This window comes from Mercenaria mercenaria, chromosome 11 (genome assembly GCF_021730395.1).
Source record: "Mercenaria mercenaria strain notata chromosome 11, MADL_Memer_1, whole genome shotgun sequence".
NCBI lineage: Eukaryota > Metazoa > Mollusca > Bivalvia > Venerida > Veneridae > Mercenaria > Mercenaria mercenaria.
In genome coordinates, this window is record NC_069371.1 from 57,614,836 (window position 1) to 57,759,014 (window position 144,179).

At 35.0% G+C, this 144,179-nt stretch overlaps 1 protein-coding gene and 1 long non-coding RNA gene across 2 annotated transcripts; one reads left to right on the forward strand and one right to left on the reverse strand.

Annotated features, from left to right (window-relative positions):
• Window positions 1-307: 307 nt before the first annotated feature.
• On the reverse strand, window positions 308-83,937 carry LOC128546600 (uncharacterized). Its single transcript, XR_008366058.1, has 3 exons — window positions 83,805-83,937; window positions 34,411-34,479; window positions 308-620 (listed from the first exon to the last, which is right to left on the reverse strand). It is a non-coding gene; the product is annotated as an uncharacterized LOC128546600 (long non-coding RNA).
• Window positions 83,938-91,016: 7,079 nt separating this feature from the next.
• LOC123532907 (GATA zinc finger domain-containing protein 14-like) lies at window positions 91,017-92,763 on the forward strand. Its single transcript, XM_045314509.2, has 2 exons — window positions 91,017-91,085; window positions 91,632-92,763. Exons 1-2 carry the CDS (start codon window positions 91,067-91,069, stop codon window positions 92,633-92,635), a joined length of 1,023 nt encoding a protein of 340 aa, XP_045170444.2. The 5' UTR covers window positions 91,017-91,066; the 3' UTR covers window positions 92,636-92,763.
• Window positions 92,764-144,179: the final 51,416 nt, after the last annotated feature.

The following is a 144,179-nucleotide window of genomic DNA, read 5'->3' on the forward strand; positions in this document are numbered from 1 at the left end:
TAATAGTTACGTAAGAGTTAATTATGTACTTCTACATGTGTGCTCAAAATCAATTGCTTTCACGTAAATCTATAATACATGTAATGGTGCAATTAAAACATGTGTCAAATTTCACTGCAAAATGTTCAGCAAGTTTTGTTTAAAATCTTTTTTTTTTTCGAACTTTATCTGTTCTATTGTAACACACACTGCTACTTTTCTATGACACAGATCTTAAAAGTCATTTCTTTTTCACTCATTTGTTTTAAAATGGTAAAAAAAGAAATGTTTCACAGATTTTTCATAAAGTTAAGGTGTATTAGATTTTTCAATGAGAACTACAGATAACCTACAGATAAGAGCATTTAAACAGACAAGCCACTCCTAATACTGGTAAAGGGCATTATCATATGTCAGTTAATGGACAGTATACTTTCACATCCTTAATCTTTGAATTTTTAACTGCCCTGAACACAAAGTACTTACCGTGTGCTTTTAGGATCCATGGATACAATTTCTTCAAAGGAAGTCAATTCTCTTAAACTGCTAAGTCAGTTTCAACCAACCTTCACAGGAATGTTCCTTTAGTAGTCCCCTTTCAGATTTCTTTAAATGTAGGTCACATCCGTGCTTAATTCTGCCTGTGATGGCAACAGAAAGGAAAAAGTTAAAAAATCTATAAAAAACAAGAGGACCATGATGGTCCTGAATCGCTCACCTGTCCCAACATGACCCAGTTTTGAACTGAGTATGACGTCGTTTTTTTTCTATTATTTGACATAGTGACCTAGTTTTTGAGCTCATGTGACCCAGTTTTGAACCTGACCTAGATATCATAAAGATGAACATTCAGACCAACCTTCATACAGATCCCATGAAAAATATGGCCTCCAGAGAGGTCACAAGGTTTTTTCATTATTTGACCTACTGACCTAGTTATTGATGGCACGTGACCCAGTTTCAAACTTGATCTAGATGTCATCAAGTTGAACATTCTGACCAATTTTCATGAAGATCCATTCAAAAGTATGGCCTCTAGAGAGGTCACAAGGTTTTTCTATTTTTAGACCTAATGACCTAGTTTTTGACCGCAGCTGACCCAGTTTCAAACTTGACCTAGATATCATCAAGATGAACATTCAGACCATCTTTCATACAGATCCCATGAAAAATATGGCCTCTAGAGAGGTCACAAGGTTTTTCTATTATTTGACCTACTGACCTAGTTTTTGAAGGCACATGACCCAGTTTCAAACTTGACCTAGATATCATCAAGGTGAACATTCAGACTAATTTTCATGAAGATCTTTGAAAAATATGGCCTCTAGAGAGGTCACAAGGTTTTTCTATTTTTAGACCTACTGACCTAGTTTTTGAACACAGTTGACCCAGTTTCGAACTTGGCCTAGATATCATCAAGATGAACATTCAGACCAACCTTCATACAGATCCCATGAAAAATATGGCCTCTAAAGAGGTCACAAGGTTTTTTTATTATTTGACCTACTGACCTAGTTATTGAAGGCACGTGACCCAGTTTCGAACCTGACCTAGATATCATCAAGGTGAACATTCTGACCAATTTTCATGAAGATCCATTCAAAAGTATGACCTCTAGAGAGGTCACAAGGTTTTTCTATTTTTAGACCTACTGACCTAGTTTTTGACCGCAGCTGACCCAGTTTCAAACTTGACCTAGATATCATCAAGATGAACATTCAGACCATCTTTCATACAGATCCCATGAAAAATATGGCCTCTAGAGAGGTCACAAGGTTTTTCTATTATTTGACCTACTGACCTAGTTTTTGAAGGCACATGACCCAGTTTCAAACTTGACCTAGATATCATCAAGGTGAACATTCAGACTAATTTTCATTAAGATCTTTGAAAAATATGGCCTCTAGAGAGGTCACAAGGTTTTTCTATTTTTAGACCTACTGACCTAGTTTTTGAACACAGTTGACCCAGTTTCGAACTTGGCCTAGATATCATCAAGATAAACATTCAGACCAACCTTCATACAGATCCCATGAAAAATATGGCCTCTAAAGAGGTCACAAGGTTTTTTTATTATTTGACCTACTGACCTAGTTATTGAAGGCACGTGACCCAGTTTCGAACCTGACCTAGATATCATCAAGGTGAACATTCTGACCAATTTTCATGAAGATCCATTCAAAAGTATGACCTCTAGAGAGGTCACAAGGTTTTTCTATTTTTAGACCTAATGACCTAGTTTTTGACCGCAGCTGACCCAGTTTCAAACTTGACCTAAATATCATCAAGATGAACATTCAGACCAACTTTCATACAGATCCCATGAAAAATATGGCCTCTAGAGAGGTCACAAGGTTTTTCTATTATTTGACCTACTGACCTAGTTTTTGACCGCACGTGACCCAGTTTCGAACTTGACCTAGATATCATCAAGGTAAACATTGTGACCAATTTTCATGAAGATCTTGTGAAAAATATGGCCTCTAGAGAGGTCACAAGGTTTTTCTATTTTTAGACCTGCTGACCTAGTTTTTGACAGCACGTGACCCAGTTTCGAACTTGACCTAGATATCATTAAGATGAACATTCTGACCAACTTTCATCAAGATCCCATGAAAAATGTGACCTCTAGAGAGGTCACAAGCAAAAGTTTACGCACGGACGGACGGACGGACGGACGACGGACGACGGACGCTGCGCGATCACAAAAGCTCACACTGTCACTTTGTGACATGTGAGCTAAAAACACACTGACCTGATTTTGAAATAATTTCCCAGAAATGTTCCACTGGTGACCTTCTACAAAATTCATTCAAGTAATTCTGTTTAGTTAACAAGAGGCCAATATGGGCCTAAGTCACTCACCTGAAGATATCCTTAACCACTTGACTTTGCTTCTAACTAGGTTTGGTGAAAATTCTTTAAGCTGTTCATTAAAACGAAAGTTATTTAAAGTTTTTTTTCTATATTTTGCTGTCACGCACCATCAGATGAAATCATTTAAATCTAAGGTATTTCTACTTTAACTAGTGCCCAAGTGACCCCCCACCCCGCATCCCACCATGCCCCCCATTTGAACAAATTTGGTATAGCTAAGCTAGGGCCTTATAATAATGTTACAGAGCAAGCTTGATGAAGACCCATCAAGCGGTTCATTAGAAGAAGTACTTTAAAGGTATTTCTATTTAAAGCTTAAATGGCCAAGTGTCTCCAATTGAAATGAAGTGTTAAAAGACCTTATAATGATACTACGATTTAATTTCGATGAAGATCCATCAAACCATTGACGAGAAGAAGTACTTTAAAGGTATTTTTATTTTAAGCTTAAGTGTCTCCAATTGAAAACAAGAGAACCTCAATGCTGAGCAATATACGCCCAAAGGTATGACCTTTGACCCATAAGTGTGACCATGACCTTGTAGCAAGCCATCCAGAATATGCACTCTGCACATCGTCTCGATGTGGTGAACATTTGCATCAAGTATCTTTGAAATCCTTCATGGGGTTCAAGTGTTAGAGAGCGATGAGCTTCGACCCCTATGTGTAACCTTGACCTTGAAGTGAGACACCAAGAACATGGCGCTCTGCATGACGACTTGATGTGGTGAATATTTGTGCCAAGTGTCTTTACAATCCTTTAAGCAGGTAAAGAGTTACAGAGTGGCCATGAAACACACTCATATGACTTTTGACCCCTGTGTGATCCTGACCTTGAAGCAAGCCATCCAAAACATGCGCTCTGCATATTGTCTTGATGTGGTGAACATTTGTGTCAAACCATGTTTGATGAAAATCCATCCAGCAGTTCATGAGAAGAAGTGGTTTAAAGGTATTTCTAATTTTAGCTGTAGCTGCCCCTGAAAGGAGTCGAGTGCCCCCATTTGTATAACATTCGGAAAGGACCTTATAATGATGCTACTGACCAACATTGATGAAGATCCATCATGAGAAGAAGTCTTTTGAAGGGGCCATGGTGACCCATTTGAACAAACTTGATAGTGGTCCATGCCAGGATGCCACTGATCAAGTTTGGTGTAATTCTGACCAGTACTTTCAGAGAAGAAGATGTTTAAGAAACAAGAGGGCCAAGATGGCCCTAGGTCGCTCACCTGAGAAACACACCATAACAGTGTAAACATGTTTGACCTAGTAATTTCATGGAAACAAGTATTCTGGCCAGTTTTCATTAGTATTGGACCAAAAATGTGGTCTCTTGAGTTTAAACAGGTATTTTTTGATATGACCTAGTGACCTAGTTTTTGATCCCAGATGACCCATATTCAAACTTGACCTAGATTTCATCGAGGCAACCATTCTGACCAAATTTTCATGAAGATCAACTGAAAAATACAACCTCTATCGCACAAACAAGGTTTTTCTTTGATTTGACCTAGTGACCTACTTTTTAACCCCAGATGACCCATATTCGAATTCGACTTAGATTTCATCAAGGCAACCATTCTGACCAAATTTTCATGAAGATCATTGAAAAATACAGCTTCTATCGCATACACAAGGTTTTTCTTTGATTTGATCTAGTCACCTAGTTTTTGATCCCAGATGACCCATTTTCGAACTTGGCCTAGATTTCATCAAGGAAATCATTCTGACTAAAATTCATGAAGATCAATTGAAAACTAGAGCTGCTTTTGAGAAAAGCGAATGTCTCCCACAACTGCCTAATCATCTAAATAGCAAGTCAGTCTTTATATACTGTTTACTCACTACAATTCAAGGGCCAGAACTCCAAAATGTCTGGACTGATTTGGTTCATTATCGAACTTGTCTGAGGTCTTATGGTCAAACACATTTTGTTTAAGTTTGGTGAAGATCAGATGAGAAATGTTCGACTTAGGGTGCGGACAATAGTAAAAAGGCTGATTTTTCGGTAATTCAAGGGCTGTAACTCCAAATGCCTGGACCGATTTGGCTAGTTATCAAACTTGGCCTAGGTTTCATGGTCAAACACATTTTTTTCAAGTTTGGTGAAGATCAGATGAGAAATGTTCGACTTAAGAGTGCAGACAAGGGTAAAAAGGCCGATTTTTGGTAATTCAAGGGCCATAACTCCAATATGCCTGGACAGATTTGGCTAGTTATCGAACTTGGCTGAGGTCTTATGGTCAAACACATTTTGTTCAAGTTTGGTGAAAGTTGGCTGAGAAATGTTCGACTTAGAGTGCGGACAAGCTTTGTGGCAGACAGACACACACACAGACAGACAGACACACACACTGACTGGAGTAAACCAATATGTCTCCCACACCACTGTGTGGTGGGAGACATAAATACAGTCTCTGTCACATACACAATGTTTTTCTTTGATTTGACCTAGTGACCTAGTTTTTGATCCCAGATGACCCATTTTTGAACTTAGCCTAGATTTCATCAAGGTAATCATTCTAACTAAAATTCATGAATATCAATTGAAATATACAGTCTCTATCGCAGACACAAGGTTTTCTTTGATTTAACCTAGTGACCTAGTTTTTGACCCCAGATGACCTATTTTCGAACTTGGCCTAGATTTCATCAAGGTAATAATTCTGACAAAATTTCATGAAGACCAGTTGAAAAATATAGCCTCTATTGCATACAAAAGGTTTTTCTTTGATTTGACCTAATGACCTAGTTTTTGATCCCAGATGACCCATTTTCAAATAAGGCTTAGATTTCATCAGGGTAATCATTCTGACCAATATTCATGAAGATCAATTGAAAAATACAGCCTCTATCGCATACACAAGGTTTTTCTTTGATTTGACCTAGTGACCTAGTTATTGACCCCAGATGATCCATTTTCGAACTTGGCCTAGATTTCATCAAGATTATCATTCTGACCAAACTTCATGAAGATCAATTGAAAAATACAGCCTCTATTGCATACACAAGCTAAATGTTGACAGACGACGGACACCAGACATCAAGCGATCACAATAAAAATGTTGACGCAGGATGATGGACCATCTATACAAATTATGAGCTCACCCTGAACAAAGTCCAGGCGAGCTAAAAACTGTGGCTACCAGGAAATCGGGCTAGTTTTCTCTTTATGGCTAAATGGAAAAGTTTGAAAATCTTCTTCTTTGCACCTGCTGGAGCAATTTTAAAATGATTTCACAGAAATGTATTTTAGTTGACTCACTACCATCTGATATCCAAGAAACATAAGAGTTCACAATGAGCACTTAGAGCTAAAAACTTAACCAAGGACTGCTTAAAACTACGATAAGGGGCATAATATTGTTAAAATGCAAAACAGAGTTATTGAACCTGTGCACTGTATGTTAAGTCATTACAGTGACCAAGTGTGCAAAGTTCAAACCATTTAGGAGTACTGACATAACAACCTAATAACATAATCACAACCTTAAAACAGATGTATGGTGACAGCAATAATTCTACCTACTCTGAACAGTCAAGCAAAAATGTTGGTTCACACTACAGAGGGAAAAGTCTTTTTAAAGTTAATTACTATACATTAATGATTTCAAATTATTATTATTATTATACCACGTTTATATAGCACTCTTTTCATGCACATGTACATAAATAGTTCACCTTGGACTGTTATATTGGCCTAATGTATTATCTGCATGTTGCATAGGAAATAATACACCACTCTTCAGATCCATACTAAACAGGGCATGTCAAAACTTGAAAAAGTCAAACTTCATGGCCCACTTGAGTACCTTAACAACAAGATGCCTTCCAACTTAATGTACTATATAGTGTGCAGGTTAAGCAAGAGATAAACAGATTAAAACAAGAGGGTCATGATGGCCATAGATTACTCCACCTGACATTTACAGCTGGACTGAACAATTTTGAAACAAGGACCAATACTGTGAATATTATTTTAAAACAGGGCTTCTGGATTCAACAAGCAACATCAGTTTCATATTTTACACATATTTTACATGTTCAAATGATTTCTTTTCACATTAAGCAAAAGGCAGTCAAATTTTTTTTCCAATTAACTCTAGAACCCATGATGGGATCTGGCCATTTTTTGAAAGGAACCAAGATATTATGCCAAAGTCTGATTAAAGTCAACTGCAAAATGTGTTCATAAAAAATTGTGTACAGACGATGGACGGATGGACGATCACAAAAGCTCACCTTGTCACTACGTTACAGGTGAGCTAAAAAGAAGATTTTCAATGTTTCCCATAAAGCCAAGGAATAAGGAAAACTACTCATGCCCCCCTTCAGCCATGTTTTTTATGAACTGTAACGATTTGAAAAACTTAGTAGAGTCACCAAGGAACATTTTTAATGATAAATTACTGTCTAACTTGCCTAAACGGTCACCTTGAATCGGCGGTCACCTGACGTTAACTGTCAGTTTGAGACGCCCCTGAAGAAATTTCCTCTATTTTATACCTGGATTCGGCAGTCACTCAAATTGCCTCCCAAAGCCTAAAAACAACCTGCATTAGACGGTCAGCGGTCAGTTTTTGCAAGCCATGTCCAGAGCAACAGACAAATCAACTATCAATGACAGACATGTGATGCCAAAGTTAATCGAAAGACCGGTAGACAACAGAAGTTTTATATTTGATGTGCAATGATGACATTTTGAGAAACTGTGATTGCTAAGTTTCGCATGACTTTACCACAAATACGACAAAATGACATGAGCTTCTCAATTCAAACTGATAACCAAAGTTGTGATCCTCTTTTTGTTATGATCAAATGGCCAGTAATTACCGGTAATTAGCGTGTCACCTCATGTCAATTTTGTTGTTCACAGTTTGATCTTGATTAAAGATAATACTCGATCTTTAATCAGTATCATAATATTTATAATCTTTTTTTATATTTCTTTCATCAAAATACTATTATTGAAAGAAATATAAACCACTCGATCTTTTACAGAACATTACGACAATCTTAGATTTTAGCGTAGACAGTAAGCGCAGAGAGTAGTTTCCCTTTATCAAGATGGCGAAAATCGTAAACAAGCTTGTTTCGAAGTTGGAAAATCGTTTATGATAATTTTTGTTTTAAAAAACACGCCTGCTAAGAAGACCATTCGTGTTGCAAAGGCAAATGCAAGTCAATGTATCCTGGTAAAATAATAAGAGTAAAACGAAAAAGAAATTGGCCTAAAGGCTAAAGTCATGATTGAACACTGGTCAGAAGTCTGAAATATATATATACTGGCTGCCTCTCCTATCAGCGGTCACCTGACTTAAGTGGACAAGTTGTCTGTTTCCCCTGGCTGGCTGCTTAAGACAGGTTAAATTGTTTTTTGAAATTGGGCCAGAAGTTTCAGAGAAGAAATTTCAAAGTTTTCCATACAGCAATATAGGGAAAACTAAGTCCCGTCCCCTGGCAATCATGTTTATTAAAGAAACTGAATGATGTGGAGGAATATGGTAGAAGATCTCCAAAACCTGGCCAGCAGATTCCGAAGAGGAAACTTAGAAGTTTTTCCTTTGGCTGCCATGGCAACTAGAATTCTACATGGATGACCTAAATTTGAAGGAATCTGAAAGAGGATAACCCAAGGAAGAAACCTGTGAAGTTTGGTTGAAAATGGCACTGTGGTTTAAGAGAACATGTTCTTTAAAGAAATGGTGGATAATGGACCGCCAGACAATGGATGGACGGACAACACCCATCAAGGGACCCTAAAAGCTCACCATAAGCACATCATGGTCTTGTGAAGTACTGAGATGGGTGATGTAGTCCTTACATTGCTGACCTTTGTCAGATTATAAATATTAAATGAAGTAAGACTTTGTTACAGACAGTAATCAATTTTTAAAGCCTTTATGTGAAGTATAGTCAATTAAGTAATGCAGGGTTACATTACAATGTCTGAAGCTGAATTTTTCTATTATAAAATGCCCTTAGGGGGTCACAACTTAAATGACTGAGTCTTTTTTTTTTATTCTATCAATTCTGATTATTTAACAAGAGTTGTCAGCAGACAAGAAAGATCACAGGAAAACATTAAAAGTTTTAACAAGAGCCACATGTTGGACGTGACCTTTCCCACTTTCAACTTCCAAATGCTTCATGTAAAATGTGACATAGAAGAGAAAATATTGTTACTAAATAAGAAATTACTCCTGAGTGGACACCTGACAAATTATGTCCACCATCATTGTATGCAGTTTCAATAAAATCCCTTCAGCAATAAAGAGTCTCAGTTATGATTCCAAAAGGTAAACTGAACAAGCAAATTTGGTGAACTTGTATCCCTTTAAAAAAGCGTTATCTGCCTGAAAAAAGCACTAAAAAGTCTTATATTTTCAAAATAGATGTCTGTTTGGCGTCTATGTGTCACTCCTTATTCAAGTTATTTAGCTGAAACAGCTTACATGTTTTTACTGAAAGTACTTTATTTCTAATACAAGTCATTCAGTAAAAAGCATATATTTTCAAGTATATTGTGTAACAATAGCAAACCAAAATGAAACTGCATGAACCTTTGTCTCTGCAAAATACCCAAGTTTCAAGTTTAGTGTAAAGTTTTATTCCTTACTAATGTTACTAATCAAAATTGTTTTCCTCTATTTTTAGTTTCACTTTCGTAAACCTTGACGACCAAAGAAAACCAAAATGCAATCTCTGTGAAGGTTACCTAAAATACTGCAAGTCTGGTTGCAATTTCTCAATTCTTCTGTGTGAAAATAGGTTTTCTGTTAACCTTGATGCAAGCTGCACAAGATACAAGTACAAATATTAACATCTACCTATAAAATATGTTATTGTCAGAAAACCATATCTTTTCTATTTTTAGTAACAATGACATTTGACCTTTGACCCAAGCAATCCAATTCTTAGTCATAACACTTAATCAAAGAGCACAGCATTTTACAACAAAAAATCCCTATTGCCTGTGGCAGGATTCGAACGTACAGGCTATGCATAAGCGACCATAACACTTTCACTCTTCAAAGAAGACATCATTTATAGACAGGATGGCTTGAAGAGCATTTGGTACAGGGTTAACCAAGGAGCACTAGTCTACTGTCAAATTATTTCAAAAGATCGGAGCAGTGGTTTGACAGGAGAAGACTTTCGAATTTTTCCATATAGCCAAATCGTGAAAAATTATAAGTCCCACCCCTAATGGCAGCCATGTTTTTTAACGAAACAGACTGATTTGAAGTAATTTAGTGGAGGCTCACCCTAAGATCAATTTTTTGAAATTATTTTTAAAATGAGCAGTAGCAGTTTCAGGAGATTTTCATAGTTTTCTATATAGTCCAAACCAGCCCCATCCCCTGGCAGCCATGCTTTTTTTTAAAGAAAAATAAATTTTGAAGGAATTCAGTAGAGGGCCACTTAAGGTATTTTGCTGTGAAACTAGAGCTGCTTTTGAGAAAAGCGCATGTCTCCAACAACTGCCTAATCATCTGAATAGTTAAGTCTGTCTTTATAATACTGTTTTAGTTTACTCACAGAAAATATACCTTTCGATAGTTTTGGAGTAAGTGTTGGAGTAAGCAGCCTATTTGTACTTCGGCTATAATTCTGAAGTGCTTGGGCTGATTTGACTAGTTATCGAACTTGGCCAAGGACTTATTGGCAAACACATTTTGTTCAAGTTTGGTGAAGATCGCATGAGAAATCTTCGACTTAGTCTTAGAGTGCGGACAAGATTTGTGACAGACATACAGACACACAGGGGTAAATCAATATGTTTCCCACCACACAGTAGTGTAGGAGACATAATAATTTTGAAATGGGCCAGCAGTTTCGGAAAAAAGATTTTCTAAGTTCTCTACATAGCCATAAATGAAAACAAGAGCATCGCCTACGGATTCCATCGCTCCTCTGCAAGTGCTAGACAGTGTGTAAGAAATGAGTTACATTAAGAATTTCTAAGTACAAAAAGGGCCATAATTCTGACAAAATGCAAGTAAGAGTCATGGCTTTTGGCCTACATAGTCATCTAACGAAGATAAGTAAGTATGCAAAGTTTCAAAGCTGTATCTCTTATAGTTTTTGGGAAAAGGTGGACCTAAACAAAAATTTTAACCAAGAAACCCAATTTTCTATGTACGAAAAGAGCCATAATTTTGAATAAATGCATATCAGAGTTATAGTTCTTGGCCTACACAGTCATCTAATGATGATAAACAATGTGAAAAGTTTTAAAGCTGTAGCTCTTACAGTTTTTGAGAAAAGGCGGACCTAAACAAAAAACTAAACCAACACCAACAATCAAGTGAAGATTTTTTTTCAAAATTCAGATGAGCTAAATAGCCCTGCTTGGCCCTGGTGGCCTCTTTTTTTAACAAAAGAAACACTCTAAAGGACTTTGGAAGAGGGTCACACAAGGATCAGTTCAGTAAATGATTTTTAAACAGAGACAGCTGTTTCAGAGAAGGAAACTTTCAAAGTTTCCCATACGGCCATACTCACAGTGTATAGACTCTCTGTACGCCCAACCGGAAGTCGCCAAAAACTAGGCGTTCAGAAATCAAAACACAATTTTTTGCTGTCGCGGATGGCTTGGATTTTCATTGTTTATTTCGTTAATATAGCACGAAGTAAGTGTATTTTTTATTTTACGTATCGATATGGAATTACTGTTTACGTGGATACCAAACACGCCTGTTAAAACTCTTAATATACTTAATTTCAAGTCAAATCACGTGTGGGTATTTGTTCGATTTTGTAATGAAGCTGTCAATTCTTTGAAATACATGTATCTCAAGCTTTTGCAAAGAATTGAAACCTTTGCTAATTCATAGATAAATATCTTACGCGTCGATAAATACCAGCATGACTCTATGGTAACGAATACGCTTTTAGGAAAATGTGTTTTTCAGAGACATATGTGCCGATTACACTGTCCCACTATTCGATATATTACTGACCCACTAATCGCAATTTTTAAAATCCGGACTGAACGCTTAGTCGAAAAACTGTACGCCTATTCAAAACTTCTTTTCATTCTTATATTTCAATGTTTTGACTTTGTTTTATGATAACCAAAAGTTAAAATATAATAGTTATAACTTCTTTCGTTTTCGTAACAGTCATGGACCAGTTTAAATGCCATTACTGCAGTTTCGATTCCACTTTTCGTTTGTGTTTATTAGTAAGCATTTATCAAAATAAATTGGTCTAGCACGGCGCAGCTGTGCGCCTAACTCAATTTGGTAAGTGCGTACTAATAAATTCTAACCTGCATAGTGTTTGAAACTGATTTTTGCAATAATGACTAGATTCGTTACACATAAATCACTAGCGCATAATTCATTTAATCGTTACGTGGCACAACTCAGTGTTTGATCAATTTTCGGCATCTCAGAGACTTGTTCGGACTTTACAACGGGAACTTTATCATCTCTCACAGAAAAAAAAAAACAGTTGCCGTTGGCACGGTAACTGGTAATTTCTGCTTATTTTAATATTCGGCTCTAAAGCATCGCTGATATCATTCAAAATCAAGCAGATCGAAGCTAACACCCGGTTCTTTTTCGTTTCGTTTTCATTCATAATTATTGACCACCGTCTTGAAAGATAGATGAGCGGGACTCATTTTCATTGCACACTTTGACTGTACAAAGCAACCAGGCAGACAGTGCGTGTGTCTGTAGGCGGAGCTTAAATTCAAAAAGTAATTTCAAACACTAAGTACAATACCTTGAGTGACATTGACCTTGGGTATAATGGACACAGGGACCCTGCAGAAAAAGGCTTTGTTTCTATGCTGTACAATGTTTATGCGAAGTTACAGTAAGGAATAAGCAAAAGTAAAAAAGATGTGACGAAAAAAGGTTGCCTTAAGACTTTTAACCAAGAAAGCCAACGCCGAAGCCGGGGCGAGTAGAACTGCACCCCAATTCCCGAATAGTCGAGCTAAAAATACAAAGAAAAAAATAAAGTGTCCTGTCACACTGAGCGAAATAAATACATATTTTTTCTCGTATGTGAGCGGAAACACGTATAAACATTCATAGCGCGTGTGTCTGTAGGCGAAGCTTAAATTAAAAAAAAATGTCAAACACTAAGTGCAATACCTTGAGTGACATTGACCTTGGGTATAATGGACACAGGGACCCTGCATAAAAAGGCTTCGTTTGTATGCTGCACAATGTTTATGCGAAGATACAGTAAGGTTTAAGCAAAAGTAAAAAAGATGTGACAAAAAAGGTTGCCGAAAAAATTTAACCAAGAAAGCCAGCGCGGAAGCCGAGGCGAGTAGAATAGCACCCCTATTCCCGAACAGTCGAGCTAAAAAAAAAAGAAAAAAAGAAATACAAACAAAGTGTCCGTCAAACTGAGCGAAATAAATATATATTTTTCTCGAATGTTAGCGGAAACACGTATAAAGATTTTATTTCTTGTCCAAGACAAGGACATCGTTGGTGAAACAGACTAATAAATACTGTTTCACAGTCGCAAGTGAAATACAATACAAAAGTTTATATTTCTTAATTCAAGGAGTACAGAGTATAGAGCCTGCAAGTCCAAACACTTCGTCATTTCTTTATTGAATAGGCGTACAGTGTTTTGGCGAATAGAGGAACAGTTTTTATATAAAGTTTTGCGACTAGGCGGCCAGTGCATAATTCAGATGCATGTTGAATTAAACAATATTTCAACTATTTAGGATTGTAAATTCATATTTGTAGGTATAAACTCATGTGCATGGATTGATAATGTAACATTCAGAAGCGGTTCTGACACGTGTTTCCTTCGCACTTCCTAAATAACGGGCATTTTAGCCTGAATGCATCGTCTTTTGCTATGACCAGTTGTGTTTTTGGTGAAAATACGTTTTATTTTCATGTGTTAGTGTCTATTTAACGGCAGTTTGTTGCAGAGACATTTATCATACATTGAAAAATATATACAAGAAGAATATTTATTTCAAATAGACACAGAAAAACATAAAAATAATTACTACCGACAGCTTCCAACAATTTGAAAAACGAAAGTGAACGCCTAGTTATTGGCGACTTCCGTTTGGGCGTACAGAGTCTATACACTGTGATACTGGGAAAATTTTCCCAGCCCCCATAGCCATGTTTCTTAACAAAAAACAAACATCTGAAGGACTTTGGTAGCAAGTCACCTAAGGTACATTGCTGAGAAATTATTTTTAAATCAGGCCAGCAGTTACAGAGCAGAAGATATTTAAATTTTCTATGCGGCCAAAAGGAGAAAAACTATACCAATCCTTGGTAGCCATGTTTTATTTACAAAACAAAAGAATCTAAAGGAATTCAGTACAGGGTCTCCAAAGGAACATTTCTGTGATATTATTTTAAAATCATAGTTTTCCTTTAGGTTGGCATGGCAAATGGAATGCAGCACGGATGACTTAGATTTGCAGGAATCTGTAAGGGGACCGCCCCAGGAACATTCCTTGGAAGTTTGATATAAACTGGCATAGTGGTTTTGAGGAAGATATTCTTTAAAGAAATTATGGGAGACTGATGGACAGATAACAGGGAGACTGATGGACAGATAACAGACTTCTAACTAAACAAGAGGGCCATGATGGTCCTATATCACTCACCTGAGTTTAGTTGCTTTTTTGAACAAATTTCTTTGCTTAAGCTTCACTAACAAAAGCGGTGAGTAAGTCATGGTCAAGATTATTAAAGATAACTACTGAACAGTTTAAAAATTAAACTGTTGGTCCAAACTTCTGTGCTGTACCTTCAAAAACAAGAAAATAGAACAGTAAGTCATGACAATCCAAGATGAGTATTTAAATCTGTATCAAACATTATGCTTGTCCAAATTTCTTTGCCGCTGCTGCAAGTAAGTCTATGTAAAACAACCTGGGACCACCCGGGCGTGGCTTATATTGACCCTAGGGTCATGATTTGAACAATCTTGGTAGAGAACTACTAGAGCATAACACATAATAAATATCAAAGCTCTGGACCTTATGGTTTAAGACAAGAGTTTTTTTTAAAGGTTTTTACCCCGTACTGAAGTCTATTTATACCATGTGCCCCCAAAGGGGCGGGGCCATATTTGACCCTAGGGGGATAATTTGATCTTGGTAGAGGACTACTAGATGATGCTACATACCAAATATCAAAGCCCTAGGCCAAGTGGTTTTGGACAAGCAGATTTGCAGAGTTTTCCCTATATAAGTCTATATAAACCATGTGACCCCCGGGGCAGGGCCATATTTGACACTAGGGGGATAATTTGTTAAAACTTGGTTGAGGACATTAGATGATGCTACATACCAAATACCAAAGCCCTAGGCCCTGTGGTTTGGGACAAGAAGATGTTTAAAGTTTTCCCTATACAAGTCTATGTAAACCATATGACCCCCAAGGCGGGTTCATATTTGACCCTAGGGGGATAATTTGAACAATCTTGGTAGAGGACCAATAGATGATGCTACATACCAAATACAAAAGCCCTATGACCTGTGGTTTTGGACAAGAAGATTTTTAAAGTTTTTCCTTTCGGTTGCTATGGCAACCAGAGTTCTGTTTGGAAATCAATTTTTTGAACAACTTTTAAAGAAGACCATTCAAAGAACATCCCTGTGAAATTTCATCAAAATTGGCCTGGTGGTTTAGGAGGAGATGTTGTTTAAAGGAAATTGTGGACGGACGGATGGACACCGGATGGACGACAGATGGTGAGTGAAATCTAACTAAACCTTTAGACTGGCAGACGATTATCAGTGAAAAATCTTTTTCCATTTTTATAGTGTATGATAACACGCACATTTTAATTATATTTATTGCTCACTATAAAAGATTGCAAAACATTCCCATAATTCACATGTGCATTTATTCACGAACACTTTATCATATGCAATTTGGTGGTATAGTCAAACATTGCCTAAACATGCCCTTCGCCCTTGTTTATTATTTTCATCGGATTATTACTAGTTGTTGGGTGATCGATCAGGATATTTGAATTCAGGTTATAAACCAAACAGCAAACTGCTCTTTACAATAAAGAGGTTTGTTGGTCACTAGAGTTAACAGCTTGTGCATGATAAAAAACAGTTAGCTGTTTGACTAGGGGGAATATCTGCAGCCCAATAAATATACAAATCTTTATTTGATCTTGTCACACAAATGTTTAATATCTTATTCAGAAATGTATTGCAGGAAAAGCAAAGAGCATGGAAACATATTCACACAGCTTTTTTCAGACTAGCTTGTAGACTATGATATATTATTTTTTAAATCTTTATTTGTAAAATTATGAATATAGCCAGCCTATATCCTAGTCCAATATCAATTGTTCCCTTATTATCCTACCTCCAATAGAACTTATAAATGAACAAAACAATTTATAACACATTTGTTATTTTTTGGTATGAGCTGCAGGAACTGCAGACGATTGTTTTTTATTATTTTATAATTCAAAAAATATTCATACTTCACAATTCATTATATCATTTAAAAGCTATTAATTACAATGCATAATATAATCATTTCATATACATGTATCAATATATCAAAACATGTTAAAGCTTGATTAAATACATTTTAACATTAAATGTACCGCATAATTATTTAAATATTACTGTAAAAATGTAACGCCAAGCTTTCAACAGGAATTATCTAGAAAAGAAAATCACAACTTGCCATTGGTCGTTTCCAAAGCTGAATGACTGTTTAGCACCCAAACTACTGAAAACTTTGTGCATAAACTACAGTGATAGTACCTATCGGAGCTACCTTAATTATTAAGGGAAACCAGTTTTCGTCTAATTCACTCCTTTCAAACGACGAAAATTTCATATAATATTACAATGAGTTCTCTGCGAAAATCTCTAAAATAGACTGGCATTTGTCATTATTATATAACATAAAAGAAAAACTACCACAAAAACATATGTCTCCACCCTATGTATCCTAAAGATGGAAGAGGGGCATGTTTGTTGGTATGCAGGGCGAATGTCAGTTGGCGGCCATTTTTGTGCAGCGAAGTGGAACGTGTTGGCGATATGCAAAACTAGGCTTGGTACTGATTACTCCTGTGAAGTTTCGTTGAAATCTGTCCAACAGTCTGACCTGTGAAAGCCGGACAAGATTTTTGTATTTTTAGCTCTGGTGGCCATTCTGTGCGGCGAAGCGGAACGTGCCAGCCATATGCACAACTACAGTTGTTACTGATCACTCCTTGTGAAGTTTCCTCGAAATCCAGGCAGCAGTTTGACCTGTGAAAGCCAGACAAAATTTTTCTATCTTTAGCGCTGGCAGCCATTTTGTGCAGCGAAACGGAACTTGTCGGCGATATGCACAACTAGGCTCGGCACTAATCACTCCTGTGAAGTTTCTTCAAAATCCGGCCAGCAGTTTGACCTGTGAAAGCCGGACAAGCTTTATGTGGATGGACAGACAGTGAAGGCATTGAACAATATGTCTCCCATACCTATGGGGAAGACATAATTACAAAAAGAAATATTTCTGTGTATTTGAGATTTCAAAATGAATTTTGTATAATAAATGTTGATTCTACGGAAGCGTGAAAGGGTCAACAGATGCTAATACGTTTTTTTACATTACCGGCGTGGAAAAGATGTGAACTAAACGTAAGCAGTGAAGGTATTAAATATTCAGTTCATCAAGACACAAGTTTTTAAATTCAACTGAAATTTTATCAGGCAACAGTCAATGCAGCCAAGATACTAATTTTTTTGGAGATATAATAATACTTATGCAGTTCTATTCCATCTGGTTGTCTTTGAATCTGGCAGTCTGACATACCATGTAGATTAAACTGTGGACTGAACTGTGTATAACTATGACAATTGTTACAATATAATATGTCCTAATTCTCAGGTGATCTTCAGCATGCAACACTTAACTGAATATTTTAATGCACCATGCATAAAACAATGCAATGGCAGTTCATAAATCAATCAGACTTGATAAATTAATGATTCGTTTATTCTACAAGAGAATTTTTCAAATGTTTCTTCTTTATTCCTTTGTGAAGAACCATTCAGTAAAAGATTCATTCTTAAGATCTTTAAGGGCAATAATTAAGGATGTTTAACATCTTATTTGGTAAATTATGATTAGGCTGTAAAATATTCCCATTCAAATAAGCAATTAAATGATGTTAAACAGGAAAATAAATTATTTTCAACTTCAAAATGTGACCTGCTAAAAAGACCATTCTTGGCTCTATTTAAAGTGTGTACTTGCAGCTCTTTTTTTTTTGAATTAAAACAAGTTCCTATTGGCGGTGTCTATATGATATACACTGTATTTTATGCAATATGGCAGCTAGTGGAGTAATACAATAGTCCATATATTTGTTGGAGAGAAACAGCAGCATAATATACCATTGATTTGCAGATGTATTACTCAATTACTCTATATTACTGCCCATATATTAGTGAATATTCAACAGATGTGTGTGTGTGTGTGTTGCAAATTTCTTCATGTTTTTTTTTTATATTTTTATCAGCATACAACACTATGATTTGTTTTTTTAGCAGACAGGCAAAGTGAAGGCGTACATCTCTTCTTTGGAGTTCATTTACAACATCACTTGCCGGCTTACCTCGGCAAGATGGTAATTCCATCTGATTTTACTACAATGAAAATTAGCTAAAACTCTGAACATTTCCAAAAACAGTAAGTGCATGGTTTAAAGCTTTTCCTTTCATTATCATTATGAAGTAAATGATGAAAGACAGTCATGTGATATGAAACATTGACGGCTTACTGAAAAGTGGCCAGTACAAGCAAGTTTTTCCACTGCGAAAAATATGTGCATATACGGGAGTATACGGTCCCGTATATGTCTAATAGACGAATATCATATAAAAGGTATCTTTCCTGAAAGTATGATCAAAACTTGCGCCTTAAACACACTTTTGTACCTTGACAATCCTTAAATTTGAATACTGACATAAACTGTTGAAACGTATTTATGCTAAGTATGAATGAACGGATCCATGTGAGAAAAACATGAATGTCCAATTAAAAAATATGGGATTCCCGTATATGGAATGTTCCATATACGGGAAAAATGTTTCCGTATATGCCCGTATATTAGGAGTATATGGAATGCGTACACTCCCGTATGCGGAACCATTTTCCGCAGTGTTCAAAGCAGACATTTTCCTCCACAATCTGCCATTCTAAGTGGGAACAATAACTGGACAGGAACCCAGATATAACCAGAAAGACCTCAATGGCATGGAAATAACGAAAAAGATTTCAGATGCTCAGAAAGGAACACATCAATTAATATTTTGTTGTTAGGATTTCTCTATAAGCCCGGCAGGATTTTCTATAAGCCCAGCCTCTTATTAAAAGCTTAAATACTTATTACAATGATTAAAAAACAAACAAACCATAATTGTCTTTTATGGACACAGCCATCCTTTATGGAGTGTTTCATCTTTATCCAGTCCTTACTTCTTGAGAGGACTCCTTACTCTTCATTATAAACCTCAGTGTCACATTAATTTAGAAATTGCATCAGTTCAAGATAAAAAGCAGAAATTTCTTCTCACCAATGGTCTCTCAATATTTAATTATAATGGGCAAATGTAAAAGCAAGCACATAGACCTATATGTATTAAATCACCATATTATAGCATATTATGTTTACTTACAACTGTGAGAAGTTTCATCAAAATCTTCATTGTAGAAAAAATCTCTATTCGCAAAAAGCATACCAAAATTGTGATTTTCCTATAGCCGCCTATTTAATATGAAAACTTGTGTAAGGTCCAAATTTTTTCAATCAGTTTAGTACAAACAAACACATAACTATATATCTTTTTTATTTGCTAAATTTCCTAAGTATAATTAAGTTCTTAAAAAAAAATCAGGATAAAAACAAATTCTATATTGTAGAAAAAAAGATCCGAACAGTCAATACGTATAACCTTGAAGTGATTGAATTATAATATTCTCTTAAATAAAGTGCATTGTTCTTCAATGATACATGTTTATGGTATTTTTTTCCGGTGATGAGTTACTACTATGATATAAGTTAAATATCATGCAGTTCCATTGGACTGTATAACTCATAAATAAAATTTGATGAGAGTCTATTCTTAATTCAATCAAGGGTGTTTATGAACAATAATATGGCAAGAATAGGTAAGTTAGTTGCATGTACTAAAACTTTGACAGTTATGACTATTTCATTTTTTATTGTGCATACATTAATCATTAATGTCAACTTTAGAAAGAACTAGAAAGTGTCTGTAGGACACAGGGTGTGCCCCCACTGGTACATTTGTCACAAATAAGGGGCAATAATTCAAATGTTTGCAGTCTTAAGGGTGTAAAACATTTTATAACAAGAGTGCAAGAATGTCACAATATACGCCCATCGCAGAAAATTAGCAAATAGCAGCTGTGTTTGCAAATGGAATCTTAACTTTGTGGTTGTTTAGTAATTATTGTAATTCTTTTGTTTTTCTATGTCCACAAAAAAACTCCTTACCAAGTAGAGATACCTTAAAATACACCTAAAATTTGAAAGTGACATCTATGTTGTACCACAGAAAAGTGATCTTGGTTTTTTCCTACGGTCAATTATAAAAAAGTTACAGTATGGGTTATTTATAGTAACAACTAAGGGAAGTTAATCTTTAAAAAAAAAAAAAAAAAAAATCAAAAATTTTTTTTTAAGTCCACACAAAAATCCTTACCCTGTAGAGATAGGTCAAAAGACACCTCAACATTGGATGTAATATGCATGTTGTACTACAGAAAAGTGGTCTCGATTTTTCCCTACGACTAGTAATGAAAAAGTTGCAATATAAGCTATTTATAGTAACAACAAAGGGAAGTAATTCTAAAGAAGGGACCTGCGCATGACACTTCGTCTCATGATGGTGTACAATTGTGCCAAGTTACATCAAAATCCCTCCATGCATGAAGAAGAAATGCTTCGGACAAAGTCATTCTTGTATCTGACCTTTGGCCTCTAAATGTGGCCTTGACCTTAGACCTAGGGACCTGGTTCTTGCGCAAGACACTCCATCTCGTGGTGGTGAACATTTGTGCCAAGTTATATCAAAATCCCTTCATGCATGAAGAAGAAATGCTCAGGACAAAGTTTTCATTCTTGTATCCTTTGACCTCTGTGACCTTGACCTTAGACCTAGGGACCTGGTTCTTGCGCATGACACTCTGTCTCATGATGGTGAACAATTGTGCCAAGTTACATCAAACTCCCTCCATGCATGAAGAAGATATGCTCCGGACAAAGTCATTCTTGAATTTGACCTTTGATCTCTAAGTGTGACCTTGACCTTAGACCTAGGGACCTGGTTCTTGCGCATGACACTCAGTCTTATGATGGTGAACAACTGTGCCAAGTTTCATCAAAATCCCTCCATGCATGAAGAAGATATGCTCCGGACAAAGTCACTGACAAGCCTGAGACAATTGTCTCCTTTGCACTATACCCTTCGCTAGCCAAGACATTCCTTTTTAAAAGGAACTTTTATCCCTGTTCGTTTCTCCCTTAGCTGAGTGCTACCACATCCTGTAGAAAAACTGTCTGAAACAGGGTAGAATGCTGTAAAATTGCAATACCATTATAGCAAACCTAAGCAGTTATTTGTTGCAACAAAATAACCATTGAAAAAGCTGCAACAAAACTGATGAAAAATCTTGCAGGAATATAAGAGCTTGGCATGGACAAGGGATGACAAAGGTGTAAAGAATGCTACTCAATATATGACAATCTATCACATTCTAGCCATAAAATAAAGTTATAATGCATAATTTGTATTTTGAAAGATACTACCTTTGACAGATTCTGTGTCAACTTTTATACCTGTCTCAAAATAAAACAAACTAAATGTTGATGATGTCAGCCCATTATCTGTTGAGATATTGCCTCAATGGTGAAAACCATGCAACCAGTTAAAAGTCAAAGTAAGAACACATGACATTTGAACCCTTAAGTGTGACTGAGATAGGGACCGATGTCTCTGTTTCAATGAGGTAATTATCTCTACCAACTAAAAACTTGGCCAAGAAAAACCAGAAACATAAACAATTTTCATAAATTTTGGACAAATCCGTTGTTACAACTTCATCTGCCGACAAAAACAGGAGTCAACAGTCAGGCAAAACGAAAATCAAAAGCACAAAAAGCTTTCTAGTACAAGTCAGAAAGTTTCATGAGTTCGCATGGGCAGTCTTTCTCTGTTAATTGTTCCACTGCCCAGCGGACAAGACTTAAATTCAAACTTGCATACAAGCAAGTGTTGGCAGTAGAGGTGCGCGGTATTACCGGTATACCGGTAACCGTGGTACCATCTTCCCGTGGTACGATACCGCGGTACCATCGGGGAATACCGATATTTTATCAACATTATCCCTACCTCTGTTTATTTTTAATTTACATTGTCTATGTAGCCTTACGTAACAGCATTTGACACCATGCATGATTTTCCGATTTATATCTCTGGAATTCCCATGCTACTATTATTAGTTTCCAAAAATAACCACCCAATGGTGCAATTGAACATGTATGATCGACCGCGTGATCCCCAATCAAAACCTTCGAAAACCTCCAGATTATTCCGTATAGATGGATGACGTCATGGGCGCACTTGTTTTTACTTCGAGTCTGATAAGGCCTAAAAAAATGTTGTGGTTCTGGTAACATTGCCAAAATTGCTAGGTAGGGTAGATCGGTTTTTAATTTTTTTTTTTTAATTTTTAAATTATTTTTTTTAGGTAAAGTGATTCATTTTTGAAAACCATTATATCTTGTAGTTTTTACTCAGTTTCAACTTAAATCCTAAGGTTTACAATGTATATTTGCTTTAAATGTTGGTGTGTCTTCTTCATTAGTCATTAGTTTAAATGAAACACTGACACTCCTGTGCGATAGTGTTGCATATTATAAAAAATACACTTACCTTTGACAAAAATAATAACTCCATGTATAAACATCGGACATTGAATAAAAATCAATTGCAAACAAAGCTATCCGTCAAAAAATGTTTACCCCACCCACTTGAAACAAACCTGCGTTCGTAGACATGCCGGACCGAACTACTAAAATTTACCGGACCGAACATTAAATATGAAATAAACAGGAATCTTGATTCCTATTATCAGTATGCAGCTGTTGATAGATTTTTCTTGTATCCAGTCTATTCTACATTGCTTTGGATTAAAAAATCCCGAAAAATAATTATTTTGAAAAGTGTCCCAAAAATATGGAAACAATATTCATCATTCAACACACCTGTGTTTAAAGCGAAAAAAAAAACATTAACAATTATCGGTAATTATTCTGTTGATAAACTAAGTAATTGGCCTTGTTTTCTCATCATCAATTAAAACCCCCTCAAAGAGCCAAAAGAAGTGTGTCGGAATCATTGCATCTGAAGTGGAGATCAAAGCGGTATAGTTGCCCGAGATTGTCATGGCATTACGTCATGTTTTCGCGCCATGTGACACATCACTGTCTGATCGTACCGCCTCGGTTCTTTAAATTGCTGAGAAGAAATCAATAAAAAAAAGTTCCTTCTTTAATTTTTTTTTGAAAGCGAATGTGCAATATCCCGTATTAACTGACAGGTAAATGTGTCAAAAGATAATAGTAGATATCCTACCTCTGTGACTATTTTGCCCTCAAGGAACATACCGAAGAATATTCCTCCGGCCAATAATCGATAGCGGTCAGATTTTCTATATAGAAATAAGAAGGGCATGTACACATTTTACTTAATAACAAAATTACTAAAAATAAGAAACCTTAGGTGCAAACATATTACCAAAGTTCAACATTTGATTCATCACAAGGTTTTTTTAAATTAAATTTTATCTTAATTTTTGATTCGTTCTTCGCATGAAGTTTGATGCCATCATTTCGTCATATTTTCCCTTCTTTGTTTCCATATAAAATCTCCATACATGCGTTTCTTCAAAGCATTTTTTTGTATAAAACCATTGATATGAAAGCTTAGGTGCAAGAACTTTCCTACTCTCATTGAATTTATCTTTTGAATGATATTTATTTCATTTTTGTGAAATAAAAATTTGATTCGTTCTCAGACGGTTTATTTCCACTAATTTCGAAGAAAAATTAACTTCAGCGCGAAGTTGTTGTTTTAGCGTCATAAGCAGACGATATTATAGTATGCCGCGTGAACATGCGGTATTGTGATCAAAAGGTTAAAGTAATGATTTAATCATTTAATGTAATTTTACTTCGCGAGTAATTCATTTTGTGTGAATATCACAAAAACAATATAAGATAAATATTGCATTTTAATATTTCGGTTCTAAAAAGAAAGAGATGCGCATTTCTTCTTATGTTGTTGTTCTCACCTTATTTCATATACATTTAAATATCAAGTGTCAATTATGCCAATTATGTCAATTAAACATTAAAAGAGATAGCTTTCCTATCGACCCTTGGATCACAAATGCAAACTGTCGTAAAAAAGTAAAATACAGAATTTTTTGTATATATTTTACTTAATAAATTTGAGTAAATAAATTTCAAGGTCCGCCTTGATCTAATTAAAGCTGGAAAATATGTCCGGAGCATTTTTTTGTGTACAAGAATGTTTTTGCAATGTAAATAATATCTGCATTTAAAACAGAATTGAATTTTACTTCAGTAACTTAATGATATATTTTTGTTTTCGTGAACATTTTACCTGGTTTCATGATCTTTTCAGTTATCATAAATGTCGTCGTGATTAACTTACTTTCATAATTTATTGTACATGTTCAATTCAAGGTAATTTTACATGAAACAAATTTCTATATAGAAGTAATAAAATGTTGTATGCATCACGCATAAATCCTTTTTATTGGACCTGTAATAAAACTTGCCAATTACCTCTAAATAAGGAACGTTAAAACAACACAGACGTTTATAATACTGATAAGGCTATAATTGCGTTTTGAATTTAACACGGGTATTTGTTTTGTAATTACAAGGTAAAATTATAATGCGATTTTAATCTTTTGCATATTTTTTATTTTGCAAACAGTTTTCATATATTGGTGGAATATGTGTAGTTATATTAACCCTTAGCCTGCTATATTTCTACAATGAACTGGTTCGTCATTTAATTTGGGCAATACCATTTATTATTTAAAGGGGTGTTCACTGAAAATTTACTGACTGAATAGCGAACAGTGCAGACCATGATCAGACTGCACGGATGTGCAGGCTGATCTTGGTCTGCACTGGTCGCAAAGGCAGAATCATTTGCCGCCAGCAGGCTAAAGGTTAAAATGAATAATGTCTGCCTGAATACAGCAAAATACCTGTACCACGCTGATTGCCACTATCTTTTTTTTTTTTTAAATTTTACAAAAATACCATAATTTTCGATTCATTAAACTTCCTATTTTGTCTATATGTTAAGAATTACTGAATTGATATACGTGTGATGTTCAACCATTTCAGATTAAAATAATTCAAAACCTACACCTGTGTAATTATAAATTGTAAACAGCTGTTTAAAAAAAAAAAAAAAAAAAAATAACTTACGTTTGTATTTTTGTGACATAAGAATGGACGTGGTAGTGGCAGCAGGTATAATACATATCAATCAGACAATTTTAAAATATATTCGTCAAGTTTATTAGAATTTTGTGACTTCCCTGTTTGATATTTGTCTTTGTTTTCCTTTTTTTTTTGGACAAGAATGTGTTATGGCCGTAAAAGTTATAAAATCGGATAAAACATGGTTCGATCTTCTTTTTTTTTTGTTGGGTGTGTGGGGGGTGGGGGGTGGGGGCGCCAAGTTTATTAGTATTTTGTGACTTCCCTGTTTGATGTTTGTCTTTGTTTTCCTTTTTTTTTGGACAAGAATGTGTTATGGCCGTAAAAGTTATAAAATCGGATAAAACATGGTTCGATCTTTTTTTTTGTTGGGTGTGGGGGGGGGGGGGGGGGGGGGGGGGGGGGGGGGGTGGGGGGGGGGGGGGGGGGGGGGGGGCGGTGGTATCTAGGTCTTTTTACACATATTATACTTAAAGACAGCGTTATTTAAAACAATGTAAAATCAGATCATATTTCTTAAATATATATGTCAGATTTTATTTTTCAACGACAGCATATTTTATAGATGGGAGACGCCGTAAAAGTATCAATGCTAGTGCTATATAAATATAAAAGGATGTGTCTATGGGTACGAACCTCCTTTTTTCTACAGATTAAGGGTCATTTACATTTCAGATTTGGTTGAAAATGAAAAAAATAAATAAATAAAAGACTTCATCGATATTTGCCTTTAACTTGAACCTAAATGGTTTACAGATAGAAATGTTCAGCCGATTTGTTACATTGTTTTTCGAAAACATGTTAAAATATAGATTCTTCTTATATAAGAATATGTATGAAAATAATTTTATATGAAAATATGGTTTTTATTGCTGATAGATATGGTCTATTGATATAAAAATTAATTTAATTATTATAAAATAACATGTTAAAAATGCTATGGTTCAGAAAATTACATATTAAACATTCATTTGATAAAAATGACTTCTTTTATTTCTAATGAAAATCCCTTTTCCATAATTTGTAACTCCAGTGATAATTCAAGCTTGTTTAATTATCTTATGAAAAACCTTCTCTTTTATTACACTTGATATTGAAATAAACATCCAGGTGACAATACCCGGAGGCAGTAGATATCGACATCGCAATACCGGTCACCTGTTACCAATATATGTTACCAATACCAAATAGCTGTTGTCTCCCCTGATATCGATTTTTCTGCAATATCGGTCATGAGGTCAATTCTTCCTCATGTTTACATTATTGTGAGAAGAATATCTTACATAGTGTCGTGTCAAAAAATAACTGTACAAAGATTCATTTAATTCTTATTAAAACCACGACATCATACTGCTTTATTTTAAAACCACATTTCTATCTACGTCCACGAGGTCACGTAACCTATTCTTACGGAAATCTGCTAGCCAAAGATCGTTTTACTCCATGTATTTAAATTGCTGCCGCTTTTTCATTATTTAAGATTTTTTAATTCTGTTTTTTGTACTTTCTGGTCAAAAGTCTGAATTGTATGACCATAGTATGTATTATTTATTTACTTTTAGAAATAAAGAAATAATTAAGATCGCGCTGTTTGAAATTTTACAAATAATTATATGAAAAATCGATGGTTTTTATAGAATTTTGCCTACATTTCTGTCGATATCTTATTAAAATCGTTATAGAATTCAAACTGTATTACTTCTCAAGCGGTGATGAAAATTTGAAGCGATTATATTAAAGAATGAATGCACTACGCGCGTTTTTCGTGTACGTGCCGATATTTAAAACAAAAGTAACGGCGATGTAAATGAGATATTACGATAGGTCGCACGTGCTCGTGGAATGGAAAATTACCGGCATGACCGTATTGATATCTTTGCGATTCGCGGGTAAATTCCACGAAATTCAGGTTATTTTTCTGGATGTAATTTCTGAATTTGGTAAGTTACGACGTAAAAACCACTCGCCCGATCGGCCGAGTATGCCGGATGGTCGGACCAACCTCGACTCGTAAAACGGCGGTCCGCGTCAAAATCTTCCGGTCTTGTCCGTCGGACCGACGAATTTCGCGATGTCTGGCGTCGAAAAAAACAGCAAGGTCGGAACCTTTTGCTAGGTAGGGTCTGGTGACCCGAACCACAACATTTTTTAGGCCTAAATTCGGCGAGTCCCGACTTGTTTAAATGATGATAGTTTAAAATATCCCAGTATGTATTTGCACGTATTAAAAAAGAAATAAATAGTATGGAAAATGTTCAGTCGAAATTTATTATTTTTTGTTTGAAAACGATCTGATGAAGCCTTCATAAACGTTACTGGTTTATCAAACGGGTGCACGAATCGAACTTCAAACAAGCGCGACCTATATATATGTGACCCAGTGCTTCCCTAGATACAATATGGCGTCTTCCGACGAATACACGCTGGTAAAAAATACTAAGGGTCATTAATCTAACTAGTCATTAGTCAAGTTAATATTCCAGTGTTTTTCTTCTTCTTTAATTCTAGTCAAGTAACTAGTCTTCGTTGTTGCTCATAATAAATGAAGTATTTCTGAGAGTTTTTCAATATTTTTATGACCACTACCATAGCTGTAAGTCTTACGATAAATATGGTGGTATACCGTGGTATATACCGCGGTAATTAGGAAAAAAACGTGGTATACCGCGGTATTTTTTTCAAGGCGGTACCCAGCCCTAGTTGGCAGCTTATTTTTTGTCACAGTTACAGTAATACACTTTGTTACTACCGTAGATTATTGTCCCAAATAAAGAATTATCACCAGTTTCATGCAAGTTTTAAAGTTGAAAATCCGGGTTAGTAAATTTTGACTGCTGGCAAGTAGATTTTTATTGAGATTTCCACACCTCTGGGTCTATCATTTTAATTTTAATTACATTTTAATTTCTTAATGCTTGCTACCGGAAGACTAGTCAGGAATCTGTAGACTATCTGTTAAAAAAACTTTCTGCTGGAAGGATAAATGAATTATTCTAATTCTACACTGCCTACTTTTAAAGCTTGCTGCTGGAAGAATAAAGGTAAAGTTCTGACTGCCTATTCTAAAAGTTTGATACTGAGATACTAAGTTTCAACACAACTTTTCTTCCTTTTATTACATTATGCCTTTATATAGTTGCCTTGAAGAACTCAGCTTTTCATATCTAAGTTCTCACTATAAATTCTTCTTTAGTCTATTCTATGTTGGCAATCAGACACCTAAGAAGCTCAAATGATGAAATGAACCACTAAGAAATATCACTAATCAATCCCTAAAACAGCACATGTGTGAAGAGAAGTAATAAATCTGGTTACAAGCATGAAAAAGTCTTTCTTGTCAAAATAGGTATAAAATATCATGCATAATACATGTAAGATCTTTTCATCTTTCAAACACTTAGAACCATAATGAACTGGAAGTAGGTTTATATGCTTGTCTGGTGGGCAAGTATAGACAGAGAGCTACATTTTAACAGAGACTTAACTTACTACCAGGGAAATGAAAATACAAGAGTTATAAAATCAGTCACAGCAATGTTCACTATTATTAGCAATAATAAACTCATCATGGATATCAAACAATCTACAGTAGTTAATCAAGACAGTTTATTTAGAAGAATTTATAATGTTTTTTATTTTATTTTGTTGGGTTTAACGTCACACCGACATAATTATAGGTCATATGGCGACTTTCCAGCTTTGATGGTGGAGGAAGACCCCAGGGGCCCCTTCTTGCATTATTTCATCACGAGTGGGTACCTGGGTAGAACCATCGACATTCCGTAAGCCAGCTGGATGGCTTCCTCACATGAAGAATTCAACGCCCTGAGTGAGGCTTGAACCCACATCGATGAGGGGTAAGTGATTTGATGTCAGTGACCGTAACCACTCGGCCAGTGTGGGGAATCACGTGACTTACAAAGGCAGATTACACGGAAAAATGGCCGATAATTTCTCCGATTCGTCAGGAAAATCAAGGTATTTCTATTGATAAACATTTGTTTTAGATGTTCTAATATGTCCTATCATATGCCCCTTACCTTCCGATTTCCTGTGGTACCTTTCTTTTGTTCCATTCACCTATATTTTCCGAGAACACTTGGGAAGTTTGAATACATTCGCAGTTTTTGGGATGACGGTATCCACGGACCGACATTATTTTGTTCAGAAAATACTAATTACTGAAGTAAACGACAGTACAATGACATTAAAACTTAACAAAGTATCCAGTCCATCATAAACATGTAACGGACTGGCAAAATCAAAGCTACCAAAAAGAGAATGTCGAAATATACGAAATGGCGCTGAACACGGACATAGTCTTCTAGGGCGCTGTGCACGTACAAGGCCAATGATTCAATCTTATATTATAGAAATACTTATATTGCCACGAGGCTTCTGTGTTTAAAAGTGTTTTACACATTTATAATGTCAAAGGTTGAATCGCATTTTCTGAAAAACAAGATCTACGAAAGTTCATGCACTTAAGCAGACATGCTCTATATTTGTCCGCATAATTTAATTCTGAACGTGCATGAAAGAACATGCAAATGAAAATAAAAAGAAAACCTTTTTACAACGTCTTTATAGGTGGTCTGCAATTTTTCCCATTTAATTACATAAACGCAGTATTTAGAGTAATATCAATGGCAACACATACTTACATAGTGTTATATAACGTCTCGGAGACACATATAGACACTTTAGACATATGACTACACATTTTCTTCAAATATGAGAAAAAAAAAACACGAAAGTGCCAAAAAAATGCAATTAGAATACGAGGGTGAAAAGGATGATGGATGTTACATAATTATTTTCCCTAGTTTGTGTAAATTCATATGAAAGTCATGTTTTTATTTACATATTTTCAGTATGTTTGTTGGCGGTAGGAAGAAAACCTTCATATTAGAGCTACCAGTATTACACAGATTCGAAGAATTTTTTCATCTGGCTCAAAAGATGTTATACAGAATCCTATCACCACGTTTCGTCGGTCCTAGAGGGAAGTTATTGTGCGACTATCAAGACAGGAAAAAAATAATTCGGCAAGCAAGAAAATATTTGAATCAACAAAGAATTTAGTACAAAGAAATAGACACGTAAAAGGAGAAATAATAAAGGGTACTGTTGTTTGTATTGAGCAGAATATAGCGACACATGGCCATACGGAAGAGGGTAGCAACTTCATGACAATGTTAAACATATTTGCGCAAGATGGTGAAATTCAAAAGGAGCTTTTGGGCAATGCACAGTATAATTTAAACAACAACAACAACAACAAAATCTGACAATACACATATAGAGATCTAATTCAAAATACGCATCTCCTGACATTCAAAATGAGATAATGAGAGTTTGCTTTAATCAAATATGAGAAAAACTGTAAGCGGACTGTATAAATGTTGACGATGCAACTAACAAATCAACCAAGAAACACCTCTCGCTATGCATTAGGATTAGGCCGACTAGTGATAAATGTGCCTCTGTAAAGACTTCCTATATGATTTATTGACTGCAAATCTATCAAAGGTGTTAAAGTTAATCGCAATATCCTGGATTTCTTGTAAGAAGCTGATCTAGGTATTCTAAAGTTAAGAGCGCAATGCTATGATGGGACATTAAACATAAAAATACCGTGGTGTGCAAACACTTATAAAAGAAAGAGCTACGGACGCAACTGATATACATTGCAAAGCTCATTGTTTGAATTTAGACTTAGTACACAGTTCTAAAATCCCATGTGTCAAAACCTTGATGTCAACTGTGCAAGATATAAACTTTCTGTTCGATTACTCAGCTGAATGATTGGTAGCGTTTACCGAGGAACTGGCAAGGGACACAGTTCCAAGGGAGGAATTGGAACAACGCATAAAAATGCGAATCCTTTCTGAGTCTCTGTGGTCAAGTCGGGCCTTCTGCATAATCAAGAGCACGTTTCCAGTGATAATCCATGCTCGGAAAATATTGCATGAAGATGGAAATGAGAAGGCAGACTAGTATCTTGCTGCAGTTCTTAGATTTGACTTTGTCATTTCTCTTGTTGAATCTGAAAATGTGTTGAGTATCATCGTAGCGCTAAAGAGCCTTTTTTCAGAAGGAAGATATGGACTTACTAAATGCCGTTACAGAGATAAAGATACAAGTTTTCTCGACTGAGCGGAATGACTCTGCAGTGTGGCTTGCCCGATACAAAAATGCAATGCGTATAATCAGAGACTTCGGCACTAAAACATCTAAATCAAGGCGTGTTGGAAGGTAAATGCACACAGACAACCATGATGCAGAATCTGTCTTGGATTACTTTGAGTTTATGGTATCAATGTATTTTTTGACCATTTTGTCTAGAAATGGCAACTCACATTCTACAAAATGAAGTCCGTTTTGCTGCCAAAATCTACTGAAAACAAGTCAGAAGTGCCAGTGCCTATTTACACCGCATATTCACCAGATCTTCATGGCACATTTCAGATATTTAAAAATGAGGTAACAAGGTAGAAACTACACTTGAATATTGCCAGTCAGAAACCACAGACTTCAGACCACTCTTATACACCCCTCCGTGTGTAAACACTATTCTGTTTGTGCTTCTGACTATGCCTCCAACATCTGCATTTTGCGAACGCTCATTCAGTAAAATGAAAGCATTCAAAAACTACTTTCGTTCAACAATGACAAGTGATAGAATGTTTTACTAGCTCTATACACATTTAAAAGGATGTTTGCAAAGATGTAGACCACGTCTTAAATGCTTTCTCTTCAAGAAAATGCTGAATATGGACTTTTTCTGACCCAATGCCAGCTCTTTACGATTCTATAAATTAGACCTTTTCCCTCTATATCAGACAAAAGTTACCGAATAATTATTATTAAATGCGAACAACATATTGTAGCGGTCGTTAGAAATGACTAATAAATAACTGAACCCAATGGTGAAATTTGAATAGCTAAAAGTCAAGATAATTATTGTTATGCATGGTGTAGTATTTTTAACTGAGGGAAATCAAATGTAAAACTCTAGTTTCTTAAAAGTGTAGTCCAAGATGTTTTTTCAAATATAAAAGAGTTGTGGAAATGGTCGCTGAATTAAATAGAGGCAAATAAAAACCAGGTCAGTTCTGCCTATTTTGCATTGTTATTTCTCAGTGCCTCTAAGTCGTTCTTAGTCGTTCTTCGGGAAACTGTGAGTGAAATAGGTCAGTACCGGCTTCTGACCACAGTTTCAAATTCTGGAAAAAAGTCAGAATAAATTTATAAAATAAATTGCCAATTATATGTTACTGGAGAGGTACTCAGATGTGCCCAGAATGTATCACATGGTATTTGAATACCAAACAATTTTCCGGGGAGCATGTCACCGAACTCCTAGATTATGTGCCAACACATGTATGGCGAGAAAGGAATACCCCTGCAAAGGAAAATAAATCTGACAAATCAGTTTCCTTATTCATTACTCGAAGGCGTAGTAGATTCACTTTATATGATAACTAGTGTTGTGTATTCAAATGTTTTCCAGTAAATTCTTTTACACAGCTATGACTGAGAGAGTAAATCAGGGTTTTCTGCCAATATTCTCTGCTGTGTTTAAACAATACAATCATATTTTGTGCTTTTATCTACCCAAAGACTTTTGAATCTTTGTGAATTCCGAAAGAATATTGTTTGACATCGGTGCGTGAAACAAAAGTGAAGTAAAAAGCTTTAAAGCTGAGACGCCACAATGTTATTTATTACGAAAAACAATCATATAGTGTGTTGTAAATACAGAAGCCTCGCGGCAACTTTAGTATTTCTTTAATATAAAATAGAATAGTTGCTCCTGTACGTGCACAGCACCTTCGAAGACTATGTACGTGTTCAGCGCCATTTCGTAGATTTCGACATTCTCTTTTTGGCAGCATTGCTTTTTGCCAGTTCTTTACATGTTTAGGCTGAACAGGGTATTTGGTTAACTTTTCATGTAATTGTACAGCCATTTACTTCAGTAATTTGTATTTTCTGGACAAAACTTTATCCGTCCGTGGATAGCGTCATTCCAAAACTTGCGAATGTATTCAAACTTCCCAAGTGTTCTCGATAAATATAGGTGAATAGAACAAAGTATGGGTACCGGAGGAAATCAAAAGGTAGGGGGCATATGATAGGATACATTAGAACATCTAAACAAAGGTTGATCAATAGAAATACCTGGATTTTCCTTGCGAATCGGAGAAATTATCGGCCATTTTTCCGTGTAAGCTGTCGTTTTTAGGTCACGTGTTCCCCCACACTGCACTCGGCCACGCAGGCCCCGAATTTATAATGAGAACTTAGGTTAACAAGACAGGCAACAATGTGTGCCCCCTTATTTGTTCACACACAAATTTATTACAACTGATACTTTCATTGGTGGGCCGGTGGTCTAGTGGTTACACGCTTGACTGTCAATCCAGAGGTCCGGGATTCGAATCCCGGTCCACACACTGGGAATTTCTGAGATGCTCTTCAGTGTCTCCCACCTAACTTAGAGGCCTGTACTGGTTCTTCCCAGGAAAGACGGCTTCACGTGTATCAGTGCTATACACCGGGCTCGTTTAAAGAACCAGACTGTCTATTCACAAAGACCTAGGCTAAGTTAATGGGACAAGTCTGTATCTAAAAAGGATTTCTCTCTATCCATTCTTGGGGCTTTATCTCACTCTGTCCGTCTGGTCAGATCGCGCTGTGTCTGTACTAGTAGAGGATGAATTTCGCGCCCTGTGTGGCTGCGTTTGCTATATGTAAAGTGCCTTTGAATGTGTTCATCATGAAAATATAAATTGGTATAATAACAATATAGAAGCTTTTTATATCGCTATTTAACACAAAAACGTTGCATTATCAAAATTTGATATGGAATAATAAATTATATGGTATTCAACAAGGAAATATATTGCTTGGTGATACCATGCAATCATGAATTACTGATTGGAGGAGAAAATAGATAAAGAATAAATAAAAATTTACCTCAATGCTTCTTAGACACAACTGAAATCATCCAAGTTAACACATCCTCGATCTCTTTTCTCTTCAAATCTGAAATAAGTGCAAAAATAAAACAATTAGTAATCAAAGCTAAGGCAATAAAACACCCAACGCTAATTACAACCTGTACTATAAAGTAAATGTCAAACTATTCATTCAAATTTATTTCAAAAATATATTCCCTATTTCTTGTTGAGCAATAAGAAACTTAACTCATTAAATCAGAAACTGGTCGAAGTGAAAATGAAATTTCAGATTACTGCTCAAACAATATCAAGTTTCTAATATACTATATGAAGGATTCTTTGCTGGAAATCTTTTGAGCAGATATACTTTGATTATTCTGACTGTTGGGTTTTCTATATCATAAGTGAATAATTATAAGTGTAATCTCTATCATTTCCATAGAAAAACAACATTACATTCTATTGTTCTGTCACCATCATGTGACTATGGCCAGACCTGAATTACTGCAATGTACATGAACTTGGCTGGTTACATAATAAATGAAAAGAGGTCCAATTAGGCCTATATTGCTCACCTGAAGAGAACCTCGATTCTGACCAGGTTTGGTAAAATCCTTTATTAAGCAGTTCATTAAAAAAAGTTATTTAAAGTTTTTTTCTACATAATGCTTTAACGCCTCAAAAATGCATAACCCTTAGAACGAACTACATGATACAAAGTGGTTTAAGTTTTTTGTTTTTCTTTATTTTATCTCTGGTGACCCTAGAATGGACCAAGTAGAACAATTATAATGGTATTACAGCAGAGGTTGCAAAATGCTGTCGGACTGTCGGATGTGTCCAGTAAATTTTGATCTGGTCCACCCCTATATATCAAGTTCACAAGACCGAGTGTCCGATAAAAATTGCAGGTCAATATGATAAAATAAGAAGAAAGTCCTCCATGAGGTGGGCCGGTGGTCTAGTGGTAACACACTTGACTGTCAATCCAGAAGTCCGGGGATCAAACCCCAGTCCAGGCACTGGAAATTTCTGAGATGCTCTTGAGTGTCTCCCACCTAACTAAGAGGCCCGTACTGGTTCTTCCAGGAAAGATGGCTTTGCATGTATCAGTGTTATACACCAGGCCAATAAAGAACCAGACTGCCTATTTGCAAAGAGCTAGGCTAAGTTAGCCAGACAGGCCTGTATGTAAAAAAAGGATTTCTCTCTATCTGTTCTGGAGGCTTTATCTCTCTCTGTCCCTCTGGTCAGATCGTTCTGTGTCTGTACTAGTAGAGGATGAATTTCGCGCCCTGTGTGGCTGCATTTGCTATATGTAAAGCGCCTTTGAACGTGTTTATCATGAAAAGTCGCTATATAAATCTGGTATAATAATAATAATAATAATTTTGCTGAAGTTTTAACAAAGAAACCTTACTTTAAATACCAGTATCAAATTTATTAAAAAAAATTCAGTCTGGTAAAATATTATCAGGTCCTGTAAAAAACTCATATTTACCAGACTGACTGTCTTGTGAATTTCAGGGTCTTTCTTGAACACTGCATTACAGACCAAGTATGATGAAGATTGATCAAGCAGTTCATGTCATTTACAAGATTTTTGTATTTTAAGCTCTAATGGCCAAGTGCTTCCCATCTGAACTAACTTGGGAGAGGACCGCGCCAAGCCTGATGAAGATCAAGCCAGCATTGACCATTAGAAGAAATCATTTAAAAGCTAACGTTAATTCTAAATGCAAAACTCAGTTCTACAAGTCAGAACAGTTCTAGAACTGTACTAGAGCATTACAGAACAACTCTAGAAGGAGAAGTCATTAAAAACTATTTTCTATCTTTGCCTCTAACGGCCCCTAAAAGGGGACAAGTGCCCCCATTTGATTAAACCTGGGAGAGGACCTTATGATAATGCTACACTGACCCAGTTGTTTAACCTAACCCTGGTAAATTTCTAAAATTTGGGCAGTTCCAATTGTTTATCAAAGGGGTGTTCACTGAACATTTACTGACTGAATAGGGAACAGTGCAGACCATGATCACGTCCGTGCAGGCTGAACTTGGTCTGCACTGGTCGCAAAGGCAGAATCACTTGCCACCAGCAGGCTATTAAGGTTAAAGATATACAAGTATTTCTTTCAGAAATATCCACCATTTTGAAAAATGTTCTGTTTTTTTTCAATTCTTTCTTACAAAATTTATGCCGAAAATAAATTTAAGCTGAATAATCAAAATATTAACCAAACAGCTTCTACTTGTTGCAAAAATAAATACTGTCACCCTTTTTCTAGCCGGCATTTGACCTGAATTTATGTAAGATGTACAATGGGGTAGAGAACGGTCTTTTCATATATCTATTTAAGTATATCAGTTTTGTTTTTGATATTTTTCTGACTAATATATATAATGAAATAGCATATTTTACTGTGCCAATAATTATCCTCCATCTTTAGTAAAGTTTTTAGTACAGATCATCTTCACATGAAGAATGTTCGACTAAAAGCTTGAAGCATATTGTATTCAGATAAGATTGTGCATCTTAGCAACTTTGAATCCATTCCTTCAGAAAAAATTTCTTCCTTTATGGTCATCAGCACATCAAGCTACCCCAGGAGACAGCGCGCTCAACTATTTTGATGCTGGATAGTGAACAAGAGCTACCCCTGGAGACAGCGCGCTCAACTATTTTGATGCTGGATAGTGAACAAGAGCTACCCCAGGAGACAGCGCGCTCAACTATTTTGATGCTGGATAGTGAACAAGAGCTACCCCAGGAGACAGCGCGCTCAACTATTTTGATGCTGGATAGTGAACAAGAGCTACCCCTGGAGACAGCGCGCTCAACTATTTTGATGCTGGATAGTGAACAAGAGCTACCCCAGGAGACAGCGTGCTCAACTATTTTGATGCTGGATAGTGAACAAGAGCTACCCCTGGAGACAGCGCGCTCAACTATTTTGATGCTGGATAGTGAACAAGAGCTACCCCAGGAGACAGCGCGCTCAACTATTTTGATGCTGGATAGTGAACAACAGCTACCCCAGGAGATTATTGATGTTGGCTAGTGAAAAAGGGCACATCTAAGGAAGCTGGAGATTATCAGTACGCATGACAGAACAGGCACCTAATCTTCTCTACTGCAGTATAACATAATGAACTGATATCTGTCAATGATGTATAAACAATATTGTACTATATATACAATATGTTAACACTTGGATTAAAATCTGCATATATAAAATCCTACAGTTTTCATATAGATTTCTTTTTGCCTATCATATAAGATATTTATAGTAACAACAAAGGGAAATGTGGCCTCAAGTGTGTTAACAAGCTTTTCCTTCGATTTGACCGTGTGACCTAGTTTTTGATCCTATATGACCCAGTTTCCAACTTGGCCTAGAAATCATCAAGATAAACATTCTGACCAAATTTCATGAAGACAGGGTCATAAATGTGGCGTCTAGGTTGTTAACGAAGCTTTTCCTTTGATCTGACCTGATGACCTAGTTCTGAAACCCGACATGACCCAGTTTCGATCCAGGCCCAGAGATCATCAAGTTTCATGAAGATAGGGTCATAAATGTGGCGTCTAGGTTGTTAACAAGCTTTTACTTTGATCTGACCTGATGACCTAGTTTTGAAACCCGACATGACCCAGTTTCGATCCAGGCCCAGAGATCATCAAGATAATCATTTTGTGCAAGTTTGTATCAAATCAAAGCATAAATGAAACCTCTATATCTAGCCGGTTTTCAAAAGCAACCAAGATCTTATTGTGACTTAAGTTGTGTGTAAGTATGGTTAAAATCAAATATAAAATGTCACTTCTATCATGTTCACCCCTGTGAAAAAGGTTCATGAACTTCATGAATTTATTCATGAATTTGTAAGAATTCATGAACTACAAGGAAAAGTTCACTAACTTAAATTCATGAAGTCTCAAGTTCAAGAATATTACTTTCATTTCATGAAGTGTAAATGTAGTTCATGAAAATTTCAGAAAATCCATTAAATAATTTAAGAAATTCATGAACTTGAAAATACGATGGTAAAATTCGACAACAACACGTGAATATTGATCTTTTATCAACGTTTCGGCGCTTACGCCTTCATCAGGATAAATACATAATAAAACAACGGACGTGACGTCATGAAGTAAACGTTACGTTGAATGGCGGAAAAACGTATACTGTTTTTTTAAAATATTACATAAATTAATGTGAATAACAGATAGCAAGTTTAGTACATTACGGATATAAAAATACAGGATTTCCTATAGCAGTATATATAAAAAACCATAAATAGGAAAAAATGCAATAGTACTAAACAAACACATATACATGTAAAATTCATTACACATTAAACAATGTTTTTGAATTAAGTCCATCAGGATTGAGTGTTTTTAACTTATGAATCCAGAATGTTTCCTTGCATAACCAGTTAATTTGATTATTTACCACATCAATAGGCATAAATGTGAAGTCATCAATACTATGGTCATCTTGATTAAAATGACCAGCAACCAACGTGGAATATGCAGGATCTGTAAAATTAGATATGTCAAATTTATGGCTATTCATACGCCGTGAAACCTGTTGCATAGTCTGCCCAACATATTGCATATTGCATCTTTTACACGTTATTAAGTATACAACATCTTTAGATTGACAGTTTGTATCATATCGTAAAGAAAATGTTTCTCCTGTAACTTGAAAATGAAATTCAGATAATGATTGAAATTGTGATTCAGAAACTACGGGGTTATGACCCTGTAAAAATGTTGTAGAACTTGTATTAAGTTCTTGTCAATGAACATTCAAGAACTTCTGAAGAACTTAAAGAACTGTTCTTGAACCAGCATAACAGTTCTTAGACTGTGATTCTAAGAACCAAAATTGTTCATGAACACAGGTTGATTAAAAGTACTAAAATTCAAAACCTTTTTCTAGTTCAGTGTAACCAGTTCTTGAACCCATATGTGAGTTTCTGAACTGTTCATTTATTAAACATAAAACTTATGTTTATTACCTTTTGAAATAATTGAATAAGTTCATGAACTTTTCATGAATGTTCATGAACATTAAATTCATAATGTCACATGATCAGTTTCCATTGTTTTGTTGCATGCTGGGACATTTTTTGCACATGTGATTCAGCAATTTTTGAGAAGTTTGTGCAGCAAATAAGAAGGAAATAATTATCATACTACAGTTAGGAATGGTTTAAAAGGAACATGAGTATACTGAAAATCAAATAAGTAATTATGGTGTTGTCATAAATCGTTCATTTAAAAAAATAACATCCTTTTAAAATGTCACAAGTTTTCACGACCCTGAAGCAAAGCTAGAATCTAAATTTCAATCTTGAGATTAAAGTAAATTATACATTGTTTAACTTAATGTTTTGTATTTTATACAGCAATTGTTTACTTCTTATTATGCTCCCAATCCCACTCTAGTTTACTGTTTTACCCAACATGTCATTTGTCGAGGGTAGAAAATGTCTTTGTCACAGTGACTCAGCAGAGACTAAAACAAGAGGACCATGATGGTCCTGAATCGCTCACCTCTTCCCACATGACCCAGTTTTGAGTATGAAGTCGTTTTTTCTATTATTTGACATAGTGACCTAGTTTTTGAGCTCATGTGACCCAGTTTTGAACCTGACCTAGATATTATCAAGATAAAAATTCTGACCAATTTTCATGAAGATCCATTGAAAAATATGGTCTCTAGAGAGGTCAAAAGATTTTAATAATTTTAGACCTACTGACCTAGTTTTTGACCGCAATTGACCCAGTTTCAAACTTGACCTAGATATCATCAAGATGAACATTCAGACCAACTTTCATACAGATCCCATGAAAAGTATGGCCTCTAGAGAGGTCACAAGGTTTTTTAATTATTTGACCTACTGACCTAGTTTTTTATGGCACGTGACCCAGTTTCAAACTTGGCCTAGATATCATCAAGGTGAACATTCTGACCAATTTTTATGGAGATCCATTCACAAGTATGGTCTCTAGAGAGGTCACAAGGTTTTTCTATTTTTAGACCTAATGACCTAGTTTTTGACCGCACATGACCCTGTTTCGAACTTGACCTAGATATCATCAAGATGAACATTCAGACAATTTTCATACAGATCCCTTGAAAAATATGGCCTTTAGAGAGGTCACGAGGTTTTTCTATTATTTGACCTACTGACCTAGTTTTTGGTGGCACGTGACCCACTTTCAAACTTGACCTAGATATCATCAAGATGAACATTCAGACCAATTTTCATACAGATCCCATGAAAAATATGGCCTCTAGAGAGGTCACAAGGTTTTTCTATTATTTGACCTACTGACCTAGTTTTTGACCGCACGTGACCCAATTTCGAACTTCACCTAGATATCATCAAGGTGAACATTCGGACCAATTTTCATGAAGATCTCATGAAATATATGGCCTCTAGAGAGGTCACAAGGTTTTTCTATTTTTAGACCTACTGACCTAGTTTTTGATCGCACATGACCCAGTTTCGAACTTGACCTAGATATCGTCAAGATGAACATTCAGACCAATTTTCATACAGATCCCATGAAAAATATGGCCTCTAGAGAGGTCACAAGGTTTTTCTATTACTTGACCTACTGACCTAGTTTTTGATGGCACGTGACCCAGTTTCGAACTTGACCTAGATATTATCAAGGTGAACGTTCTGACCAATTTTCATGAAGATCTTGTGAAATATATTGCCTCTAGAGAGGTCACAAGGTTTTTCTATTTTTAGACCTACTGACCTAGTTTTTGATGGCACGTGACCCAGTTTCGAACTTGACCTAGATATCATCAAGATGAACATTCTGACCAAGTTTCATGAAGATCTTTTAAATATATGGCCTCTAGAGAGGTCAAAAGGTTTTTCTATTTTTAACCTACTGACCTAGTTTTTGATGGCACGTGACCCAGTTTCGAACTTGACCTAGATATCATCAAGATGAACATTCTGACCAACTTTCATAAAGATCCCATGAAAAATGTGACCTCTAGAGTGGTCACAAGCAAAAGTTTACGGACGGACGCACGCACGGACGCACACACGGACGACGGACGACGGACACCGCGCGATCACAAAAGCTCACCTTGTCACTTTGTGACAGTTGAGCTAAAAAAACTGTCTCTGGCCAAGCTAACTGAAAACACTTTGACCTACACGATTTTTTCTTGTATCAAGCTCTACCGAAATTGTTAAAAGAATTCCATTACATGCAGACCTCTCAGGTTTCATTATAGTGTTACACTCCTATCAGGTTTCCTTGACTAGTTCATGAATTTGTTCATGAATAAGTTCATGAACTCCCCCCCCACCCCCCTTTTCTTTTTTTTACAAAAATAGTTCATGAATAAATATTCATGAAAATCAAAATTTATGTTTCATGACTTTCAATATTCATGAATTTGTTCATGAATTAAAATTCATGAATAAATATTCATGAGAATCAAAATTTATGTTTCATGAATTTCAGTATGCATGAACTTGTTCATGTATTATCTTTAATTCATGAACTTATTCAACATGAAACATAAATTTTGATTCTCATGAATATTTATTCATGAACTATTTCATGAATAAATTCATGAACTTCATGAACCTTTTTCACAGGGGCACACTTCTTGGTAAAAATTACCCAATTCTGGCTCTTTCAGGGGTCAATCAGGGATTCAGGGGCAGTAACTCCGGAACCTATGATTGCATCATGGAATCCAAGATTTATTGTTGTTGAAGATATTTTGCTAGTTTGTATCAAATCAAACTATAACTAGAGATGCTTTTGAGAAAAGCGCATGTCTCCCACAACTGCCCCTATGAAAAATGTTAGTTTCTCTAGATGTTTTAGACGAGTGGATCCAATTAGACGGTCTGGATGAGTGGATCCAATCAGTAATTCAAGGGCCATAAATCAAAAGTGCCTGGGCGATTTGGCTAGTTATCAAACTTGGGTAAGGTCTTATGGCCAAACACATTTTGTTCAAGTTTGGTGAAGATCGGATGAGAAATGTTCGACTTAGAGAGCGGACAAGAGTAAACAGACAGATTTTTTTCGGTAATTCAAGGGCCGTAACTCTAAAATGCCTGGACCGATTTGGCTAGTTATCGAACTTGGCCGAGGTCTCATGGTCAAACACATTTTGTTCATGTTTGGTGAAGATCAGATGAGAAATGTTTGATTAAGAGTGCGGACATGAGTAAAAAGGCCAATTTTTCGATAATTCAAGGGCCGTTACTCCAAAATGCCTGGACCGATTTGGCTAGTTATCGAACTTGGCCGAGGTCTCATGGTCAAACACATTTTGTTTAAGTTTGGTGAAGATTGGAGGAGAAATATTCGAATTAGAGTGCGGACAAGAGTAAAAAGACCGATTTTTGGTAATTCAAGGGCCATAACTCCAAGACGTCTGGACCGATTTCGCTAGTTATCGAACTTGGCTAGTTATCGAACTTGGCCGAGGTCTTATGGTCACACATTTTGTTCAAGTTTGTTGAAAATCGGATGAGAAATGTTCGACTTAAAGAGTGCGGACAAGCTTTGTGACAGACACACACACAGACTGGAGTAAATCAATATGTCTCCCACACCACTGTGTGGTGGGAGACATAATGAAGTCTCTGTATGGCTGCAAAAGCCAAAGTAACAAATTTTGGCCCTTTAAGGGGCCATAACTCTAGAACCCATGATGGGATCTGGCCAGTTTTCTAAAGGAACCGAGATATTGTGCCAATACAAGTTGTGTGCAAGTTTGATTAAAGCTGATTGCAAAATGTAGTCTCTATCATGTTCACAAGCCAAAAATAGCAAGTTTTGGCCTTTTAAGGGGCCATAACTGTGGAACCCACAAATGGGATCTGGCCAATTTTTCAAAAGAACAGAGATATTATGCCAGTAAAAGTTGTGTGCAAGTTTAATTAAAACCAGTTGCAAAATGTGTTCTCTATTGTGTTCACAAGAAATTGTGGATGGACGACAGACGAAGGGCAATCACAAAAGCTCACCTTGTCACTACTTGAGCTAAAAACAGTTATAAATAATGGCGAAGGCTAATTAAGAAGTGCAGGTATTTTCAGATAATATCTTAAATTCTGCTTGGCAGAAAGAAACAAAGCTTACCACTCAGATGACACAAAAAATGTAAGTGTTATTCCATTACAACTAAAACTTCAGAACAAATTCACATACCTTTCACACACTTGGAACATTTCTAAGCCATCAAACCTACATAATAATGTATAGCCATTAATAACTTCTCTGGTATTATGCCATTCCAGATCAAAACAAGTTTAGATGACAAGTGATTTTCCCAGCTGTGACAAAAGATTACTTTAATTTCTATTAAAAAGTGCCTTTATCATATCCTATTTCAAGACGACCCACAGAGTACATTTGTATTTGTTTTCCGATAAACTGCTGTGCTGTTCAAAGAAGGAAAATAGAATATGTGTTTCCATTATGTATGCCGAGTCATTTCAATCTTCCTTTCAGGTTTAAGACCTATAAAATACTTGTATCAAACTGGATACAGTTTGCTCACAATCCACCATGCTTCAGAACTTTCTCAGCATAACAACATTAGGTTAACCAGAACTGTCCTTCAATACAAATTCAGTGTTAAAATTTGCAGTATTATATACATCGGACAGAAATTTCAGCCATTAAATCACCTATAAACCATATAAACTAAATTTCTAACAAACAAAGCACAGCCTTCTCTGTCTGTTTTTAAAGAACCGATTCTTTGAAAAATCTAATAAATAATAATGGTTTATAGCCCTATAAGGGCACAACGCAATAATGTCAGCATAAATCAGGAATGGAATATGTAATTATCAGTTTGAGAAATAAATCTACCGTCACAGTGGAAATAAGAAGTCTGAGGCATCCTCACTTTTCTCATTTTCAGATTCTGTTTTTATTTGTTACTTTATTAATGTTATTTTTCAACAGTATTTCACTTATTTTTTAGCCAGTTGCTACTGCAGATGTGTGTTGCTTGTTGAGTGGCGAGGCTGGAGGGTAAATACACTACAAAACATCAAAAGAAACACATTAGACTGAAGACAAGAAGGTCAGGATGACCCTATGTTGCTCACCTGTTAAACTTGGCCTTGGAATCATCGAGATAAACATTCTGACCAAGTTTCATGAAAATAGGGTCATAAATGTGGCCTCTACAGTGTTAACAAGCTTTTCTTTTGATTTGAATGGTGACCTAGTTTTTGATCCCACATGGCCCAGTTTCAAACATGGCCTTAGAATTATCAAAAAATCCAGATTCAAACTGGACATTGAGATCATCAAGATTACCATTCTGACCAAGTTTCATGAAGATACAGTCATAAATGTGACCTCTACAGTGTTAACAAGCTTTTCCTTTCATTTGACCCGGTGACCTAGTTTTTGACCCGACATAACCCAGGTTCGAACTTGACCTAAAGATCATCAAGGTTAACATTTTGACTAAGTTTCATGAAGATACATCATAAATGTGGCCTCTAGGGTGTTAACAAGCTTTTCCTTTGATTTGACCAGGTGACCTACTTTTTGACCCCACCTGACCTAGATTTATTAACATTCTGACCAAGTTTCATTAAGATATGGCCATAAATGTGGCCTCTACAATGTTAACTAGCTTTTCCTTTGCTTTGACCTAGTTTTTTATCCTACATGACCCAGATTCAAACTGGACCTTGAGATCATCAAGATTACCATTCTGACCAAGTTTCATGAAGGTAAGTCATAAATGTGGCCTCTACAGTGTTAACAAGCTTTTCCTTTCATTTGACCCAGTGACTAAGTTTTTGACCAGACATGACCCAGGTTCGAACTTGACCTAAAGATCATCAAGATTAACATTTTGACTAAGTTTCATGAAGATACAGTCATAAATGTGGCCTCTAGAGTGTTAACAAGCTTTTCTTTTGATTTGTCCTAGTGACCTAGTTTTTGACCCCACCATCATAAATCATTTATGACATGGGTGAAAGTTTTCCGTATTATGACGGAATTCAGTATTTTGGACCTTCCCAAAGGTCATTTTTCCAAATCGTGTAAATCCGACGGGATTTTCGAGGGGGGTGGTGGTGGGGGAGTCAAGTCAACTCGTCCCCTAGTCATTGTTCCACAATGGCAAAATAATGACATTCATATTTTCCAGGATGCTAAAGATAGCGCTGATTGCAACAATTGCATCGTCCTTTTCCGTTAGGAATACCGTATGTAACATTATTCGATAGCCGAAAATAACCGAACGCTGACGATTATTCATCCAAAAATAGACTGTAGATCGGTTATTTCTGCAGGTAAGACTGAAGATTCCATTTGAAATTTCCGTGTGTAACCGTTTGTAACCGATGGTTAACGAATCATTTCAGTACGCGTGATACTTTATGACCTCCTTTTACGACAACCAAAAACCTGTTCATTACTGCTAATCGGAGGCAGAAATTTCCAATGTTCACAATATTGAAGAAATTGACCGATCTGACCATCATGAAGTTTCTACCAACGGGTTAAAACACCAGGGAGATTGAGAAACAAGACAAGAACAAAATTTAACGGCGATGGCAGTTGTCCGAGTAGATTCTGAGGGGTTGAAATGGTCTGATAGATAGATATTTGCTGTGTGCATATTGCACAAACGATTAATTACAAATCCAATGGAAAGAAAGGTATCAGACTTCACTGCGTGGACGCCAAACACCAGAAAAAAAACACTCGGGTTGTGAAAACGGGGAATGAGGTGAGTTGATTTTTCATTATCTGTTTATAAATGCTTAATCTATATGGAAGAGGTACTAACTCGCAAGCATCCATGACAAGTATGCCTCAAATTCAAATAAAAATAAGGGTATTAAACATACCCCAAAAGACTGAAACACAGTCTTTAACAGTGTTACCTGAACTTCATACATTATTGTATCCTTAATTCAGGCAATTTTGGCACAGATGTGACCCCACCCTCTTCCTTTCTTCTGTCTTCTCCTTGCTTTACTGGCCATATACACTGTTGCTTGCTGGGACTGGTCTGTTAATTCTGAGTAAATATTAGTTTAATTTGCCCTGAACTTATGAGCCCAGCCTCAAAGTGTCAGTTTAAACCAAAGAAGCCAATTTGTTAGGGGAACCCATGCCCAATTTTTAAAAAAAATATATGGTGGTCTAAATTTGGGACTGTTCTTGATTTCTTTTATGGCTCTACTGTATAGTTTTGTATGTCATTTAATAATGGGTCCATTTGTTTACTTTCAGGTTCTGCCGGGTTCTTCTAATGGTACTAAGAACACTGAATCTATGCAAGACAGGGTGGATAAACAACACGCCATAACCAGTGCCACATAGTGGCACATACGTAAACACACATAGCATTGCCAAAAGTTAGAAGGATGACCTAAAGAAAACTCTTAGAGGACAGATCTTATCACTGTATACCAGTGAGGCAACAAACAATAACAATGATAAGAATTTGAATGTAATCGCATTGTATATTGTGAAATAATGTGGAAATAATAAAATTACAAATTAATTTTTGAAAACTAAGGTCTTGAATTGTTGTTTGCAGAAGTCTCCAAAACTGAAATACAGAGGACTCTACTTATCAGGAAAAGCTTTGTACAGTACTTGGAAATTGCTGTCTTTCAGGAGCTTCCGGGGGCCTCTGGCCCCCTGGACCCCTAGCCAAGGCTTTGGCCTGGACCCACCAGGGGCCATATCGGCCCCCAGATATTATTTTCAGTATTTTCAGTTTTTCCAACTTTCACCCATGCTTAAAATGTGGCCTCTACAGTGTTAACAAGCTTTTCCTTTAATCTGACCCGGTGACCTAGTTTTTGACCCAAGATGACCCAATATCAAACACATCCAAGACCTTATTGAGGGTAATATTCTGACCAACTTTCATTAAGATTGGACCCAAATTGTGACCTCTATAGAGTGTTAACAAATATTTTCTTTGATCTGACCTGGTGACCTGGTTTTTGACCCCAGATGACCCAATATCTAACTCATCCAAGATTTTATTGAGGGTTACATTCTGACCAAGTTTCATTAAGATTGGGCCAAAAATGTGACCTCTGAGTGTTAACAAGCTTTTCCTTTGATTTGATCTGGTGACCTAGTTTTTGACACCAGATGATCCAATATCAAACTCGTCAAAGACTTCATTGAGGGTAATATTCTGACCAAGTTTCATTAAGATTAGGCCAAAATTGTGACCTCTAGGGTGTTAACAAGCTTTTCCTTTGATCTGACCTGGTGACCTAGTTTTTGACCCCAGATGACCCAATATCAAACTTGTCCAAGACTTTATTGAGGGTAATATTCTGACCAAGTTTCATTAAGATTGGCTCAAAATTGTGACCTCTAGTGTTAACAGTCAAATTGTTGACGACGACGACCGACGACTGACGACGGACAACCGACACAGGGCGATCACAAAAGCTCACCTTTGAGCACTTCATGCTCAGGTGAGCTAAAAAGTTACAATAAAAGCTATTTATAGCAAAACAAAGGGGAGTAATTTTAAACTAAGGACCTGGTCCTTGCACATGACAGTCCGTCTCATGATGGTGAACAATTGTGCCGATTAAGTTACATCAAAATCCCTCCTTGCATGAAGAAGAAATGCTCTGGACAAAGTCATTCTTGTATCTGACCTTTGGCCTCTTAGTGTGACCTTGACTTTAAACCAAGGGACCTGGTTCTTGTGCATGACACTCCGTCTCATGGTGGTGAACATTTCTGCCAAGTTACATCAAAATCTCTCTATGCTTAAAGAAGAAATGCTCCGGATAAAGTTGTAATTCTTGTTACATCCTTTGACCTCTAAGTTTGACCTTGACCTTAGATCTAGGGACCTGGTTCTTGCACATGACACTCTGTCTCATGATGGTGAACAATTGTGCCAAGTTACATCAAAATCCCTCCATGCATGAAGAAATGCTCCAGACAAAGTCATTACTGAACTTGACCTTTGACCTTTAATAGTGACCTTGACCTTAGACCTAGGGACCTGGTTCTTGCCCATGACACTCCGTCTCATGATTTATTATATGGGTGTATAACAAGAGCTGTCACAGAAGACAGCGGGCTTGACTATTTATATGCTGGATAGTGAAATTGGGCACATCTGAGGAGTGTCACTGGAGTGTTTAATGATTCAAATGTGTATGAAGATATTGGACAATAGCTTAAGTCTCAAAACATTAAATCAGTATAAATGGAACACAATTCATGGAAAACTTCTGCAAAAGTAATGCACCATGTGTCATATCATGTGGCTAATAATTCGGAACAACTTTTTAAGTTTGAATCAAATCTATCTGGAGATACAGCAAAAGTGCACTGCAACTTAAACAGGAAATTCTATTGGTAAAAAGAGGGCATAACTCAGAATGTACTGGTTTCAAACTTGTGTTGTATGATGTGAGTGATAATGTGGAACAACCATTGTAAGTTTGATTAAATCCATTTAACAATAGAGATACAAGAGTGCCAGAATGTCACAATATACGCCCGCCACAGCAAATTTCTTTACACTAGCACCTGTATTTGCAAATGGAATTTTAATTTTGTGGTTTATTGAAATTCTTTTGTTTTTCTAACTCCACATAAAAACTCCTTACCAGGTAGAGACACCTTAAAATACACCTAAAATTTGAAAGTAACATCTATGTTCTACCACAGAAATGTGGTCTTGGTTTTTCCCTACGGTCAATTATAAAAAAGTTACAATATAAGTTATTTATAGTAACAACTAAGGGAAGTTAATCTAAAAAAAAAAAAAAATCTAAGTCCAAACAAAAAAAAACTTATTAAATAGAGATAGGTCAAAATACACCTCAAAACTGGATGTAACATGCATGTTGTACTACAGAAAAGTGGTCTCGATTTTTCCCTACGACTAGCAATGAAAAAGTTACAATATAAGCTATTTATAGTAACAACAAAGGGAAGTAATTCTAAAGGGACCTGTGCATGACACTCCGTCTCATGATGGTGAACAATTGTGCCAAGTTTCATCAAAATCCCTCCATGCATGAAGAAGAAATGCTCCAGACAAAGTCTGTGGACGCCTCCTGAAACCGCCCAACTGGGGCGTTCCCATAATATGTCCCGTTTTTCAAACGGGCGTATAATAAAAAGCATCAAAATTGAAATTCTAAGTTTGTTTGTTTTGTTTGTTTGTTTTGGGTTTAACACCGTTTTTCAACAGTATTTCAGTCATGTAACGGCGGGCAGTTAACCTAACCAGTGTTCCTGGATTCTGTACCAGTACAAACCTGTTCTCCGCAAGTAACTGCCAACTTCCCCACATGAATTATCAGAGGTGGAGGACTAATGATTTCAGACACAATGTCGTTTATCAAGTAGTCACGGAGAACATACGCCCCGCCCGAGGATCGAACTCACGACCCCGCGATACGCAGACCGACGCTCTACCTACTGAGCTAAGCGGGCGGGCTCTAAGTAAAAACGGAATATAACTCATTAAATATTTGTGCAAGAGTGACTGACCTTGTGCAATATGATGAGGATGATGATCTGGAAAAACAAATTTAAGATTTAATCAAATTCATTTAGTAACAAGAGCTCGTAGAACACGAAATGCATCCCCTTGATGCATTCAGTAATTGCACAAGGAAAAGAAATTATTTGGTCACTGTACACAAAAGTTTTACTGTTCTGGGTAAATGTGACCTTGACCTTTGACCTATTGACCTTAAAATAAACAGAGGTCATCTGCTTGTCATGATCAACCTCCCTATTAAGTTTCATGATCCTGAGGCCCAAGCGTTCTCAAGTTATCCTCCTAAAATGGTTTAACTGTTCCAGGTCACTGTGACCTTGGCTTTTGGCCTACTGACCTCAGTCTTGAGTTATCATCTGGAAACCGTTTAACTGTTCCGGGTCAATGTGACCTTGACCTTTAACCTACTGACCTCAACATCAATAGAGGTCATCTGCTGATCATCCTAGGTTATCCTAGGCCCAAGCCTTCTCAAGTTATCGTCCGAAAACCGTTTAACTGTTCCGGGTCACAGTCACCTTTGAGCTAGAGGTTATCTGCTGGTCATGACCAACCTCTCTATCAATTTTCCGGGTCACTGTGACCTTGACCTTTGACCTACTGACCTTAAAATCAATAGGGGTCATCTGCTGGTCAAGACCAACCTCCCTGTCAACTATCATGATCCTAGGCCAAAGTATTCTCGAGTTATCATCTGGAAACCGTGTAACTGTTCGGTGTCACTGTGACCTTGACCTTTGACCTATTAATCTCAAAATCGTTAGGGATAATCTGCTGGTCATGATCAACTTTCCTGTCAATTTTCATGATCCTAAGCTTAAGCGTTCTTGAGTTATCATTTGGAAAACCGTTTAACTGTTCTGCATCACTGTGACCTTGACCTTTGACCTACTGATTACAAAATCAATAAGGGTCATCTGCTGATTTTGACCACTCTCCCTATCAACTTTCATAATCCTAGGCTCAAGCGTTCTTGAGTTATCATCCGGAAACGGATTGGTCTACATACCAACTGACAGACCGACCGACCGACAGGCATCTGCAAAACAGTATACCCCTCCTTCTTTGAAGAGGGGCATAATGACAAAGATATAGTGAAAGTGCACCACAATTAACCTGAAATTCTAATTCGAATCAAATCCATTTGGTAATATAATGACAGAGATAAAGTGAAAGTGCCTCAAAACTTTAACTTGAAATTTTAAGCAAAATGGGGATAAATAAAAACAAGAGATCACAGAGTGATCTTGGCGCCCACCAATGTGCCATTTTTGAGTGTTCCAAATTTCAAGACTTACTGACTAGCTCAAGGTCAAATTTCATTTCCGTACGCAACACTGTGCATGTGGTCCAAATTCGAAAGCTGTAGCCTGAGAAATGTGGAAGTAGGTCACTAGATCAATTTCAAGGACAAAGTTCTTTGTACACAAAACTATGCATGTGCATCAAGTTTGAAGGCTGCAGTTTGAGAAATTTGGAAGTAGGTCACTAGGTCAATCTTAAGGACTAAGTTTATTTTGGTACACAAAACTATGCAAGTAGTCCAAATTTGAAGGCTGTAGCTTGAGAAATGAGAAAGTAGGTCACTAGGTCAAAATCAAGGTCAAATTACACTTCAAAACACAAATCTATGCATGTGGTCCAAATTTAAAGCCTGTACCTTCAAAAATGTGAAAGTAGGTCACTAGGTCAATGTCAAGGTCAAAGTTTGTTCGGTACACAATCCTATGCATGTGGTCTAAATCTGAAGCCTGTAGCTACAGAAATGTGAAAGTAGGTCACTAGGTCAATCTTAAGGTCAAAGTTCATTTCCGTACACAAAACTATGCAAGTGGTCCAAATTTGAAGGCTGTAGCTCGAGAAATGTGAAAGTAGGTCACTAGGTCAAAATCAAGGTCAAATTTTATTTCGGAACACAGAACTATGCATGTGGTCCAAATTTGAAGCCTGTACCTTCAAAAATGTGAAAGTAGGTCACTAGGTCAATGTAAAGGTCAAAGTTTGTTTCGGTACACAAAACTATGCTTGAGGTCCAAATTTGAAGGCTGTACCTTGAGAAATGTGAAAGTAGGTCACTAGGTCAAAATCAAGGTTAAATTTCATTTCGGAACACAAAACTATGCATGTGGTCCAAATTTGAAGCCTGTACCTTCAAAAATGTGAAAGTAGGTCACTAGGTCAATGTCAAAGTTTTTTTCAGTGCACAAAACTATGCATGTGGTCCAAATTTGAAGGCTGTAGCTTGAGAAATGTGAAAGTAGGTCACTAGGTCAAAATCAAGGTCAACTCATGTCAAGGTTAATCTTGCCACTCAAAACCATACATGTGGTCCAAATTTGAATGTTGTAGGTTATTGACAAGAAGGTTTTAAAAGCTTTTCCCTATATAAGTCTATATGAACCATGTGACCCCCAGGGCGGGGCCATATTTGACCCTAGGGGGATAATTTGAACAAACTTGGTAGAGAACCACTAGATGATGCTACATTACAAATGCCAAAGCCCTAGGCTTTGTGGTTTGGACAAGAAGATTTTCAAAGTTTTTCCCTATATAAATCTACGTAAACCATGTGACCCCCGGGGAGGGGCCATATTTGACCCTAGGGGGATAATTTGAATAATCTTAGTAGAAGACCACTAGATGATGCCACAAATATCAAAGCCCTAGGCCCTGTGGTTATGAACAAGAGGTTTTTCAAAGTTTTTCCCTATATAAGTCTATATAAACCATGTGACCCCCGGGGCGGGGCCATATTAGACCCCAGGGAAATAATTTGAATCATCTTGGTAGAGGACCACTAGATGATGCTTCATACCAAATATCAAAGCCCTAGGCTCTGTGGTTTTGGACAAGAAGATTTTCAAAGTTTTTCCCTATATAAATCTATGTAAATTATAGAAATAAACAAAGGGCCATAACTCACTAAAAAATTGTTGTAACCAGTCTGATTTTCAGGGGGACACAACTAGGGTACCAATACATCATTCTGACAAAGTTTGGTCAAAATCCCCCTGGTAGTTTCTGAGGAGATGCGATAACGAGAAATTGTTAACGGAAGGACGGACGGACGGAAGGACGACGGACCACGGACGCAGAGTGATTTGAATAGCCCACCATCTGATGATGGTGGGCTAAAAATATTGGTTAAAGAGTTATTGTCTTTATGATGTGGTTGATGATGTGATACAACTGTTATAACTTTCAATCAAAACATAGAGTGAAAGTGCATAAAAACTTTAACCTGAAATTTTAAGTAAAAAGTGGGATAACTCATAAAATACAGGTGTCACAGTTATGGCCCTTGTGTCAAATGATGTAGGTGATGATGATGAACAATTATTTTAAGTCTAAATCAAATCCATTCTGAATAACAGAGATATAGTGAAAATGCATCAAACTTTTAAGTAAAAAGGGGGCATAATTCATGAAAAAGTGATGCCAGAGTTATGGACCTTGTGTCATATGATGTGGGTGATGATGTGGAACTACTATTTTAAATCTGAATCAAATCCATTTAGTAATAACTTAGATAAAGTGAAAGTGCACTAAAACTTTACCTGAAATTCTAAGTAAAAAGGAGGGATAATTTATGAAATACTGGTGCCAGAGTTATGACCCTTGTGCCATATGATGTGGGTGATGATGAGGAATAACTATTTTAAGTTTGAAGCAAATCCATCATGTAATAACAAAGATATAGAGAAAGCACATCAAAACTTTAACCAAAGTGCGGACGCGGCAGGACGCCGCCGGGTCGAGTAGGATAGCTCTCCATACTTCGTATAAACAAGCTAAAAAGTATTTAAACATTCTGTAAACAAGAATTTGTAACAGGCACGATCGCAGGTCTTCCCAGCCCGCGACAGTCCGAGCAGTGGGGTACCGGTTCCCCTCCAGGAGCCACCCGACCGGAGTTCCATAGGCGACGGTGTTGTGGGACGTACGATGGGACAGGCGATTCCAGTTAAAAGTTTACCAATGACCCCTGCCTAGGAACATTTTTCGCAAAACATACTGCATGCCAATACAACATTATGAAGTTTGTCTGAAAATTTATCACTGGTGACAGTATGTCACAATAAACACCCGTCATAGCAAATTTCTTTACACTAGCACCTGTATTTGCATATGGATTTTTTTTGGCCAATTACAAAAAAGTCATAATATAAGTTATTATAGTAATAACAAAGGGAAGTTAATCCTAAAATTTTTTCTATTTAATATAAGTCCACTTAAAACTCCTTACCAGGTAGAGATAGGTCAAAATATACCTAAAATTGGATGTGACATGCATGTGGTACCACAGAAAAGTGGTCTCAATTTTTCCCTACGGCCAATAATAAAAAAGTTACAAAATAAGCTATTTATAGTAACAACAAAGGGATGTCATTCTAATAAAACAATTGTCCACAAAAATGGTATCTGTTGTTTCTAATTTATGCTATGGTCACGAAATACGATGGCCAGATTTGACCTTGCTGTGGCCTTGACCTTTGACCTACCATCCTAGTTCATGCACTCTGCATATCGTCTCATCACCACCTACCTATATATACATCCCAAGTTTGAAATCAATACCTTGAATGTTTAATAAGTTATTCTTCGGACACTACATATGACGGAAAGGTTTGACATTTGAACTCAATTTGTGACACTGACCTTTGACCTACAGAACCAGTTCAAGCGCTCTACCCAAATGCCAAGTTAATAAAGTCAATACCTTAAATGGTTATAAAGTTATGCTCCGGACATGAATAATGACAGACAGACGGATGCACACACGCACGCAAGCGCCATCACATAATACATAAAAATTCGATACAACTGCATGTGTAATTAAAAGTGTGATTCAAAATTCATTAAAATTTGTATATTTTCCATTTGCAATAAATAATTGCAATAGGATCATGTTGCATTGATATTATAAAACAGCCTCTCTATTTCAACCCAGTTCAAGCTATGACAGGGCACATTTCATGTGCTCCGAAATCAGCGTGTTATTTACTGACAATTTGTTAATTGCGCCGTGATGTATTCTGCTGATCTGAAATTTGGCGAGGAAAGTGCCGTAACATATTCTGCTGATCTGAAATTTGGCGAGGCATGTCTAGAGGATACAATGTGTAAAGGGCGAGATTCAGCAGAGAACAAGGTATTTTAAAATTCTTGTGATTAATTAAAAGTTGACCTTTGGGCTCCAAAATGATCTTTTCCAACGTTTGAAGGATATTTATTTTTTTAAGATGTTATCTCTTGAAATTTTAAATCAACATTCCACTTCACATTCCCTCATATTCTGATTACTTCCCCTTTTCGGAGATATTTCTGACAGAATGTTACTATTCCCACAAACAGATTGACAAATCCTTGGAAATAGCTTGAAATTGCTTCATTTCCGTATTAGAAAGAATAAGAAGCAAAATACGATATCGCATTTCTTCTCTGTATGGTATTTACCAGAACGATCCTATGATCTGCACATAATTAATCAGGATAAATGACAAACATTGTCGACTGGACCTCTCACGATAAAATTATTTACCCTCAATGTTACTTTTATGATGAAAATGTGGCCAATTTTGGTCTAAATTTGATTAATATCGGTGCATCAAGAAGAAGAAATATCATTACTATTAGGTTGGTCTCTCCCGTGGGAAGAATGATAACTTAATTTGTCCGTCAGATCAGAATATTGCTGAGTGTTGCAAGGAATTCTGGGATAGTAGAATGTCAGCAAGCAACAATGATTAGATAAGAAATTTATGACCATTAGGAAACGTGGTGACTGTATAATTTACGAGTTTAAAAATAAAATTAACTATGCTAATGTACAAATTTCTTCTTAATTTTGGCAGACATTTTATAGCAAACTTGAGTTTGTTCAGTTACATGGTGTTGGGTATTAAATGCTATCTGTCTTTGTAGTAAAGTGTAACTTTGTTAAACTCTGATACTTTCTCTTTTAAAATCATTGTGTAATTTACTGCACACTTTGTATTAACACAAAATTTAAGAAAACTGTATTTCTTAGCTATTTTTAAGTAAACACTTAAATTCCCAGGTCTCATGGTCTACAAAGGGCTGAATAATGTATCACTAACTATATACAGATCATTATCTCACAATAAAACTTAAATTCTGAGACCAAACCATCTGCTTTAAATACTTATAGCTCATCTTGAACCTACAGTTCAGATGAAATAAAGAGCAAAAATAAAAGTAACATGGAGCTGCGTTCAATAAACACTTGATGCCCCCGGTGGCATCCTTGTCGATACAAAGCAACCTAAGTCCAAAACGAGGTCAAGTTCAAGGTCAAGGTCAAACTGAGGTCAGGTGATGTCTGAAAATGAGGAATGGTCACAAGTTACATCTGCATTAGTATCAAGTCATTCTAGTTAGGGGTATTGATGCTAGCTGAAACTGTCCCATTTGGTCAACCTCGTACGGATGCACGAACGGACGGATGAATGGACAGACGGACAAGACAATGACTATTTGCCTCCCGCATCAGTAGATGCCGGGGGCATTAAAATGATAGTGAAAGATAGAAAATAATGAATGGTGCAAATAACAGAGACAAACATATAACATAAAGTGACCCTAACTACTTTAGTGCTATATTATTATTATTATATCAGATTTATATAGCGCCCTTTTCATGATCAATTTCACGTTCAAAGGCGCTTTACATAGTTCAAATCAAAGAGCTATAAAAATAAATAGATTGGCAACTTGAAAGGCATATAGAGCAAATCTCGCCAACCTCCCGTGACAAAAAAACGAGATCTCGTTTACCGGAAGTGGCGCTTTATCCGCGCGCCATTTTGTATGCGAAAGCAATTATTCATCGGTAAAATAATTATCACCGTATGACCACGCTTCTTTCGATGGCAAAAAAAAAACGTGTACTTCGTGTCTTAAGACCATTTCACATTAAACTAATTTTGTTTTAGAAGCTTACATGTATTTTAAATGTAGTTTTAAAGATACAAATTGTAACTCCATGCTCGCCGATGTTTGTTTTTAGTAAGATAACGCCGAATCACGCTCTGACACGAGCTCACGCGAGATTACAGCCAGTTGCCATTCTGTGTATTTTATACTTCTTTGTTCAAATGCAGCCACACAGGGCGCATAATTCATCCTCTACTAGTACAGACACAGAGCGATCTGACCAGAGGGACAGAGTGAGACAAAGCCCCCACGACAGAGAGATCAGAGCAAGAACAATTCAGCTACCATAATGGTGCCAGAGTGCAAGGCACATGCTCAGCATTGGCTTTACATTGTAACTGGCATGCAGTATAACTGAAAATGAAGCTTAGTATTGCAGGTGTATCTAAAACGTGTCTTTATAAAATTAAACAATTTTTTTGTACAAATATATTCAACACTAAAACAGGCCAACATTATGGAAGTTTTGAAGAATGATACATTTCTCGCTTGCAATTTCAGTAAAGCATTTTTACTAGTTGCAGAGTTAAAAATTATACTATTTGGATCTGTGACGAAGTTTGTGAAGAATGGTCCTTATTATTGAACAATATATACGTCAGGTTTGGGAATGCAGTTTTCAGACAAGTTACTGGTATTCCCACAGTAATAAATTGTGCACCCCTTGTCACAGATTTGTTTAACTATTGTTAAGATTTCTCCAGATACGCAGGCAGACATTATCATTGCATTTACTAATACATAGGCTATCTGGATGATTATTCTTAATATGGATAATCCATTTGTATTTCTATTTATCCCTGGAAGCTCCAGTTAAATAAAACTAGCAATTTGGATATTACTGCTTCATTTCTAGATTTACATCTCTCTATTTAAGACAAGATTATACATAACAAAATTTATGACAGGAGGGATGATTTTAATTTTAGTATGTAGATTGCCCTCATTTGGTTGCGGTACGTGTACCCTAGGCAACATCTAATAGGATATAAATTTCTCAATTACTCATACTGAGGATATCAATGAACGCAATCAATATACTACAATAAGCTTCTTCAGCAAGACTACAGTTATTATAAATTACTGAAATACTTTCAATTTGCTAAATTTTACTATCGTAATTCAGATTTTGTTTTGAAATTTAATAGGAATTTAAAGGCATTGCTGCGAAAAGGTATATCAAAACCCGATAGAGCAAAGGATACAATGTACTTCAATCAAATATACCAGAGAAAACAGATACTTTTTGAAAGTAACATTATAGCCTTTAAATATGGACTGAGAAGGGGGACAACAAAGTAATGTTTCTCTTTCTAATGAATGTAAGTTTTACCTCCTGTTTGATAGTGAATGACAATTTACTACCACTTTCAGCAGGCTGAAACTAGAGTGCCAGAATGTCACAATATATGCCCGTCACAGCGAATTTCTTTACACTAGCACCTGTACTTGCAAATGGAATTTTAATTTTGTGGTTGTTTAGTAATTATTGTAATTCTTTTGTTTTTTAAGTCCACAAAAACACTCCTTACCACCTTAAAATACACCTAAAATTTGAAAGTAACATCTATCTTGTACCACAGAAAAAGGTCTTGGTCAAAATACACCTCAAAATTGGATGTAACATGCATGTTGTACTACAAAAAAATTGTGGTCTCAATTTTTCCCTACAACTAGTAATGAAAAAGTTACAATATAAGCTATTTATAGTAACAACAAAGGGAAGTAATTCTAAAGAAGGGACCTGTGCATGACACTCCGTCTCATGATGGTGTACAACTGTGCCAAGTTACATCAAAATCCCTCCATGCATGAAGAAGAAATGCTCCGGACAAAGTCATTCTTGCATCTGACCTTTGACCTCTAAGTGTGACCTTGACCTTAGACCTAAGGACCTGGTTCTTGCGCATGACACTTGTGGTGGTGAACGTTTGTGCCAAGTTATATCAAAATCCCTCCATGCATGAAGAAGAAATGCTCTGGACAAAGTTTTCATTCTTGTATCCTTTGACCTCTAAGTCACGTGACTTTAAGTGTGACCTTGACCTTAGATCTAGGGACCTGGTTCTTGCGCAAGACACTTCGTCTCATGATGGTGTACAATTGTGCCAAGTTACATCAAAATCCCTCCATGCATGAAGAAGATACGCTCCGGACAAAGTTTTCATTCTTGAATTTGACCTTTGACCTCTAAGTGTGACCTCGACCTTAGACCTAGGGACCTGGTTCTTGCACATAGACACTCCGTCTCATGATGGTGAACAATTGTGCCAAGTTACATCAAAATCCCTCCATGCATAAAGAAGATATGCTCCGGACAGTCATTCTTGAATTTGACCTTTGACCTCTAAGTGTGACCTTTACCTCAGACCAAGGGACCTGGTTCTTGCGCACGACACTCCGTCTCATGATGGTGAACAATTGTGCCAAGTTTCATAAAAATCCCTCCATGCATGAAGAAGATATGCTCCGGACAAAGTCTGTGGATGCCGCCCGCCCGCCTGCCAGGGGCGTTCCCATAATACGTTCCGTTTTTCAAATGGGCGTATAAAAAATTACTCAACATTTTCATTTAGGATATTTAACTTTAAATCAGGTCAATTTCAATAGAGCTATACTACTACTCTGCTTTATTTAGGCGTAAAAAAAAATGTTTGTTTCCAGTATCCTGACCTACCCTAAATTTTTGGCCGACCCTATATGTCTTTATTGTCTTGGAGAATTTTTTTAAAACTTTTTAACAAAAAGTTGCAAAATGCACTTTTTAAGCTTTAAACATCGTCAGAGATGTTAGAAATCAACTTACTGATGCTCTAAAGGCATAACCCCCTTATTTGTATTCATTTTTGACACAAAAACGATTTCCGAAAAGTCTCACTTAATAAACAAGAAGGCCATGAAGGCCCTGTATCGCTCACCTGACCTATTGGCCTAAAGATCATCAAGATTAACATTCTGACAAAGTTTCATTAAGATATGGTCATAAATGTGGCCTCTAGAGTGTTAACTAGCTTTTCCTTTGATTTGACCTGGTGACCTAGTTTTTCACCCTACATGACCCAGATTCGAAACTGACCTTAAGATTATCAAGGTAAACATTCTGACCAAGTTTCATGAAGATACAGTCATTAATGTGGCTTCTAGAGTGTTAACAAGCTTTTTCTTTGATTTGACCTGGTGACCTAGTTTTTGACCCCACCTGACCCAGATTTAAATTAGACCTAAAGATCATCAACATTAATATTCTGACCAAGTTTCATTAAGATAGGGTCATAAATGTGGCCTCTATAGTGTTAACTAGCTTTTCCTTTAATTCGACCTGGTGACCTAGTTTTTGGCCCCATCTGAACCAGATTTAAAGTTGACCTAAAGATCATCAAGTTTAACATTCCGACCAAGTTTTAAAGATATGGTCATAAACATGGCATCTAAAGTGCTAACTAACTTTTCCTTTGATTTGACCCAGTGACCTAGTTTTTGACCCCACCTGACCCAGATTTGAATCTGACCTAAAGATCATCCAAGATTAACATTCTAACCAAGATTCATTAAGATATGGTCATAAATGTGACCTCTACAGTGTTAACAAGCTTTTCCTTTGATTTGACCTAGTGACCTAGTTTTAGATCCTACATGACCCTGATTCAAACTGGACCTAAAGATCATCAAGATTAACATTCTGACAAAGTTTCATTAAGATATGGTCATAAATGTGGCCTCTAGAGTGTTAACTAGCTTTTCCTTTGATTTGACCTGGTGACCTAGTTTTTGATCCTACATGACCCAGATTCGAACTTGACCTTAAGATTATTAAGGTTAACATTCTGGCCAAGTTTCATGAAGATACAGTCATTAATGTGACTTCTAGAGTGTTAACAAGCTTTTTCTTTGATTTGACCTGGTGACCTAGTTTTTGACCCCGCCTGACCCAGATTTAAATTAGACCTAAAGATCATCAACATTAACATTCTGACCAAGTTTCATTAAGATAGGGTCATAAATGTGGCCTCTATAGTGTTAACTAGCTTTTCCTTTGATTTGACCTGGTGACCTAGTTTTTGGCCCCATCTGAACCAGATTTATAGTTAACCTAAAGATCATCAAGTTTAACATTCTGACCAAGTTTCATTAAGATATGGTCATAAATATGGCATCTAAAGTGCTAACTAACTTTTCCTTTGATTTGACCCGGTGACCTAGTTTTTGACCCCACCTGACCCAGATTTGAATTTGACCTAAAAATCATCAAGATTAACATTCTAACCAAGTTTCATTAAGATAAGGTCATAGATGTGACCTCTAGAGTGTTAACTAGCTTTTCCTTTGATTTGACCTAGTGACCTAGTTTTTGACACTACATGACCCAGATTCTAACTGGACCTAAAGATCATCAAGATTAACATTCTGACCAAGTTTCATGAAGATACAGTCATAAATATGGCCTCTACAGTGTTAACAAGCTTTTCCTTTGATCTGACCTGGTGACCTAGCTTTTGACCCCAGATGACCCAATATAGAACTCGTCCAAGATTTTATTGAGGGTAACATTCTGACCAAGTTTCATTAAGATTGGGCCAAAACTGTGACCTCTAGAATGTTAACAAGCTTTTCCTTTGATTTGACCTGGAGACCTAGTTTTTGACCCCAGATGACCCAATATCGAACTCATCCAAGATTTTATTGAGGGTAACAATCTGACCAAGTTTCATTAAGATTGGACCAAAATTGTGACCTCTAGAGTGTTAACAGTCAAATTGTTGACGATGGACGGACGGACGGACAAAGACGGACGACGGACACAGGGCGATCACAAAAGCTCACCTTGAGCACTTTGTGCTCAAGTGAGCTAAAAACAAGAGCTCCACAAAGCAGGGTAATATACACCCGGAGGGTTACATCAGAGGATGGGAGCAAAATTTAAAGAACTTGACATGAAGCTTAAAGGACAGGAACAACAAAGGGAAGAAATTCCAAAAAAAGTCCACAAAAAAATATTCTATGTCAACAAAAAAATCCTTACCAGGTACAGGTTTGTCAAAATACATTTAAAAATTGGAGGTACCATCAATGTTGTACCACAGAAAAGTGGTCTCGGTTTTTCCCTACGACCAATAATAAAAAAGTTTCAAAATAAGCTATTTATAGTAACAAAGAAGGGAAGTAATAATCAAAGGCCTGAAGGGCCTGAGAGTCGGCTAATAATTGATGTACTGGTAGTATAGTCTACCAGTTTCAGTTTGGTTTTAGTTTTTTTCCCCAACTGAACAGAGATTTTGTTACAATAGATGAAATGGACATTCAATTGATGCCTAGTAAAACTTTGATTGACATTATACAAGTATTTAAACCCAATATATTTCTCTAAAATTGACGAGTGGTTCGCAAAAATAAAAATGTTGAAAGTACAAACTACAATTTTACAGCTGACACTAAGATACTGCCCATGACTATAAATATTTTTCCAGTAAACATTTGCCTCCGGCATTACCAAAACAGGCAATTATCGGCTGGTATATATTCGCATATGATAAAATTTGAATATGAAAATTTATATATTGAAATTTTATAGCGCGGACTGCCACATACAATTTGTAACGGATGGACGAAAGAACTGTTCAGATATTTTACAGATAAGGGGCCTGGCAATAACTGTGTCACACGCTAGGTATTGTTCAATCATATTATAAGGGATGTCAATTTAAAGTATACTTACTTTAGCATTTAAAGATATGTAAATGTTGCTGAGTGTCAATATATAGTGTCATGAATGTTTACACTGACAGGAAAATTGCGCATTCAAAACTAAGAGAAGTTACTCGGACTAGCTACCAATTTCGGAAAAGATAACCAATATTAATAAATGCAGTTCTTTTTTAGTTAAAACCATCATTTATTCTATTTCAGACCTGTTAACCCCTTCAAAACCATGTCAGTAGTCCCCAAGTCTATGTACTTTCAATTATCCGTTTTGATTCATGTAGACAGACAGGCCCAGACTGGGCTGAAAAAATGTTTGAGCCATTTTTACGTGGTCGGTAGCAGGTGGGTGTGGGGAGGGGTGTTCCTTCCCGCTTTGAACTGCAGTCAGATTTTGAAATGGGCATTGTGGCAGGGGGTAAAAGGGCAAATGTATCAAACTGTAAAGTGGCAATATGGGGGGAGGGTGTGGGAGGATACCCCCTCCTGCAAGTAGGGTTTGTGGTATCACAACAAGGAAATTTTGAAAATGTAGACCCTTGATACAGCCTTTGGTGCGATTTCTAACTGAAAATTTTATGTTTCAATTTCTAAATATTACCTAGATTCTTTTTAGTATTACAATATTCAAAGTATGAATGACTGTCACTTCATATTTTTACTTTCAGGTCATGCCTCAGCACTAGAATATAAGTCTGATATTGATTATATGTATGTATTATAAAAATAAATTCTAGAATCATTTCTGTTACAATAATATCTATCATGTCTGTTACTTTAATGTTTAAATTTCTAACACAGCTCGATATTTACCCAAAATATTATATCCGGATATGATTACACTTTCTTTTATACCGCCAAAATCTCCAGTTTCAACAATATGTTTTACAAATTGTGATGATATGAAGACAGTTTAGCAGCAATTGGCAGTATCTGACTTTGAAGTTTACGGTGAAATTATTTAAATCATTTCATAAAAAAAATTGTTTCGTTTCGTCAAAGCACTCTAACATAACGATCTATTTTCGATTTCAAAAACTTCAAGAAAATACAATTTAATGTTTCGCCGATTTGTTTATTTCTCGAAAAATAAGAAATAAAATCATTTTTAAAATCAGTAGTAATTAAACAAATCAGTAAGAGCTCTTTCTCGGGATAATTTATCCGCTTACTGACTGCAAAAATCAAGCCATGTGTCATCATGAAAAGCAGAATGGGTGACGATTTCATTTTTTTGCGAACCTGAATCGTAAGCAAATTATCCAAACCAGTCAAAATTCCAGAAAGGTTACGATCTAGATTCTTTCTAGTATTACAATATCCAAAGTATGACTGTCACTTCATCTTTTTACTTTCAGATCATGCCTCAGGACTAGAATACGAGTCTGACATAGATTATATGTAGGTGTAATAAAAATAAATTCTAGAATCATTTCTGTTACAATAATATCTATCATGTATGTTACTTGAATGTTAAAATTTCATAACACAGCTCGATATTTACCCAAAATATTATATCCGGATACGATTACACTTTTCTCCAGTTTCAACAATATATTTAACAAATTGTGATGATACGAAGACATTTAGCAGCAATTGGCAGTATCTGACATTGAAGTTTACGGTTAAATTACCTCTTTTTTAAATCTTTTCATAAAAAAGTTGTTTCGTTTCATCAAAGCTGCCAAACATAGACGATCTACTTTCGATTTCAAAAACTACAAGAAAATACAATTTAATGTTTCGCCGATTTGTTTATTTCTTGAAAAATAAGAATTAATATCATTTTTAATATCAGTAGTAACTAAACAAACCAGTAAGAGCTTCTTCTTCCGATAATTTATCCGTTTACTGACTGCAAAATTCAACCCACGCAAAGTTATAAACAGGTCACGCGTGTTCTCCGAGAAGTGTCCAGAATGTAGTTGGGATTCATCCGCGAAGTCTCTGCACATATCTTATTCGGGTCATTTAAAATGAAGCTCTCATAATCTAATTTCATCGATGTGGTAAACTCTTTGATAAGAGACATTCCAATGATTTCAGAGGTATCCACTCAATAAAATACTAGCAGTATGTTCTGGAACTATATTTTGTCTTTCGCTGGATGTTACGCAAGCTTTGTAAGCCTGCGCAATTCATAAAATGCACAGCACAATAAATTTGTTATTTGCGCAATGATTTTAAAGATTATTTTTTGAAACGGACAGGGTAACAAATGATAATCTGCCAAATAAAAACAAATATCTGCCAAATAAAAACATCTGCCAAAATAAAAACAAGAACACTGCAATGCAGAGCAATATACACAAAGCAAAGTCATACGTGACCTTTGACCCCTAAGTTTGACCTTGACCTTGAAGTGAGTCATGCGCTCTGCATGTCGTCGCTGTGTGGTGAACATTTGTGCCAGGTTTCTTTGAAATCCATCAAGCAGTTCAAGAGTTACAGAGCTGACATGAAACAAACTGATATGACCTTTGACCCCTAAGTGTGACCTTGACCTTGAAGCGAGACATCCAAACATGCGCTCTGCACGTTGTCTTGGTGTGGTGAACATTTGTGTCAAATTTGTTTGAAATCCTTCAAGGGGTTCAGGAGTTACAGAGCAGACACGAAATTGCTAACGGACGGACAGATAGACACGGGGGGTATAACATAATATGTTCCTTAGGGCATATAAAAATCCCCCCACAAAAAAATTTTTACCGACATACCTACCCTACTTTTTATTAGCATGTCACCAGAAACAAAAATTTTTTTTTAAACCTTTTCATTTCTACTTATTTGTGAGCCACTAGTAAAGATAACCGCGATTGATTGGGGATTCTTATTTCCTTTTGGATCCTATATTACAGGGCCTAGACTAGACTAGCTCCTAGACTATGATATATCTTTTTACATTTTTATGATTGAATGTAGTGAACTGAGCCAGTCTATATCCTATGTCCAATATCATACATCAGTCCTGTGTGAAAATCTCTAAAATAGACTGGCTTTTGTCTCTATGAAATAGAATTTGTCAAAAAAGGGAAAATATAGAAGTATAGTTATTATCAGTATAGTGGCTAGTCTAGGCCTAGACTGCTTGTGTGATGCTTTTTACCAATTTTTTTCATGTTTGAATACACTTTATCCAGTTAATGTATAAATCTGGGAATTCTAGGAGTTAACAAGGGGGGGTTTGTATGTGACCTACACATTTTTGTTGGAATGTCTGGATGGAGCTACATGTATTAAAGGTGATCAATCACATCTGAGCAACATTTTATAACATTTTTCAATTTTCATATATTAGGTCTGAGATTTATTTAAGGAATAAATAGGTCCATTACATAAGATTAGATTCCAAATGTATATATTACTACTTTCTATGAAAATTTGCAATGACCTCCCTTTAATATAAAAGTATTCAAAAGTGGTCTATTTCTGTGGTATGTATCTTAGATATTAATCTATTTTCAATTTATCTTGGTTGCACAACCAAGATAGACAAAAGGAGGTAATAGTAATTTTAAAAACTTAATGGTTTTAGGCAATGTATATTTTTCTCAATAATACAAATATAGTCCTTATATTGATTCTTATCATTACTTTGGCAAAATATGTTTATTAAATGTATAATTATGCTAAAATAACAATACATTTTTTGTATCTTGGTTGGGCAACCAGGATAGGAAAATCATATTTTAAAAATACTTCCAGTGAAAATCTAACAAGTATTAAAAAACATGATTAACCACCTTTAAATGCAAAGTTGGTTCTGTATGATTTGAGTAGGAGAAGTGAGCACCAAACACAACTTGTGACATCGAGCACATTTTTATGCAATCACGCCAGGCATAATTATGTATGTTTTTGACAACACAGAAAATGACGTCACTTGACCTTCAGTTATTTCCAGAAGTAAAGAAAATGAAAGTAGACAAGTCATACTAAACTCGCCTTTGCATTGGTCAATAGTCATAGGTCACCCCATCAAAATATATGCGTGTGGACTTCTTTCTGTTTTTTTGCTAATGGGGAGTCAATTTTCAGTCTTTTCTAATGATTTGAAAATACCTGGGCTTTAGCAAGACATGTCAGCTTTCCATCTACGAAAACATATTTGAACTCGGAATAAACACAAATCCGTCCGTTTGTTTTGTTTTTTTTGGGTTTAATGCCGTTTTTAAACAGTATTTCAGTCATGTAACGGCAGGCAGTTAACCTAACCAGTGTTCCTGGATTCAGTACAAGTACAAACCTGTTCTCCGCAAGTAACTGCCAACTTCCCCACATGAATCAGAGGTGGAGGATTAATGATAACAGAGCAATGGTACATAGAGATTTATGGAACTTCGTCAAATCGCTCAATAGGTTCTTTTTGATGTTGTCTGAAAGTGTCAGTATATGCCTTGGATGTAAGATATTTCCGTATTTGAGAGCTGCTGACCAACACATTTCAGAAATATTTTCAAAATGAATTTCGTGTAATATATGTTGATTCTATGGAAGCGTGAAAGGGCCATCAGACGCTAATACGTTTTATTACGCTACAGGTGCGGAAAGGAGAACTAACTTGTGATTAACTTGTTAGGCTGGACTGGTTTTTCTATATTTATGTTCAGTTAATTAAAACTGTATCATGTACCAAGGCATGGGAGTATATAGTGTTGTAGACTTGAGCAGTTAGATCTAGAGTATTTTTTTGTTCAAAGTGGGAATTGTGACCATTTGTTATATTATAAATATTCGGATATATATACAACTCTACTTACTGTTGTATATGAAATATAGATGAGTACAAGACTGCTTTGCGATTGGCTATTTACAGATTATCGTGGTCTAACAAGCTTTTCCTTTGATTTGACCTGGTGAACTAGTTTTTGACCCCACTTGACCCAGATTGAAATTTGACCTAAAGATCCTAAAAATTAACATTCTGACCAAGTTTCATTAAGATATGGTCATAAATGTGTCCTCTAAAGTGTAAACTAGCTTTTCCCTTGATTTGACCTGGTGACCTAGTTTTTGACCCCACATGACCCAGATTCGAACTTGACCTAAAGATCACCAAGGTTAACTTTCTGACCAAGTTCCATGAAGATACAGTCATAAATGTGGCCTCTACAGTGTTAACAAGCTTTTCCTTTGATTTGACCTGGTGACCTAGTTTTCTGACCTCAGATGACCCAATATCGAATTTGTGAAAGATTTTATTAAGGGTAACATTCTGACCAAGTTTCATTAAGATTGGGCAAAAATTGTGACCTCTAGAGTGTTAACAAGCTTTTCCTTTGATTTGACCTGGTGACCTTGTTTTTGTCTAAGTTTTTATTGAGGGTAACATTCTGACCAAGTTTCATTAAGATTGGACCAAAATTGTGACCTCTAGAGTGTTAACAGTCAAATTGTTGAGGACAGACGACTGACGACGGACACAGGGCGATCACAAAAGCTCGGTAGCCTTGTGGTAGAGCGTCCGCTTTGAGTGCGGGAGGTTGTGGGTTTGATCCCTGGCCGCGTCATACCAAAGACGTAAAAAAATGGTACTAGTAGCTTCCTCGCTTGGCGCTCAGCATTAAGAGATGGTGCTAGGACTGGTCAGCCTGGTGTCAGTATAATGTGACTGGGTGGGGTATCATGCCACATGTCTACGGCGTGATATTCCAGTGAGGCAGCACTATAAAGTTGGGCATTGTGCTCACACCTTCGTTTATATGACTGAAAAATTGTTGAAAAAGGCGTTAAACCTGAACACACACACACACAAAAGCTCACCTTGAGCACTTAGTGCTCAGGTGAGCTAAAAATTTAAACTAGAAGATGCTTTTGTAGACAAGCGCATGTCTCCCTTAATGCATAGTCATATAGGCAAGAAGTCAATACAGGACAGGAGCAAAAGTCAAAGAGACAATGATGGTTGGCAGCAATAGGGATCATCTACTTGACATGTCCAATCATCTCACTAAGTTTCAACATTCTGGGCCTAGTGGTTCTCAAGTTATGTTGTTGTTGTTGTTTTGGGTTTAACGCCGTTTTTCAACAGTATTTCAGTCATGTAACGGCGGGCAGTTAACCTAATCAGTGTTCCTGGATTCTGTACCAGTACAAACCTGTTCTCCGCAAGTAACTGCCAACTTCCCCACATGAATTATCAGAGGTGGAGGACTAATGATTTCAGACACGATGTCGTTTATCAAATAGTCACGGAGAACATACGCCCCGCCCGAGGATCGAACTCGCGACCCCGCGGTCCGTAGACCAACGCTCTTACCTACTGAGCTAAGCGGGCGGGCTTCTCAAGTTATGAATTGGAAATGGTTTTCCATGTTCAATCCCATGATCTTGAACTTTGATCAAGTGACACCAAAATCAGTAAGGGTCATTTACTCTGCATGTCCAATCATCCTATTAAGTTTCAACATTCTTGGCCAAGTGGTTCTCAAGTTATTGATTGAAAAGAGTTTTCTATGTTCAGCCCCCTGTGACCTTGACCTTTGATGGAGTACCCTAAAAACAAAACCGGTCATCTATGTAAGTCTAATCACCCTATGAAATTTGAAGGTTCTAGGTCAAATAGTTCTCAAGTTATTGACTGGAAATGGATTTCCATGTTCTGTCCACTGTGACCTTGACCTTTAATAGAGTAACCCCAAAATCAATAGGGATCATCTACTCTGCATGTCCAATCATCCTATGAAGCTTCAACATTCTGGGTCAAGTGGTTCTCAAGTTACTGACCGGAAATGATTTTCCAGATTCAGGCCCCTGTGACCTTGACCTTTAATAGAGTGACCCCAAAATCAACTCTGCATGTTTAATCATCCTATGAAGTTTTAACATTCTGCGTCAAGTGGTTCTCAAGTTATTGATGGTAAATGGTTTTCCATGATCAGGCCCCTGTGACCTTGACCTTGGATGGAGTGACCCCAAAAACAATAAGGGTCGTCTACTCCATAAGCCCTACCATTCTATGAAGTTTGAAGTGTCTAGGTCAAATGATTCTCCAGTTATTGATAGGAAATGAAGTGTGACAGATGGAAGAACAGACAGACGGACAGGGCAAAAACAACAGGTCTTCCCAGTGGGGGAGACATAATAACGACCTTGACCTTGACCCGAGAGACCCGGATCATGCACACAGCATTTTCTCAGGCTAAAATAGTTATTGCACAAAATGACTTCTAAATCCATATATAAACAACATGACTGCATGCAGAAAACCGTTATGTCAAACTGTGACCTTGACCTTTGACCTACCACCCTGGATCATGCAGTCTGCACATCATCTCATCACCACCTACCTACATCCCAAGTTTGAAGTCAATATCTTGAATGGTTAATAAGTTATGCTCTGGACACAAAATAAAATGTACAAATTTGACCTCTGAGCTCAATTTGTGACCTTGACCTTTGGCCTATAGAGCCGGTTCAAGTGCTCTGCACATCGTCTCATCGCCATCTACCTATATGCCAAATTTAAAGTCAATATCTTTAATGGTTATAAAGTTACACTCTGGACAAAAATTATGAGACAGACAGAGAGACAGACAGACAATGCGCCATCTCATAATACATCCGTTTTTTCAAAATGGGCATATAAAAATTGCTTAGTCCTAAAATGGGCATAATTTTGTAAAAATGTAAAGTTACAGAACCTGTGAACTGCATGTCAGATCATCACAGTGAACAAGTCTTTTTATTGTATGAAGTTTCAGTCTATTCCCCTTAGTTGGTACTATGTTTTCACACTTTTTAATATGTGCACATAAACAGATAACATAAGAAAAACTAGTTATGGTACTTATATTGAATCTGTATTTTACAGAAGATTCCTATTTTTTGTTTAAGAGTAAGATTAATTGAAATAACAATATTTATTTTGAGAACTGGCATATGACTTACCGGACCTGTGGGGATTTTGTAGTCATATATGACTCACACGGCTAGAATATTATGGGACTTTGTGAGGTTGGGCCCCAGGTGCTCCATCAGCTGATTTCTTTTTGTGTGTAAGCTGGTATCTCTCAGTACTTCATCTTGGTATTTATTTACTATCTAAATTTACTTTCAACCAGTGTTTACATTTTCTTTACAAAACTTATTTTAAACAAGAGCTGTCGGATGACAGCGCGCTCGACTATTCGAAGAATTGATTGAAGAATGGGGTCAAAATATTTCCATAGATTTTCAGACAAAAGAAAAAAATGGATTAAACAAAAAATGTTCCTGTATTTGTGGATTTCGATTAGTCTTACCGTAAATGGCAATGTGTGACCATGATGGCAAATATGTTAAGTTATATGTTAGGCAAAATATGAACTTGTATAAAAAATTTAACTAATTTCCAAGTCCAAAAAGGGTCATAATTCAGTCAAAATAGTTGACAGAGTTCTGTACACTTGCCTACAGATGGAAATCATGTTGATATACTAGTGTTAAAAGTTTCAAAGCCGCAGTTCAAATAGTTTTGACAAAAATTTCAAAGTCCAAAAAGGGCCATAATTCAGCCAAAAAAGATGACATAGTTATGTACTCTTGCCTACTGATAGAGACTATAATACTGAACAAGATATAAAAGTTTCAAAGCCATATGTCAAACACTTAACACAAAATATAAACTGGTACGAAAAACTTAACCAAGATTTCTAAGTCAGAAGGGGCCATAATTCAGCCAAAATGCTTGATGGAGTTATGTACTCTTGCCTACAACTGCACATGGTGATGGTAAACAAGTGTTGAAAGTTTCAAAGCTTTATCTCAAAAGACTTTGTCAAAATGTAGACTGGTACGAAAAACTTAACCAAGATTTCTAAGTCAAAATGGGGCAATAATTCAACCAAAATGCTTGACAGAGTTATGTACTCTTGCCTATAACTGGACATGGTGATGGTAAACAAGTGTTGAAAGTTTCAAAGCTTTATCTCAAAAGACTTTGTCAAAATGTGGACTGGTATGAAAAACTTAACCAGGGTGTGACGCCGACGCCGACACCGTGGTGAGTAGGATAGCTCTACTTATTCTTCGAATAGTCGAGCTAAAAATGAAGTTACACTACAATGAACAGATTGCAAACACTAAATAGCATAGGTAGGCCTCACAACAATTTATTTTCAGCATATAACTGCCATAATGTGATGAATACAATCTGTCTGTTAATGCCTGTGTGATCTTAACAATATGGTGAACTTATATTATTTAGGTCCTTTACACATACCAATTCAATTCTGTAAACAAGAGCTGTCACTGTTAGTGACAAATGCCCTCGAAGCGTGCCAAAGAATGCTACAGCTGTCTGCGCAAAATATGCCAGAATAGTTTATGGAATGAATCATTTTATGACCAAAAAAAAATGTTCTCAAAAGGAAACCTTGACCTTGGAGCTAGGGGTCTGGGTCTTGTGCATGACACATCAACTCATTATAGGGAACATTTGTGCCAAGTAATTTTAAAATCCCTTGATGAATGGTAGAGTTATTAACCGGACAAGATACGGACCCTATTAACCTTTGACTTCTAAGTATGACCTCTACCTTGGAGCTAGGGGTCTGGGTCTTGCCCACGACACGTCACCTCTAAATAGGGAACATTTCTGCCAAGTATTTTTAAAATCCCTTCATTGATGGCAGAGTTATGAACCAGACAAAAAAGAGACCATGTTAACCTTTAAAACCTCTAAGTGTGACCTTGATATTAGAGCTTGGCATCTGGATCTTGGGCATGACACATCGTCTCATTATGGGGAACATTTATGCCAAGTTATTTCAAAAATCCCTTTGATGAATGGCAGAGTTATGAAGCGGACACAAAACAGACCCTGTTAACCTATGACTTCTAAGTGTGACCTTGACCTTGGAGCTAGGGGTCTGGGTCCTGTGCAGGACACATCATCTCATAATGGTAAACATTTATGCAAAGTTATTTCAAAATCCCTTCATGGATGGCAGAGTTATGGACCGACACGAACAGACCCTGTTAACCTTTGACCTCTGAGTGTGACCTTGATCTTGGACGGACAGTGCAATTTAAATATGCCCACCTTCACGGGCATAAAAATAAAATTAAGATAGATGAACCAGTGTGTAGATAAAACCTTTTTTTAAATTCTCAACCACATTCAAAGAAAAAGTCAAACTCTTGACACTATGACTAGCTTGTCCTGTATCAGAATTTAAGTCGTAAATGTTTCATTTACACTAGAGGTTTAGGTTTCTAAGGGACCTTACTAGCCACTTCCTTCACTAATTTTAATTAAACATTAAAGAATGCATTATTGTTAGTGATTTCAAACAAAGATGACAATACATTCAGTATCATGACAAAATGTTAAAGCTATCTGTTACATCTGACTTCTATCCTCTTGATTTAGAGATTAAGGTAGTTCTGCATGTTTGATAAACCCAAAGTGATGGCATTATGTCATTTATCCAGAAAACGTAGAATAAAGCCTGGATTCGGCATACAGAAATGAAAATCATTTTATGAATCGATGGCAACCCGTGAGTAAACTTATTACAGTGGCACTGTTACCATCTTTCTAAAGTTAAAATACGATATTAAAATATCTGATATGTTAAATAATTCAAAATAATGTCTAACAAGAGCTGTCCGTAAGACAGCCAAGCTCGACTATACGAAATATTGTCCCAGAAGCAGGAAAATATTACCCAAAAAGGTTAAATATTAAAAGAGTTTTAAGTTCAAAAGGGGACATAATTTGACCAAAATGCATATCAGTTATGGGACTTGCTGCTATCAACTAATGTTATAACCCCCAAGGCACATGTGATGTTTTAATTCAATATCTGCATTAGTTTTGGAGATAGAAACTCGCATGTAAAACTTTAACCAGAATTTTCAAAGTCCAAAAGGGGGCATAATTTGGCCAAAATACAAGTCAGAGTTATGGGACTTGACCCAGTGAGGTTGGATATTGATCTAGAAAGAGAAAAAATAAGTTTAAAATCTATATGCCTTTTAGAAATAGCTGTATGTACTTGCACGCAAAACTTTAACCAGAATTTTCTAAGTCCAAAAGGGGGCATAATTTGGCCAAAATGAAGGTCAGAGTTATGGGACTTGCTGCTATCAACTAGTTTTATAACCCCGAAGACACATGTGAAGTTTCAAATCAATATCTGCATTAGTTTTGGAGATAGTAACTTGCATGTAAAACTTTAACCAAAATTTTCTAAGTCCAAAAGGGGGCATAATTTGCTCAAAATACATGTCAGAGTTATGGGACTTGACCCAGAGAGGTTGGTAATTGACCTAGAAAAAGATAAAATAAGTTTCAAAGCTATATGCCTTTAATTGATGGCTGTATGTACTTGCATGCAAAAACTTAACCAAGGTGTGACGCCGACGCCGACGCCAGGGTGAGTAGAATAGCTAGACTATTCTTCGAATAGTCGAGCTAAAAATCAGTTTGAAATGTACGGTTCACTTTAATCATAGTCAAATATCTCAAAAAGAAGCACATGCACCTATACATTTTATTTCACATTATGATCATAAATAATAAAGGTTATTGAATATGATTACGACAAACACATATCAAAACAGAGATATGATAATGTGTACAATGAAATCATGCTTCGTACATTTTGTTTAAATATTTAGTTACTATATGTGTTTTTAATTGGTTGGTTAAAAAAAGATACACAGTGGTCCAGGGGGTAAAAAATCTGCCCATTTTACATGAGTATCAACAGTATGTTCAGTAATATAATGAATGTATAATGACATTTATTGAAAATGTATTCAGATTTGCACTAGAAGAAACTTACAATGAATCTGAATGAAAAAAAAACCTCCACAACAAAACATTATTCCTGTTTGTTTATATAACATGCTTATCATTAATAAATACATACTGTTTGTTTTATGATTGCATTCATTATTTTTTCTTGCAAGTGTTCTTGATTAGAAATACCTTAAAATGTTAAGTTCTGCATAAAGATTGTATTGCACAACCTAATATACAATGTAGTAACTTACAAAATAGACATTTATAACCAAAAACCATGGAAATCTACCTTTTGATTTTTGTAGACAAAGGTGCGCAATGCGCAAAATGCACCCTGCCCCTTTTTAGCAGCACCCTGCCCTTTTTAGAGGTCTAGAAAAATCCCTATAGGCTGTATGTAGAGTTCTCACAAACAAGATCGGGAACAAGGTGTGAAAGGTAAGTGGGAGTAAGTTGATTTTCATTTTATATAATTGTATAAGTTTATGTTGTTTTCTTCTTTCAGAAAGAGTTTCCCACTTAGTTTCATGGTAGAGTTCCTACAAGGATTTTAGTTTGGTTACGCCTGTCACTATTCTGGCAGCTTCGATTCTGGGTTTTGTCAAGTTCTTGTTTCTCATAAATGGCACAGTTATTCCAGACTACATCAGCATACTCTATGACAGGACGAATAAAAGAGATATAGATAATTTCTAAGGCTCGACGGTCTAACTTTAATTTAAGTTTACGCATAATATTGTTCCGCTTCCATGTAGTTTATTTGTGAGTGCCAGGATCCATCCCCGGCGAAGAAAACTGAAGATGTTTGTGCTCAGAGACTTGCGGAATTTGTTGGCCGGACATTCTAAACAGGGGATTGGTCAGGCTTATTAACTTTTCGGGTGATGGTAACGGATTCTGACTTAGCTGGATTGAAATTAACAAGCCATTTGTCAGCCCAGCTAGATATTTTTTGTATATCTGCTCGGATGATGTTGTATGTTTCAATAGGATTACGTACTACCAAATGAAGGCTCGTGTCATAAGCGAAAAAATTAATGTTAGAACCTATATCTTGAACAATATCATTAATATAAACAAGAAGTAAGAGAGGTCCAAGTATCTAACCTTGAGGAAAGCCAGTAGATATTGCTACACAATCTGATATTGTGCCAGGAAGAACTACTCACTGTCTACGATTTGTAAAGTATAGTCTGTAAACCACTGAAGAAGATTACTAAGAATTCCGGAATCATGTAGTTTAACCAACAAGCCTTTATGCCAAACTTTATCGAAAGCTTTACTGATATCAAAGAATAGAACTCTAACTTCTAATCCATCATCTAGAGCTTTACAAAATATATAAGTACATAAACTGATTTACAGTTGAATCACTGGGCATAAACCCAGACTCTGAGGATGTGAAACAAGAGCTTGGAGAACACAAAATGCCCCCATTGATGCATTCAGTAATTGCTCAAGGAACAGAAATTATTTGGTCACTGTGCACTGGATGTTTGACGTACTGACCTAGAATCAGTAATTATGGGTCATTTACAAATCATAAGTAAACTCTGTATCAAATGTGATTTTAGACCAAAGTATTCTCCAGTTATTTGGCATAAAAAAGTTCTACTGTTTTGGGTCAATGTGATCTTGACCTTTGACCTACTGACCTCAAAATCAATAGGGGTCATCTGTTGGTCATGACCAACCTTCCTATCAACTTTCAAAATCCTAGGCCCAAGAATTCTGGAGTTATCACCCAGAAACCGTTTAACTGTTCCGGGTTACTGTGACCTTGGCCTTTAACCTCAAAGTCAATAGGGGTCATCTACTGGTCATGATCAACATCTGTATTAAGCATTCTCAAGTTATAGCCCGGACCTGTTTAATTGTTATGCATCACTGTGTCCTTGACCTTTGACCTACTGACCTCAAAATCAATAGGGGTCATCTGCTGGTCATGACCAACCTACCTATCAACTTTCATGATCCTAGGCCTAAGCGTTCTTGAATTATCACCTGGAAACCATTTCAATGTTCCAGGTCACTGTGACCTTGACCTTTGATCTACTGACCTCAAAATAGATAGGGGTCATCTAATGGTCATGACCAACTTCCCTCTAAACTTACATGATTCTAGGCCCAAGCATTCTTGAGTTATCATCATGAAACCGTTTTACTGTTCTGGGTCACTGTGACCTTGACCATTGAGCAACTGATCTCGTAATCAATAGGGGTCATCTGCTGGTCATGACCAACCTTCCTATCAACTTTCATGATCCTAGGCCAAAGCGTTCCTGAGTTACCATCCGGAAACCAAGTGGTCTACAGACCTACCGACATACCGACCGACCGACATCTGCAAAACAATATAACCCACCTTCTTCGAAGGGAGGCATAATTAAAAACATGTTTGAAGAGTAATAGATTACTCTTTCAAATACCTTTTCTACAGTGTTAAGCAGAAAAATTGGTCTATAGTTGTTAACGACTGAAGGGGGCACTTTTGCACAGGAAACCTGAAAAAAAGTTATGTGTCAAAATCTAAGACATGACTTAAACACCCCTTAAAACTTTATCAGTATATTTTATGTCTAACAGACTGGGCACATCTCCCAATCGGGGTAAATTACCTCGTTTGGGGTAATATACCCCGATCGAGGTAAAACAAGAACAATAGAAAAGTACAAAAAAAAATTGGTATTTCTTTTTAAAGTGCTAACATAAATATTTTTACTAAAGCTTTATATCATTGTACCATTTAATCAATTTCGCATAAATTTTGTTAAATAATGTTGAAAATCTGAAATTTTTACAACAAAAATTGGAAATGTCTAGGGGTACAGATTTGTACCTCTAGACAATCCTATTAGGGGTACGGACCTCCTTTTCCAGATACAGTGGGTTGTTTTAAATTACATCTTTAATTTGGAAGAAAATTAAATAAATATCAAATAAGTCTTAATCAATATAAAACTGCAACTTTAATCAAAATGGTTTACAGATATTACCGTTCTCCCAATTATTTACTTATTTCTTCCGATACGTAATAAACTAAGGAATTCCAAATGAGAGATTGTTCTGTGCTGATTAATTTACTGAAAAATAAACTGTTGATAAAAGATTCACCAGAGTATCAAACTCCCAAATGAATGATATTTGAAATTCAGCAGAAAAAAAATAAATTGATTAAAACATACAGGCATATGCACCCATTTATGCTGTAATTTAACAAAGAGCTCTTTGAACTTAACAATAATTTAAAAAATTGACACAGAACTGTTTGTAAACATGTGAAATATTCGTTATAGCCACCAAATGTGCGGAAAACCTAAATACTATAATCATTATTATAAATGGTATGTCGAAACATTATTCAAGATCACTTTAAGGTAGTTCTGCACTTTTGGATCGAAATTTTTTCTACAATGTGAAATTGATTAAATTCTGATTTTTCAAAACTTTGGAATATACTAAGAAAATTCAGCAAATAAAAATGATAGGGTCGTGTGCTTGATTTTTTGCTAGACTGATTTGGAAAATTTGGAGCTCACGCAATTTTTCATAATGGGATCCTATGGGAAAATCGCAACTTTCATAACATTTCCGCGAATAAATTTTTTTCTAAAATGTAGATTTTAATGAAACCTCTCACAGTGGTAAATAAACATATGGCCTATAATATGGTGAAATAAAATGAATAGGTCTATGTGCTTATTTTTGTGATATTTGGCCATGATTAAAGTGAACTGCCTATTTCAAGCAAATTTTAAGACATTGTTTTGAATTATTTATTAAAAGTGTCACATGTTTTAATAAGATATTTTAACTTTAGAAATATAGCAACTGAGCAATTTTAATAAATTAACTCACAGGTTGCCATTAATTCATAAACTGATTTTCATTTCCGTACGCCGAATCCAGGCTTGATTCTACTTTTTCTGGACAAGTGACGTTACGCCGTAACTTCCGGTTTATCAAACATGCAGAACTACTTAAAATCAAATCTATTTTGATCCAGTTCGATTCCTCGTCATTCATTTGGTGTTCCTCGGTTATTAACGTTGGAATGGAAATGTTAACAATCAGGTGAATGCTGGACTCTATCATCTATGAACAATTTAGATTCAAGTTTTAGTTAAATTTTAGTTAATTCTTATTTTGATTGTTCATTTGCAACAAAATATAAGATGTAATTTACACACAACATCAGGAAAAAGGAGGTCCGTATCCCTAGACAACCCCTAACAGGATTGTCTAGGGGTACGGATCCCTATCTCTACAACCAGATTCTAGAGGTACAGATCCGTACCCCTAGACACTTCCTAAAAAATTATCATATTGTCAACTGTTTATATCATATAAAGTTGACCTGAGAATATGAGCATTATAGCACTTCCTTAATAAAAAAGTTATCAAATATTTTGTACCTTTCTATTGTTCTTGTTTTACCTGATCGGAGTATATCACCCTGAACAAGGTAATTTGCCCGTATTGGGAGATGTGCCCAGCCTGTTTAAAAATAAAATGGATTTATTATTCATACATAAAGAGTCCAAAAACATAATTTTGTTATAAAAACACTAACAAAAAAGTGGCAGTTTTTGGTACACCAAGACACTTCCATTTCATGATGGACTTAAATATTGAATATCTGTTAAATCTAGCATATCTTTAGATTAGAACTGGAATGTGACAGCAAGTGACTAACAAAGGAGGTGAATTAAAGTGAAATATTTTTTTGGCAGTGGCTAGTGAACCGTCACCAGTGCAGCAGACCTGAGGTCTAGTGCACCATCATTTTTGTTATATAGCTTTTCTTTGAATTATAATTATAACTTATTGTCACCAGTTATATGTATGATCATTATTAGAAGAATGAAGTAAGATGATTCTAATTTAAATAAACCTTGACTTACCTTTTAATTTACCGATATACCGATTAAAAACATTGTGCCGCTATCAGATATGGTCTATTAATAGAAAGATTATTATGGCGGAATGATTCTTAAGAAGAACGTTCAGTTATGACAGAATGAGTTTCATTGAAAGAAATAATTAATTTTTAATGTTCATAAGGCCAACATTTTTTAATTTTCTGGTTTATTGGAGCGCCGACCCTATTTTTTGACAAAACAAAATAAAAATAAAAGTCATTTTCATTACTTTTATTTTCATTTTATCCGCCGACCGTCCATAATTGCTGCTGCCAAAAATAAAATTTTAACTGTAAGGTAGAGGTTTTTAATCAAGATCAGTAGACGCATGAAAAATGGCGGCCTACATGAATGTAAACTGTGTGAAATTAAATAGGAAAAATATACAAGTTAACAGACAATAATCTTTGGAATAAGTTTGCAGAGATAACAAGTATTGTAAGCAAATTGGATCTGAGTAGAAATTACAGAACCTAAAGCTCAACATTAGGAATAATCACATACGAAAATGACCACTAATCAACGCTGTCCAGATGTTGAAAAATCTGGCGTATCACATGTACGAGATTTGTTGTCTGTATATTATAATTGGACAACGATCAAATTCATGTGGGACTGTCAGAAAAATACCACACTTGATAAAAAGGAAAGAAACCAAAGAAATGGCAAAATGGAAGAGCAAAAGTGAGTATCAACTTGCTAAACATATTTTTTTTTTACTTTGAAGTCTTGGGGGTTGGAGAAGAAAAAATAACTAATACCATAATTTTCAGCAGTTCTGTTCAAAACAAAGTGCAATTCCAATATGTAAAATGACACATGTCGCTGCAAATGCTTGATAAAGATACATTTGATAAAAAATTCAAACTACATGTAGTCAAAATAATTGGACAGTCAGATTAATGGTTGTTTAATATTTTTGATAGGCAATCTAATCCGAGTGGAGATAATTTGCTCATATGAAAAGATTATCTCAGTATTTCCTAGGATGTGTCAAATTAGTTTGACTAAAGTTCTAGCCAGGTACTGTAACTCAAAAGATAATTATCAAACATGAAACTCTCAGCAGTATTCTCATGAGTCCTGTTCACTTGAAGTATACCGATAAAATCTGTAAGAAGACCCTTTGAAAGTATGTTTTGGACAAACATTCAGACACTATATGTCACAAACAGTCACATGTGCCTTTGACAATGAGGAACACATAAGGACATATCCAGTAATAAATGTTTTTTCTGGACTCATAATTTACTAAGTCCAAGTCCCATCTCAGTGAAGAGTCTTATAAATATCCGATACTGTTGTTAGATCAGCAAATAAGGTTGTTGTTTTGTACACATTTCAGCTGAACCAAAGTTCAGATTGTTTTGACTTGTCATACAGTATAGGTGGCACTGACAATCGACAAAATATAAAACAATATTCAAGCCACTGAAACTTAACCAAAGCCATTTAATTTTAAAGCCAGTTTATCAATTTGTAATTTTGGCTTTCTAGTATGACATTGCTGGTTATTTAAGACTTTGCATCTAAGGCCAATTAATATGCATGTATGCAGGATGCAGACCTAAAGTAGTCGTTGCATATCCCCATTCTAAATTTCTAATAGCAGTTTTTATTCATGTTTATATAATAAACATTATGCAATGTCAACTGTGGTATCTGTATATTTTATTATGAAAAACCACAAGTATATTTTTACTACAAAATAGATACATACCAAAACAAAAATAATATAGTATAGTATACCGATAAAGTTTTTGTTTTGGTATGTATCTATTTTGTAGTAAAAATATACTTGTGGTTTTTCATAATAAAATATACAGATACCACAGTTTTGGTGACTTTGAAAATTGCATTATTCATACAAGCTACACATAAAGAAAACAACAGTATACTGAGATGATGAGATATAAACCAGTTCAGAATAGTTCATTTGTGAGTGTGTATGCAATTTAAGCTTGCAAGCTTTTGTTTTCTGGGGTGTACAAAAAATAAAAAAATTGTATCCTTTTGGACGTTTTATTTTTATTTATTTGGTCGACTGCTCAAAATTGGGATTTTTATTTTTATTTTTATTTGTCCCCCCCGACCCAAACTTTTTGAAAAATCTCCCGTAAACCAGAAAATAAAAAAATGCTGGCCTAAATAGCATACTAGTATATTTATGTCCATTTAAGATTAGTTATTGTCTGTATCTGGATACATCAAAATTGAAATCCGAACTTAATTTTAGATTCACTATCTCATGATCAGAGCTGCCAATACAAAAGACAAACACGCCTAAGCTAATTATTAAATAACATTAACAAGCTACCAACAAAGCCTACGTTTGTAGACCTCCATTTATTGTTTTAATCAAAGAACTATAAAAATATTTTATACTTCTTTGTTTTGATTTAATCTTTATTGTTTTTCACAGTTTTTATCATAGATTTCGTAAGATGTAGCTTTTTTTTTAAAATTAATAATATAACCAGGCACGTGTCCAGGTGGGGGGCCAGGGGGCCCGGGCCCCCCCAGCTGGCTGCCTAGTTACGATTTTTATTACTATGGGCCCCTCAATTAACAAATTTATACACCAGCACAACTGGCTTGATTTGACAGCAATACACAGGCTAAAGAGCCATAAAAGCGTGTCCGGTAGTGGAAATTAGCCCCAGGCATGTCACAGGTAAAAGTTTATCTGTGCATGCTTCATTGATCGCTTGATCGGTACTTGATTGGGTAGTGGAGAAACTATTATGTTTTTTACTCTTTGGAAGTGTTATAAAATGATCAGAACATTGTTGGTTTTGTTAAGTAAATCTTAAAATGAATCTGAAAATTGAAACATTATGATGGTTGTTTTTTGTTTCTACATTAAGGCACATTCCCCAAATTATTAAATTGATCTTTTTATTTTACAACAATTATGAATTTGAAACTACTGTATCAGTTTTACTCTTTTGGGTCCAATAACCTTACTTAAAAACTCTCATAGTTTTAAAAGTAGTTTCTCAGTAAATCTCACAAAACGCATCTAAAACTCGTTACTTATGAGGGGTTTTATACATAAAAATATCACTTAATATGTGCTGTGATGTTATAGTTTGTACAGTCAAAGAAGTATAAAATACACATCTATTTATTTTTATAGATCTTTGGTACAGTTAAGAGTTCATTGTCATTTGAAATCTACGATGTAAATAGTAATTGTCATAATATTTCGTTTGTTTTGTTGGAAATCTAAAAACATTTGGCCATTTTGCAAATAGGATACCCTTAATAATTAGACTAGCCACTAGACTGATAATTACGACATTTCTATGATTTTTTTTCTTTTTTATGTTCATAGAGACAAAAGTCAGTCTATTCTAGAGATTTTCTAAGAGGACTGATGTTAAAATTGTAATATTGGACATAGTATATAGACTGGCTCAGTTCACTACATGAAATCATAAAAATGGGAACAAAAATATCATAGTCTAGGAGCTAGACTTCTTAATAATCATCTTAAAACTTCAACATTTTTTTCAACTGGGTATCATACAGAAAAAATAAGTCCATACTCTGTGACTGTACAATCATACATACACTGAAAAAGGCTCGATGAAATGATTAAAAAGTAGACTTTTCCTTAAATATATGATACATTCATGCATCCTTAAAGGTGTTTCAGGTAGCAGGAAAAAGCATCTATTCACGTGCCATATTAAAAAAAATTCGCAATCGGGAGGGGATACCCCTCCCGAACCCACCCCAGGTTGGGCCCCCCCAGCAAAAAATCCTGCACACGGGCCTGATAACAAATATTGAAATCATAACAGTTTTCACCGTAAATGTACATTATAAAATATTTGCTTGCAAGATGTCAACATTTCCGAATTTCAGGTTTCAATGAAGAGTAATTGTCAGTTGTCACTGACATAATAAATCTGAAATTAAGATCGACTTTCAATTAAGATCAATGAAATTCATTACGTCATTTGGAAATAGCTTAGTAAATGATGGATACCACTGTTGTCGAAGAACGGAGATCAGCGCTTTAAGGTAAAATGGTAAACCGTAAATTAACAGGTAAGTCAAGGTTTATTTTACTTCATTCTTTTAGTTATTTTCTTGCATTTTACTGGAGAAAATATCTTTTGATTAAACTTTACATAAAGGCTATATTTTATATATAACAAAAATGATGGTGCACTAGAACTCGGGTCTGCTGCACCGGTGACGGTTCACTAGCCATTGCCTATTTTTTTCTGGATCAAATTTTATCAATTATAAAGAACATCTCAATAAAAAGCACTGAAATAGTTTTAAAAAAAGTTTTCTAGCTGATATGTTTCTGTTTTAATTCAATCATTAAAAAAGCAAAACCGGAACAAAAAAAGTGATAGAATTCATATTTCTGTTTCTTTCTTTCATGCCATCCGAATAACATTATATCCGAGTACACAACATACCTGACATTTACACGTCAAACGACGTGTTTGAAATAAACTAAATATAAGAGTTTTAAATGTAGCGCGACTCAGATTCATGTTCTTCTTACTTGTTTATGCCCCGCTTTCCATAGAAACTGAATGTATTCATTGACAACTGAGAAAATCGATGCACCGTAAGAACTTTCTCTTTCCTTGTTTACAGTGTCTACCACTATGTCCACGAGAGGGCGAAACTTCCGGTGTTCCTTGTTCCGCGTATTTTGAAACACCTACCAAGTCTAAGTAACTGTTACAATTTTTCCTATGACTTGGGTAAAAGTGAACAATGAAAGATTCTAAAAGAAAAAATATCACCATTTAAAACAATTAAAGAGGGTCATGATGACCCAATATCGTTCACTTGTTAAATATGCTTAGGTGATCCAAATAACCCCAAACCAGGTCAAAACTTCTCTCGTAAAAAGCTCTTCTCAACCATTAAAAACCCAAGGCATTGCCCCACTATCGGAAAATGATAACCTTATCACAGATAGCAGGCAAATGTTCTCAACCGCCAATTCCAGTCCGTCTTCACTCCAATGAATCCCTTAAAACTAAGTCAGCTATGCTTAATGAAAACCAAATACCTGTTTAGCAATGCCCCAAAGCCTCAATACCCCAAAATGCCTAAAATTTCCATCAGTGTAAATGGTGTCCAAAAGCTTTTGTCCCGCACATTACAGAGTGACAAAGCTTGCTGTCCCGATAACTTAAAACCGGTAGCCAAGAAAAACTTAAGTGTACATATTGCCCCCCTGGTCACCAAACTTTTCCAAAAATCTCTAGAAACAGGCACTATCCCTTCCGACTGGTCCAAGGCGAATATCACTCCTCTCTTTAAGAAAGGTGATAAAAGCAACCCTGCTAACTATAGACCCATTTCTCTGACATGTGTTCTTTGCAAAGTTATGGAGCACATTGTCGCATCAAACATCACTAAACATTTCCAGGTCAACAACATACTTTATCACCTTCAACATGGCTTCAGGTCAAAACGGTCATGCGAAACTCAACTATTAGGACTTGTCGAGGACCTACCCAGGAATTTAATTCAAGGTCACCAAACAGACTTAATACTCCTCGACTTCTCAAAGGCGTTTGATAAGGTTAATCACCTAAAGTTACTATATAAGCTGCAACATGGCATCCAGGACTGTACACTACAGTGGGTCAAATCATTTCTCATTGGACGCCGTCAGTCCGTCTTAGTCAATGGTGATAAGTCGGATGAGGTCCCGGTCACATCTGGTGTCCCACAGGGCTCTGTCCTCGGCCCTCTTCTTTTTCTGCTATACATAAACGACCTGCCTGAAAATATAGTTTCACAGGTCCGGTTATTTGCTGATGGTACTGCTGTTTATATCACAGTCAACAATGTTACACAACAACATACTCTGCAAGAGGACTTAACCAGGTTACAAAAATGGGAACACACATGGGACATGGAATTCAACCTGTCCAAATGTACAGTGATTAATATTTCCAGTCTAAAACACCTTACAAATCCACTTACACACTACATGGGCAGACACTAGCAACCGTGAGTGATGCAAAATACCTTGGTGTTAGCATCACTTCAGATCTAAAACTGGAACAAACACATAACCAGGTCACTTCAACAGCTAATCAAACACTTAACTTCATTAAGCGCAATATTCCCTCCAAACAGCAAAATATTAGGGAATTTGCCTACAAAACTCTTGTTAGACCACAACTAGAGTACTGCAGCTCAGTGTGGAGTCCACATACACAGATCAACATACATAAAATCGAGATGGTCCAACGCAGGGCCGCTCGATGGGTCACCAGTGACTATTCAAATTACAGCAGTGTCACACACATGTTAAAACAATTGGGGTGGCGTTCCCTTGCAAACAGAAGGAATGATGCCAGGCTACTGATGTTTTACAAGATTGTCCATGGACTGGTTGCAGTGCCGCCATCTTATAGTTTACCTCCTACCCGGCTCACTAGACACATGTATTCCCTATCTTTCCGGCAAATTCAAACACGTTGTAATTATTACAAGTTCTCTTTCTACCCGGCTACCATCATTCTCTGGAATTCTTTGCCGGCTGACATTGCTCAGGCACCTACCCTGAACCAGTTTAGGCAAGGGGTAACCAAACTGGGCCAGGACTTCTGAGTGACCAGGCTGTTTTTAATCCTTTTACTGTACATTTCGCCTTTTTACTAGCACTATCAGCTTTGTCTCAAATTCTCACAAATACTTTATGTATTACTTTATTTCTCCTGTACATTCCTGCTTTTAAACTCTTATGCACTGACGCGCACCTGCATAAAATACTCGCAAGGGTGTCATGCAGTATTTATAGATAGAGATAGATAGATATGGTCATAAATGTGGCCTCTGCGGTGTTAACATGCTTTTTCCTTTCATTTGAGTGGTGACCTAGTTTTTGACCCCACGTAACCCAGTAACCCAGTTGGGAATCATCAAGGTAAATTTTTATTTACCGTCGCTTTGTGAAACAAGGAATAGCCTATAAGCTCTGTAAGGCGCTTGAGCGATCATATTTAAGATCGTATTTAAGAACAGTTAAAACCAATTATACTTTACCCCAAGCAATTTGCTGGTACCCATTTAGAGCTAGGTCAACTGAAGCAATCGTGATAAAAGTTGCGGCCCAAGAACACACCGCAATGGGAGTAGCAATTGGAGTAGCCAGGAATCGAACCCGGGTCTTCACCTCCAAAAAAAAGCGTCTTAGCCCTCTCGACCTATGCGTCCACCGATGCGTCCAAGATAAACATTCTGACCGAGTGTCATAAAGATAGGGTCATAAATGTAGGCCTAGTCTCAATTAAGTGTGTTAACAAGCTTTCCTTTGATTTGACCTGGTGGCCTAGTTTTTGAGCCCAAATGACCCAGTTTTGAACTTGGCCTAGAGATCATCAAGATAAACATTCTGTGTAAGTTTGTTTCAAATCAAAGCATAAATGAAACCTCTATATGGCTGAAAGGGCCAAAATAGAAAATGTTGTCTCTTTCGGGGACAGTAACTCTAGAACCCATGATGGAATCCAGCCAGTTTTCGAAAGAAACTGAGATCTTATAGTGACTTAAGTTGTATGTAAGTGTGGTTAAAACTGAATGTAAAATGTCACTTCTATCGTGTTCACAAGGTAAAAATTTACAAATTTTGACTCTTTCAGGGTCAATTAGGGGCTGTAATTTCGGAACCTGTAATTGGATCTGACGGATTCATCATAAACTTGACAAATTATATATCATTGGAGAGATAATTTTAATACAAACTTAAAAATAAAGATTTTTGTCGTATTTTTGTTGTATATAAAAACTCTACTCAAAACACCTGTCAAGTACGTCATTTTGCGCTCTGCCGAAAAAATGACGTTAGTGGTCCTGTTTGGAGATTTACAGCTGCAAAATGGAGAATAACAGAAAGCTGGAAAAAAATACCAGCCAATCGGAAATATTGTCAACTTCAATTCGGCAAAATTTCAAAACAGTCCGTTGAAAAAATCGTTAGGTGGCGCACTTTACAGTGTTTTTCTAAAAGTTTTGAACATCACTACACGCTATTAAAATTATATGTCATTTAAAACGGCTAATCATTTTAAAAAGATATCTGAATATGAAAATATGAAAATTGTAAGTATTTCAAAACTTTTTGAATTTTGAAAATCCATAAATGAGCGAAAACGTTATTAAAAATTAAGAATTGCGATCCCATACACTAACGATGTAAAAACATTGTTTTGCTCACCACCAGATAAACAAATGTTAATGTATGACGTCACGGCGATCTTTCCTATAATAATAAATACAAATACAAATACATGGCATTTATATAGCGCAAAAATTATAAAATATTCTATTGCGCTTTACAATTACATATCACACATTTAACATATATACATACAAAACATGAACAGGATTCTAGAACTTAGATTTAAAGATTTGGACATATATAAATACTATTTTACACCACTTCTGAATATTTTGTATTTTAACAAGACTACACTCTTTGTTCATAAAACTGCCTAAATAAATGTGTTTTCAGTTTTGATCTAAAGCTGGCTTCAGACTGAATGTTTTTCAGATAGCTAGGCAGATCGTTCCACCATTTGGGACCAACGACTGCCATAGATCTGTCTGCTAGTTTTGTTCGCCGTCTAGGGATATTAAAGTTAGTAATTATTATTATTATCTGATTATTATTATTACATAATATTACAATAAAAATAATAAAAGATAAACTACTGATACTAAAAATAATAATGATAATAAAACTCGGGTATAGTGATAACTCAATGAGTTCTTATAATATCATGATTGTGATGAAAAAGGTCATACCGATGAAAGTGATCCTTCCATTATATTTATATAGAATACTTACAAAAAGAATGGGACAATAATTTTCTCATAAAAAATGCAATCACCATTATTGGGACTAAAATCAAATTATTGTGTCCAGACTATACTGATTCAGTGAATTTTAGATTTCAATAATAAATTGCCTAAAGGGTATATTTTCATGCTTTACTTTATAACACTGAAATGCACATTCGGTTTTAAATCTTAGACAAATTCTATTTACAATATTCTGCAAGAATTAAAATAAAACTTTTAGATGAGTGAATGACACATTTTTTAAAATATCAATTTTGAATTTGTGCACATCTCCAGACAGAGCTTGAAATTAAAAATTTGAAAACATAATGAATTTTGTAACATAGATTCTATTCCTAAATAAGTTTCTTATTATTTAATTATTATGTTCGATCAACAAATACCTTCATTTTCATGAAAAATGCCAAAAATAGGTATAACTTTTAAAGTTACAACATATTTATGGAATTAAATACATCGTTTCCGTTTCTCCTTCTCACTAATTGATACACTTGTAATAAGGTAGACTTTCCAATGAACAATGACCCTTGTTTATTGGAATCATACTGTGACAGTCATTTAGCCCCCAACTGTGCTAATGAAGGCCAACTGCCAAGTTGGCTAATGACTATCAGTCAATTATTTGGGTGGGGGTTAATTGTAAGACATGTTCTAAATGTTAAATCTTTCTAAAAAGCTGCGGGCCTCCAGACCTGACCATGCTGATATCATATGAAAGGGAATGGAATTACAGACAGCTTAGCAAATGAATTTGCACTACAAGCTCAAGAACTAGAAGGTGAGAAGCAGGAGAGAAAATTATTCAAGCTGACTTAAATGACAATAACAATGTTACGACAAACAGACACATCCAGAAAAAAGAAAGGTATTTTCTCACTTTTCGGACAGAAAAATCTCTATTTTTAGAAATGCTGGAAAATCTTATCTCACATGGGTTATCCCACACTCCTGTGACGGACTACTTAATGCACTGAATATACATATTATTTATGTATAACAATTAAAAATCAGGTACCTTTATCTTTTCTCTCCGTTCCTTATAGTGTATTTCTCGATTCAAAATTCATTACTTTATGATAAGAACGTACCGGTACGCTACAAACGATAAAACTAAAGCGGAACTTTGTTATTGTGCGTCACTGAAATGTCACGACGTCACTTCTGCTTACGGACGTCAATTTCCCGCGTTTTAAATAGTTTCATATTTTCATGCTTGTTTTTATTGTTTCTGTTGTTGTAAGTGAGAAATAGAATCCATCATTGGTGTTCGGTGAAGATCGGAAATCCTAACCCTCGGCACAGCCTCGTTTAAGACTTGAGCGGTGCGCCCTCGGGTTGGGATTTTCTGATCTTAACTGAAGACCAATGACAGATTCTCTATATATGACATGAAGCCGAAAGTTGTGTTAAAGCAACGTAACTTCAACAGCTATATATAGAGGCCACTGCAATTTGAAAAAGCACAACCTCAAGGTCAAATTAGACACTCCCTTTATTGATGGAACACCCTTTTCTTGACTGTCACATCGCAAAGAATCACAGAGGACTTGCACCTCAAAATACGAGGCATCGATATTATTATGGAAGAACTTTACCAGTTCAATGGCAAATAAAAACATTTCTTCCAGCAGCCAAATATCTCATTGAATATACATCAGAACTCGACATAAACGATCAAATGTATCAGTTATAAGTTGCATAACACTACCCCAGAGACGCAAACATGAGATACTAGTTTAATTACGGGAGATGAAAACAACAACGATGTCTCATTGCGACCGAAAGATAAAGGTGTGATTACATTTAAAGTATGGAGTGTACAAGTAATGTATATGTGTATCAGCCTTAGTCCAGACTAGTTAAAGAATATCTTATTACATGAGCAAATTGGTTCCTTGGCTTTGCCTTAAGATTTGTACATTTCCTTTCTGTAGAAGGAGGTATCAAAGTGTTTCTAAGCTCAGTTTGTAAAACAATGGAGAGCGGAAATGAACCATTTGTCTAGATTCATACCTGTACCACAGCTTACTGGCTTCTGTATGGGATGACATTCGACCATTTTGTTTCTTTTTTAACACCTGCTTCCCCGAGAAATATAAGTGTATGATTAAAGACATATTTCCATTAATTTAAAAGTCTATACTAGTCTATACTACTTGACACTATATTATTATTTGCTTTTTTTGTTTCGAATAAGACTTATACAAATGTGACGAAGAAGAAAAAAAGTTATGATGAGGTGTATCGAATCCACGTTGAAGCGACTGAAATGTACATGGAATAACAGTTTGTTTTTGTTACAGATGATACAGTATCAGTCCAAACCCGAACATTTCTGGAGCCGAACACAAGCATATGAGCCGTGCCATGAGAAAACCAACATAGTGGGTGTGCGACCAGCATGGATCCAGACCAGCCTGCGCATCCGCGCAGTCTGGTCAGGATCCATGCTGTTCGCTAACAGTTTCTCTAGTTCCAATAGGCTTTGAAAGCGAACAGCATGGAGCCTGACCAGACTGCGCGGATGCGCAGGCTGGTCTGGATCCATGCTGGTCGCAAAGCCACTATGTTGGTTTTCTCATGGCACGGCTCATATTCACTTCAAGGTGCGTTGACTTAAAAACCACCCTTTGAGATTGTGGTGTTTGTTGTATATTTTCTCATTTGTACGGAATATTAAATAATAGCATAGTTTTTGCATTATTTTGTTAGTATACTTGTGTATATAAATGCGTATGTAAATACCAACGAAATAAACGAACTCATTTGTACGCAATATATCGTGGTTCCATGACGATTAAAAGAAACTTGTATTCAGAAGTGACATTTCATAATGTCATACTGCAATAACGACAGTTTTCAGGCAGCTGTGTACGTGCCAATGATTTCTAAACTACCCCAGTGTGTGTTTGGTTTCTTGCCTGTCTTGTGATGAAGGAATTAAAAAGATGTAAGTTGGTTAATTTTCGAAATTTTACAAAACTGTAAGCATAAATTAGTTTTAAAGACATTTTTCTATAATCTTAAACATTAACGCAGAAAAATAATTTAATTATATCAGAAAATTTTACTTAAAAACGTATAAAACGTTTTAATGCTTTTTTTTATTTGTTACCTTTTGAGATGATCCTGATTTCGTGTAGCGTTATTTTCTTAAAACAATGTTCTTAAAATAAGGTTTCATTGATTTAATGATAATTTTGTAACAGATATGTATTTTGATCTAAACTGAAAACATCTAAAATACTACACACATATGTCATATATATAATAAACCATGTTTGTCATTACTTATAATACAGTAGACTTGATGTCTAACTTATCAGTTTATCTTTGTGACTTTTAGAGTTCGATGTATTGAAGTCATAAACATAACGTTTTAACGTAAATGTTCCTTTTTGAGTCGGCAACATACACAGTGATTTACTTCTATGCTGAAAATACACAAATACCTAAAGAACAGTAATATTTTTCAAGTTTTTATTTCATTTTCCAGTCGCCGTTTTGTTGGGTTTAATAAGTTATGTGTCGGCCAGGTATTTCAACATTTATCATGAGAACATAGGTGAAAGTAGCGTCAAAATCCAAGATGATAACCAAAGTGGTGCTGAAAATGATCGATATCTCAACGAATATCTAAATCGGTGCAAGGAAAATTCTGCCGAATGGTACAAGTGTCGGAATGATGAAGACGAAAACAACAACAACGGTTACTCAGATGAGGATTATAGTAAGGAATTAGAAGATTTGAGGAAATATGAAGATAATAAAAACTGGTTCCAAGACAATGGACAACCAAGTTCATATCAAGACATGTTACACGATAAGAATGACATGTTCCTAGCCAAAATTGGCAAGACCCAAGACAGTAATGACATGTCCAAAGAAATGAATGATATGTTCAAAGGCAAGAATGCCAAGCCCCAGGAAATAGACGACATGCCCAAAGAAACAAATGACAAGTTCAAAGGCAAGACTGGAATGCCCAAGGACACTAATAACGTGTCCGAAGAAAATAATGATATGTCCCGAGACGAAGACGGCGTGAAAAAGGGTAGTAATGACGTGTACTACGACCAGAATAATATGTTTCATGGCAAGAATGGCATGCTCACAGGTTGTAATGATTTGCCCCAAGCCAAGAATGGCGTAACTAAATGCAGGTATTTTGTCTTACAAGACATTAATGGCAATGTAAAGGACGGTAATGCCATGTCCCAGGACTGTAATAGCATGTTCAAAGTTATTAATGGCATGTCCCAAGACTGTAATAGCATGTTCAAAGTTATTAATGGCATGTCCCAAGTCAGGAATGAAAATCAGAACGATCAACAGTATGACCACTGTAAAGAGTTTAACCGGAGGTACTGTAACGGGTATAACAAATTAGGGCGGTACAAACATGATGGGAGGTATGACGACGGTAGCCTAGATATGATACAGAATAAATACAGGTACAATCATAATAGAAAATATCGGCACGTTGGAAGAAACAAGTAGAAGGTTGGTGGCAGAACAAAGATAGAATAAATCAATATTCGGCGAATACAAACTTAGGAAAAAATGAAGACAACCAGTTGGATAACGACAGTAAAAGTCATTAAATAAAATACAAGTAAATTGAAACAACGCTGTTCAATAAAAATGAAAAAAAGTATTCATTTTGTTTGTACGAGTTGTTTTATTTTGTTATTATTTTTGTGAACACCAAAAACTCAGTATGTTCTAGTTTTCTAGGAAAGAGTACGAAGGATTCTTATTGTGACCTAAACTTTAAAATACCTTTTTATTGAAAATGACCTGGGATAAATAAACGTTGAAAAAAAGAGGGATGTTCATTGGTATCCACGCTCACTGCCAGATCCAATTAAATGCTTGATATATTAAATTCTACAATCCGGAATGTAAGGCCAGAGTTTTTTTATTTTTCGTTTTACGGGAGCGCCGGTCCTAAATATTGCAAAAATGGAATAAAATTAAAATTCATTTTCCCGAGTTTTATTTTGTTTTTTCCGCCGGTCGGTTGTTTACAGCCCCAAAGAAAATAAAATTAGTGTATTTCACCTGGACGTAATTTCACTGGAAGGAAGTTTAACGCGCGCAGTCCACTCGCCCGCTCGCATTGGCGAGTTAAGTCTGAGTAGGACGAGTAGACATCGCTGTGTACTCGACCGATCGGGCAAGTGGTTTTTTACGTCCTTACTTTACCAAAATTCAGAAATTACATCTCCAAAACGTCAACAAACTTTGAGATGGTTCAGTCGCTACCTGGATTGACTGGAATTTACCCACGAATCGTAAAGATATCAAAACGTCATGCCGGTAATTTTCCATTCCACAAGTGACCTATCGTAATATCTAATTTACATCGACACGTACACAAAAACCGTGCGTAGTGCATTCATTTTTTAACATTTTCGCTTCAAGTTTTCAACACCCCTTGAGAAATAATACTATTTGAATTCTATAATGATTTTATTAAGATATCGACAGAAATGTAGGCAAATTCTATAAAAACGGTCGAATTTTCATATAATCATTTGTAAAAATTCAAACAGCGCGATCTTAGTTACTTATTTCTTTCTAAAGTAAATAAATGATGAATACTATGGGCATAAAATTCAGACTTTTGACCGAAAGTACAAAAAACAGAATAAAAAAATCTTAAATAATGAAAAAAGCGGCAGCAATTACAATACATGGAGTAAAACGATTTTTGGCAAACAGATTTCTGTTAGTGCGGCAGAATAGGTTACGTGACCTCGTGAACGTAAATAGAAATGCGATTTTAAAATAAAGCAATGGGATGTCACTGCGGTTTTTAATAAATTTTAAATGAATCTTTGTACTTGTATTTTTTGACCAACAATTTAAAAGTTTTTCTTGTCAAACAATAATGTAAATTCCTTGAGGGCAAATAGGTCACAGAGGTAGGATATCAACTATAGTAACTATCGTTTGAGACATTTACCTTTTATACGGGATATAGCACATTCGCTTTTGATAACAAATTAAAGAAGAAACTTTTTATTGATTTCTATTTCTCAGCAATTTTAAGAACCGATGCGGTACGATCAGACACTGATGTGTCACATGGCGCGAAAACATGACGTAATGCCATGACAATCTCGAGCAAAATACCGCTTTGATCTCCACGATACTGACACACTTCTTTTAGCTCTTTGAGGGGGTGTAAATTGATCATGAAAACAAGGTCAATTACTTAGTTTATCAACTGAATAATTACCGATAATCTTTAACGTTTTTTTTCTCTCTCTTTCAACACGGGTGGATGGACGATGATTATTGTGTCCAAATTGAGCTGATGGTAAACTTCATTTAAATGATTAAATTACTAGTAATACTAAAGTGTAGTCTGGCATATCTATAAATTGTCTAAAGATTGTCTTCCTCGCTATTGTTTTCAACAGATTCAACTTACAAGTTTGCCATAGAAAGGTAATACAATATCAAAGGTGCTTTGACATTTAATTTTATCAAGACATTGTTTGCAGAACAAATAAATATTGTAACAGCAGATTTTTTTTACATTTTATTTCAATGGTGACCCCTCACACTTTACACAGGCTTGGGACTGTCTGGCATAAAGCAGCTGGTAGTGTTGGCAAAATCTCAGACAGATGGTCCATTTCTTTTGTAACTTCAATAGAATTCATAAGTGTATAAAGAATAAAGAATACTTTTCATTGGAGACAATATTTTGACAAAAAGTGATGCAACTTCAGTACTTGAACTAAGTGTATTATAAAAAGGTGCAAATTACAGAGTTAAATGAGGTAAATTTTCAGTTTACTTTTTGCTAGATTATCTTTCGTTTTTCATCACTGAAAAATCAACTTTGTCATCTGCACTGTGACTGTTATTCAAAGTTATTAAATACTTTATTTTGCTGATAAAACCCAGTATATTATGAGCTGGCATAAACTGAAAAGTTACCTCCTTAAAGATGATATTCGTGAAAGATACAATAATTAAATATTACTTATAAAAAGCAGGTTACACAGCAGAAGATGCAAGCAAACTAAACCACCAAAACTACTACACTACTAGGCCACTTTACACCAGACATGTTTAATCTCTACTTGATGTCACTGAAATTCACTGTGGCTGTTGTTACAGATTAAATAATTTTTGTCTTCCACTTAAATTAAGTAAAACAAGCTTTCTGAATTTTAAAGACTTGCCAGTGTGAGTTACAATGACTGAAGCAGTTTATTCACAAGCATGCATGAAAATAATTGTCTGGCATGTACATTTCGACAAAATTTTATTCAATGCTCATCCTGTATAAATGGCTTTTAGAGTCTTAAAACATAACAATACATCACAATATTTAATACTGGACACAAACACAAGTAAACAAAACTTGAAACGAAAGTTCATCAAAATAAAAAAAATCTTTAAAAATTCTATTTTATTTTCATTTTTTTCCGAGATGCTCACTTTCAAGCTTTTTATTTTTATTTTTATTCCCTCCTCCCCCTGCTCATTTTTCAAAAATCTCCCGTAAAACGAAAGATAAAACAAGCAAATTCGATGAATTGGTATCCCCCGCCGAAAGGGTTTGTGGTGAGGAATGGCAAAAATATATATCCGGCAAAAAGTGAAAGGATGTTAATAAGAAGCAAATAATTTCATTAGTCAAAATCAATTTAACAGAAAACAAATGTTTAATTAAAGAGTATATAATAAATGTATGATACTTTGATCCTGACTAAAGAATTTTATTTTGAATGGGATATGCTTACTGTAATAAGCTTAGCTTTTAAAATTAAATGCAGTTAATTGAAATATGAGCTTGAAGTTTAATAGAACGAAACATTGTCTTCGAGTGGTTTGGCACCAGGTTGTTGCTGTTTAACATGTACATTTGAACTTAAAGGACAGTTGTCCTTAAGAGAACACAGGTAAGATATCTTGAACATGGCTGAGGGCAAGGTTTGTGCAGTCACAACTTAACATGTTGAAGGTTTGAACATTTAAAAAAAAAAAAAGGAAGGGAAATATATATATGTATATATACATATATGTATATATTTATTTTTTAGGGGGTGGGGTGCAGGGGAACGGGAGAGGAAACAAAATTTCACATGTTGATTATAAATATTGATTGAAAATTAAACATGAAAAAAAAAGGGGTTAAAAGGGTGAAGTTGGTGGGGGGGGGGGGGGGGGGGAGAGGATGCATGATCAGTGGTGGGCATGACTGGGTGGAGACGTGAGGTGGGGGAATGGTACAACTTGGAAGGTTTGAAAAAAATCTAAAATAAGAAATGAAAAAAAAAAATTATTTTTTTTTTTTGGGGGGGGGGGGGGGGGGGGGGGGGGTGGGGGGGGGGGGGGGGGGTGTGACCAAGGCAAGTGGGTGACCAGGTGTTGGTGCGCAACTTCACATGTTTATAATAAATGTTCATATAAAAGAATGAAAGAAATTTAATGAAATTCTGCCAAATGGTAAGTTTGTTATGTACAAATAAATTATGTGGATTTTTAGACAATTAAAGGGCAATAACTCTGAAGTTACAAAAGAAATTCGTACAAAACTGTCTGTGCACAACCACATTATAGTGCTCTAAATTCTGTTAAAGTTTCATAGTTCTAGGTCAAATATATCAAAAGTTACGATGCAGAAATTGCCATATCTATAGATCTATAGTACCCTATATAGTTAACACTAGAAATTTTTAAGGGCCATAACTCTGGTGTTACTTGGGCAATCTGTCTGAAACTTGAAGGGCCCCATAACCTCATAGTGGTGAACATGTATATAAGTTTGTTTGAAAAAATCTAAAATAAGGATTTTTTTTTTTTTTTGGGGGGGGGGGGGGGGGTGGTGTTCAGGGAGGTGTGTGATCAAGGTAAGGGGTGACCAGGTGTGGGTACACAACTTCACATGTTTACAATAAATGTTCATGGAAAAGAATGAAAGAAATTTAATGAAATTCTACCAAATGGTAAGTTTGTTATGTACAAATATGTGTATTTTTATACAATTAAAGGGCAATAACTCTTAATTTACAAAATAAATCCGAATGAAATTGTGTGTACACAACCACATTATGGTGATCTAAATTCTGTTTAAGTTTCATAGTTCTAAGTCAAATATATCAAAAGTTACGATGCAGAAATTGCCATATCTATAGATCTATAGTACCCTATATAGTTAACACTAGAATTTTTAAGGGCCATAACTCTGGTGTTACTTGGGCAATCTGTCTGAAACTTGAAGGGCCCCATAACCTCATAGTGGTGAACATGTATATAAGTTTGTTTGAAAAAAATCTAAAATAAGGAATTTTTTTTTTAGGGGGGGGGGGGGGGGGGGGTGGTGTCAGGGGGAGGTGTGTGATCAAGGTAAGGGGGTGACCAGGTGTGGTACACAACTTCACATGTTTACAATAAATGTTCATGGAAAAGAATGAAAGAAATTTAATGAAATTCTACCAAATGGTAAGTTTGTTATGTACAAATATGTGTATTTTTATACAATTAAAGGGCAATAACTCTTAATTTACAAAATAAATCCGAATGAAATTGTGTGTACACAACCACATTATGGTGATCTAAATTCTGTTTAAGTTTCATAGTTCTAAGTCAAATATATCAAAAGTTACGATGCAGAAATTGCCATATCTATAGATCTATAGTACCCTATATAGTTAACACTAGAAATTTTTAAGGGCCATAACTCTGGTGTTACTTGGGCAATCTGACTGAAACTTGACGGGCCGCAAGAACTCATAGTGGTGAACACGTATATGAAGTTTTAAATAAATATTCCCAACCATTTCCTAGATATGGCTCCGGACGGACGGACGGTCGGAAAGACGGAAGGACGGACGGACGGACGAACGGAAAGACGGACGGACGGAAAGACGGACGGACGGACGGACGGACAACGCCAAAACTATATCCCTCCGACTTTCGTCGGGGGATAAAAACTCTGGCCTAAATTTCTGAATGATTGTGAAAGCCCCCGTTCGCGGTATCACGTTTCTGAATGACTGTGCAAGAAACCGCTTGCCTTCATTTACATATCTCCCATCACACCATCAAGCTCTTAAAGCAAGAAATGACCTTGCTTAATTGTTGTTAAAATGTCAAAGAGGAGAACTATTACCATGCAAGGAATATCTCTGGTCACTCGATATCTTCTAGATGTTGTGATTCTTTCAAAAAAGAAATCGAAATTGGTAAAAATTGAATAAAGTTTGGTTGTTGTGAAATTTAGGAGAAGTTTGAAACTGGCTCATCTGGAAACTACGTGACTAGATTCAGTCAGAGATCTGTCTTATGTTTTATTATATATGTCATATTTTCTAATTAATAGATATGAATCCTGGTCATAATGTTTATATTTTCGAAATCTAAGTGGAATTTTAAACTTGGTAATCTGTGGTAAAATAATTAAGGTCACTAGGTGAATTCATAAAAAGATTTAATACTATATAGTAATGTTTTTCTACTTAATCGTCTTGAAACAGTCTCACTGTTTTGTCTTTAGAAAGTAAGTTTAAATACGAAACTGGGTCTACTAAAAGCAAAAGCAAGTTTACCAGATCAAACCATTATCAATCTTACTTTTATTAAATAACTAAAGAGCAAATTTTCATTTTTTTCTTCTGACCTTTGTTGTCAGAGTTTTTGTCTTAAAAAGTCAGGTCATGTTTGAAAGTCAGTCAGATCTGATCAGTTTGTTGAAATACTTTTAAGACCGGAAACAGTTATTTATTCTATCGCCATGGTTACTATTGTTCTGAGACAAAATGTTATATTTTACTCCAGACGCAGACGCACGTCGTTGGGCTTTAAATAATATTGCGTGATATATTATGACATTTCCATAATTAAAATAGCTTTTATTTATAATCATGATGGCATTTTAGTCACCAAAGACTAAAGAACTTTAATGAGGTGAAGTTGTCCATAAAATCATGTTTCCACTTGCTATACATGCTTATGTAAAGGGACGGGTTGTTTTTAAAGACAAGAAAAATGTGGTAGTGTTACTCAGTGACTATCTGTGCCTATTCCTTCAAAAAAAAAAAAACAGTGTGGTACAGCCATATCAGATCATTCAAATCATTTATTTCTAGAATAAATTGTATGATATTGACATGCATGATCTTTAAAATGTGACCGTCAGAAGAAATGAAAAAGTACTGTTGAAGAGAGTTGATTTTTATGTAACCTCTTTTTCAATAAAACATTGTAAAGCCTGAGATATATTTTTGTAGTTCGTACGTGAATGAAGGCACATATACAGTTAAAAGTAATTAATCAAAGAAAACAAAACGATGGAAATGCACATTTTTTTTGGTATAAATGTTTGTAATCATGAAAAATTTCTTGCCTTTTTTATATATATATATATAACAACAATAACACTTAGTCGGTTAAAGCCACTTAGTGAAATGGTTAGTGTATGCTTAATTGACTGTCATAACTAATCAACTATTGAAAACGGTGGTATACCTTTAAATTACAACACGGATCGATTTACTGCTGAAGTTATGAAGCGTGAAATCTTCCTGATCTTTATACCCGCATTCTGAAAAATGGAGACTTCATTAGTTGTTAGGGTTGTTTTGATATTTGCAAGTTGTTTGTCTGTAGTTTGTGAGGTCATAAGTTTATTAGGACATGGATGGTTTGGTCTTTCTCAAACAATAATTATAAATGGAACAACAATTAGATGGCACGTTGATAGTGGTTTATTTTACCGTTCACCGTATAAAAATGAAACACTTGATAATTTTACACTAAATATGAACTTTACCAAAGAGAATGTAGACGAAATAGTCAGTGATATATCATCACTGTTTTTAAATACATCTAGCGAAACTTTTGGATATACAAAGGTAAATAAAAAATCATACACGGGTAATTCTAATAAAACTTCTTGGTTTGGACCAAAGTGCAAGAAGGCTAGAAAAAACTTTCACACGGCAAAGTATCTTTATAAATTAAGAAAGAATAACGAAACAAAGGAGATTCTAAAACGAAACGCTAAAATTTACAAAAATACATTAAACCAATTTTATAATAAAGACAAACGTTCAAGTATTAAGAAATTACGGGATGTTAAAAGTAAAGACCCGCAAAAATACTGGAAAATCCTAAAAGGAAATCCAACACAGAAAAGTGAAGCTGACTTGTCAGATCTTTATAATTTCTTCAAAAATGTAAATAACAGCGATGATGAAAATAATGATACTGATGATAATAATAATAATAATAATAATAATAATGTTGAAAATGAAATAAACGAAGAAATAAATGTTCCCATTACTGAAAATGAAATAATGGCAGCAATAAAAACTTTAAAAAATAACAAAGCAAGTGGTTATGATAAAATTGTAAATGAACAAATAAAAGCATCTTTACCATTGATGAAAAATATATATGTTAAACTCTTTAATCTAATTTATGAAACTGGTGTAATCCCAGAACTTTGGACAATAGGTATTATCAACCCAATATATAAAAAATAAGGGCGACATAACAAAACCTGAAAAATTATAGGCCTATAACATTGTTAAGCTGTCTAGGAAAAGTTTTTATCCAGTATTTTAAATAAAAGAATAACTGACTATGTTGAATTTAAATAACATTTTAAACAATATACAAGCGGGTTTTAGAAAAGGTTTCTCAACAGCAGACAATTTATTCGTCTTACACCACATTATTCAATATCTAAATAATAACAAGAGAAAATTATTCTGCTCATTTATTGACTTAAAACAAGCTTTCGACACGGTCTGGAGAAATGGTTTATGGGAAAAATTAATGAATACCAAAATCAACGGAAAGTGTCTCCAAGTCATCAGAAACATGTATAATGATATAAAATCCTGTGTTAGAGTAAATTCAAAATTTTCTAACTTTTTCTCCTGTAATATTGGAGTTCGTCAAGGGGAAAATTTATCACCTTTGCTTTTTTTCACTATTTTTAAACGATCTAAAGGACTTTTTTCAAAATAATAGTAATGTACGAGGAATAACAATTCAAAATGGACAAAATACAAATGAACTCTTTAATCTCTTAAAAATCTTTATTTTACTTACGCTGATGACACAGTAATATTGGCAGAAACAGCGAATGACTTACAGGAAGCTTTAAATACTTACGAACAATACTGTGATACTTGGAAACTTAAGGTAAACATCTCAAAAACGAAAATTGTTGTTTTTGCTAAAGGTAGACAAACCTATATATAATTTTACTTTTAAAAATGAAGCCCTAGAGGTCGTGAATGAATATAAATATCTTGGTCTGTATTTTAATAGAAGTGGCTCTTTTCTTAGTTGTAAAAAACATATTTCAAACCAAGCAACTAGGGCAATGTATAGTCTTATTAAAAACTCCAATCGTCTTAACCTTCCAATAGATTTACAAATAGATCTCTTTAACAGAACTATCAGACCTATTTTACTTTATGGAGCTGAAATATGGGGTTTTGGTAAACTAGATTTAATAGAGCGTGTACAATTAAAATTTTTAAAATATGTATTAAAATTAAAAAGGTCTACTCCTAATTATTTTGTTTATGGTGAAACGGGATGTATGCCATTGTCAATAGATATAGAAGAAAAAATAATTTCGTTTTGGTCAAGGCTCTGTGTAACTGAAGGTGGAGACACCCCAAACAAATTATCAACTGCAGTTCATAAAAATATTTTTACAATCAACAGAAACCATACCTATTGAAATGCTTAAAATAAAGTACCCATGGTTATACAATGTTCGATCTATTTTGATTAAATGCGGCCTTGTTAATATATGGACAGATCAAAATTTTCCGAATGCAAAATGGTTAAAGATGACCGTTAAACAAAAACTACAGGATTTATTCTTAAATAATTGGTATTTTTTAGTTGAAAATTCAAGCAATAGCACATTCTACAGAGTATATAAGAACTCTTTTGGTATTGAACCTTATTTATCCAACTACAACCCTCTCTATTATATAATTTCATTAAATTTAGAACAAGGAATCACCGCTTACCTATTGAAACGGGAAACTGGTCAAGAATACCAATAAATGAAAGAACTTGTAACTCATGTAGAAACAAAATTGGGGATGAATTTCATTATTTATTCGAATGCGATCAGTTCTCCGATGCCAGAAGACAATTTATCAAACCATATTTTTATCGACGTTCGAATATGTTTAAATTAGAAAAATTAATGTGTACTAGCAACAAATCAGAATTTTTGAAGCTTTGTAAGTTCGTAAAGGTTATCCTACGAATTGCTAGAAATTAGAATGTAATCTTTCCTCCATATTTACAGATTATTATTTCTATTAATATGAATTGTGCATATATCATGTGTTTAATATTAATTGTTTATAACTGATATACTGTACTTTGATGTGTTTATATATGGTAGCCTCGTAATAGATCATATTGTCTATTGTAAATTCCTCATATTTGCATGTGTGTACATGTATTGAGAGAATAAACGAGATGTTCTGTTCTGTTCTGTTCTGTTCGTACGAGATTTGCATCGATGAAGGCAATGGCAATGGCAATGGAACAGTTTGTAAAACACCCGATGAGTTTCCTCCAGACCAAAGAGCGATGCTTTAAGGTATGCTGTTATAACTGTTTACTATTAACTGATATAATGGATGTATTTTAGTAAAATATATATCTTAACAAGTATCAATTACAAATTGACAGTGACAAATATAAGGCCAAGACAATGTGTTTAATGTCAAAATATATATTAAATGTATGTAGTGGTATGCGCAGTACTTGATGTATTAACTGATTAAGGCAAGTTTAGACCACACTTTGTTTAACAGTATTTTTTTCATGCAAAACATGTATAATAACCATCATGGAAATACAAAAGAATACAGTTATTTTGTGGCGCGTCTTTAAACACATTGTCTTGGCCTAATATAAGTCAGTTTCAGTTTGTAACTAGATACTTGTATAGGTCGACCACGTTTTTTGAGCCGTGACTAATTTATGCAGGACAGTTGATTCGCCAAAAAGGGTAGGAACATATATGTAAAGTGGTGTAAGTAATCGACGAATGTAAACGAATGCATGGCCCAAAAGATATGGCTTTGGCTTAACAAACTTTCGTTTCGAGGTTCAAGCCTTGGTAAAAGTCACATTTTTTATCGTTTGTTTCACTAAACATTGCCACGGGAGGGGATCCAACATATGTATTCCCAAATGGGCACCGCTTAAAATCATATGTTGTGCTTCCGGTAGTACATATGTGGTAAACATTTCGCAGAAAAAAACGTGAAATTTTTATTTGTGATTGAATATTGTGAAAATGACATTGTTTTGCCAAAAAATCGCGATGCAGTGCAACCGAGTATACATTACCTAGCATGTAAGTGCATTTACCTTACCTGTATTTGTAGAAACGACGGAGAAAAACGTATCCTCCGTGAAGCGGTATGACTGAAAAATAGCAACATTTTTATCAACAGGTGGAAATATGTTGTTTTGTTGTCCTGCGCCTGCTTAATTTTGCCCTCGCAACCTTCCGTATGCTAAACCCCATCCTGAAGAAAAAAATATTTGGCGATCACTTTGCTATGAATATATTTTTGGGTGAAAAACCGAATGGGATACATATGTTGTATATGGGCTACATATGTGGTGCATTAGATTCTTTAGAACTTCACAGATCTTGAGCTTAAATGGTACCTGGATAAAGAAACGAACAGGAAATACGTGCCAAGTATATGTCACTTCAATCCAAAAATTATATACATTTGTATGAAAGTGTTAACTTATAAACAAGCACAGCTTTAAGCTTCTATTAGATATTGTAGAACATTTCCACTCAGGAGTCAACGCATCTCTCCTAAATCCGCAGGCGTTAATGTGGTGCTTATGCGTGTTGACATGTGAATGTCGGAAATATGCATGTATAGTTCCACACACAAACCCCTTCACACGAGAGGGGATCCAACATATGTATTCCCAAATGGGCACCGCTTAAAATCATATGTTGTGCTTCCGGTAGTACATATGTGGTAAACATTTCGCAGAAAAATACGTGAGATTTTTATTTGTGATTGAATACTGTGAAAATGACATTGTTTTGGCAAAAAATCGCGATGCAGTGCAACCGAGTATACATTACCTAGCATGTATGTGCATTTACCTTACCTGTATTTGTAGAAACAACGGAGAAAAACGTATCCTCTGTGAAGCGGTATAACTGAAAAATAGCAACATTTTTATCAACAGGTGGATATATGTTGTTTAGTTGCCCTGCGCCTTCTTAATTTTGCCCTCGCAACCTTCCGTATGCCAAACCCCATCCAGAAGAAAAAAATATTTGTCGATCATTTTGCTAGAAAAATATTTTTGGGCGAAAAACCGAATGGGCTACATATGTTGTGCATGGGCTACATATGTGGTGCATTAGATTTTTTAGAACTCCAGAGGTCTTGAGCTTAAATGGTACCTGGATAAAGAAACGAACAGGAAATACGTGCCAAGTATATGTCACATCAGTCCAAAAATTATATACAAAATGTACATTTGTATGAAAGGGATAACTTATAAACGAGCACAGCTTTAAGCTTATAATAGATGTTGTAACATAGAACATTTCCACGTAGTAGTCAACGCATCTCTCCGGAATACGAAGGCGTTAATGTGTTGCTTATGTGTTTTGACCTGTGAATGCCGGAAATATGCATGTATAGTTTGGTGTATAGTATACTGGTTGCCGATACGGTCTGTGTAGTTATATGTTCTTGAACCTAGTGTTCCTTTCATGTTTGCTTTACCCGTTCATGTGCGCCTCTATATATATCTTCAGCGGTATTTTGCATCGTTAACTGTGGAAATTGTCTGTCCGTGAACTGAGTTATAGAGCAAAATATCTGTCTCGGGCAACGGACTCAAAAATAAATTGTAATAAATACTTTACGGTCAGGGTGTTTCAGGAGGTATTTTGGTTTGCCCGATACAGAACTACTGGCCCAGCCTCTCCACTACATGTACCGAGTACCTTGCAGTATATCCTCCCTCCTATATTGCCACAAACTATATAGGTCTAGCTTGCGAAGTTACTGCGTAGTTCAACACAAGTAAGTGCCGGGTCCATAATATTTTATGTATTGGAGCGGCCGGGCCAATAGTTCTGTATCGGGCAAACCAAAATTACCTCCTGAATTGAAATCCCAGATCCTGAAGTATTTAATACATTTTACTTTCGAGTCCTTGTCCGGGACACAGATATTTGGCTCTATAACTCAGTTCACGTACATGATTCAAAGACAGACAATTTCCACAGTTAACGATGCAAAATACCACCGAAGATATATATAGAGGCGCACATGAACGAGTAAAACAATCATGGAAAGAACACTAGGTTCAATAACATATAATTACGCAGACCGTATCGGCAGCTAATATGCTATACACCAAACTATACATGCGTATTTCCGACATTCACAGGTAAACACACATAAGCAACACCTAAACCCCTTCGGATTTAAGAGAGATGCGTTGACTCCTTAGTGATAATGTTCTACAGCATCATATGTAAGTTTAAAGTTGTGCTCGTTTCTAATATGTTTTCCCATTCATATACATGTATATAATTTTTGGAATAATGTGACATATACTTGGCACGTATTTCCAGTTCGTTTCTTTATTCAGGTACCATTTAAGCTCAAGAGCTGTGGAGTTCTAAAAAGTCTAATGCACCACATATGTAGCCCAAGCACGACATATGTATCCCATTCGGTTTTTCACCCAAAAACATTTTTCTAGCAAAGTGATCACCATAATTTTCTTTTTCTGGGTGGGGTTTTGCATATGGGAGGTTTCGAGGGCAAAATTTAAGCAAGCGTAGGGCAATTACAACATATTTCCATCTGTTGATAAAAATGTTGCTAATTTTTAGTCATACCGCTTCACGTAGGATAAGTTTTTCTCCGTCATTTCTACAAATACAGATAAGGTAAATCCACTTACGTGCTAGTTAATGTATACTCGGTTGCACTGCATCGCGATTTTTTGGCAAAATAATGTCATTTCCGCAAAATTCAATAAAAAATAAAAACCTCACCTGTTTTTCTGCGAAATGTTTACCACATATGTACTACCGGAAGCACAACATATGAATTTAAGCGGTGCCCATTTGGGAATACATATGTTGGATCCCCTCCCGTGCGTCAGATTTAAGAGAGATGCGTTGACTCCTTAGTGGAAATGTTCTACAGCATCATATGTAAGCTTAAAGCTGTGCTCGTTTCTAATGTGTTATCCCTTTCATATACATGTATATAATTTTTGGAATAATGTGAGATATACTTGGCACATATTTCCAGTTCATTTCTTTATCCAGATACCATTTAAGCTTAAGATCTGTGGAGTTCTAAAAAGTCTAACGCACCACATATGTAGCCCATCCACAACATATATATCTCACTCGGTTTTTCGCCCCAAAACATTTTTCTAGCAAAGTGATCACCATAATTTTCTTTTTCTGGCTGGGGTTTTGCATATGGAAGCTTTCGAGGGCAAAATTTAAGCAAGCGTAGGGCAATTACAACATATTTCTATCTGTTGATAAAAAAATTGCTAATTTTCAGTCATACCGCTTCACGGAGGATAATTATTTCTCTGTCATTTCTACAAATACAGGTAAGGTAAATGCACTTACGTGCTAGTTAATGTATACTCGGTTGCACTGCATCGGGATTCTTTTGGCAAAACAATGTCATTTCCGTAAAATTCAATCACACGGGAGGGGATCCAACATATGTATTCCCAAATGGGCACCGCTTAAATTCATATGTTGTGTTTCCGGTGGTACAGATGTGGTAAAAGTTTCGCAGAAAACAGGTGAGGTTTTTATTTGTGATTGAATTTTACGGAAATGACATTGTTTTGCCAAAAAATAAGCTTAAATGGTATCTGGATAAAGAAATGAACTGGAAATATGTGCTAAGTATATCTCACATTATTCCAAAAAATATATACATGTATATTAAAGGGATAACATATTAGAAACGAGCACAGCTTTAAGCTTACATATGATGCTGTAGAACATTTCCACTAAGGAGTCAACGCATCTCTCTTAAATCTGAAAGGGTTTGTGTGTGGAACTATACATGCATATTTTCGACATTCACATGTCAACACGCATAAGCACCACATTAACGCCTGCGGATTTAGGAGAGATGCGTTGACTCCTGAGTGGAAAGGTTCTATAACATCTAACAGAAGCTTAAAGCTGTGCTCGTTTATAAGTTATCACTTTCATACAAATGTATATAATTTTTGGACAGATGTGACATATACTTGGCACGTATTTCCTGTTCGTTTCTTTATCCAGGTACCATTTAAGCTCAAAATCTATGGAGTTCTAAAAAAAATCTAATGCACCACATATGTAGCCCATATGCAACATATGTATCCCATTCGGTTTTTCGCCCCAAAATATATTTCTAGCAAAGTGGTCGCCAAATATGTTTTCTTTAGTACGGGGTTTAGCATACGGAAGGTTGCGAGGGCAATATTAAGCAGGCGCAGGGCAACAAAACAACATATATCCACCTGTTGATAAAAATGTTGCTATTTTTCAGTCATACCGCTTCACGGAGGATACGTTTTTCTCCGTCGTTTCTACAAATACAGGTAAGGTAAATGCACTTACATGCTAGGTAATGTATTCACGGTTGCACTGCATCGCGATATTTTGGCAAAACAATGTCATTTTCACAATATTCAATCACAAATAAAAATTTCACGTATTTTTCTGCGAAATGTTTACCACATATGTACTACCGGAAGCACAACATATGATTTTAAGCGGTGCCCATTTGGGAATACATATGTTGGATCCCCTCCCGTGATTGCACGAGAAAGTTGCACGTAAGAACTTGACGTTTAAGATGACGTATGTGAAAGACGGTTTGCAAAGATTGGTCTAGGTATATTGACCATGTACTGTCAGTTGAACAGAAATACTGGGAGTTAGATATTGCTATAGACGCTCTTCCAGCACCGGTGATCATCGAGCTTAACTCGGTTTCCGATACATCATCTGACTCAGAAACTGACACAGCTGATGGGTCGTCAACAGACACAACAAGTGAAGTTGAAATTATGCGACATGAATTAAATTGAAATAAATGTAGCAAAATATACTAAAATATAGAAACAATGCATAAATAGGTCAAACATTATTATTTAAATATATAAAATGGCTTTTAAAAAGATTCTTCAAAGATTCTTGACTAAAATGTATACTAGAGAAAAATACGGCCGTAATCTGGGCTTGAACTCGCACTTCACGGTTTGTAATCATCTACCAATCTCTACCAATAGCGCCAGCGATATATTAAGTTCATGGTAAACAAAACTTGATATCAACTTACTCTATTGAGATTTTTCAGTCAGATATGGACCGAATATCGATATAACCCAACATTCCGTCACGGCTCAAAACACGCGGACGAACTATAGTTCTCAATATTTTCATGCAAATCACGTATAATTACCATCATAGAAATACAAAAAAATACAGTTACTTTGTGACGCGTCTTTAAAGACCCACCACGACATAGTGGTCTACATTTTTCACTTACAAAAACTTCATGAAAATCATTCTTATAATACAGGTAATATACAGCTATACTACAAGTTTTCAGGTGGACAATTTAGGCCTTTCCTGAATAAATGTGTTTTCACACCTTCATCTGCAAACGTTTTCAATCAATCTCTTTTCAGCATAGTTTTAAGAATGTAGATGAATAACTATCTTACACTGTAGAAACAAAATGATTGAAATTTAACTAAATACATTGATTTCTGTACATATTACTGCTTTAATTCAATATATGTCACTGTCAATTTGTAACTAAATACTTGTATATCGCATTTTGTTTTCATGCATATCATATATAATTACCATCATGGAAATACAAAAGAATACAGTTATTTTGTGGTGCCTCTTTAACTTATATTACACCCAATAGGGGCGGTTTACTGTCGTCGGCACAAAAAGCCTGAAAAAGGTTGTTTACATGTCCAAATCTAGGACATGACTCAGAATTTTTTTTTTAATTTTATGTTCAAAACACAACTGCTTTGTCATTCGTACTAACTTTCATCTAATACTATGCAGCCAGACTTATTTCTCGTACTGATCGAAAGGATGTGTAGAATTTTAAAATCAGAAAAGCTATTACGTTCCCAGTATATTTTAAACAGAACAGTTTTCATTTGACTTCAAAATTATGTACATCTGCTACTATTGTTCAGCAGTGTTTGAAGGTATATAAACATGATGACAAATGCCTTTGGTATAAGCAGAAATTTTAAACTTTGAAACGAGATAATTTGATACAGAACTGAATTGTTTTGAGTGCGTTATTCCAGAAGAGTATGATATAAGTGTTACAAGTATTCTATCCCTTTCAAAGGACGACATGTTACAACTAACATCTACAGGTGTGAACAAGGATCGGTCAACAACAAAAGAACCACAAATAATTACTGTAAAAACAAAAAAATATAAAGAACAGTATAATTGTTATTACTGCATATGGGGATTTAAATCATACGACAAGATTATACATTACTTGTTGCACGTTCATTCAAATGCAGAATTAATGAAGCGGCAAAACAGGTTCTCTTACAAAATACGTCAGAGGAAATATCAATATTAAAGGCTGAAATGCATTAAAGATGTGGTCCTCTCAATGTAGCATATATAGTCTGGCCGTGCAATGCCATATATCAGCATAAGTGTGCAAATGTCCCTATACAAAATGTTTTAACATTTTTATGTAGGAATGGTATGGTAGTCAATGAATCCGGAAGATGCTGAAGTGGCACTATTGAGCATTTAGCTAGAAACAAGATGGCGGCCAGTATGGCGGCCAAAAGAATAAAACACATATTGTTAAAGTTTTTATTTATGGCAGCACTGAATTTTGTACATTGGACTTGGACACAATTAAATCAAAATGAGATGTATGAGTATTGATGTATTGTGGCTTCTTTCTATGCAATTTGAAATATTGAAAATTAGCATTGTATCAATGTAACATACTGTTTTAGAAGTGATATTATGATTTTATAACTATACCTACCATTGATATTCATTACCGGCAATCAAATTATTTCAACGCACGCACGCACACGTACACACACACGCGCGCACACACACACGCACGCACACACACAATTCAAGAGAACTAGTTCCTTATAATACGTTACCTAAATTGTATGTTATCAAAATGATGTTTATTAGCCAATTTTACTTTCATTTCTCGATATTTCGTGCACTTTCTATAGGCACATGTACATGTCTACGCTTTACGAATTCGTGTACGACCAGTACATATTGTGTAGAAAATTATGAATTATGAGTTCTGGATACTCTTAAAGGTGATAAAAGTATACCTTTTCTGAAATTTTATGGCTTAACACGTGTGTTATTGTACATATGAGCAAATTAATTGGAATCGCGGCGCGATAGAATGGAAATCTGTAGTGCATCTGTTGGTTAGAACTCTGCACCTTTAAGGCCAGTATAACAAACTTTAAGGCACGTCCTTAACAAGTAAATCTGGATCTAGTCCGATGCAATCGGCGATCATCGTTGACCTTAATACGGCCACATATATATTATATTTTCAATTACAATAATATAAACTAAAACATCATTCTTTACATATCTCTGAAATATAATTCCTTAATTTCTAGCCAGTATATTATTCTAATTGAATATATACAAAATTAAGTATATTAGTCACAATAAATTTCTTAGTTGTTTTCTAAAGTAACAGTGTCCAACATTCAGGCCCACTGAGTCATAACAATGTGTTTATAACTATCCGTCCGTCTGTCCGTCATACGCTAATAATTGTAACCACTCGCTGTCCGTCAGTCCGAGACTATGCTGAGAACCTGGGGCCGCTATTACATTGGTGCCGTGACCAAAGCATAAACTAGTACACAGCAATATTACATTTCTATTATACTCACACTGGCCATAGCTTTAGCAGAAGCGGTGGTTCCAACGGGAGGATTCGTAGCAATAGCGGTGGATAAATATGGCCGGCTGGTCATCGGTAAGTTTTCTAATGAGTTTTTCACGTTTGACAGAAAACAACCAGTGAGACAGGAGCTCACATGTGTACTCTTCCGGCCACAAACACTTGTTCAGTGCAGTTCTTTGTCATTAATGTAAACACTTCTGTACAGTTTGACCAGGAACTGCCGTTTTTGTAGAATTTCCAATCTTGCACAAAGCGACCCCTGAGCACGTTTGCATCAAATCGTAACTATGACACTGTCAACCAACAGCTATTCCTTCGTAATCGATGAATTTTCATTGCAGGCATATAAAATAATCGACCAAAAACGATTCCAACGCAGTGTGCAGTGGATACAATTGCAACGCATTACGCACAACGTATTTTGTTTCTTTAAATAATGTTCGTTATGGACTTTTAACTTAACAAAACAGCACTTTTCCCGGGATTTTGATTGGGGTAGGTCTATGAAATCACTTTGACATTAGAAAGCAATAGAAACTGAATGTTTAGTAATAATATACTATTGCACTTCCGTTCTGTTGAATACATACACGAACAGTTTGCTTATTGTCTTGAACCATAATTATGTTACTAAATCTACTGCCAAGAAATAACACCATGTTATTTCGTATAAAATACATCTGAATTATAATTGTTTATATGAACGCATGAAGGATTTCTTTAACTTCATTTTCCTTAAAGTGTAATTATACGTATTTTCAAGTAAAAATCCAGCTGAAATAGATGTGTGTGTAAAAAGGGTGGAGGAAATTATAGCTTTGAACCCAATATACCAAATTCTTCCCGTTACCAGCACGAAATAATAAGTTTTTTTTAAATACGACTTTTCTTATTTTGACTGGGGCAGTCTTTTTACGAAAAGTCAAACTGCACGCAGGAGCTGCTTCCCTTCAACTTAAAAAATCTCTACCTATAGGTAAGGGAGATCACTGTGTAGAAGACTGAAGAAAATAACTGTTATTTTATTAGTCTGATTTCTTTATTTCTAAAGCATCAGCTTCAAATACTTACGCGGCATTATCGTTAATTTAACACATTTAAATGCACAGCAACCGAAAATTGCTTTATAAAACATTCACCAAAACACACTATGTACAGTAAGTTGTGCATAATGCCACTTTAGATATATATAAAATACCAACTGACAGTATCGATTGTTTGATTAACTGCTGACCACATGCGACTTTTGCATCATACAATCATACAACATACCAACTTGACTGATGTTCAATATAATGACTAATACGTAGCATACCATAACAAAATGCCATTGAGCAGCTGCGTTATATGAGTTAAGACTTTGTATTATCTTTTTACGGCGTATGAATCATTTGTTTCTTTGTCGTCTTCTTGGCACTAGAACAAGGAGTTAAAGGTCTCTTATGTTAGATTGTCGTTGTGACAGGTTTTAAAGGTGAATGAAGTTTTTGTCTTTTATTTGTTGTATCATTGCTTTCTGTTTGTCTTTTGTTACTTGTTTGTACTCTATTTCTCCGTTTATTTTTCAATATTGAAACATAGAATCTAAACTTTTTTCTTGACATTTTGAAATCCTGTGTTAAACCTTTGAAAAGAAGAGGATATTGTAGAAGTAAAGATAAATCAGCCTACTTGTAAAAAGTCTTAACTCATATTATGCAGCTGCTCAATGGCATTTTGTTATGGTATGCTACGTATTAGTCATTGTATTGTACATTAAGATATGATGCAAAAGTCGCATGTGGTCAGCATTTAAATAAACACTCGATATTGTCAGTTGGTATTTTGTATATATTTAAGGAAAATGAGGTTAAAGAAATCTTTCATGCGTTCATATAAACAATCATAATTTGGTACGAAAGAACAGGATGTTATTTCTTGGCAGTAGATTTAGTAACATTATTATGGTTCAAAACATTAAGCTTACCTTTCGTGTATGTATTCAACAGAACGGAAGTGCAAATCATTAGTATATTATTACTTAACATTCAGTTTCTATTGCTTTCTAATGTAAAAGTGATTTCATAGAACTACCCCAATCAAAATCCCGGGAAAAGTGCTGTTTAGTTAAGTTAAAAGTCCATAACGAACATTAAAGGAACAAGATACACCGTAATGCGCTGCAATTGTACCCACCACACACTTCGTTGGAATCATTTTTCGTCGATTATTTTATATGCCTGCAATGAAAATTACGAAGGAATAGCTGTTGGTTGACAGTGTCATAGTTACGATTTGATGCAAACGTGCTCAGGGGTCGCTTTGTACAAGATTTTACCATTTTTGATGGAAATGCTACAAAAACGGCAGTTCCTGGTCAAACTGTACAGAAGTGTTTACATTAGTGACAAAGAATTGCACTGAACAAGGGTTTGTAGCCGGAAGAGTACACATGTTGGCTCCTGTCTCACTGGTTGTTTTCAGTCAAACGTGAAAAACTCATTAGAAAATTACCGATGACAGCGTAAAATGTGTGTGTGTGTGTTCGGGTTTAACGTCTTTTTCAACAATATTTCAGTCATATAAACGACGGTGTCTACTTGTAGCAGTGAGCACAATGCCCAACTTTATAGTGCTGCCTCACTGGAATATCACGCCGTAGACACGTGGCATGATACCCCACCCAGTCACATTATACTGACACCGGGCTGACCAGTCCTAGCACTATCCCGTTAATGCTGAGCGCCAAGCGAGGAAGCTGCTAGTACCATTTTTTTACGTCTTTGGTATGACGCGGCCGGGGATCGAACTGGTGACAGCGTAAATGTAGTCAGCTGGTGTAATATTAATATTGACCCCGCCCGTTATTTAATGACCCATCCACGCGTGTAAATTTGACCCTCGTTGAAAACTGATCAACTATAATCAGGTGATATTTCAACGTTGAAAACTGATTTCCAATAATCTTACGCAATTTGCATATTACCATACAGATCAAAGATTAACATGTCTCTATTTTTTCAGGACTGTAAGTAATAAACGTTTAGTTATACATTCGAGCGCGCCACAAGCTGATAACACGTCTAGTTATTTGCAAATCGTACAGACAAAAACTTCTACATGTTACCGACTTGTAATCACAAAACTTATCACTGCCTCATGACATAAAGTGTCCTACTTTCCGCTGAAATGAATGTATGGACATTGCATGGGAAAAACATGGGGATAAAAGGTACCCGATCGGATAATTATTACATTAATCAGTATGATATGGCCTGAAAACATTGTTGCTGTATCATAATGTTGATAACATGCCAAGCAAAATTAGTTGTTAGAAGCAGACGAGAATTTGACCTTTATCAAAACATACTCCATATATGTCTAGCTGACACCGAAACCCCATGCTGAGATGCCGAGAGGAGATGGGTCATGGGATCCGCCCTCTCATTGAAAAGGACACACCACCAGACACCTTGAAGATAACTGAACCCCGTCTTCAGGAAAAAAAACACACTCTATATTTATTTTACTTCATTAAAAAATGACACATTTCACATGGCTGATTTCTGTCATGTCTTTCTGTCGTTTAGCGCATTTAAGGAGAACATGTTAGAGCAAAAAATCAGGGCGTCGACACGACAAATAAGGCAGAGCGTAAGAGTGCCATTACAAGACCTATATATATGAAAATCATTATGATCACACTTACGTTTTGTCTATGCCTAAGTGACCGCCATGCGGCTGGTTGTGTATGCTTTCCATGGCTTTGTCTAAGTCTGAAACACCCTCTTATCGAGCTTTAAAAACGCCAGACTTGTCAATGGTATAACCTACACACTGCCTTCTAAAGTTTCCTTTCTTAAATACATTGTTTAATCGGTTTGGATATTCTTTCTTCAGTATATATATGTCTTTATTTCATCCACACCCTCCAAAGTGCTAATGTGAACTTAATACGTTTTCACTTCGGCGCTCGTTTTGGTTCATACGCGGCGTCGGCATCTTTGATCTTTCTTTGCGGCTTATTTTATGTAGTTCAAACTTAACTTAGCTCAGCCATTGAAATACAGCCTCAAAGCCGCTGGTGTATTTTCAAACGCGCCTTTTATACACGCCAAACATTTAAGCTCCTCGAGTACAAGTTTACTACTTCTGCCAGTTGGCAAACCGTCTAAAATGTATACCTCTATCACTTTAATATGGAAGCGTCCTAGAGCCAGGCGGATTTAAAGTTTATCAAATTTACAATTTATATACACCATATAAAAACAATAAAACATGTGGTCATTCTAAACAGAATTATAAGAGACTATATATCTAAAAGCCATATCTGTACATTCTATAAACGAAATTAAAGCAGTAGATTATACACATTCGTAAAATGATATATAATAAGTATTTACAAGAATAGTTGGTGCATTTAGTTTGTTATTATACAAAAAAAACAAACTGATAGAAAGGTTAGAAAAATGACGATATTGTAATATTTTTATATCATAATCAGAAGTTTATTTTAATCCTAATAACTTAGTAACTCCTAATTACGAGATAAAACTATTTCAAACCTGGCACTAGGACGCTCCCATACTTTAAGAAAAAGAGTTTTCTTTAAAAAGTAAAAAAACATCTTTTGTGTTAAAGAGAAAATTATTTTTTTCAGAGGTACCCTTACAAGTTTTCTTGTTTGACGAAAAAGTACCCCTGTATATTTCCCTGTCGAAGCCCGACCCAGCCCATTGTCGAAAATCATTGGGGAAAATTTCTTAACATTCCCTGTCCAACATATAGATACCCCCCCTATCGGGAAAGTTGTCATTTGAGGGGCTCAGCCTGTGAAATCTTTTTAAAAGAAGCATCCAAAAAGCCTGCGTAGTTTTTAGTTTTTCGTGATTTTCCTTTCCCAAAGACGCCCCCCGCGTTTAAATTAATTAAAATAGTTAAAAACCCCCAATGATGAAAATTTTTAAGATGATCATTTTCAAAAATTTTTAGAAAAATTTAATGTTGAAAGGTTGGGGTAACCCTTAAAAAACCCCCTTTAAATTTTCAACTTTAATTTTAAATTTAAAACCCCTAATTACCAAAACCCCTCACGTTTCCTAAACCCCCCCGGCGTTGGCCCCACTTTTTCAAATCTTGGCTGTATATGGGATGGTTGATTTTGGATGCGAATACTAAATGTAAGTATAAAGTGTATTGATGGGGTTTAAATCGAGGTAGTTTATCACAAAAAATAATACCGTTTAAAGTTCAGGTAAAGTTTGATATGGGGGGTGGAAATACGTTTGTATGGGCCCATACATTGCGGACACTACTTTTTTGACAGACAGAATGAATTCATATTTATCTGGGAAACAATTCTGAAACCTACATGTACCCTTCCTTCACAAGGAAAGGATACAGTCGGTTGCAGAGGTATAAAAAAAGCTTTAAAATACTTTTGTAGGATATGTTTGGTTTAAGAGAGAGTCGATTTGTGCCCAATTTTTAGGGGGAATTAAAAAAACAAAGATTTAAATTTTTTAAACACCAAAAATGGTTTGTATTTTCAGGGAAAAATAAAGGGTATTAGCCCCCTGACGGCTTTGCATTGCTAATACGGGCAAAAAAAATGCGCCTTTGAACGTAACCCCACATGTAATAGCCCCGGGTCCTATTTAAAATTTTTGGCTATTTTCCCAAAAATTTCAATGTAGCAGTGACGCGTGGTGTTAGGAAATAGTCACTGGGCCTACCCCCTTTTAATACTTTTCCAAATTAGCAGAAAAAAAATTTTCCCCAATTACATTTAACACTTTCAAGGCCCGTTTTCTAAATTCCCCCTATAGTCTCGAACCACAGGTGTTAAAAAATAACAAGTTTCCGAACACCTTTTTAAAATACCATGCCCTTTACTAAACTTGTAAATGTTCTAAATTTCCCAATTATGATTAAGGGATAAAACCAGTCGGCGAGGGTTTCCCAGTGAAGGGGAAGATTATAAATACATTTTGAATGGTTGCTCAATGGAATAATTGAATGAAAAACAAAAACATGCATTTTGTATCAATTTGAAAAATTGATTTACCTTTAAAGCCCTTTCAGAAAATGTTTATTCGGATAAAAGTGGTTAACTCAAGATTTAACCCCCAAGAAGGGAAAATTGGCTACGTTTAAAATTTCGAAAACAAAAAAAGCGAAAGGGGTATATCGTTTTGATTACAGATAGCTTTGCAAAAGGATTGTAAAAAAGATTTCTTTAATCCCTATACTGAGTCATGTCTTGTATCTAGACCGATAATTCACGGTTTGGGTAACTTTGAATTGAACCCATGAAAATTTTTTAAACCCAACCAAAAGAAAAAGCCCCGGCCCGTCATCCCCAACCCGAAAAAAATGGTAAGTTTTCCTCGTTTGGGCCCTCAGCTTTAAAGAGGATAGTGTGGGAGATCGCCCGGTGTAGTATAATGTGCCGGGGGGGGTTTAACCCCTTTTTTTTATATTATTCCGTAACCTTAATTTATTCCATCCAAAAACCCTTTTTATATACAAAAAAAATTTTTTAAAAAACGTTAAACCCGAAAAACCCAACACCCCACACACACACCACACCCAACCCAAAACCCACCCCCAAAAACCCCAAAAACCCCCAAATTGCTGGAAAAACAGTTTTAAAAAGGCCCGCCGAAAAATTACAACCCCGATTTACCGATTTGAAGGCGGGCAATTTAGTTTTTAAATGAAAACGTTGTTTCTCCGTATCTTTCCGACCAATGAAAATGAAAACTGTTTGCTTTCGAAGTTTTTGTCTTACTTGACAAAAAAGTTAGAGCAAATTTTTCAAAAAAAAATGTGTTTCTGCAAAGTAAAAATTCAATTATGCCCAAAAACCCAATTGTTAGACACAATAAATTCGTTATGGACGCCCCAGTTGTGTTAGGCCATGCGAACCCAAAAATCGATAAAAATGCAAATACCTTTTTTCGGTGCCCCTGTATGGTGTTGAAAAAAAGGGGTTTCACAATGAATAAAAAGGGGTTACTTCCCCAAATAACACGAAATTCTCTGCTAATAAAATTTTAATATTTTAAAAAAGGGATATTGAATGTCTTTTTACCAAAACAAAAAACTAACCGGGATGGGGGTTTAAAAAACATACCCCATATTTTTAAATTTCCATTATAAAACCAATTTAAACAAAAATTAAAATAACCATAAAGCAATTTAAAAAAGTAGCACCCCAAAATTGAGGTTTTGGGAAAATCCCTTTAGCAATAATTTCCGAAACGCATTTCTACAACATTAAAAGAAATAACTTTTAAAACATATTTCCGGAAATTTTTGTTCCTCCCCCCCAAACGGTCCGACTGCTACTTTAAAAATCAGCGCAACTGTGGCCCTCTTTTTAGAAACGGTCAAAATGAGTTTTATAAAAAGAGGCGGTCAAAATGTAGTTCATTTCCCCTCTTGATCAGCGAAGGTAAAAGTAGTCGTTCTGTCCGGAAAACAATGTATTCTAAAAATCCCCAATTCTGACGATTACCAAGGAAAAAATTCGTCAAAAAAATTTTGGGCAAAAAAAAGAAAAAAATTAAGTTCAGACCTTCAGAATAAAGGAAAATCACCCTGTTATGTGTAAAAGTGCTATATGGCAGTTATGGGGGAATGCTTATAGATTCCGAAGCCCCGTTTTTTTTTTTCAAGTTCCTTTTATATAAATATAAAAAAAAAACCAAAATTAAGTTGTAAATGGTTCTGTCCACGTAAATGCTGAAGGCAAAAAATTGCAGGAAAAAGACGCTTAACCTGAGTTTGAATTTTTTTTCGTTTTTCCCTTTATAGTTGCAAAAAATTAAAAAAAATTGGTATTTTGGATTGATTTTTTAAAAGATAAAATTTTTCCTTTAAAAAATTTCTTAAAACATTTATTAAAAAGGGCAAAGAAAAAACCCCAAAAATTCAGTCAATTTAGCGTAAAATAAAGTTGCGGAAGGTATTTTCCTGCTGGTCGAAAAATGCCTAAAGCTTACGTAAATGAATCGTAATAACAGACCCACACCGAAGTTTAAAGATAAAAACGTTCTTACGCTAAAATTTCAAAAAATGTTTTTTTTAAACTGTCGTGTGTATGTTCTCTTTCGATTTTTTAAAGATAAACTTAAAAGGGCTTGGATCTGGCTTTTCAAACATATTATTTATATACTTTTTTTATCTTTGCATTTTTAAAAGAGAAAAAAGCGGTGGGTTTCTCGTAATTTAATCAAAAAGTAGTGCGGAAATAGAACGGGGGTTTAATCTGTTCAGTGAAAACAGAAGTTTTTATATTTTTGCGTCTCCTGAATACGATTGAAATTAGTTGAAAAAAAAAATCTTTTTTTTTTTTTAACGCCCGCTTCAAATCACACGGAAGTCTTCTCTTCCCTTCTATTACTAAAAAACGCTTCTCCTTAGCGACATTCAAAAAATCCCAAAGTACCACGAACAAAATTTTTAAAGACCCGGCTTCCCCAAATCATACTTGTATAGTAGACCCAAAAAGTTTCACATAAAAAAAAAATAATTAAATAAAGTTTTTGAAATAACCAAATTGTTTTCAAGTATAATTTATGATAGTTATGTTAATTAAATACGAATTTTAAAATTTTAATTTAGGAAGCACTTTTGAAATACAGAACGGGTAGGTTTTGTAAGGGGAATTTTTTGATCCTATTTCCTATGAAATTAAATGGGCGAAATTGTGCATTAAATTCTAAAATTTTGTTTTCCTTTTTTGTCTATTTAAACCGATTTTGGGGGTTTGGGGGGGGAATTTCGGGAGAAAATTGAAATCATATGAGAAAAAGGGAGTCTCTTTCGCCTTTTTAGACTTGGTGGAGAAAATATTTAAAAATCAGTAATGTAAAGTGAGTAAGGGATAAGAAAAACAGTAATTGTTTGTTTAAAGGATGTTTAAAGCAGAACCCTTTTATAACTTTTAAAAAAAAAAATGCTTTATTATGCTGTTGAAATTGGGTTTGGGATGAAACGTCGATTATTTGAAAACAGTGTGTCCTATTTTTTCATGCATATAGCTTTCATGATGACTAAAACCCTTGCTTACCATACGATTTTTTAAAACGCCCCTAAATATTTCCAACAGCCTTTTGTTTCTTTTTTAAAAGGGGAAAGGCAAGCTGTTCTTACGTTATTTCGTCAACTGGGTTTTTAAATCATTTAAAGAATGAAAGTTTTTTCAAAATGGGAAAAAATGAGAAATTTGGCTTTTAAAAATTTTTTTTGTAAAATTTGGAGGCCCTTTTTGGGGTTTTCCATGGCAACAAAAAAAAAATGGGGGATTTATTAATTTTTAGATAACTTTTTGAACTGTATTTTATTTTTCTGAAAATTATTTTTTATTTTTCCAGAAAATAAAAAAAATTATCATGTTTTATACCTTAATTAAAAACTAGGGAAAAATTAATCTATTTTAAAAGGTTATTTGTAAATAAAAATTCAGCAGTGTGAAAAAGACGTATAAAGGCTACAGAATAAATAGAAAAATGGCGGGGGTATGATAAGGGCGGTGCAAATAGTTCTTAGTTTTTTTGTAAAAAAATTTAGAGGGGGATTTTCCCTTTTACTTTTTCTTTTTTTTTTTGCTAAAACCCCATGCGATCTATGTTGAATGTAGTGTTTTTCATAGAAATAACAACTGACAAATTTTTTTCATGGAATTTAAAAATATACACACCAGTATTATTTAAGGTCTATTTTTAGCTATTTTTGCATTTTGGGGTGTTTGATGAAATTTTTTTTTGATCAAACATGCCCCCTACTTTTCTTTGATTTTTATTTAAAAATTGGCAAAACATTCAAAAAAATGTAGGTTAAAGCAAAAATTACTTTCCTATTAAATTTTAATTTTTAAAAAAACAATATTTTATTTGGGGTTTAAACCTAAAACCCTAAAACGCCCTGATAAATTTTTTTTAAAAAAATTTCAAAATCCCAATTTTTTTTATAGGGTCTTTTTAAAAATTCTTTCAGATTATAAAATGCTCGAAAATGGCTTTATATAAATTTAAACTTTTTGAAGGTTTCCCTTACCCTTTAAAGAAATTATTACTCACTTTAATGTTTTTTGCCCGCAATTATGAAGGTATGCAAAAAAATTTTTAAAGAGAAAATACGTAATATAATTTCCCCATAATTTGCTGTACGAAATTTCTTCATACATGTAATTTCTTTACAAAAAAACGTAACCCACGTATTTGGGAGGGAAGCCGAAATGCCCCCCCACCCCCATCCCACCTTTCACATCCATAGAAAAACCCACCATCTGATTTTTTGAAATAAAGTAGTCCCCGTTTTTGAAGGTCTTTTAATGTAATTTTGTATTTATTTTGTAGAAAGGCAGAATTTGCGAACAGTTCGTACGCTAAAAGCCCTGTTAAATACGGGATTGCCCCGCTTCAGTGTGGGCGTTCCCTTTCTACATATATTGTGTATGTCAAAAAAAACAATGTAAGATGCCCGGTTTTATATGGTGTTTCTTGGACGTTTGCAGGTGAGTTCCATATAAAAAGATATATTTTCTGAGTGGGGAGACTTTTTTCTTATGTTTTTTATTGAATTTGAAAATATTGGTATTTGTACATGTTGCATTTTAAAAGAAATTTAAAGGTTTAAAAATGGTTTCCCGTGTACTGGACTTTTTGGTATTTGCGGGTGCTGAGACGTTGAGTTGTTTTTGCTAAAAAATGGAAAATGTCAGTACTACAGTTTTTAAAGAGTGCCTAATAAAATTTAAAAAATTAATAGTGATTTTTTTTAAAAATGTAAAACTATTAAAAGCCTATATTTCTCATTTAAAGAATAAGGAGAATAAATTATATGACATGTCGTTAGCCAATGGTTTGCTATAATAATTTTGCCCCCAAAAAAAGGTTGTGCGGGCCCAATGGCATAGGCGGAAATTTATCGGTTTGGGGTTTCAAACCCCTGTGGGGCGTTGTTCCGCATGACGAGAAAGACAATTTTCCATCTCCCCCACCTGAAATTCATGTGGGGGGAAAAAGGGTTTTTTGGTTCAGAACTAGGAACCTGCCCAATTATTGAAATACGGTTGAAAGGCCTCTAAACCAAATAGACACGGCGCAAATATATTTAAAAAAAATAACCAGGCCCTTTTTTGCGAGCGCCACAATTTAAGAGAAACGTTTCGGAAATCGACTTTAAAACAGCGGCCCCTTTCTTTTCTGTGGTAGACGAAAGCGGTCGAGAAATTTTAAAAGGTCAATTGAAAATAAAGTATTGTATAGCAATTATTTTATTTTAACACGTTATCTTAGGAGGTTTTGAATTTTTAAAAATTTTAAATATAAAGAAATGGTGTTTTGAGCCAGTGTTAACTCTAAAGTTAAATTTCTGAAACATGGAAGAAATGGGGTGATGTGCATGGACAGTTTTTTTTAAATCCGCTTTTTTTCAAAATTCTTCGAACGATTTTTCTTGAAGGGAATTTTCAGTTACGCTAGAAAAGGTGCAAAGACGGAAACATGTTGGCATGCTTCCAGGGAGGAAATTTTGGAAAACTTTAAAAAAATTGCGCCGTGTAAAAAAAACGAGCAGGTTTTTTTTTAAGAATTTCCCCCCAAAATAAGACATAGCTTTAAAGCGCGGGTTTGATATCGGCGATTGGAAAATGTGGTGTCGTTAAAGGGGAAACATTTAAAAAGAGGACATTTCGATATCAATTTTAAAAAATGCTAAAAAAGAAGAGGGATTTTACCAATAATTTCAGAAGGTGTGGTGTTAACAGTCTATTAACCTCTTTTTTTAAAAAAAAGCATCTGGATATAATCTTCATTGAAAACGAAGAAAATCAAGAGAATTTGTTTGAAAATAATGGCAAATCTATAATAAGCAAAATAAAAAAACTTGCGGCCCGTCGTCAAAACTCCCGGGGACCCCAAACGCAGCCCCCCTTTTAATAGGGGTTGGGGAGTATGTAACGAAAACCGCAGGGGGAAAGATTATGAACCCAAATTTTGGAAAGGGGGAAAAAAAAACTGATTTAAAAACGAAAGGTGCAAACTGGGGAAAAGCGCATCCGATTACGAACTACAGGTATTAATTTTAATTCATTCATTCTTATTTGTTTATTTTTTTATTTATTTATTTTCATTGTTCTTCCCTTACAGATGCTTGTTTTTTGTATTTTTTATTTTTTTCATTGATCTTATATGTTACCTTAACAAGAAATAATTTTTGAAATTACGTTACAACAGTAAAATCTCCAAAGAACCTTAAAAAAAATTTATGAAACAACCAAAAAAATTTTTTTTATTTTTTAAAAATTAACCCCACCCAAAAAAAAATAAAAATTTTTAAAAAAAAAATTTTTTTTTAAAAAAAACCCTCAAAAATTTTTAAAAAAATTTTTTCTCCCTTTTTTTTTAAAAAAAAAAAAAAAAACCAAAAAAACAAAAAAATTTTAAAAAAATTTTAATTTTTTAAAAAAAAAAATAAATTTTTAAAATAAATTTTATTATTATTTTTATTTAATTCAAAAAAATTTAAAAAAAAAAACCCTAAATAAAAAAAAAAATTTCCCCCAAATTTTTTTTTTCCCATAACATTTAAAAAATAAAAAACACAAACTTTCCACAATCCAAAAATTTTTTTAATAATTTTTTTCAAATAAAAAAAAAATAAACAAACTTTACCAAAACCCCAAATTTTATTAAAATTTAAAAAAAAAAATTTAATTTTAAAAAAACCAAATAATTTAAATAAACCACCCCCTTTTTTTTTCCAAAAACAAACCAAAAAGGGGAAAATAAAAAACAAATCAACCTTTTAAAAAAAATTTTAAAAATTCTTAAAACAACCCCAAATAACAAATCAAAAAAAACATAACTTAAATTTTAAAACATAATTTTAAAAACACCCCCTTTTACACCAAAAAAACCCCCCTTTAAAACAAAAAAAAAAACCAAAAAAAAAAACTTTACCAAAAAAAATTTTTTTCCCCCCAAAAACCCCAAACCCTTTAACAAAAAAAAAAAACCCAACCCAAAAAAAATCCCTTTTCCCAAAAAACCCAAAAAAAAAAAAAAAAAAAAATTTTTTTTCTAATTTTAAATTTTTTTCTAAAATTTTTTTTCCCCCCCCTTAAAAAAAACCAAAAAATTTTAAAAACCAATTTTTTTTTACTGGGGGATTAAAATTTAACAAAAAAAATGAAACAAAAAATTTAAAAATCCAAAAACATTCTTCCCCAAAAAAAAAATTTAAGGTTTTCCCCTGAAAATACAATTTAATAAAAAATTATTTAAAAAAATCGAATAAGAACATTTGAAAAGGCACAACAGTTTAATTACCCCCATTTTTAAGCTTTCCCAAATAGAAGGAAACAACCGGGGGAACATTAAAATAAAAAGAAAAAAAAAAACCCAAAAAAAAAGAATTTCCAATTTCCAATTTAAAGTTTTGGGGTTTTAAAATAATTTTAAAAAAACATTCCCAAAAATTTAAAAAATAAGAATCCCTTTTTGATTTGGGGTTTTAAGACAAAGGGCATTAAATTTTTAAAAATTTTCATTTTAAAAATTAAATTCGTATTTTCGAAAAGGAAAACCCGAAAAAAAAAAAAAAGGTTTTAGGGGGAAAAACAGGGGGAAAAGGAGGGCTGAAAACCTCTTTGGGAAGTTGGCCAAAAATTTTTTTTTTTTAAAAAAAACATTCTTTTTTTTTGGCGAAAAATTCTTTATTATTTTTGGGGTTGAATCTTTGGGCATCCGGTAAAAAAGTTTTTTTCCGGGGGAAAAAATTTTTAAAATTGGGGACGAGCACCGGGGGGTTTTAAAAACCCTTTTCGGGGGAAAGGGGGGGGGACATCATCCCCCCCCCGGGAAAATTAAAAAAAAAAAATTAAATCCTTCTTTTAAAATTTTTTGGCCGGCCCGGAAATTACTAAATTTTTTTTTTTTTTTTTAAAATTTTGGGATGCTAGGGGCTGGAACCCTTTTTTAAAAGGGGGTTTTTAGAAAAATTTCACAGGGGGCCCGGGGGCCCTTTAAATTTAAATGGAAAGTCCCCATGAATATTGGTTGGGGGGGTTAAAAAAAAAAAAAAAAAAAAAAAAAGATTTTTAAAACCCCCTTTTTCAAAGCTTTTTACCGGCGCTTTTTTCCCCAATTTTGGTTAAAGGTCTGGGGATTTCAGGGTTTTTATTTTAAATAAAAGAGGGATACAACCCAAAATTTTTTTTTCGGAAATTTGGTTTGCCAAATTACAAAAAAAATGGCCAAAAGTTTATTTTGAAAATTAAAAAACGGGTGGGGAAAAGGTTGTATTAAAAAAATTCGAAAGGGTTTTTAATCCTTTTCGAAACCCCTTTTTTCATTGCTCCCTTTTTTCCTGCTGCCCAATCAACCCCAGGTTCCCCTTTTTTATTTTTATTTCTGAAAAAAAGGGTTTAAATGGGGAAAGCAATTAAAAATAAATCGGAAAAGGCGGAATATCCCATGTGGGGCCCCCGGGGAAAAAAAGTGGATTTTAGGGCCCAGGGCAAAGGGGAACCTTGGGGGGCTTTCGGGGGATGCAGGTCCCGCGATTACAATTGTTCTTTCTTTGGGGGGAATGCCCGAGAAAATTCGTCTTTCTGAGACAGGAAGGTTTAAAGATTTTTAAAAATTAAAATTTTTTTTGCCCCCTTTTTTAAAAAAAAAAGGGGGTTTAAAAAAAACCAAACCGGGCGAAATTTTTCCTTTTAAGACCAAAAGATCGACCGGGAAATTGGTCCCCCAAAAATAAGAAAATCATTTTGCAACTTTCCCCCCAAAGCCTGTTTTTTTGGTTTTGGGTTTTTTTTTATTTTTCACCCTACCCCAAAATTTCCTAAAAAACCGTTTTTAAAAGGGGCAATATAAAAACATTCCCCCCCTTTGCAACTTAATACAAAAAAAATTTAAAGTTTTATTTTTTAAAAACATTAAAAACCGAATGATTTTTCAAAAATACTTTCTTTTCTCATTTTAGTTTGGGTTCTTAATTTCAGTTTTTAAACAAAAAGGGGACACTCACCCTAAAAGATGTTTAAGGGTTTTCAATTTTTTTTCTATTTTGTAATCCCTTTTTTTTATAAAAATTAAATTTTTTTTTAAAAAATTTAAGAAAAATAATTTAATCAATTTTTGAGTATACAAATTAAATCGATAAAGGCATCAATTTAAAAGTTTTTACCCAATTTTTGTTTAAAAAATTTTTGATTTTTAAAAACCCAATTTTTAAAAATTTTTAAAAAAAACATTTGCCGTTTAAAGTTTATCTTTCCCCTTTCAAAAAAAAGTTTCGATTTATTTAAAGGGGAAAAAAAAGGTGGCCGGTGCCCTTTTTTTTGGGGGGGGGGGGGGGGAAAGTAAGAGTAAAACCTTTAACAGAAAGGAAATTAGGAAAACGCAATCCAGTCGTGAAATACTATAAACTCCCTTTAAAAAATTTTAAAAAAAAAACAGATTTTCCAGGGAACCTTTTTTTAAAATTTTCCTTAATATGGGAAAATAAAAAAGAGTTTTTTTAAAAAAAGGTTTCCCGGGGGGTTTTTTTTAATATCAGCCTTCGGGTACGGGGTTTTTTTTTTAAAAAAAATTTTAAAAAATCTCCCCCAGCCAAAAACCGGCCGCCCACCGGGAAAAATTTGGGGTCCGGGGAAACCCCCCGAAAAACGAAAGGGTTCCCCAAAATTACGCTTTTTATTTAAAATTTTTTCTTTTAAAAAATAAAAAAAAATTTTTGGGAAAATAAATTTTTTTTTTTAAAACTTTTAAATTTTAAATTTCCTCCTTTTCAAATTGGGGGAAAAATAAAAAATAAAGTAATAAAATTTTTAAAACAAATTTGTTTTTTTTTTAAAAAATTTCCTACAGCACTTTTAAAAAATTTTAAAAAATTTATTAGGAACCCCCCCCCCCCCCCCCCCAAAATTTTTAAAAAAATTAAAAATTTTGGGTTTCCCCTTTTTAAACAAATTTTTGGAAATTTGATGCTGTTTTAAAAAAAATAAAAAATTTTTAAAAGAAAATACCCAAAAAAAAAACTAAAAAAGAAAAAATTTTAGAAAAATAAAAACCCTTTTTTTTGGCAATAATCGCAATTTAAAATTTGGGGAAAAATTTAAAAAAAAAACAAAAAAACTTCCAAAAGGAAAAAAATAAATATATGAATCTTTAGTTTTCAGTCCCCCTATATCATAGAAAAAAAAATCCAGGGGAAAAATGGGAAAAAAAAAGGGAAAAAAAATTTCCTTAAATTAAAAGAAACCCGGGGGGGGGGTTTTTTTTTTTAAAAATTTTTAGTTACGCAGAAAATTTTTAAAATATATTTTTTTAAAATTAAATAAATGGATTTTAAAAAGGATAAAACCCAAAAATCCAAAAGAAGAGGGACTTTTTAAAAAGGGAAAAAAAAAACAAAATTTTTAAAGGGTAAATTGGGATAAATAAAAATTTTTTTAAAAAAAAACCCCAATTTTAAAAAAATTTAAAAAATTTTGCCAAATAAAGAAATTTTGTAGTGGTTTTTCAAAAAACTTTTTTTAAAAAGGGTTTTAAAAAAATTTTGGAAAAAAATGGGAAAAAAAAATTTTTGCAAACTTAAAAAAAGGCGGGTTTTTTTTTATTGTGGGATTTTTTTGTTGGGGGGATAAAAACAAAAAAAAATAAATTTCCGACAATAAAATTTTTTGCCCTAAAATTTTTTAAAAACTGTTTTGAAAAAAGAAAAAATTTTTTTAAATTCGTTTTACTCGTTAAAGGGAAAAAAAAACAAGGAAAAAATAAAATTAAAAATTGTTAAGTCAAAAAATATTTTAAAAAACAAAAAAATAGGATTAAAAGTTTAAAAAAATTTTTTACAAGAAAATTTTAGAAAAAAGGAAAAATTTGTTGGATTTTCAAGTTTTGAAATATTAAAAAGGGGTTTTTTTGAAAAAAAATAAAACGAAACCACCAAAAAAACCAGCGACAAAAAAAAACCAACTTTGTAAAAACATGCATATACATTTTTTTAAAAAATTTCAAAGGGGGAATAAAAAACGTTTGTTTATCGCCCAATAAAAATGCTTTTAAAAAAATAAAATTTCAAACCAAAAAAAGGGGTTGCTGGGATTAAAAATTAAAAAAAAAACAATGAAAAAAATTGAAAAAGATTTATTTTTTGTTTTTTAGTAAAATTAATTTAAAAAACCCCCAAAAAATTTGGTTTTCTTTTGTCATAATTTTTCTGAGAAAATTTATAAAAATTAAAATAATTTTTTTTTTTAAATGCTTTTTAAAAAAATTTTTTTATGTTTTGTTTTTTAAAAAACATAAAAAAAAAAAACAAAAAAACCCAAAAAAACGCCCCACCAAACACACAAAAAAAAATTCTTTACTAATTTAAATAAAAAAAAAAGCAATTTTCCGGGGTTTTTTTGATTTTCATTTTGTTATAGAATTATTTTTGTTTTAATTAAAATAATGAAATTTGAAAATGAAAATTTTTCGAGATTTTTATTGATAAAATTTTTGGGGGGAATTTAAAAACCAAAAAAAAACAAAAGGGGAAAAAAATTAAAATTAAAGTTGTAATTTCAAGAAGGGAATTAAATTGGGGGTAATTTTAAGTGTTTAAATTAAAATTTTTTTTTTTTCGAAAAATTTTTAAAAATTTTAAAATTTTTTAAATTTTTTTAATGCATTAAATTTTATTTTAATGTTAATTTAAAAAAATTAATCAAAAAAATTTTTTAAAATTCTTTAAAAAAATTTAAAATTTTTAAAAAAAAGCAAAAAAACCCCCCAAAAAAAAAAATTTTTTTTTAATAAAAAATTATTTAATTTAATTTTTAAACAAAAATTTCAATTTTTTTTTTAATATTTATAAACCCCTAATTATTTTTAATTTTTTTAAAAAAAACCATTTAGGAAGAAATTTTGTTTATTTCCCCAAAATTTCCAGAAAAAATTTTATGTACAAATTTAAAACAGTTAAATATTTAACTTTTTGTTGATAATGTTATGTAAATCTACCTCATAGCTAGATTAGGTAATTACTAATTAGCTAAATAAGCATCATACCAGTTTTCTTTAAATGTCAGATTATATATATATAGTACGACAATGTTGCGTAATTTGGACATCCACTTTTTACAACGTACCTAGGATAAAGTGTGTGTCAATGAACCATATACACTTAAATATATTACAATGATAATGTTTTCTTAGAAAAAACAATGCCAAAAAGTCATTTTTAATTATTTTTGCCCCTGTGACATTGAGCCATTAGAAAGGTGATCATGGGCATTCTGACATGTGCATTGCTTCAAGCCCCGTATTTTTTTTTTAAAAAAAAATTCTTTATCAATGACTGGCCGTATTTTGGGCAAATAAATATATACTCTTTCAGAAAAATCTTACTTTAAAGCCCAGTTGCAAACTGTTTACGCACAACAAGCGAGCAACGGCATACAAAAAGGTAGTTTTCTCTCTACCCGAATAAATCTCGGACATTTTTAGCACCAAGGACTTCCCCCTGAAATAAACCAATCAAATCGTGCCAGTTAAAAATAACGTTACAACAGGTCAGAACAGACTAAATGCAAACTAACAAGGCCGAAAGTCAGGTTCAGTCCTACTTAGTTACTTACAGATTTGCTATTTAACTCTTTTGCTTTCGCGAATTACATTCGCCTTGTCACGAAATTTGATGACAAGACGGCAGATTCATTGGCGGAGACAATTTACGTATTTCAAACGTAGTGATAAAATCCGAATCGTACCCGAATATACACAAGCAGCTATGGTAGACGAAGGTAATTTACCAAATTAAAATTAAAAAAGCAACTGGTAAGTAACTAAGTAGGATTGGACCTAAATTTTAGTCTTGTTAGTTTGAATTTAGCCTATTCTGGCCGCTTGTAACGCTATTTTTAACTGGCACGGTATACTAGATGTGTTTAGGTGGAAGACTATGGTCACGTAGAGATAGTACCTAAGTTTTTCAAATCAAAGGTATGAAGTTAAAAAGCTTTGAAATGAAGGCAGATGTCCGTATATTCCTCAAAAACAGATATAATGACAACATTTTATCCAGAAGCATTGAGTTATGAGCTTGTAATATTTTCATGTAAAAGAACATTTTGTGATCAAGGAAATGTAACATTTCTTGAACATGGAGAGCAGAAACGTCAAAGGGACATAATAATGTGAATATTTTCTAATTGGGTGCATTTCATTTAACACTGTGATCTGGATTGTTAAATACTGATCCATGATACTGTGTGCTAAAATATAGAACATCTGGAACAGTCTGTTAACAGCAAAAACATGCTGTGGCAGAATTCAAATATTTAAGCTCTAAGTGGGACTCGAACCCAGGACCTCTCCCACCTAAAGCAGACACCCTACCACTTCCCTATAACAGCAGTAGCTATAGCTAGGAAGTTTAAGTGCACCGATTACATAAAGTGAACTGGAACAAGTTTGTGACAATAACATCATAATCGGTGAACTCCGGATTATAGGCGTATTCGCTTTGTTACCTAACGGAAATTTTCGTGTAAGGAAAAAATATAATCTAATGTTGCCGCGTTTTAATCGGTCAAGATTGCTCAAATTTCTCTGACGTGTTTTTTAGAGTATGAGCTTACTAAGTTACTAACTGGTAGTGCCAGCGAAATATTACTTACACTGAATCCTTTATATTTGCCTTTTTAGCAACAGGCGAACGGCAAAGGCAGTGAGCTTTGTCCAAATATAAGCAATTATTTTACCAGTTTTGAGAGGATTTCAATTGATAGGAAATTACAGTTACAAACTAAATACCTTTCTGTAACACATGAAGTCATTAGCATTCACTGTCAATCAGTATTATGACTAAGATCGACTGTCATTCATTCATTCCAATGATTCACAGAGAGAGTTCATTGTTTACATTTTTAATCGTAACCGGTGCACTTGTAACAACCACTTTATTTTGTTAGATCAAAGTATGCGAAGAGCTATGGTACAGTCTCTATTAGAGATAGTACCTATTTTTTCAAATCATAGGTATGAAGTTAAAAACCTTTGAAATGAAGGCAAATGTCCATATATTTCTCAGAAATAGATATGTTGACAATATTTTAATCAGAAGCGTAGAGTTATGAGCATTTAATATTTTCATATAAAAGAACATTTTGTGATCAAGGAAATGTAACTCTTCTTGAACATGGAGAGCAGAAACATCAAAAGGACATAACATATTGAATATTTTCTATTTGGGTGCATTTGTTTTAACATTCAGCTGTGGTCTGGATTGCTAAATAATGATCCATGATACTGTTAGCTAAATATATAGAACATCTGGAACAATCTAATAACAGCAAAAGCATGAGGTAGCAGAATTCAAATATCTAAGCTCTGACCGTGACTCGAACCCAGGACCTCTCACACCTAAGGCATACACTACCACGTCCCTACAACAGCAGTAGCTATAGCAAGGTAGTTTGAGTGCACCCATATTCTCTTCCCCACTAGATTACGTGAACTGGAACAATTTTGTGAGAATAACATGTCCGATGTACTTCGGATTATCGGCGTATTCGCTTTGTTACCTAATGGCAATTTTCGTGTAAAGAAAAAATATAATCTAATTTTGCCAAAAATTTAATCAGTCAAAACTGCCCACACCTTTTTGCAACACACGAAGTCATTAGCATTCACTGTCAGTCAGTATTATGGCTAAGATCGGCTGCCATTAATTCATTCCAATGATTCATAGACAGAATCCGTTATTTACATTTTTAATCGTAACCGATGCTCTTGTAAAAACCACTATATTTTGAACAAGAAATATCTTTAAAAATGATGGTCGGCGAATTGTAATAAGGAAAGAAGTTTATGAATTTTTCATCTAACATTCATCTTTCATCTAACATTTTTCAAACTGCAAAACTAAACACCGCACTTTAACAATTTAAATGGTTCTCTTTTAATTTTTCGCAAAGGTTTCGTAGGGTTGCAATTTTGTTTCGTTTATCCTTAGACGAATAATTACAGCAGTAGTTTGATGAAGATTCATGAAGCGGTTCATGAGAAGAGGTCATTAAACGTGTTTATATTTTTAGCTAAATTGGTCCCTATCCCCATTTGTAACAAAATAGCAGGAGATCTTACGATATTGTTACACATCGAGTTTGATAAAAATCCATTACATTTTAGTGGTTAATACGAAGAAAGGCAAATTTACTTTTAGCTATAGTGGTCCCTAATAGGGCCCAAGTTCCTATATAAATAAATTTGGAAGAGGGCCTTATAATGATGCTCCAGACCAAGTATGACAAAGATCCACCGAGCTGTTCATGAGACGCTGTATAAAGGCATTTCTAGTTTTAGCTCTAGCAGTTCCTAAAAGGGGTTAAATGTCCCAGCTGAACAAAGTTGGCTGCGGGCCTAATAAAGATGCTACAAATCAAGTTTGATTAGAATACATGAGAAAAAATCAATTAAAGGATTTTCTTATTTATTATTTTTATTTATTTCTAAAATAGGCCAACTGATCCCGCTTTAACAAATGCATATTCGCTATTCATGAACGTCACACCTATAAAAAAGTGAAGGTCAAGCAAAACATAACAATTGTAATTATTTCAATATTTCTGTTTCATGAGCAAAGTTTGACCGTAGTCATAACACATAGATAAACTGTATGCAGCGTACCTTTATTTCAGTGTAATGAGAATCAGTCATTATATAGCATATATATAATAAAACAGATTTCAACTGAGTTCAATATTTGCATACCATACTAAAGAAAAATATTCATATATAATAAATCAGTTAAATAATTTATAACAAATATATGAAAGCAAATAAGTACTCATTTTAATATGCAATCTGAATAAGTCACAAAAGCAAGAAACCTTTTCATATACACACGACAATTGTAACAAGGAAAATCTTTTTAAAAGCACTAAAACTCTCATCACACCCTTATTCATGTGATACGCAGACCGTATTCAGCTCTTTCTTTAATTTGATATTATGTTGGTATTTGAACAGGTTTTTATCATATTTATTAAACTTACTTATCATTTTGAGATATATCAATATTCTTGCTCAATATACTGAGCCAAAGTTAGCTTTAAAACTGTGAACAGCGTCGTTTAGGATAAACGCTTTGTCTACATTTCACTCAGCGTAGCACAGTCAACAGAGTGAAAGAAATTGACACTCTCGTCCAATTAGGCAGAGTGTTGCATAAATCTTCCATTTTGATAAAATATCTATAATGCGTTATCAAGTAGTTTGATTTGCAAACTGATGTCACGTGGCATTGGTAACGAAAACGAATTTAGACGGCGTCGCCGAAAAATCGAAGTATGCGTAGAGCTCTGGTACGGTCTCTATATAATTCAAACAGTATTTAGGCTAGCAAATACCTCACATAGTTATTAACTAGCATATGACCTGGCCCATTTTTATTGTAATAAAGTGATACGAAGTTATCGTGCATGGATTATGTCGACGGTGTAAGAGTTGTTAAGTGAAATTAATCAGTGGCGGGAAATAATTACGTACATACGATTGCTATATTACTAAGCACCATTGAGGTATATATAATTAAATTATGTTCTATTTAACGTCTTTTCAAATTATGTTATAAGTTTCACAAAAATTCGCAAAATATTACAATAATTTTCTCTCTATTAAAATTTACTTTAACTTATTTCGTTGATTTTTGCACGGCTGCCTGACTTTAACTGTTTACGATCTGTACTTTCAAGATGTCTATCATGTTTTTTTTTCTGTTTTACTCGGAAACAGTCAATTCAAACGTTTTGACTACACAACTTTATATCATTCGGAATATGGCTGACCGTACTCTTCTGTTACTACTAATCATTAACTCTACTAAAATGTCTCTTCCCAGGGGAGGGGGGGAGGAAATATTGTTTTTTTGCCCTGTCCGTCCGTCCGTCCGTCTGTCACATTTCATTTCCGATTAATAACTGGAGAACCATTTGACCTAGAACCTTCATAGAGTGACAGGACTTACAGAGCAGATGACCCGTAATGTTTTTGGGGTCACTCCATCAAAGGTCAAGGCCACAGGGGCCTGAACACAGAAAACAATTTCCGATCAATAACTTGAGAACCACTTGACCAAGAATGTTGAAACTTCATAGGATGATTGGAATGCAGAGTAGATGACCCCTTAGATTTTGGGGTCACTTTATTAAAGGTCAAGGTCACAGGGACCTGAACATAGAAAACCATTTCCGATCAATAACTTGAGAACGACTTGACTCAGAATATTGAAACTTCATAGGATGATTGGACATGCAAAATTAATGATTCCTGTTGATTTCGGGGTCACTCGACTAAAGGTCAAGGTCATAGCGAACAGAAGATGGGAATCCAATTACGTTCAATAACTTGAGAACCATTTGACAAGAATGTTGAAACTTCATAGGATGATTGGATTGCAGAGTAGATGACCCCTGTAGATTTTGGGGTCACTCTGTTAAAGGTCAAGGTCACAGGGACCTGAACATAGAAAACCATTTCCGATCAATAACTTGAGAACGACTTGACCCAGAATATTGAAACTTAATAGGATGATTGGACATGCAAAATTAATGATTCCTGTTGATTTCGGGGTCACTCGACTAAAGGTCAAGGTCATAGCGAACAGAAGATGGAAATCCAATTCCGTTCAATAACTTGAGAACCATTTGACATGGAACCTTCAAATTTCGTAGCGTGATAGGATTTTCAGAGTAGATGACCCCTATTGTTTTGGGGTCACTCCATCGAAGGTTAAGGTCACAGATGGATAAACGTAGAAAACTCTTTCCAATCTATAACTTGAGAACCACTTGACCCAGAATGTTGAAACTTATTTGGGTGATCGGACATGCCGAGTAGAGGACTACTTCTGATTTTGGGGTCACTCGAGCAAAGGCCAAGGTGACAGGGGCCTGAACATGCAAAACCGTTTCCAGTTTATAACTTGAGAACCACTAGGCCCAAAATGTTAAAACATAGTAGGATGATTGGACATGCCAAGTAGTTGATACCTATTGCAGCCAGCCATCACTGTCTCTTTGACTTTCGCTCCGGTCCTCTGTTGACTTCTTTCCTATTCGAATATGCCCTAGGGGAGACATGCGCTTTTCAAAAAAAGCATCTTCTAGATCTTTCTATTTTCCAACAACTTCGTAGAAGATCGTCACGTCCTCTCTATATTTTGAATTGTAGTTTGATTTTAATTTTAGGAAATTAAATCCCTATCTTATCTTTTGTTTGAAGAATTAACACCGTAACATACTTGACAGCCTGTTTTGTAATAGAAAGTAATTAGCTGTTAGTTGCATCAATACGTTGAACCCGCCTTACCAGCCACCTGTATTAACCAGGCACTTAAAATTAAGCAGCCTTGAACCTGTCTTCCCAAATTAATTTTTATGCCCCCGAAGGGAGAGCTGTTAAAGTACATTTTGTGTTATGTTTTAGGTATAGGAGCATGCTGGGCTCTCGTCGTTGGATTTGTGGTTGCCTTGACAACATGTGGCAAACGTTTTAATAAAACTGTAATAATATACAGTGAACTGAAAGACAAAGAAGCAGCTTGTCTTATGAACGAAGATGAAGATGATTAAGGACTCGTCGGATGTTTCTCTCGGATGTAAATCATATTCTAATATGCTTGCCTCTGTTTAAACACTTTTACGCTATAATGACGTCACGTTAACGTGCGGTGACGTCAAAGATTTGTTGCGACAAGGAAAGAGCGCTTCTATATTTTATCAACTGTTTTAGATAAAGGGCATATCATGAAATCGAAACTAATTTATAGCAAAATTGTGTTTTAACACTATTTATACACTCGGGCGGTGATACGTCGTACAAATAATTTCACTCGGGCTGCGCCCTCGTGATTTTATTACGCCCGACGTATAACCGCCCATCGTGCATAAATAGTGATAAAACACTCTTTTGCTATAAATTATTCCTTAAATATAATTAATTGTAATATAGTAAAAAAGATATTGTTACGTCCAGAAATTGTAAATTTTACAATTTCTTATTGCTGAGTTAGACGATAGGAAACATGTCCCTACATCTATCTTCTAATGCAAGTTGTTATGACATGTCTCAGTCACGTAACCATTGAGAAACCAGATAAACCTGCAAGATAATAGTAGCCAGGTTAAATGTGAAATACCGAAAAAAAACCTGATGATATAATATTATTAGGTTATTTAACATTGTTCTGTACAATACGGAGATATATTTGGACGAGTACCCAGCTGAGAAAACCATATTGGACGAGCCGCTAGGCGAGTTCAATATGGTTTTCTCAGCTGGGTACGAGTCCAAATATATCTCGTATTGTACAGTACAATGTTAAATAACCTTTTTATTCTATATCTATTTTATCTTACTATAATAATAGTTTGAATTAAAAATGTTTCACTGAATATTGTATTCCTGCCTTTTCTAGTTTTCTCCAGCTTGGTATGAGTGCAAATATATATTATACAGAACAATGTTAGACCTTAAATAACCTTTTTATTCTATATTTATTTCACTTCATACGTAATATACGTAATTCATTGAATATTGTTTTTTTTCTGCGTATCATCATTAAAAAAAATATATGGTGCAACCTCCCTACAACAGCCATTTGGCGATTTGGGTGGTAATAATACTTGGCTGAGATATTATGCCCACAAACATTGTCAGCAAGTTTAGTGAAGTTCGGATGAAAACTGTTCGACTTAAAAGAGCGGACAAGGCTAAATTCCCCGTTTTTCGAGTAATTCAAGGACTATAATCAAAGAGTGCCTGGTACAATTTGGCCGGTTATCGAAATTGGCCGAGATGTAATGCCCACAAACATTCTCAGCAAGTTTGGTGAAGAGCCGACGAAAACTGAATTATAGAGCAGACATGTTTTGGATGCTGACCGCCCGCTGCCATTTATAATCTTCTCCATTATGTTTCTTAACCGTTAAACAAATAATGCTGAGGTAGCTATTCAGATAGTCAGGGCTGATACCAATTTCTAGGTTTCGTCCGGAACGGCTTCTTTTAGCGACTTTTCAAATATTCCAACATCTGATGATCCTTTTTACTGTATTTTTTAGTTTTTGATTATTAACGAACGTTTTAATATCTAAATCAGATAGCATTGTTATCCCTTGAATCGTTTTTGTGTGTTGTAAACAAAAAACAACAACTCAAATTAAATAAGCATAATCAAACTCTGTACACAGAGCGCCAACTTCATCCGATTTACATTCGGAACATTTTCACGCGTTTCGGGCTTTATCGTATGTTTAACATGGGACTGTTGAACCGTCCAAATACAGAAAATACAGGAATTTTTGTACGCGCGTGCGTCCAAATACAGAAAATACAGGATTTTTGTACGCACGTGCATCCAAATACCGTAATATATGGTACGGTCACGTGTTGCAAATGAACGTTCGCGATTGGATAGATAAAATAGGTATAGAATAATATGGAATAACATTATATAGCATTCTGTCAAATATAAGCAAATTTATGAATTTTCAGACTTGTAAGCGTTATAGCTGGCAATTTTATCAATAGGGACTTCCTTCGCAGGGTCAACCTAAAAATGTTTTGTAACACTTGTATATACTTGTTTTAAGTTTAAAGTGACGTTTTACAGATGGAGAAATTCCCCTTTCTTTAATCTGTAATGAACATGTTTTAGTATTAGATAGGCTATTTTGTACATTGCTTTATCTCTATTGCATTCTTAGGATTCGTTCACCGTGTAAATATAACAGTATCCCGCGCCTTGATTAAATGCATTACTTCTTGACAAAAATATGATGATTTACAAAGAGTGCATTTTTTTAGCTCGACTATACGAAGTATAAGGAGAGCTATCCTACTCGACCAGGCGTCGGCGTCGGCGTCCTTCCGCGTCCCCACATTGATTAAAGTTTTTTACACTTTCTCTTTTTTTCTTCATATCTCTGTAATTACTTGATGGACTTGATTCAAACATAAAATAGTTATTCCTCATCATGACCCACATTATCTGACTTAAGTGCCATAACTCTGGAGCCAATATTTTATGATTTATCCCCCCTTTTCACTTAGATTTTCTGGTTAAAGTTTTGATGCACTTTCACTCTATCTCTGTTATTACTGTATGGATTTGATTCGAACTTAAAATAATTGTTCAACATTATCATCCACATCATATGACACAAGGTGCATAACTCTGACAGAAATATTCCATGAATTATTCCCCCTTTTTACTTAGAATTTCAGGTTAAAGTTTTGATGCACTTTCACTTTATATCTAATGTTACTGAATGGATTTAATTTAAACTTAAAATAGTTGTTCAACATCATAACCCACATCATATGACACAAGGTGCACAAATCTGGCACCAATTTGTCATGAACCAATTTGTCATAAATTACTTTCCTTTTTTCCTTAGAATTTCAGGTTCTTTGATGCACTTTCACTCTATCACTTTTATTACTGAATGGATTTGATTCCAACTTAAAATTATTGTTCAACATCATCTCCCGCATCATATAACACAAGGTATATAACTCTTGCACCATTTTTTCATATAGGCCCCTTTACTCAGAATTTAAGGTTAATTTTGATTGCATTTTCACTGTATCCCTTTTATTATTGTATGGATTTGATTCAAACTTAAAATAATTGTTCAACATTATCACCCACATCATATGACACAAGGTGCATAACTGTTGCACCAAGTTTTCATGAATTATGCCCCCTTTACTTAGAATTTAAGGTTCATTTTGATGCATTTTCACTATATCTCGGTTATTACTATATGCATTTCATTCAAACTTGAAGTAATTGTTCCACATCATCACCCACATTATATAACATAAGGTGCATAACTCTTGCACCAATATTTTATGAATTATGCCCCCTTTTTGCGTAGAATTATACTTATACGGTGTTTTGATACACTTTATCTTTATTTTTACCTCTCTTATTACTTAATATTTTTGACACAGACTCAATTTGTTGTGAAATATCTCCATCCACCATTGGAGTCATTAAACACTCCAGGTCTAGTGACAGGTCCAGTTTCCTCCGATGTGCCCGGTTTCACTATCCAGCACCGAAATAGTCGAGCGCGCTTTCTCATGTAACAGCTCTTGTTAATCAATACTGCATTTCTGACACGTTTCGATAGATATATCAGCAAAAAGATGGCATTTTTATGATTCGAACTCATATCAAACACTTGCTTCTATTACCATTAGTTTAATCAAGCGGCAAGTACACTACAGAGTTTACGGAAAAAGCCGAGCTCACCACGACCGTCAACTACATTATATTCATTTCTGTACAGTCCCGCTTTTTTATTTGATTGAATAATTATAAAAAGAACTTAAAAGATATCGGATAGTAAGTGTTATCAATATCCAAAATAGTAATATACGTTTGTAAGACAGAAGAGTTCAAAAATGAGCGTCGCACGTGCTGTCTAGCTGTCCGTGAATAATGATTGTTAAAGTAAACTAACAAATTTATGACCACACAAACTAACGAAACACTACTAGAAATTATTGACATTTTCCCTATAAGAATTATTTCTTTTCAAATTTGATGCCCTGTTCAGCTTTATTTTCAAGAAAGATGCAATATTAAACATATAACCAAGTTTCATCGTGAAATTTCAATTTTTTTCAGAAATTGTATACAATTATTGACTCTTGAACCATTGAATATGATGTGTTATTCACCGGAAGATGGCAATAATTTCTATTCTCTTTTTAGGAAGTCGTGTTTACTGGGGAAGACCCACTAACCATTAAAAATGAAATATATTTTGAAAAATGATGAGCGGTTTCAGATTATTTTTAGAACATATAATAAAGATATTTATTTTAACCTGCCCCAACATTTTCACAGGGCTATAAATTCCTGTCTAACAACAACCAGTACAAATCAGTCGCCTCCACGGCAGTAAATACGCTGACGCAGTCGGCATTACTGAAATTTAATAGAAAGCCATGCTAACAATCTCGAAGGCAAAATGGCGGTGCATATGTGTTCAACGTAAAAATATCTGGCAGAAGCGAAGTGTCATGACACCACCAGTATATAGGCGGCGTGCTCTTATCGTACAGTCTAGATCACGTAATCAATTGCGTATAAGTTTCGGACAAACGTTATACAGAAGAGCCGTCAACGTCACCGATCTAAAATAGAAAAAGTGGAAACTTCACAGGTCGCTCAACACGACAAAAACGAAAATGTTGCAGGCTCGGTTTGATTAAGCCTGTTCATGGACGGTAGTGGAAATGCATGCTACCGTCCACACCCTCTAGCCCCGGAACTCAACATTTACACATGCTAAAAGTACAAAAAGCAATTTAGAGACATCCGCATATGTTTTCAAACGGCGATGCACATGGAACCTTCAATGATACACGTGCTGTGGCGTGTAATTCACATAGATGTCATAATCCCTTTGACGTGTTGCATGTGGTCTAACTGACCTTGAATTTTTTTATTTTTTTTATTTTTGTTGGGTTGAACGTCGCACCGACACAGTTATAGGTCATATGGCGACTTTCCAGCTTTGATGGTGGAGGAAGACCCCAGGTGCCCCTCCGTGCATTATTTCATCACGAGCGGGCACCTGGGTAAGAACCACCGACCTTCCGTAAGCCAGCTGGATGGCTTCCTCACATGAAGAATTCAAAGCCCCGAGTGAGGCTCGAACCCACAACTGACCTTGAAAGATCATGCAGTTCACCGGTAAGTTTGAAACGTCTAGCCAGTACGTTAGTTGTCCTTAGATTACAACCAAACGTCCTGATAGAGACGCCCCTTGCTACATTCCAGTGGCTCTGTTTCACTCAGCTTCTGGTAGTCTAGACATTGCGAACGTGTACTAACAAGTACGAAAGTTGCTGCATGCAGCAAAAGGAAACTCTGCGCCAAACAAACCAGTGTTAGTAGTACTGATAGAACAGGAGATGATATAATAATACTTGTGTCTTTGTTGTAGACCATAGGCAAACTGTCTGATGGGATTTCATGAATGTTAGAGTAAACACATTGCCTTTGTAGTGTGAGGAGGATTTTTATTGTTGTATTTAGTGACCTAATTACTGACTGATCATAACACATAGGCGAAATTGACCTATGGAATGAAATGCATTGCATACACAATGTTTTGCTTAAATTCAGACTTACGTAGTTGTTCATCCGAAATGAACGAGTTTCAAACTTAGCTCAGATGTTATCAAGACCATTATTCTGACAAATGTCTAATCAGGAATGTGGGCTCTATATGATACTTTCAAGTTAAATGACAAGTCGAAAGATTTCCTGCGGCCAGAAGTTATACAGACCAGAAATTGTTGATAGTAACTTATGGGTGAATAACGTACTTGTTTTGTTTTTTAATATACCATTACGCTTTAATGTAAGAAATATTACTCCATTCTACATGATTTACAAGTAAATATATGAACTATGTATTTCTTAATTCTGAAAGTTATTGTTTTGAGCAAAAATAACTATATTTCCCTTTCATGTATAACATAACTTTTAGCTCAACTTGACTATTGAAATACTTTACTAGAGCTTTCACAAATGTGATTCATGCCTTCACCTGGACTTGCTTGACAACACAGGACCATAATCTAGGAAACTGAAGAGCAATCAATATAAAAACTCTTATGCACAACAAGGTATCAATATTGATCATCGCTGAAAGTTTGAATAAATTATATGAAATAATGAATGAGGAATTCAGGTCACAAACATTTCTCTATATGTCATATAGAGTGCTAGCTATATTGCAAAAACGGCGTTCCATAAATGCGATAAGCCAATCGCATATCGGTAAAAAGTCACGTGAAATCACCCAGTCCCCATGTGCTATACTACTTGTTGCATTCCAATATAATGAGGAAGGATTAAGATGTACAATGAATGAAACACAACATACATTATTTTATTCCGCCTAGGGGCGTGAAACTCGCAGTTTAAAAGAAACATATGTTGACGATTACGTTGGTGTATTTACATAGAGGGTATTGTTGTTGTTGTTGTTTTCTTCACCCCCTGCTTAGGAGAACAGCTTCTGAATACACATTAATGAATATTGACTAAACAGTTCACTACTATAAACACTTTTACCACTATTTACAGTCATATACTGACCAACTGGTATTTTGGAAGGACAAACGGTCACTGTTGTGCAATCAGCCACCACTTTCTGACCGTTGTTCTGATATTGCTAGAGGTCAGCCTGTAAGAAACCTACATTGAAATAATAGAGCAAGGATGCTTTAAAATGCAAGCCAGCTTGGTTCAAAGGCCAGTTTTTGCCTTAATGTTAGCAGTAATGGGGTCAATTACTTTGTAACGTAATGCATTATCATTACCATTACACTGAGATTTACCACATTACCACTACATCAGTTTTGAAGTTGATGCATTACCATTACCATTCACATGCCATGGTAATGCATTACCATTACTATTATATTTTAAACATTTTAAAGAACGTTTATAGTATACCAATCGATAGTTTTATTCTGAAAGTTGTCACATGTTATGAGTGCACACAGTAAATAACTACTGTGTATGTCAAGTGTTTGATCTAAAATGTCTCAGTTGGAAGTTACTCTTAATCTGCTACTTATAAAAATCAGACAAGGGCGGTATTTTGCCAGTAAGTTTCTAGATATATCAGAAGGAAATTTCAAAATGGATGTTCAGTGTTTCCGTCTTGACTATACTCTAAACTAGACGCGAATAATATACTAATCTATACAGTGAACATATAAGGTATAACATAATAACAGACTATTCTTGAGTTAATAGAATAATTATCCTGAATTTTGTTAATAAAAAAACATGACATTTACACTATACTGTGTTGAGTTGCCCCAGGCAGTACAGTACAAGAGTACATTTTGCATAGGACTTTCAATCCTTCATGCTTGTTTTGCTATACCAAACTCCCAAGTTGTATAAATCACAGTCCATAACAATAGATATTGTATGGGTATCGCACAGTAATAAAGCGCTTTAAAATGTAAACAAACAAAACAATAGCGTAAATTTAAGTCAATACACAACGTTTACGCTGCAAATAGTAATTCCTCGTTGGCCGAGCGGTAACGGTATTTGTTTTATACTTTTTAGGCGGGAGCTCGCTTCCTAGACCCTTAAAAATATTTTTAAAACTGAACCATCAAAACTACCACTATTAAATGATTACATGTCCATCCACTCAACCGCTAACTATTGAATTTGTCTCCTATATCTTTAGTTTTAAAAGAAGGTGCTACTGATTGTTTATTTACATGTTGCTAAAAATAAAAACGCCATAATACTGTACGGTACTTATACTCGTTGTATAGCTTATCCATCACATCTTATATTTGGTCAAACAATGGACTGTTCAACACATACATTGCCACCACCATGATCACAGGGTAGATTTATTTATCGAAACATTTTAAAGACAATAAAAGCATGGATTTCCTCAATATATAGATAAGTAATGGCAAGTAACTAATTGACCATTACTAACATTGTTTTTAAATAATATATTGCATTACCATTACATGTAATGGAAAAATAGCTCCATTACCCATTACGTTCCATTACTGAAAATATATTAATGCCCATTACCATTATCCATTACCCATTGCCCCATCCCTGATTGTTAGGTGACATTTGTAAAAGGTTTGACTATAATTATGCATATCAAATAAATTATTAAACGTATAAATACTTAACTTAAAAAAAATAAAGTATACAACTAAACATATAAAACACTGTTTATGGATGCTTTTTCCAGACATACGTACTGTGTAATAAATTTGGTGTTGATTTCCGAAAGAGGAACGGACATAGCCATACCAAAATTAAGTTGAGAAAGCCTTTTACAAAGTGAGTTACAAACTTAATATATAGAAACATTTGCATAGTAACAACACGATACACAACATACAACCTTAACAAATGCACAA